Source organism: Oncorhynchus nerka, linkage group LG7 (assembly GCF_034236695.1).
Source record: "Oncorhynchus nerka isolate Pitt River linkage group LG7, Oner_Uvic_2.0, whole genome shotgun sequence".
In the NCBI taxonomy this organism is placed as follows: domain Eukaryota; kingdom Metazoa; phylum Chordata; class Actinopteri; order Salmoniformes; family Salmonidae; genus Oncorhynchus; species Oncorhynchus nerka.
In genome coordinates, this window is record NC_088402.1 from 69,026,486 (window position 1) to 69,141,910 (window position 115,425).

Here is a 115,425-nt window from a genome sequence, read left to right on the forward strand (position 1 = left end):
TCTGTTATGCTCTGTTCTGTTCTGCTCTGTTCTGTTCTGCTCTGTTCTGCTCTGTTCTGTTCTGCTCTGTTCTGCTCTGTTCTGTTCTGTTCTGTTCTGTTCTGTTCTGTTCTGCTCTGTTCTGTTCTGTTCTGCTCTGTTCTGCTCTGTTCTGCTCTGTTCTGTTCTGTTCTGCTCTGTTCTGCTCTGTTCTGTTCTGCTCTGCTCTGTTCTGCTCTGTTCTGTTCTGCTCTGCTCTGTTCTGCTCTGTTCTGCTCTGTTCTGTTCTGTTCTGCTCTGTTCTGTTCTGCTCTGCGTACAGCCCCATCCTACCATAGCACAGCTGGGGAACCTGGGAGTATAGCTATGCTATCTCTAGCGCCAGCAGGCACAGCCAAGCCAGGAGAGACGGACAGGGACAGTGGAGCTGACTTCAGACCACCTGCAGGACCACAACACTCCCCTCCACCCCACCCCACCCGCCAGGGTGACATGATCGACAGGTGAAGCTTTTATAAATGTTCTCCATATAATGAAGCTCACCATTGTGTGAACAGTGCACCTGAGGTGATATAAATTCACTGTAATCTGGAATGCCAACGCGTTCTCTCAGAGTGACCAGCCCTCTATGTCACTGTCTGTGGAACAAACACAGGACCGAACAATGACACCATTTCCCACTTAGGAGTAGCAGGTCCACCTGAATTATGCAGGTGAGGACCAATTTGCTACAGTCTCTCCTCTTCTTCTCAGACTGTGTGTGTATTTTGCACTAGGGCTACACAACCTGAGAATATACAGTTACATTAGTATATGATGAGAATTTTGATGATCTGATTTGCTCATTTGTGTCTGTACCGTATGTGTGTGTATAAGAGTGCATCATACTGACAAATCTCCTGTGTGTCAGTGCATCAGGCCTATGATCTAATGGCTGGGCCAGCCCTGCATGGTGTGAGCACGGCTGGGGCGCATTGCCCCCTTCTGAGGCAGGACACCATGAATCATGTCACTGTGGATCTGTTGTAAAAAGAGGAGCCCTGTGCTGTACTCAAACAGACAGCCAGAACCTGCGCCAGCACCACTAAATCACAGTGGTCATCACTTCTGTTTCATATGCGGAGCATGACAGACACACATTTATGGAGGCTGCGCTGGCTGGTGTACTAAAGAGAGTAACAGGTGGGAGGGGCCAGGCAAGGCAGTCAACATGGCACACATGGTTGCACAACTAGAGAGTTTCTATGCCAGGGGTACCCACTGGGTAGGGGTTGAATTGCTACAATCCAGAGGGGTTATTGGTATGTACTAAGCTTGTATTGATGTGTAGTGGCATTTTTCCTGACTGTGCACCCTGTCAAGTCTTTTTTTCCCGATTGTGCTTTTTCTAACAGCTAGTTCTAATACTAGACCGTAATTGGCAGAGGATGCATCACTGTGAACATCAGTATCGTCAGCAAATATTGAGAATGCGGAGGTGTATGGATGTTTCTGTGTACATACACACCTCACAGCGCGTAATAATTCATAGCATCCCTTGATACATCCCACAGTACTTAAAAGTATTGTGTTGTGCATTTTTGATCTGAGGCAAGACCGTGGCCTTCCTGAAAAAAACCTAAAAATATAAAGTCAAAGAGTGGCTTGGCTCCATTGGTATTATCAGCACACTCCGAGTACAAGACTGCCATCTATCGTTGTCAGAGGGTACCTCAAAGCCCTTCACGGCAAAAACACAGGTACTTGTACAAGATAAATCAATACAGGTTTTACTGTACAAGTGTAGTAAATGTGTTACTGAGGAACAGATACAGCATATTCTATTCCGTGAATGTTAGTAAGAGTGTGTGGGTCCTATACTTAAGGTTCTGCAGTAATGAGCAGTTCAACCTGCTGTATACATGTTGAGAAATAACTTACTGTTAGCTTAGAACGTTTTCTTCTCTCCAATTGTTTTCTTACCACCCACTGAGGAGAATACTGTGTTAAACATGGTACCATAGCAACCACCTGTTAGCAGTATGGGAAAAGTGTGTCCAGCACCACCAAACCATCAACAGCTACCTACATGTATATGTACAGTATAATAAGCTGTCAGGATGATAAACCACTGAAGGAAGCAGATAACAGGGCTTACTAAAGAGTATACATAGACCAGGGGCACATAACGAGCAGTTGGATTTATAGAATACAGTGGGTTTCACAGTATGCTTGGTCACTAGGAGAGCTGAACAAGGTGGTGGGCTACCAATCAAGACATCATCAATGCCGTTTCTTGGCAGAACTCCATGTCATTATCTAGTTTGATTTGACAGGATGTCGACACACATTCCTCTCCAACACTGATGATTTCGAACAACCACATGTTTTCAAGGTAAATATGCAGCAGAATGAACGTTGATGGACAACTGGATTATCCTGGAATAATACATGGTCTATTGTGTCAGATGCTTGTTACTAAAGAGCATCACAAGTCCATGATGAATAATGAACAACAACAAATATGACTTCTATCGACAGTGATCATTTTCATCTTAGCCACATGCCCAGACGAGCAGGAAGGAAGTGCTGTCTGCCAGAGCGAGACTCTTTGGTAGAAAACTGAATATGGGCTCCCGCTGCTGGAACAGGAACTCTCACCATAGAGGAAGAAATCCACAATAATGAAGCACTAAGCCACTTCGCAGGGACCATTATGGGGAAAAGAAAGCGAGGAAAAAGGAAATGCGCCGGAGTAAAAAGATGAGCGATAAAAGGAAGAAGGTGGTGTAATCCTAATTCCTAAAGGAGGATTCAATTGTGTGCTCGCTCTTCAATTGATGTAGTCCTCAAACGATAGGGTTAAGCAGGCCAACCTCTCCCCTCCTCTCCTCTCCGGTCTAATGGCATTACAGAGATGTGGAACTCCTTTATGCGGAGGTGTAATGTCATAAGGGAGAAGTCTTTAGCTGTATATAGGCTTGTCAGGGACCAGGCCATTCTTCTGTCTAATCAGATGGAGGAGGTGATAAAAACGCTCTATGCTCTGAGCTGATTTCCCCTGGGGACGACTGGACTCGCAGGCGTATGCAGACACAGACCATCAGACCAGGCACACAGGCAGTCAATATGATACAGCGGAGGTGGATATTAATAACCACGACAAAAGTGGGTTGATAATCACAATAATGGCAATACTATAAGGGCAACAGCTTATGTGGGTCTGATTAGTCATCACATACTATACACTTTCCAGATGTAAATGGTTCCACAAGGAAACCCCCTGAAAATGGTATTCCAGCAACCCCTGTCTGAAGGTTCAAACCGGAAACTTTTCGTGAGGGAAAGGGTTCAATTTTGAACCTTTTTAATAATAATATTGTAGAGGTGGCAGCATATCAGATTGGTGGCGTTGCTTTCAGAGAGTTGTTTTTGGCCTTCCATTAGCATGCAGTCCTGTTCATCATGTTAAGTTCGTACACTGCAAATGTAATTTACCTTGAATATTTATGCATATTGTATATTCTAATATAACATTAACATTGCTAATTACATATAGTAATAAAGTGGTAACTCTTCCAACACCTCTGTTAGCCTCAGTGAAGCTTTTTCTTGCACTGTACCCAATGATCTATGAAAACTTGCTCGGTAGGTCGATGTCCTCATTGTGGTTTTACAGACTTGTTTAATTCATACGTTTTATAAACACTTCATTTGAATATTTATGAAATGCACATTGTTATATTTGGTAGCACTTATTTGTTTTCTCTCGACTCCAACCCCATTCAATCCGTGGAACGGATGTGGGTGGGGCTTAATCTACATAAGGGTGCTAATGAAAAAAACTCAGAAAAGCTCTGACGAAGGCCTTGCGTCTGATACATAAAGCTTATTAAAGAGCAGTGATACTATCAAGAGCAGTATGCAGGTACCTTATTTTTTCTCAGCCTCAGTGAAGCTACAAATCTGTCACTGTTCAACCTTAACATGTAACGACAATACAACAGAACAGATGAACAGAAATGACAATTACTGGCCCCAAAAAATATATATCTTAAAGCTACTAAAGAAATGCCTCCACTCAAGGGTTCTTCAAGGAACCTGTTGCTACATTGAACCATTAAAGGTTTCTCCAAGAACCCCTCATACTAACCGAAGGTGCAAATATGAACTATTGACTAGCAACGGTTCTTTGAAGATCTCCAGGGTTCCTCGAGTCACCACTAATTCAAAACGTGTACACTAAAAGTTGTTGAGTGCCCAGGTTAATATGGGGAGATGAGTTTACAGCTAAACTAAGGTTTCAGAGAGAGGTGCCTCCTGTTGTCCTCCCAAAGAAGTGCTGGGTGTGTATGAGAGAGCTGGTGTGTGTGAGAGAGAAGCAGAGCCACTGAGTGTGATTTTAATGAGTGTGTGCTGTGCCACAGTGCCAAGGCCTGCTGTGTGTGCTGTAATGCCAAAGGGCAGTCAGGGGAGGCAAGGCAACCACCCACCACGAGGAGAGATAGAGGGGAGGGTGTGTTGGAGTGGGAAGAACTGAAAGTAAAGTAAAAAATAATAAGGAAAGTTCACTGCGTAGCATAGTGACAAATCAATGATGAGTTTTTATTGTCACACTCCTCTACAGCAGTGGTAACCAAACTGTAGCGAGGTGTCTGCAGGAGGTGGTGCAGGGGTCTATGGGCTACAGAAAAAAACATTAGCTGACATGGGCTAGTTGATCTGGACATTTATAACAAGTTATAACTATCTCTCTAAGGTATGTAATGACTAACATGACTAGAGGAACTGAAGATGCATGACCCAATTTAGAAATAGCAACTTGTGATTCTACTATTACAACTTTCAAGAGTACGTTTAAAGCCGGACTTGTCACAACACAACTGATTGGCTCAAATGCATTAAGAAGGAAAGAAATACCACATTCCAGGTGACTACCTCATGAAGCTGGTTGAGAGAATGCCAAGAGTGTGCAAAGCTGTCATCAAGGCAAAGGATGACTACTTTGAAGAATCACAAATATAAAATATATTTTGATTTGTTTAACACTTTTTTGGTTACTACGATTCCATGTGTGTTATTTCATAATTTTGATATCTTCACTATTATTCTACAGTGTAGAAAATAGTAAAATAAAGAAAAACCCTTGAATGAGTAGGTGATTTAAAGGAACTCAGTCCGGCTTTAAACGTACTCTTGAAAGTTGTAATAGTAGGATGCACAAGGTGCCACTTTGAAGTTGGGTAGTGCATCATCAGTTCCTCTTATCATGTCGGTCATTACATACCTTAGAGAGATATTTATAACAGATCAGCCAGCCCATGTCAGCTAACGTTTCTTTATGTAGCCCATTGATATTGTTGTAATTTTTGTGTCACTCAAATAGTTTTGTGTCACTCTAGCCTTGGTGATGAGAAACGGCCAATTCCAACCAGTGTATCAGCATTCTCCCCAAACACTGAATTTCTTCCTTAGCAATCCCTGATCCAGGCTGGGCGAGAAGAGGCGGACTAACCAGGTCTTATTCAATTAGAAAAGGACTGGTTCCGCTCTGCATTAACCACTGGGGCTAAGATGGGAGTGGATGGAATTAGACGTGAAGCGGCTGTGAAGCTGGTAGCAGGGATTGTGTGGAGCTGTTATGTAGAGCAGGACATGCTGGAGCAGAATAGAGGCTGTCAGACAGAGGCACGCTCTAATTAAGAACCATTGTCAGAGTACTGCTCTCTTCGTGAGCTGGCTTATGTAGGAGCCTGGGAGGAGGGAGAACCACTGTTTGGAGACTACTGAGAGAGATGTTAGTCTACACTGCAGCATGGGAGGGGAGAGTGGTTTGGTGGTAGAAACAGTTGGTGGTCCATGTTCAGTCCATAACATTTACCAGGCATGTGTAAAGTAATTGTCCTGTACTTTGAGCCTTACATACCATATCTTCATGTGCCATTATTTCCCCCTCTTCTCTTCAGGTGCGAGGACCTCTGCTGCAGATGCTAAATGGGTTTTAAATGTAGGTAGAGAGGAGGTCAAGCCAGCGGCGTATGAAGAATAATACATTGTACAGTAGACCTGTGAAGACAAGCAGAGACTGCAGGAAATCCCATCCCCAGCTAACACCATTCCCTCACACTGACACGTTGGCATGCAAGGGAATTCAATGAAATGCTTTCAGGACAATTTCCATATCACTATAATGTGTTTATCCCTGGAATAATGTTTATACACTGTGTATAAAACATTAGGAACACCTTCCTAATATTGAGTTGCCACCCCTTGTTGGAAGCATGGACTCTAGAAGGTGTCGGAGGCATTCTAGAAGGTGTCGGAGGCATTCTAGAAGGTGTCGGAGGCATTCCACAGTGATGCTGGCATATTTTGACCTCCGATGCTTCCCACAGTTATATCAAGTTGGGTGGATGTCCTTTGGGTGGTGGACCATTCTTGATACAAACGGGAAACTATTGAGCGTGAAAAACCCAGCAGTGTTGCAATCCTTGACACACTCAAATCGGTGCACCTGGCACCTACTGCCATACCCCGTTCAAAGGCACTTAAATCTTTAAATCTTCGCACAATTCACACAATCCATGTTTCAATTGTCTCAAGGCTAAAAAGTCATTCTTTAACCTATCTCCTCCCCTTTGTCTACACAGATTCAAGTGAATTTAACAAGTGACATCATTAAGGGATCAGCAGGTATTCCTAATGTTTTGTACACTCAGTATATAATAAGGATCCGCCCCCTTTTTTCAATTTTCGGCTAATATGACATACCCAAATCTAACTGCCTGTAGCTCAGGCCCTGAAGCAAGGATATGCATATTCTTGGTACCATTTGAAATAAAACACTTTGATGTTTGTGGAAATGTGAAACGAATGTAGGAGAATATAACACAATAGATCTGGTAAAAGATCATACAAAGAAAAAAACAACCGTTCTTTCGTATTTTTTTTGTACCATTATCTTTCAAATGCAAGAGAAAGGCCATTAATGTATTATTCCAGCCCAGCTGCAATTTTGGCCGCTAGATGGCAGCAGTGTACGTGCAAAGGTTTAGACTGATCCAATGAACCATAGGATTTCTGTTCAAAATGTGGTATCAGGACTGCTCAAATGTGCCTAATTTGTTTATTAATAACTTATCATGTTCAAAATTGTGCACTCTCCTCAAACAATAGCATGGTATTATTTCACTGTAATAGCTACTGTAAATTGGACATTGCAGTTAGATTGACAATAATTTAAGCTTTCTTCCCATATCAGATATGTCTATGTCCTGGGAAATGTTCTTGTTACTTACAACCTCAGGCTAATTGCATTAGCCTACGTTAGCTCAACCATCCCGTGGACGGGACACTGATCCCGAAGAAGTTCTTAGTTATGAACAAGCCTGTTTACAAAAGTCACACTCTGTTAGTCCCAAGTGCAACAGCAAGAGACTATTCACGGACATTAAATGGAATGGATATGAAATGAATATGAATGGAAATGAAAATAACGTGCTTCACAGTGTCGTACTGTGCTTCCTGAGATGCATCCGTGGGTGTTAAGCGTACGTGTTCACATTTAAAAGGAGGCTTTCAGCAGGCTGAATGGAACACATCTGCAGCGATAGCTCCTGTGGTAATTGGTTGAGACATGGGATCAACAGAAGACGCATTTGAATGCAGAGGATGTCATTTTCTAACCTGGTGCCTTAAAACTCATCTCTCAAGGCATTCAGGCAGCGGTTACCGTGGCAACTTCTACGTGACCGCATCACGTCATCTTTTATTTAGATTGCCCGCCAGCAGCTTCCTATAATGCTACATTTCTATGTGTTGAGACCAATTAGGTGGTCTCTCAGTACTGTAAAGCTGCTTTTTTGGCATTACTCTCTAGCTAAAAAACACTACTCTTAGAATTCCTTCAAGTTTTTTTCAGGAAAATAGTTCCAAAGCAGCGTTCAAAGTCAGAATGTGTCACCTGAACATTCTTTGCATGATCAGCTGAGATTGAACAGTAGAGGGAGTTCAAATGATACAACATCATATAGTATGCAGCAGCTGTCCTTCCTGTCTTTGTTGATTGAGAGGGTGTGTGCGCTTGTGTGAGCTGTGTTTCCATGCTCATGGGGGGTCATGAAATTGTTGCAACCCCTATGACTAGCTTGTTCAACCTCTCTTTCCTATCGTCTGAGATCCCCAAAGATTGGAAAGCTGCCGCGGTCATCCCCCTCTTCAAAGGGGTAGACACTCTAGACCCAAACTGCTACAGACCAATATCTATCCTACCCTGCCTTTCTAAGGTCTTCGAAATCCAAGTTAACGAACAGATCACCGACCATTTCGAATCCCACCATACCTTCTCCGCGAAGCAATCTGGTTTCCGAGCTGGTCATGGGTGCACCTCAGCCACGCTCAAGGTCCTAAACGACATCATAACTGCCATCAATAAGAGACAATACTGTGCAGCTGTATTCATCGACCTGTCCAAGGCTTTCGACTCTGTCATTCACCACATTCTTTTCGGCAGACTCAACAGCCTTGGTTTCTCAAATGACTGCCTCGCCTGGTTCACCAACTACTTCTCTGACAGTGTGTCAAATCGGGAGGGCCTGTTTGGACCTCTGGCAGTCTCTATGGGGGTGCCACAGGGTTCAATCCTCGGATCGACTCTTTTCTTTGTATACATCAATGATGTCGCTCTTGCTGCTGGTGATTCTCTGATCCACCTCTACGCATACGACACCATTCTGTAGCCCTTCTTTGGACACTGTGTTCACTAACCTCCAGATGAGCTTCAATGCCATACAACTCTCCTTCCATGGCCTCCAACTGCTCTTAAATACAAGCAAAACGAAATGCATGCTCTTCAACCGATTGCTGCCCACACCTACCCACCCGTCCAGCATCACTACTCTGGACGGTTCTGACTTAGAATATGTGGACAACTACAAATAACTAGGTGTCTGGTTAGACTGTAAACTCTCCTTCCAGACTCACATTAAGCATCTCCAATCCAGAATTAAATTTCATCAAAGCATCATTCACTCATGCTGCTAAACATACCCTTGTAAAACTGACTATCCTACCGATCCTTGACTTCGGCGATGTCATTTACAAAATAGCCTCCAACACTCTACTCAGCAAATTGGATGCAGTCTATCACAGTGCCATCCGTTTTGTCACCAAAGCCCCACAAACTACCCACCACTGCGACTTGTATGCTCTTGTTGGCTGGCCCTCGTGTAACAGTATAGACTTTACGTCCGTCCCCTCGCCCTGACCTGGGCGCGAACCAGGGACGCTCTGCACGCATCAACAGTCACCCTCGAAGCATCATTACCCATCGCTCCACAAAAGCCGCGGCCCTTGCAGAGCAAGGGGAACCACTACTTCAAGGTCTCAGAGCAAGTGACGTCACCGATTGAAATGCCACTAGCGCGCACCACCGCTAACTAGCTAGCAATTTCACATCGGCTACACTCGCTTCATATCGTTGCTAGGTAATGCCCCCCCTTATCTCAGCTCAGTGGTCACCATAGCAGCACCCACCCCAGCATGCGCTCCAGCAGGTATATTTCACTGGTCACCCCCAAAATCAATTCCTCCTTCAGCCGCCTTTCCTTCCAGTTCTCTGCTGCCAATGACAGGAACAAACTGCAAAAATCACTGAAGCTGGAGACTCATATCTCCACCAGCTGTCAGAGCAGCTCACAGATCACTGTACCTGTACATAGCCAATCTGTAAATAGCCCATCCAACTACCTCATCACCATATTTATTTTTCTCCTTTGCACCCCAGTACCGCTACTTGCACACTCATCTTCTGCACATCTATCACCCCAGTGTTTCATTTGCCAGACTGTAATCATTTCGCCACTTTGGCCAATTTAATGCCCCCCCCTTATCCTACCTCATTTGCACATGCTGTATATAGATTTTCTCTGTTGTATTATTGACGGTATGTTTGTTTACTCCATGTGTAACTCTGTGTTGTTTGTGTCGCACTGCTTTGCTTTATCTTGGCCAGGTCGCAGTTGTATATGAGAACTTGTTCTCAACAAGCCTACCTGGTTAAATAAAGGTGTTCTCAACTAGCCTACCTGGTTAAATAAAGGTGTTCTCAACTAGCCTACCTGGTTAAATAAAGGTGTTCTCAACTAGCCTACCTGGTTAAATAAAGGTGTTCTCAACTAGCCTACCTGGTTAAATAAAGGTGTTCTCAACTAGCCTACCTGGTTAAATAAAGGTGTTCTCAACTAGCCTATCTGGTTAAATAAAGGTGGAATAAATACATTTTAAAAAATGAAGGATGGTGTTCCTTACTTACACCACTTGCCATGCGATGACTCCTGCAGATTGAAAAAAGCAATAAAGCAGATATCTGACCGTCCGAACCTACACACTGCTGTAATTATTCTCCTCTTTACACACAGAGCAGGCAGAAGAGCTAATAAGTGAACTGGGGGGGGCTGGTATTTGAGGATAAATGTCAGCTGGGTGTGCCTTTGTGGACTCCTCCTCCCGGCAGCCCCAGTGATATGACTGGGTAAGGCAGTGCTCCTCTAATAACACAGCCCGGAGCAGCCCACCACCTCCCACATTGTTTGCCCAAAGGGTTATCATCCTCAAAATGTCAGGCACATGTGGGGGTGTCCAAGACAATAGTACTACTGTTGTCACAAGGTTATTATGGTGGCCTGTGAGTCTGCTTTACCCTGTCCCTCCTCACAGCACTCTGATTGAGAACCTTATGAAAGGCAGCGCTCCTCATAAGAGACGCATGGCAGAAAGATTGAGGCTCCGTCGTCCTGTTCTGCGTCTGTTATACACCCATCCACCCCTTCATGTCAGGCTACAAATTCTGTCACCACGGCTTGACGTGAAAACCCCCCTGCTTGGAGATCAATCACAGCCTCCTCTCCTAGGAGTACAGACAGTATTCCCCTCAGAAGTAGGACTTTTAGCAGTGCTTTAATGAATTGGACCAATAGGAAACACCACTTGATCTTTGTGATGACAGCCAAATGGGGATGGGTGCTTCTGTGGTTGAGGCACTTCCCAGTTGTTTAAACCACTGGTGAGGTGTAACACCGCTTCTTCTTGACCACGTCTCATCTCTGTCATACCAAAATTAAACTGCCTTGATGTTTTTCCCTTTGAATAGAGAGGAGAGAGTCTCTGGTGGGCTGGATAACATGCTCTCAGGCAGCTCAAACACCTGTATGAGCTGGTCTTTCCAACAGACACCAGGGTTATCATCTACTACCCACCCTCACTCTCCTGTTGCCATGGCAACCCCAGAAACACATCTATCACAGGATGACATATTTTCTCTATGAATAAAACGTCAAGAAACGGAATAAGAATAAATGTCAAGAAACAGAACAAGAATAAATATTAAGAAACAGAACAAGAATAAATATTAAGAAAGAGAACAAGAATAAATGCCAAGAGAACGAGAATAAACGTCAAGAAACAGAACGAGAATAAATGTCAAGAGAAAAGAGAATGAGTGACCAAGAAGAAATGTGTTGCTTTCTACGTGCGTTCTGAGTTTTACAAAGAAACAGAAGAAAGTGGTTCAATATAGCCACTTACAAGTACTATACAGGCACAGCTATAGCCAAACCAAGAACCAGACAGACATCAGCATAGGGATATGCTTTAATTGATGAAATAATGGAATGGATATGATAGAAACCTGATAAATGGTCAGGAAGTCCTGAGTATACTGTTAAAAAATACAAAACAAAATACAACTTAAAACCAGTCAGTCCTCTTTCAAATATCTATTTTACCCTGTAAAATGTACAGTAGCATCTATGTAGTGCAACTTAAAAATTAAGATAAAATGATTAAAACAATGTATAAAAGGCATTATGCTAACACCAAAGCAGCTCTTTGCCCATAAATATGAATCAGCGAGACATTTGGAAATGCCAGTCTTGTGCTGCAGTAAAACTGTTCATGGACATGAGTTTCATTCAGCCTTTCCACTGCTCTTCATCCATGGTTTACCAGCAGGTTCTGAAAACAAGGAGAGGACAATGTCAAATCACCAATACTTCAGATCAATACACAGCCTAACACACACGTTTTCAAACTCACTTCAGCTCAATTGTTAACAAAATGTCTACCCAGCCCCTGACCTCCTTCTGTCTTGTAAGGCGAGCACCATGATTTCCGCTCCTCTGTCAAACCTGTCCATTAGATAATAACGTCTGCCCCGCCCCCTGACCTTAGTGCTGTGACGCTAAGGTCAGGGGTGTGAATAGTATGTGTGACTAGGGGGAGGAGTCTCTCTTCTAAATCAGCACCCACCAAAAGTCAGCCCGAATGATGTCTATGGTCAGGTCAGGTAATTGTAGTGATTCTCTCGGTGGGGCGGAACCACTGGCACTTTCATAGAGAGTACTCATAAATTACTGTTGGAGAAGACCTCTCCATCTCTGACAACAACAAAGAAGCATACTGTACAGCCACAGTTTGTCCATTCATTCAGAGAAAGAAGCAAAGATGGAAAGAAATTGGAAAAAAATCATTAGCATGCCAGTGATGGCCTTAGTCTTTAAAAACGTTTCTAGAATGTACCCACTGGGCAAAAACGGGTTAAATGAAATCAATGTTGTTTCAAAACCATTTAAAATATAAATCTATGTGAATCCAATGACATGTTGACATTTTGGTTGATTTCACATTGAATTCACATTAGTTGACACCTCAACCAAATGTAAATCAAAACTAAACGCTGAACAGAAGTCTGTGCCCAGTGGTTACTGTAGACTCTGACAGCATCATAACTAGATTTGGTGCAGAAATTGGTTCCAGGTGATTCATAGAGCACTTCCTGCGTCCTCATGTATTCATTTGGCCAGAGCTCTGAAAGTATCCAGACACTCAACAGACCGACAGGGCCAAGCATGAAGAGCAAAGTGCTGCTGCAGAGGGGGCAGGAATAACGGCATGTTACAGAGGTTCATCTGGAACAACGCTCGGAACCTTGGCAGGCCAGGCAGGAACCAGGCAGGAACTAGGCAGGAGGCAGAATGGGATATTGACCTGCAGCGTGAGGTTAGGACACACTGAGAAGCCTGCCGAGACCCACAGCCAATCAGAGAGCAGCAGAATCAATACGCCTTACGTCATGACCAAGACCACAACACATCCCATCAGAGCACAGTGTGAGGGACGTGGCTGCTCGCCACAAACCAACGCCTCCACCTGCAGGGAAAGTATGTGTGTGTGTGTGTGTGTCAGGGAGAGACTTGCAGAGCTTGCTAATTTAGTTCCCACAGTGTGAATACATGCTCTGCAAGTGCGCACTTGTTTCACTTTATCTGGGGGGGATATCTATTGACTAACTCAAACCCCAGTCAGAGTCAACACAATACCGTTAAACACACTTACAGACAAACAGACACACACCTTTAAAAATGTAATAGGTTCCCCTATAGCCCTCGTGGGGGCTATAGTAGTGTTTGAGCTGTTGTAGGGTCAGTCTTGATTAGCTAAGAGGTTTTCCTCAGCAGGAAGCTCTGACCACTGGGGTCAGACAGCAGCATGTTGACCGCTGACCTCTAAATAATCACCACAGTGATGAGAGGTCAGCCCAGAAGAGAACACACAGTGGCAAGAAAAAGTATGTGAACCCTTTGGAGATTCCTGGATTTCTGCATAAATTGGTCATAAAATGTTATCTGATCTTCATCTAGGTCACAACAAGAGACAAACAGTCTGCTTAAACTAATAACACAAACAATTATACGTTTTCATGTCTTTATTGAACACACCGTGTAAACATTCACAGTGTAGGGTGGAAAAAGTATGTGAACCCTTGGATTTAATAACTGGTTGACCCTCCTTTTGCAGCAATAAACTCAACCAAACGTTTTCTGTAGTTGCGGATCAGACCTGCACAACGGTCAGAACTAATTTTGGACCATTCCTCTTCACAAAACTGTTTCAGTTCAGCAATATTCTTGGGATGTCTGGTGTGAATGGCTCTCTTGTGGTCATGCTACAGCATCTCAATCGGGTTGAGGTCAGGACTCTGACTGGACCACTCCAGAAGGCATATTTTCTTCTGTTGAGGCCTTTGTGTTGTTGAGCTTCAATTGGCGGACAGATAGCCTAACATTCTCCTGCAAAATGTCCTGATAAACTTGGGAATTCATTTTTCTCTCGATGATAGCAAACTGTCCAGGCCTTGAGGCAGCAAAGCAGCCCAAAACCATGATGCTCCCTCCACCATAATTTACAGTTAGGATGATGTTTTTATGTTGGTGTGCTGTGCCTTCTTTTCCTCCACACATAGTGTTGTGTTCCTTCAAAACAACTCTACTGTAGTTTCATCTGTTCACATAATATTTTGCCAGTAGCGCTGTGGAACATCCAGGTGCACTTTTGCAAACTTCAGACGTGCAGCAATGTTTTTTTTGGGGACTGCAGTGGCTTCTTCCATGGTGTCCTATGAACACCATTCTCGTTTAGTGTTTTATGTATCGTAGACTCATCAACAGAGATGTTAGCATGTTCCAGAGATTTCTGTAAGTCTTTAGTTGTCACTCTAGGATTCGTCTTAACCTCATTGAGCATACTGCGCTGTGCTCTTGCAGTCATCTTCGCAGGACGGCCACTCCTAGGGAGAGTAGCAACAGCGCTGAACTTTCTTAAGCACACTATGTTTGTCTATTGTTGTGACTTGGATCAAATTTGATTACCAATTTATGCAGGAATCCAGGTCATTCCAAAGGGTTCACATACTTTTTCTTGCCACTGTACATGCAAACTATGACCTCTGTGACTGTGTCTGGGACTGATGTTAAATCGGTGTGATGCTGTTCTGTGTCTGAGTCAGAACCGAGCGATTTCCCCTTGGATAGGCCAGCTGCAAAGTCTAAATTGTCTATATTGCGAAAGTTTATGAAAACAAACTTAATTTATGGTTAGGGTTAGGCATTAAGGTTAGCAGTGTGGTTAAGGTTAGGGTTAAAGTTAGGTTTAAAATCAGATTGTATGACTTTGTGGCTGTGCCAACAAGTGACCACTCCAGAACACGATTCATGCCAAAAGGCTAACCTGCGTGTCCAGACAGAGACATCTAACCAGCTGAAGGTAGAGAGTGAAAAGGAGTGTCTGTACATTATTGATGATTAGACTCTTCTTTTCTTTCATCTTTATCAATTAAAAATAAATAATTATTTTGTAACTTCCAGAATTGATGGAAAGTGAATTTATGCTGTATGTCACCGATCCACAGTCAGTTTAGAAAGTAGTCCATTTTTACAGCCAGGAATATATCTCAACCATCTGGTGACAACATTCCATCTGAGAGGAAAGTTATACTAGCCTGATTCCTCCATGGCAGGGGCAATGGCATTTATTTTCTGCTCAGATAGTTTTGGGGCATAAAGGAAAGGAACCGAGCACTCGTCCTTTCTCCATGGCAAAGGCTTAGCTCAATTGGAAATTCATCTTATCTGATGACTGGCAGGCAATTGGAATTCCTGAGCGATAACCTCCACTCCGCCACAGAGACAGGCAGGCAAGGAATTTTTTTCCCAGAGATGTGATGCAAGTGCCTGTTTTTCCACTAAGAGCTTTCCTGTGTGGAGAGATAGCTGCTCATAGCCCCTGATGTATTATTGACTATTTTATGTATTATTACTGATGTATTATTACTGATGATTGTATTGACGAGGAGAGGGATCAATTGCTTTGAAGTTGCACATGAAAGTGAGCACATCAACACAGCCTTGGGTGGGGAAGTCAGGATGCCACAAAAAACAACCAACACGTTTATTTTACTAAAACATTTTAGTGGCCCCAGACGGCCAGGCAGGCTGGACATTTATCTCAGCTGGGGGCCTTACACAGCCTTTCACCCACGGGGATAAAGCAGGGTCCAACCCCAGGCACAGGCATTCTGTGAAATGCGCTACAGAAAAGCCAAAGTGTGCCGATTGTTCAGCGTTTGAGGTGGCTTTCAACTCCACAATACGTGGCCCCTGGACCTGTGTTATGATCTGATCTATCACACAGAGAGACAGAGAGAGAGAGAAACAGAGAAAGAGAGAGGCTGGTGCCACAAGAGGAGAGGCTCTGTGGAAAGGTCAGCCAGCAACCCCTGGAGCCCATTGTGTCCATCCCTTCACTGATGGACGTTTGAAAGCTTTGTGTTGACGGTGCCGCCTGGGCCACAGCGCTAATGAAAGCCCAAAATGGTAGCTTTGGATTCATCTTGATGTGCTGTTCGATAGCACTCAGTGAAACAACAAAAGAGATGTAGGAGAGAAAAGGGAAAGGGAGAGAGAGAGGGAAAGGGGTAGAGAGAGGGGAAAGAGAGAGAGAGAGGGGAAGGGGTAGAGAGAGGGGAAGGGGTAGAGAGAGGGAAAGGGAGAGAGAGAGGGGAAGGGGTAGAGAGAGGGGAAGGGGCAGAGAGAGGGGAAGGGGTAGAGAGAGGGGAAGGGGTAGAGAGAGAGGGGAAGGGGTAGAGAGAGAGGGGAAGGGGTAGAGAGAGAGGGGAAGGGGTAGAGAGAGAGGGGAAGGGGTAGAGAGAGGGGAAGGGGTAGAGAGAGGGGAAGGGGTAGAGAGAGAGGGGAAGGGGTAGAGAGAGGGGAAGGGGTAGAGAGAGAGGGGAAGGGGTAGAGAGAGAGGGGAAGGGGTAGAGAGAGAGGGGAAGGGGTAGAGAAATACTATGTTTAACGCATCACTGTTAATGCTAGACCACTTTGCCGTGGTAGAAACTACTCCAGAGGTGAGATATAGCTTTATCAATCGTCAATGTATCCTGGAAGGCATTCGGAAAGTATTCAGAACCTTGACATTTTACATATTTTGTTACGTTACAGCCTTATTCAAAAATGGATTAAATTGTTTTTGTTCCACATTAATCTACACACAATAACAAAGCAAAACATTTTTTGTACTGCCCCTGAACAAGGCAGTTAACCCACTGTTCCCCGGAAGGCTGTCATTGTAAATACGAATTTGTTCTTAACTGACTTGCCTAGTTAAATAAAGGTTAAAAATAAATAAAGTCAAAATAGTTTGTTGAAGCACCTTTGGCAGCGATTACAGCCTTGAGTCTTCTTGGGTATGACGCTACAAGCTTGGCACACCTGTTTTGGGGGAATTTCTCCCATTCTTCTCTGCAGAACCTCTTAGGCGCTGTCAGGTTGGATGGGGATTGTCGCGGCACAACTATTTTCAGGTCTCTCCAGAGATGTTCGATCCGGTTTAAATCTGGGCTCTGGCTGGGCCACTCAAGGACATTCAGAGACTTGTCCCGAAGCCACCTGCGTCGTCTTGGCTGTGTGTTTAGGGTCGTTGTCCTGTTGGAAGGTGAAGCTTCACCCCAGTCTGAGGTTCTGAGCACTCTGGAGCAGAATTTCATCAAAGATCTCGCTATACTTTGCTCTGTTAATCTTTCCCTTGATCCTGACTAGTCTCCCAGTCCGTGCCGCTGAAAAACATCCCCATAGCATGATGCTGCCACAACAATGCTTCACCGTAGCGATGGTGCCAGGTTTCCTCCAGACGTGACACTTGGCATTCAGGCCAAAGATTTCAATCTTGGTTTCATCAGACCAGAGAATCTTGTTTCTCATGGTCTGACAGTCCTTTAGGTGCCTTTTGGCAAATGCTGCAGAGATGGTTGTCCTTCTGTCAGAGTGACCATAAGGTTCTTGTCACCTCCATGACCAAGGACCTTCTCCCCTGATTGCTTAGTTTGGCCGGGCGGCCAGCTTCAGGAAGAGTCTTGGTGGTTCCAAACTTCTTCCATTTAAGAATGATGGAGGCTGTGTTCCTGGGGACCTTCAATGCTGCAGACATTTTAGGTACCCCTCCCCAGATCTGTGTTTTGACACAATCCTGTCTTGGAGCTCAACGGATAATTCCTTCAACGTCATGGCTTGGTTTTTGCTCTGACATGCATTGTTAACTGTGGGACCTTATATAGACAGGTGTTTGCCTTGCCAAATCATGTCCAATCAATTGAATTTACCACAGGTGGACTCCAATCAAGTTGTAGAAACATCTCAAAGATGATCAATGCAAACAGGATGCACCTGCGCTCAATTTCGAATCTCATAGCAAAGGGTCTGAATACTTATGTAAATAAGGTATTTCCATCTTTTATTTTTAATACATTTGCAAATATTCATAAAAACTTGTTTTCACTTTGCCATTATGGGGTAGTGGTTAGAGCGTTGGGCCAGTAACCGAAAAGTTGCTGGATCGAATCTCCGAGCTGACAAGGTAAAAATCTGTCGTTCTAACCCCTGAACAAGGCTTTAACCCACTGTTCCCCGATAGGCCGTCATTGTAAATAAGAATTTGTTCTTAACTGACTTGCCTAGTTAAATAAAGGTTAAATAAAATAAAGATTGAAGAGGAAAAAAATGTATTTAATCCATTTTAGAACAAGTCTGTAAAGTAACAAAATATGGAAAAAGGGAAGGGGTCTGAATACTTTCCAAATGCACTGTGTGTGCCAGCTTGACAGTACTAGAGGTTGGGAAGACCATACAGTATGTGAGATGGGGGGCTTTCTCTGGTCCTAACAAGGGGCAGGTGAGGTGAAGCTGAATAAATTAATGTGGGCTGAGAAAGCGAAAGAAACAAGAGTGAGAAATGAGAAAGACAAAGACTGAAAGAAGAGAGGGAGATAAAGAAACAGAGTGAGAAATGAGAAAGACAGAGACTGAAAGAAGAGAGGGAGATAAAGAAACAGAGTGAGAAATGAGAAAGACAGAGACTGAAAGAAGAGAGATAAAGAAACAGAGTGAGATAAAGAAACAGAGTGAGAAATGAGAAAGACAGAGACTGAAAGAAGAGAGGGAGATAAAGAAACAGAGACTGAGAAATGAGAAAGACAGAGACTGAAAGAAGAGAGGGAGATAAAGAAACAGAGTGAGAAATGAGAAAGACAGAGACTGAAAGATAAAGAAACAGAGTGAGAAATGAGAAAGACAGAGGAAAGAGATAAAGAAACAGAGTGAGAAATGAGAAGAGAAAGAAGAGAGATAAAGAGAGAAATGAAAGAAGAGAGAAGGAGATAAAGAAACAGAGTGAGAAATGAGAAAGACAGAGACTGAAAGAAGAGAGGGAGATAAAGAAACAGAGTGAGAAATGAGAAAGACAGAGACTGAAAGAAGAGAGGGAGATAAAGAAACAGAGTGAGAAATGAGAAAGACAGAGACTGAAAGAAGAGAGGGAGATAAAGAAACAGAGTGAGAAATGAGAAAGACAGACTGAAAGAAGAGAGGGAGATAAAGAAACAGAGTGAGAAATGAGAAAGACAGACTGAAAGAAGAGAGGGAGATAAAGAAACAGAGTGAGAAATGAGAAAGACAGAGACTGAAAGAAGAGAGGGAGATAAAGAAACAGAGTGAGAAATGAGAAAGACAGAGACTGAAAGAAGAGAGGGAGATAAAGAAACAGAGTGAGAAATGAGAAAGACAGAGACTGAAAGAAGAGAGGGAGTTAAAGAAACAGAGAACCAACACAAAAAAACAGAGTGCAAAAATGAGTGCTTATAATTCCCATTATAGCAGTGATACTGTAGTGCACAGCACAGCAAATTACAGTACAGAAAAACAAAAGCCAGACTCTTTCATGAACGGCAGGGGAGACACTTTACATCAGTGGCTGGGTGAAGAGGTTAACATTGTGATTGTGATGAGGCAGGTGTCATGATGCTAGCCCTTTCAGTGAGTTGGCTAGCAGAGATGTGAACAACCCCCCTCTCCTGTTAGGGGGGAGGGGGGGGGGCAGTTTTATAACTTAACCCCCAAATCATAAATTCCGTAAAGAGACTCTCCCTGGCCATGCAGTATGGAGAGAGAGTGTTTCACAGTAGAACAAAGGAACTCCTGCCAAATTCTACTACATTCCAGAATTTGAGAATTGAACAATATCCATATTTTGGAGAATCTGTAAACGGTTCGGTGGAGAAGCCAGCTACGACCCGGTCCATTTTGTTTCATGTTTGTAACCTCATGAAAGACAATACAGCCACACTACCCTAACTCTGTTTATACAGGTTCCTCATTTAGGAGGCTTGCATCTAATTATTGTATAATATGAATGAGTAAAGATGAAACTACTTGTGAAATGATGTAATGTGATGTTAACCTTTTAAAATGAGAGAATTTGCCTTCATTGTTAAGTTTAACTGTCAGGAGCCAAGCCCCAAGTGAATAGGCATTGGTTGTAAATTATGAACCAACCCCTTTTCTAAATTTCTATAAAAGCCCCCATGACCCAATGTCACCTAAATTCCAAATATGGGAGGACTTGTCCTCACATTTAAAAAGGGCTAATTCTAATTTCAACCATACAGGCCAGGAAACATGACAGCTTGCACTACACGTGAAATAGTATGACCTCTGAACTATTGATCACCCAAGAAGAAGTGAGTCCTAGATTACAGCCTAACAGACTGAAGCTGGAAAGGTAGCAAATCTAGTATGAGAACACTGACCGACGTGGACGAATCTCCAGAGTGAGATGAACCTCTCAGACCACCCATACCTCAGTGTAAGCTGAGGTGGTACAGGTTTGAGTACCAAAACTAGAAAACTATACTACGTGGAGCATTGGCTACATGGCTGGAAACGGTTAAATGCTGAGACTATCGATCCCTACAGAATAAGAGCAAAACTTAGATACTAATTACTAGTCTGCAGCTAGAAACTATGTAAACCTGGGATGTGAATACCGACGACCGCCGAAACATCTACTCTAAGAACCATGGACGCCTGACTTATCCATACAACAGACAGTATCAGGAGCCGCCACCATGAGTAGCCAGAGACTCTCTGATGAACTGACTGACGATTCCAACAGAGAAGACAACTACATAATGGCGTAAATATATTGATTGCAATTATTCCCGAATGAGCGAGCCTTCATGTGCAAAGGATTAGCATTTCAATTAATATAATTATCCAGTGTGTAGTGATCCATTTTGTCTTTCCCGCTCTCTCAGTTCACACCCCATTCCCTTTGTCCACCAAGCCGTCATATCGGTTTAGCCCACAAGGGGATATTCCCTATCATTGTTAGTAACCAATATCTACTGTTTGCTTGTTCATGCATTTCTGTGATTATTTAGTTAGTTAGTAAATACATGATTAAGCCAATTGGTGTATGGATGATTCATAGTTTAGGCTGGGTTCGTGCAGATAACCAACCATTTACGATGTTTGGAATGAGACTAACGTGAGGTAAAGAATAATTCATTCATTAGATGACTAATTGATCAGATATTAAAATATCTGAAGAGTTATATTCGGAAAATTATAACTTTGTAATCTGAAGATTTTCCGTGGTGCCCCGACTTCCTAGTTAATTACATTTACATGATTAGTTTAATCACGTAATAATAATTACAGAGAATTGATTTGATAAAATAACAGTCTTCACTTTTAATGATGCCAAAGACACAGGTTATGAACCAAATGAAGAGGCCGGGTTTTACGTTGGAAGACCTTAGTGACTTTTTTACTCCAAACAGGCAGAGATGCGCACAACGTCTTGTATTGTGATGGAGAAAACAAATCGATCCACTTGTACATTTACCTCTCTGTTTTCGTCTGTGGAAGAAAAACATGATTGTGACTTGCTCTAGAATACCATTATAACAGAAATGTTCCAGTATACCCTTTCCTTGAACAATACTTAGGCCCTGAAACCAAACTACCATTAAAAAACACACATTACATAAACCTTTGCAATTGTTGGACTAAATTGGAAACAAATTTCCCCCGATGCGCTGTGCTATTCACTAGTCAAGTGTGCCGTTATTGCATGTTGTGTTGTCTGAAAACAATGTGCAGAATAGCAAGGTGACGCCAGAGAGATAATGGTCTTGGATCTGATTGGCTGCTTCTCCGAGACTGGATCAATTCATGTCTGAAAGGAGGGAAAGGCTTTTTATGACGACGCCTCAGACAATAAGAACATTAAACCAGTGAATCCACTGTGAAAGAAAGAACGAGGAAGAAACATAAAAGAGAGATATACCGGGAGGTCAAACACAAACAGAAAAACACAATTACAGCTCCTGCCCCTTATACTACTACTACTACTACAACATCTCTCTCTCTCTGTCTGTCTCTCTGTCTCTCTCAGATTCTGATGACTCTAGAGAGAGAGAGAGAGAGAGAGAGAGAGAGAGAGAGAGACAGACAGAGAGAGAGAGAGACAGAGACAGAGAGACAGAGAGACAGAGAGAGAGAGAGAGAGAGAGAGAGAGAGACAGAGAGAGAGAGACAGAGGCCAAAGTTTCCAACCTCCGACTGCCGTGTTTGACTTCACACACCAGTGTGCTCGCCGCGCTGGGGTTTCACATTGAAATAATTGGAATGATTCTCCACTGCAGGCCTGGTTGACTATGCCTCTACTGTGTGTGTTGCTGTGTGTTCTGGGCTGCAGTCAGATAGATAACTAGTGATTAGGGCCAGTCCCTCCACAGCCTGGCTCCTGCCGCTTTAATGAGGCTCTGCTGAGGGCCACAGAGAGCAGAGAGGGGGCTCTTCAGTCTAACACACTGGACTGGCTCTCTCTCACAGGACGATGGTCTGGCTGTCACCACTGTCACCCTCTTCACTGGACACTGACTGAATCACAAGAGGTCATAGAGCTGTGACAGCCTCTTCACCCTACACATGGATGGTACACTAACCTATGTAATTGCCAAAGAAGACTGAAATAAAACTAAGTGAAGAAAGTAAAGTGCCACTAGACAGGGAAACTTTGTTGTACAACTTGTCTTACTGTTGTCCTACTTATGCTCTTGAAGTTTTGCATCTGGCAAAAAGTTTAACTGGTGTGAATTTAGACATACAGTATGTTATAAGTTGCAGATGTATGTGAAGAGTATGGAAGGCTTTGGCTGTAGAATTGTAGTTACTTATCTGGAATCAGCTATAGAAGTGTAGCTACTGGTCTGGTCCATATTCAGCTGTGTGTGGAGCAGTGATTACTGCAGTGTGACAGTCTGGTTGGACAGAAGCCTGCGGTCTGTATAGGCCCTGTGCAGCCAGGAACACATTGCTCTTCATTAAGACTGAGTGATGAGGGACCTGGACTGGCATCCCTCTCCGTGTCCCTCTGCTGTCCATCTCTCTTCACCTCCTTAAATAGCACCCCTCTCTCTCTCTCTCACTCCCATCTCCTGCTTTAAGAGACCTAGTCCATGTACTTATTCTCTTTCCCGCTCTGTTTCTTACCGCTCACCTTTATTTCTTATCTGTTGTTTTTGTTCCTATATTTCTTCTCATCTCTCGGTTGACAGGGTGTTAACAGTGTAATATCTGCCCTGCAGCATAAGTTCAATCTAAAACACAGATCAATAGGTTTTTCTCACTTGAACTTAAAAACATCAGCTCCCTCAGATCTACTGTAGAACCATACTTACGTCATCCTGAGGAAATACGGAGTTCATTTGCCTTGATTTGATCTGTTCACACATCATTAAAGCCTCAGACACAGCATACACTCCCATTAATCATGTTAATAACAGCCCTCGATCACTGGGGCCCGCCCAAGGCTACAAAGCAGATAGGTTGACCTGCCGGCCTGCTGTTGTGGTTGACCTGCCGGCCTGCTGTTGTGGTTGACCTGCCGGCCTGCTGTTGTGGTTGACCTGCCGGCCTGCTGTTGTGGCCTCTCAACTTTCATAGACCAGGAAGGGTCCAACAGCTTGGCTAGTTAACCAAGCTGCTGGGGATATTCTGCCCTTGCTAACGGATCGAACATAACGCACTCAGTAAATCTACAAAGTGTGTCCTGATGGACAGTGGAGCTGACGGCTGATGGCGAGGAGCAGGTTTGGATGCGTGCGTGTGCGCACTGGAGAGAGAGAAAGTGTGTTTGTGAGGCTGACAGGATTAGAGTAGGTCTGGCAGAGGAGCTTGTGTGTCTCAGAGACCTATGACAGGCAGGGGCGAAGACGGTGACCCCAGGGTCTGAAATGAAAATAAACTTGCCGCATCGACAACAGCGCAGGGCAGCCAATCAGAGAGCTGAGGCTGCATAATTGTCAACATCAGGAGCTCAGGTAGGTTAAGACATGAGGTGGCAGCTTCCGTACAGCACAGGGACAGGTCAGAACTGAGCAGCACACCGTTAGAAAAAGGCAGACAGAATCTCAGCAACAAATACAGACTGTCCTATAGGCCAGGGGTTCCCAAACATTTTACTTCGTGAACCACCAATGAAAACATACCCAAACCAAAATAATAAATAAAGAATTGATTTATAAAAACTTCTGATTGAAAACATTTAACTGATAGATTTTCCTGTGACCGATTTTAAGAAATGTAATGTATAATAATGAAATTACTAAATTACATCCAGCGACCCAGTTTGAGACACACTGTAAACAAAATAACTGCAGTTGTATAAAACATAAAAGGTGGTGAATATCACTCCATGTGGGTACATTAGCTTCTGGAAAAAGACAAATATACAGCTGAAGTCAGAAGTTTACATACACTTAGGTTGGAGTCATTAAAACTCGTTTTTCAACCACTCCACAAATTTCTTGTTAACAAACTATAGTTTTGGTAAGTCGATTAGAACATCTACTTTGTGCATGACAAGTCATTTTTCCAACAATTGTTTACAGACAAATTATTTTACTTATAATTCACTGTCTCACAATTCCAGTGGGTCAAAAGTTTACATATACTAAGTTGACTATGCCTTTAAACAGCTTGGAAAATTCCGGAAAATTGTCATGGCTTTAGAAGCTTCTGATTGGCTAATTGACATCATTTGAGTCAATTGGAGGTGTACCCGTGGATGTATTTCAAGGCCTACCTTCAAAATCAGTGCCTCTTTGCTTGACATCATGGGAAAATCAAAAGAAATCAGCCAAGACCTCAGAAAAATAATTGTAGACCTCCACAAGTCTGGTTCATCCTTGGGAGCAATTTCCAAATGCCTGAAGGTACCACGTTCATCTGTACAAACAATAGCATGCAAGTATAAACACCATGGGACCACGCAGGAGTCATACCGCTCAGGAAGTGCAAATCGATCCCAGAACAACAGCAGAGGACCTTTTTTGTGTTGTTGAATTTTACCCCTTTTTCTCCCCAATTTTCGTGATATCCAATTGTTGTAGTAGCTACTATCTTGTCTCATCGCTACAACTCCCGTACGGGCTCGGGAGAGACGAAGGTTGAAAGTCATGCGTCCTCCGATACACAACCCAACCAGCCGTACTGCGTCTTAACACAGCGCGCATCCAACCCGGACCAATGTGTCGGAGGGTACACCGTGCACCTGGCAACCTTGGTTAGCGCTCACTGCGCCCGGCCCGCCACAGGAGTCGCTGGTGCGCGATGAGACAAGGACATCCCTACCGACCAAGCCATCCCTAACCCGGACGACGCTAGGCCAATTGTGCGTCGCCCCACGGACCTCCCGGTCGCGGCCGGTTACGACAGAGCCTGGGCGCGAACCCAGGGACTCTGATGGCACAGCTGGCGCTGCAGTACAGCGCCCTTAACCACTGCGCCACCCGGGAGGCCCCAGCAGAGGACCTTGTGAAGATGCTGGAGGAAACAGGTACAAAAGTATCTATATCCACAGTAAAACGAGTCCTATATCGACATAACCTGAAAGGCCGCTCAGCAAGGAAGAAGCCACTGCTCCAAAACCACCATAAAAAAGCCAGACTACGGTTTGCAGCTGCACATGGGGACAAAGATTGTACTTGAACTGTTTGGCCATAATGACCATCGTTATGTTTGGAGGAAAAAGGGGGAGGCTTGCAAGCGAAGAACACCACCTGCTTTGCTGCAGGAGGGCATGGTGCACTTCACAAATAGATGGAATCATGAGGATGGACAATTATATGGATATATTGAAGCAACATCTCAGGACATCAGTCAGGAAGTTAAAGCTTGGTCACAAATGGGTCTTCCAAATGGACAATGAGCCCAAGCATACTTCCAAAGTTGTGGCAAAATGGCTTAAGGACAACAAAGTCAAGGTATTGGAGTGGCCATCGCAAAGCCCTGACCTCAATCCCATAGAACATTTGTGGGCAGAAGTGAAAAAGCGTGTGCAAGCAAGGAGGCCTACAGACCTGACTCAGTTACACCAGCTCTGTCAGGAGGAATGGGCCAACATTCACCCAACTTATTGTGGAAGCTTGCAGAAGGCTACCCGAAACATTTGACCCAAGTTAAATAATTCAAAAGGCAATGCTACCAAATACTAATTGAGTGTATGTAAACTTCTGACCCACTGGGAATGTGATGAAAGAAATAAACACTGAAATAAATCACTCTACTTATTCTGACATGTCACATTCTTAAAATAAAGTGGTGATCCTAACTGACCTAAGACAGTGAATTTTTACTAGGATTAAATGTTGGGAATTGTGAAAAACAGAGTTTAAATGTATTTGGCTAAGGTGTATGTAAACTTCCGACTTCAGCTGTACCTAATACATTTGGGGTGGGCAATAGACACTGGAGCATTTACTCTAAAGGGAAAGTCTGCATAAAGCAGTCCAACACATTCAACACAGGCTGGAGGTGTAAACTGCTGCAGGACAGGTGGAGGCCAGAGGGAGGGTTGAAGGTTCACTCCTTCCTTCCCAAGGCTGTCAGTGGGGCTTTGGGAATAATGCCCAGACTTTAACACAAAAGCCTCCATTGGAGGTCTATGCCAAGTCTGGGCTACAGAGAAGGGAGCGCACAGCGAGAAAACAGCATTAAAAGTTTCTGAGGTCTAAAACCGACCCTGGTCGTACTGCAACATCAATCCGGCATCAGACACGCTACCCTAACCAGCGCATTCTCATCGCTCCCTGTCTCTTTCTCTCTCTCTTTCTCCCTCCAACCTTTTTCTTTTGTGCTAAATGCAGGAAAGCTCAAAACATCTATCACCATCAAAGTCAGGGCCTCTCTCTCTCTCTCTCTCTCTAAATTACTTGAGAATCCAGCGGAGCGTGGAGACGGATCAGGCAATCTCAACTCATTATCCGAGACAGGGACAATGGTGGGCACCTCCTAGCCTCACGCGCTCCCCTCCCCAGACGCCTCCGCTCTGGCCTCAGACATCCCCTCTCGAATAAGGCCTGCCTCTGTTCCTCCCCTCTAACCATCACCTTAACCCAAGCCCATCTTCACCAAACAGAGGGGGAGATACACAACAGACACACACACCTGAAGATGCCTTTTCTTGCTGAGCATTAATACGGCAGTGTGTGAGGTCTGCAGTGGGTCTGGACGGTCAGCCTCCTCCTACACTAACTTCAATGAAATCATACAGTAACTAGACTACACCCATTTCAGACCTGCAAACAATATGTTTACATGACCCCCTTTCAAACAAACCCTTATTGACCACTTATTTGCAGGTATACCCAGTTTATACAGATCAGTGGGTAACTGGCAAATTGGGAGGGGGGGGGGGGGGGGTGTTGTTAAACCATGGGGGCTGTTTGTATTTCTATTTCGGGAAGTGTTTATTAATTTACTTGCAAAAAAATCAGAGAACCAGTCCCACAGAAACGATAGCTATATTTTGGTTACAGGCTCTGTAAAAATTCAGGAATCATGACTAGATCTTCAGGTGGGTTTTATATTCCCCCTACACCTTTCAGACGGACAGAGAAGCTGGTATAAAAATGCAGGCATGGTAAATTAGACGGATTTTGGTGTGTGTATGAAAGGGATACCAGCATTTCATAGGAAAGTCTTCTGGTTCCACACCATGTTTACATCAAACTGGCCTCAGACATGGATAGAAAACACTCCAAGATGATGATGTTCACTGCTCTGCAAATTCAATATACTTTAAAATGACTAAAACCAAATCTTTTAGATAAAAGAGGCTGAATCCCAAATCACCCCTTCCCCTCGCCCCTCCATTTGCGAGCGCCTCCGCCATATGCACAAGTGCCCCAAAGCTGAGGGAGTGAAAATGATGGAAGGTTTAGGGGCTTATTAGACCCTCCGATTGCCACTTGGACCGAGCCAGCTACTCCGCCGGCTTCACAGTGGTATCCCATAACCACCTTATTTTTTTAGATGCGGAATTTCACACAAAATAATGGAGAGGCATGCCTAATTATAAGCCACCTGTATTTGCTTGTGTCTGATTTCAAGGCTTGGCATATATGAAATACCTCCCAAAATAAATGTTAAACTGTTACTGGTTCTTCTCTAGGTTCCTGTCTTTCTAGGGAGTTTTTCCTAGCCATCGTGCTAAGTCACATCTACATTGCTTGCTGGTTGGGGTTTTAGGCTGGTTTTCTGTATAAGCACTTTGTGACATCTGCTGATGTAAAAAGGGCTTCATAAATACATTTGATTGATTGATTGATGATAGAGGTTTATATATCTTGTAAAACGATAGGGGATATTTTTCCATTAGAATTTCATGCTTGTTTTATTACTTAAATGCGGAATATGAACTGAATTCAATAAAGTCACGCGTGTGTCCCGAAGTTGAAAGGTTAATTTGATCTCCTCGTCGCTCTTGAATTCCCCCTCTGAGTTTTGTCAGCAACACGTGACAACGGAGGGCCCTCCAAGCGAGTTGGTAAGGACGAGGGGCTGGTTTGGGATTCACACAGTCTCTTCAAAAGGTATCCCCGACTTCAAACCTCTATCTAGTTGGGCTAATGTAGAGAGAAAGTTCCTTGTTGGCTCAGATTGGTGCGATGGAATGGCACGCACATGCACAGGGCTGGAGGAGAGGAGGTTCACAGAGCTGATTAGCACATGCTTTATGAGTACTTGCAATGCAAGGAGCTGGAACGCCCTGGAGCTTTCCTCGGTGTAGAGCCAGAGCAGACCAGAACAGTGCAGTACGTGGCATGTATATATTATCAAGTGCACTTTCAACTCTTACAGTAGAATATCATGCTGCTAGTACACAAACTTCAAGGAACTATCTCTATATCTAGGGGTAGCACTCTTGTGAAGAGGAGGCTATAAAACTGTAAGGGAGCCAGATTTGACTTGGGGGCTAGAAACCTCTTTACTTTGACTACTGCATACACTCCTGTAGACAAGTTCCAGCATCCCCATAGCGATGGAACTTAAGCTTACGGGTGTTTTAATGATGCATCGTTCCTACAACGACCGAAGATGTAACATGCGGTTCCCAAAACACCACATAGAGAGAACGCTGAAATTCATTTCAATATGATAGAAATATGTAGCCTATACTGTATTGATCTTTGCAGTCATCTCGGTTTTCATTTGAAGCCTCTTTTTATCCTAGGATTGTAAAAATTGCAATTGGTAACTTTGTATTTGTAGTCGATTTCGCTCTGACGATATCGTCAGTCACAGCGAGACCGATAAACTTGATTCTGTGATTAGCAGATATCTTCTGTGAACAGTATAAAGTGATGCAGATAAGCATCTAACAACGCACTTAGCTGTTCTACGAGTGGTCTGAGGTAGTCGGTGAATAACAAGCGCTTTCAAGTGCGACTTTAGTAATGATGGCTTTTGGGAAACAGCTCTGAGATTTACCGATGCTCAGACGAAGGTTCTAATGATGAACTTTGCCTTAAGTTGCTTTTGGGAAACAGCTCTGAGATTTAACGATGCTCAGACAAAGGTTATAATGATGAACTTTGCCTTAAGTTGCTTTTGGGAAACAGCTCTGAGATTTAACGATGCTCAGACGAAGGTTCTAATGATGAAATTAGCCTTAAGATGCTTTTGGGAAACAGCTCTGAGATTTAACGATGCTCAGACGAAGGTTCTAATGATGAACTTTGCCTTAAGATGCTTTTGGGAAACAGCTCTGAGATTTAACGATGCTCAGGCGAAGGTTCTAATGATGAAATTAGCCTTAAGATGCTTTTGGGAAACAGCTCTGAGATTTAACGATGCTCAGACGAAGGTTCTAATGATGAAATTAGCCTTAAGATGCATTTGGGAAACAGCTCTGGTTATTTGAAGCAGGGACAAAAATACAGTTTTATATATACTGGATGTGGTTGGGTAAAAAAGATGAACCGGTGAATTGACTATAAAATATATTTAGCTATTTGTGTAGAAAGAGGTCATGAAAACCTCCAGGCATCTACTGAATGAAAGCCTATAGTGAACACTGACCTTCTTGGCTGCGTCAATGCACTGCATGTACGTTTTGGCCAGGTCTGAGCATTGCAATGTCTGCTCCCGGTTCTCCTTGTAGCAGTTGAGGATCTGGGACTGCAGGTTGATGCACACAGGCTCTGTGTTCCTTGCTCTGTGGACACACACAGGTCAGGGGTCAGCCCAAAGGTCATCAAAGAGAAACAGCTTAATGATTTGTATTAGAACACAGCAAGCAACATGTCCAACATTACTACAGTGTATGATCAGTGACATTGTATTTTTGTGAAAATCATTTCATGTGATTGATGCAGTGACGAGCCGTCATTCAGGTTTTGAGCCCCACATGCTTTGAGCCTCACCTGTTTAAAACAAATTATACAATAATAATAATACATTTTTTAAAAAGCCTGTTTTGCAAGTCATTCTGGCATTAATTCGTGTCACATATCAGTTTAGCAAACAATGTAAAAAAAATGGTCAAATGTCAAAATGTCCTTGAGTTATTAATAAAGAAGCATACAAGCCTAGCTCAGTGCTTTCTGTGGTAGAGGGGCAGCCAGGGAAAACACAGCGTGTAGGCACGGTTCACCTTCTCTGGTTGTGCGGGGATTGGCACAGTTTGCGAGCAAACTGATGCACTGTCCACAGGACATGTTGATGCCACTGAACCAAGGCAGAAAAACCTTAACACTGCACACGTGATGGAGGCATGCGACATAAACCGCTGCTCATGTGCAAGAAAGGTTTCGGAAAGAGACCACTTAATTGCGTCAAAGTTGGTAGACAGCAATTTTCCCCCCAGTATGTACATTCCTTTCCGACTGCAGAACACGTGTGCTACCTCAATTTACACACAATACCCCATAATGACAAAGCAAAAAAAGTTATACATTTTAGCAAATTTATACAAAAAAAAAAAAACTGAAATATTACATTTACATAAGTATTCAGACCCTTTACTCAGTACTTTGTTGAAGCACCTTTTGCAGCGATTACTGCATCGAGTCTTCTTGGGTATGATGCTACAAGCTTGGCACACCTGTATTTGGGGAGTTTCTCCCATTCTTCTCTGCAGATCCTCTCAAGCTCTGTCAGGTTGGATGGGAAGCATTGCTGCACAGCTTTTCAGGTCTCTCCAGAGATGTTAGATCGGGTTTAAATCCGAGCTCTAGCTGGGTTGTCTTGGCTGTGTGTTTAGGGTCGTTGTCCTGTTGGAAGGTGAACCTTTGCTCCAGTTTGAGGTCCTGAACGCTCTGGAGCAGGTTTTCATCAAGGATGTCTCTGTACTATGCTCTGTTTATCTTTGCCTCGATCCTGACTAGTCTCCTACTGTAGTCCCTCCCGCTGAAAAACATCCCCACAGGATTTACCACCAGACTTCACCATAGGGATGGTGCCAGGTTTCCTCCAGACGTGACACTTGGCATTCAGGCCAAAGAGTTCAATCTTGGTTTCATCAGACCAGAGAATCTTGTTTCTCATGGTCTGAGAGTCTTTAGGTGCCTTTTGGCAAACTGCAAACGGGCTGTCATGTGCCTTTTACTGAGGGGTGGCTTCCGTCTGGCCACTCTACCATAAAGGCATGATTGGTGGTGAGCTGCAGAGGGGGTTGTCCTCCCATCTCCATAGAGGAACTCTGGAGCTCTGTCAAGTTCTTGGCCACCTCCCTGACTAAGACCCTTCTCCCCAGTTTGCTCAGTTTGGCCAGCTCTAGGAAGAGTCTTGGTGGTTCCAAAACTTCTTCCATTTAAGAATGATATAACTGTTTCTTGGGTCTGAACCATCAATGGGATACTATATAATTTTTGGGTCACTTAACCCAGGTCGGGATACTATATAATGTTGTTGGGTCTGTAACCATGAGGAGGGGATACTATATAATGTTGTTGGGTCTGTAACCATCAACTGGAGGGCCTATATAATGTTGTTGGGTCTGTAACCAGAGGAAGGGATACAATAATTGAATTTTGGGTCTGTAACCATGAGGAAGATGATACTATATAATGTTGTTGGGTCTGTAACCATGAGGAGGGGATAATGTATAATGTTGTTGGGTCTGTAACCATGAGGAGGGGATACTATATAATGTTGTTGGGTCTGTAACCATGAGGAAGGGATACTATAAATGTTGTTGGGTCTGTAACCATGAGGAGGGGATAATGTATAATGTTGTTGGGTCTGTAACCATCAGGAGGGGATACTATATATATGTTGTTGGGTCTGTAACCATGAGGAGGGGATACTATATAATGTTGTTGGGTCTGTAACCATGAGGAGGGGATACTATATAATGTTGTTGGGTCTGTAACCATGAGGTGGGATACTATATAATGTTTTTGGGTCTGTAACCATGATATTGGGATAATGTATAATGTTGTTGGGTCTGTAACCATGAGGAGGGGATACTATATAATGTTGTTGGCACTGTAACCATGAGGGGATAATGTATAATGTTGTCAGGTCTGGAACCATGAGGGGATACTATATAATGTTGTTGGGTCTGTAACCATGAGGAGGGGATAATGTATAATGTTGTTGGGTCTGTAACCATGAGGAGGGGATACTATATAATGTTGTTGGGTCTGTAACCATGAGGAGGGGATACTATATAATGTTGTTGGGTCTGTAACCATGAGGAGGATACTATATAATGTTGTTGGGTCTGTAACCATGAGGAAGGGATACTATATAATGTTGTTGGGTCTGTAACCATGAGGAGGGGATAATGTATAATGTTGTTGGATCTGTAACCATGAGGAGGGGATACTATATAAATGTTGTTGGGTCTGTAACCATGAGGGGATAATGTATAATGTTGTCAGGTCTGGAACCATGAGGGGATACTATATAATGTTGTTGGGTCTGTAACCATGAGGAGGGGATAATGTATAATGTTGTTGGGTCTGTAACCATGAGGAGGGGATACTATATAATGTTGTTGGGTCTGTAACCATGAGGAGGGGATACTATATAATGTTGTTGGGTCTGTAAACATGAGGAAGGGATACTATATAATGTTGTTGGGTCTGTAACCATGAGGGGATAATGTATAATGTTGTTGGGTCTGTAACCATGAGGAGGGGATACTATATAATGTTGTTGGGTCTGTAACCATGAGGAGGGGATACTATATAATGTTGTTGGGTCTGTAACCATGAGGAGGGGATACTATATAATGTTGTTGGGTCTGTAACCATGAGGAGGGGATACTATATAATGTTGTTGGGTCTGTAACCATGAGGAGGGGATACTATATAATGTTGTTGGGTCTGTAACCATGAGGAAGGGATACTATATAATAATGTTGGGTCTGTAACCATGAGGAGGGGATAATGTATAATGTTGTTGGGTCTGTAACCATGAGGAGGGGATACTATATAATGTTGTTGGGTCTGTAACCATGAGGAAGGGATACTATATAATGTTGTTGGGTCTGTAACCATGAGGAGGGGATAATGTATAATGTTGTTGGGTCTGTAACCATCAGGAGGGGATACTATATAATGTTGTTGGGTCTGTAACCATCAGGAGGGGATACTATATAATGTTGTTGGGTCTGTAACCATGAGGAGGGGATACTATATAATGTTGTTGGGTCTGTAACCATGAGGAGGGGATAATGTATAATGTTGTTGGGTCTGTAACCATGAGGAGGGGATACTATATAATGTTGTTGGCACTGTAACCATGAGGGGATAATGTATAATGTTGTTGGGTCTGGAACCATGAGGAAGGGGATACTATATAATGTTGTTGGGTCTGTAACCATGAGGAGGGGATACTATATAATGTTGTTGGGTCTGTAACCATGAGGAGGGGATACTATATAATGTTGTTGGGTCTGTAAACATCAGGAGGGGATACTATATAATGTTGTTGGGTCTGTAACCATGAGGAGGGGATACTATATAATGTTGTTGGGTCTGTAACCATGAGGAAGGGATACTATATAATGTTGTTGGGTCTGTAACCATGAGGAGGGGATAATGTATAATGTTGTTGGGTCTGTAACCATGAGGAGGGGATACTATATAATGTTGTTGGCACTGTAACCATGAGGGGGGATAATGTATAATGTTGTTGGGTCTGGAACCATGAGGGGGGATACTATATAATGTTGTTGGGTCTGTAACCATGAGGAGGGGATACTATATAATGTTGTTGGGTCTGTAACCATGAGGAGGGGATACTATATAATGTTGTTGGGTCTGTAAACATCAGGAGGGGATACTATATAATGTTGTTGGGTCTGTAACCATGAGGAGGGGATACTATATAATGTTGTTGGGTCTGTAACCATGAGGAAGGGATACTATATAATGTTGTTGGGTCTGTAACCATGAGGAGGGGATAATGTATAATGTTGTTGGGTCTGTAACCATGAGGAGGGGATACTATATAATGTTGTTGGGTCTGTAACCATGAGGAAGGGATACTATATAATGTTGTTGGGTCTGTAACCATGAGGGGATAATGTATAATGTTGTTGGGTCTGTAACCATGAGGAGGGGATACTATATAATGTTGTTGGGTCTGTAACCATCAGGAGGGGATACTATATAATGTTGTTGGGTCTGTAACCATGAGGAGGGGATACTATATAATGTTGTTGGGTCTGTAACCATCAGGAGGGGATACTATATAATGTTGTTGGGTCTGTAACCATGAGGAGGGGATACTATATAATGTTGTTGGGTCTGTAACCATGAGGAAGGGATACTATATAATGTTGTTGGGTCTGTAACCATGAGGAGGGGATAATGTATAATGTTGTTGGGTCTGTAACCATGAGGAGGGGATACTATATAATGTTGTTGGCACTGTAACCATGAGGGGATAATGTATAATGTTGTCAGGTCTGGAACCATGAGGGGATACTATATAATGTTGTTGGGTCTGTAACCATGAGGAGGGGATAATGTATAATGTTGTTGGGTCTGTAACCATGAGGAGGGGATACTATATAATGTTGTTGGGTCTGTAACCATCAGGAGGGGATACTATATAATGTTGTTGGGTCTGTAACCATGAGGAGGGGATACTATATAATGTTGTTGGGTCTGTAACCATGAGGAAGGGATACTATATAATGTTGTTGGGTCTGTAACCATGAGGAGGGGATAATGTATAATGTTGTTGGGTCTGTAACCATGAGGAGGGGATAATGTATAATGTTGTTGGGTCTGTAACCATGAGGAGGGGATACTATATAATGTTGTTGGGTCTGTAACCATGAGGGGATAATGTATAATGTTGTTGGGTCTGGAACCATGAGGAGGATACTATATAATGTTGTTGGGTCTGTAACCATGATGAGGGGATACTATATAATGTTGTTGGGTCTGTAACCATGAGGAGGGGATACTATATAATGTTGTTGGGTCTGTAAACATGAGGAAGGGATACTATATAATGTTGTTGGGTCTGTAACCATGAGGGGATAATGTATAATGTTGTTGGGTCTGTAACCATGAGGAGGGGATACTATATAATGTTGTTGGGTCTGTAACCATCAGGAGGGGATACTATATAATGTTGTTGGGTCTGTAACCATCAGGAGGGGATACTATATAATGTTGTTGGGTCTGTAACCATCAGGAGGGGATACTATATAATGTTGTTGGGTCTGTAACCATGAGGAGGGGATACTATATAATGTTGTTGGGTCTGTAACCATCAGGAGGGGATACTATATAATGTTGTTGGGTCTGTAACCATGAGGAGGGGATACTATATAATGTTGTTGGGTCTGTAACCATGAGGAAGGGATACTATATAATGTTGTTGGGTCTGTAACCATGAGGAGGGGATAATGTATAATGTTGTTGGGTCTGTAACCATGAGGAGGGGATACTATATAATGTTGTTGGCACTGTAACCATGAGGGGATAATGTATAATGTTGTCAGGTCTGGAACCATGAGGGGATACTATATAATGTTGTTGGGTCTGTAACCATGAGGAGGGGATACTATATAATGTTGTTGGGTCTGTAACCATGAGGAGGGGATACTATATAATGTTGTTGGGTCTGTAACCATGAGGAGGGGATACTATATAATGTTGTTGGGTCTGTAACCATGAGGAAGGGATACTATATAATGTTGTTGGGTCTGTAACCATGAGGAGGGGATAATGTATAATGTTGTTGGGTCTGTAACCATGAGGAGGGGATACTATATAATGTTGTTGGGTCTGTAACCATGAGGAAGGGATACTATATAATGTTGTTGGGTCTGTAACCATGAGGAGGGGATAATGTATAATGTTGTTGGGTCTGTAACCATCAGGAGGGGATACTATATAATGTTGTTGGGTCTGTAACCATCAGGAGGGGATACTATATAATGTTGTTGGGTCTGTAACCATGAGGAGGATACTATATAATGTTGTTGGGTCTGTAACCATGAGGAGGGGATACTATATAATGTTGTTGGGTCTGTAACCATGAGGAGGGGATACTATATAATGTTGTTGGGTCTGTAACCATCAGGAGGGGATACTATATAATGTTGTTGGGTCTGTAACCATGAGGAGGGGATACTATATAATGTTGTTGGGTCTGTAACCATGAGGAGGGGATACTATATAATGTTGTTGGGTCTGTAACCATGAGGAGGGGATAATGTATAATGTTGGGTCTGGAACCATGAGGGGATACTATATAATGTTGTTGGGTCTGTAACCATGAGGGGGATAATGTATAATGTTGTTGGGTCTGTAACCATCAGGAGGGGATACTATATAATGTTGTTGGGTCTGTAACCATGAGGAGGGGATACTATATAATGTTGTTGGGTCTGTAACCATCAGGAGGGGATACTATATAATGTTGTTGGGTCTGTAACCATCAGGAGGGGATACTATATAATGTTGTTGGGTCTGTAACCATCAGGAGGGATACTATATAATGTTGTTGGGTCTGTAACCATGAGGAGGGGATACTATATAATGTTGTTGGGTCTGTAACCATCAGGAGGGGATACTATATAATGTTGTTGGGTCTGTAACCATGAGGAGGGGATACTATATAATGTTGTTGGGTCTGTAACCATGAGGAGGGGATACTGTATAATGTTGTTTGGTCTGTAACCATCAGGAGGGGATACTATATAATGTTGTTGGGTCTGTAACCATGAGGAAGGGATACTATATAATGTTGTTGGGTCTGTAACCATGAGGAGGGGATACTATATAATGTTGTTGGGTCTGTAACCATGAGGAGGGGATACTATATAATGTTGTTGGGTCTGTAACCATGAGGAAGGGATACTATATAATGTTGTTGGGTCTGTAACCCTGAGGAGGGGATACTGTATAATGTTGTTGGGTCTGTAACCATCAGGAGGGGATACTATATAATGTTGTTGGGTCTGTAACCATCAGGAGGGGATACTATATAATGTTGTTGGGTCTGTAACCATCAGGAGGGGATACTATATAATGTTGTTGGGTCTGTAACCATGAGGAGGGGATACTATATAATGTTGTTGGGTCTGTAACCATCAGGAGGGGATACTATATAATGTTGTTGGGTCTGTAACCATCAGGAGGGGATACTATATAATGTTGTTGGGTCTGTAACCATGAGGAGGGGATACTATATAATGTTGTTGGGTCTGTAACCATGAGGAGGGGATACTATATAATGTTGTTGGGTCTGTAACCATGAGGAGGGGATACTATATAATGTTGTTGGGTCTGTAACCATGAGGAGGGGATACTATATAATGTTGTTGGGTCTGTAACCATGAGGAGGGGATACTATATAATGTTGTTGGGTCTGTAACCATGAGGAGGGGATACTATATAATGTTGTTGGGTCTGTAACCATGAGGAGGGGATACTATATAATGTTGTTGGGTCTGTAACCATGAGGAGGGATACTATATAATGTTGTTGGGTCTGTAACCATGAGGAAGGGATACTATATAATGTTGTTGGGTCTGTAACCATGAGGAGGGGATAATGTATAATGTTGTTGGGTCTGTAACCATGAGGAGGGGATACTATATAATGTTGTTGGGTCTGTAACCATGAGGAAGGGATACTATATAATGTTGTTGGGTCTGTAACCATGAGGGGATAATGTATAATGTTGTTGGGTCTGTAACCATCAGGAGGGGATACTATATAATGTTGTTGGGTCTGTAACCATGAGGAGGGGATAATGTATAATGTTGTTGGGTCTGTAACCATGAGGAGGGGATACTATATAAAGTTGTTGGCACTGTAACCATGAGGGGATAATGTATAATGTTGTCAGGTCTGGAACCATGAGGGGATACTATATAATGTTGTTGGGTCTGTAACCATGAGGAGGGGATAATGTATAATGTTGTTGGGTCTGTAACCATGAGGAGGGGATACTATATAATGTTGTTGGGTCTGTAACCATGAGGAGGGGATACTATATAATGTTGTTGGGTCTGTAACCATGAGGAGGGGATACTATATAATGTTGTTGGGTCTGTAACCATGAGGAAGGGATACTATATAATGTTGTTGGGTCTGTAACCATGAGGAGGGGATAATGTATAATGTTGTTGGGTCTGTAACCATGAGGAGGGGATACTATATAATGTTGTTGGGTCTGTAACCATGAGGGGATAATGTATAATGTTGTCAGGTGTGGAACCATGAGGGGATACTATATAATGTTGTTGGGTCTGTAACCATGAGGAGGGGATAATGTATAATGTTGTTGGGTCTGTAACCATGAGGAGGGGATACTATATAATGTTGTTGGGTCTGTAACCATCAGGAGGGGATAATGTATAATGTTGTTGGGTCTGTAACCATGAGGAGGGGATACTATATAATGTTGTTGGGTCTGTAACCATGAGGAAGGGATACTATATAATGTTGTTGGGTCTGTAACCATCAGGAGGGGATAATGTATAATGTTGTTGGGTCTGTAACCATGAGGAGGGGATACTATATAATGTTGTTGGGTCTGTAACCATCAGGAGGGGATAATGTATAATGTTGTTGGGTCTGTAACCATGAGGAGGGGATACTATATAATGTTGTTGGGTCTGTAACCATGAGGAAGGGATACTATATAATGTTGTTGGGTCTGTAACCATGGGGAGGGGATACTATATAATGTTGTTGGGTCTGTAACCATGAGGGGATAATGTATAATGTTGTCAGGTCTGGAACCATGAGGGGATACTATATAATGTTGTTGGGTCTGTAACCATGAGGAGGGGATAATGTATAATGTTGTTGGGTCTGTAACCATCAGGAGGGGATACTATATAATGTTGTTGGGTCTGTAACCATGAGGAGGGGATACTATATAATGTTGTTGGGTCTGTAACCATCAGGAGGGGATACTATATAATGTTGTTGGGTCTGTAACCATCAGGAGGGGATACTATATAATGTTGTTGGGTCTGTAACCATGAGGAGGGGATACTATATAATGTTGTTGGGTCTGTAACCATGAGGAGGGGATACTATATAATGTTGTTGGGTCTGTAACCATCAGGAGGGGATACTATATAATGTTGTTGGGTCTGTAACCATGAGGAGGGGATACTATATAATGTTGTTGGGTCTGTAACCATGAGGAGGGGATACTGTATAATGTTGTTTGGTCTGTAACCATCAGGAGGGGATACTATATAATGTTGTTGGGTCTGTAACCATGAGGAAGGGATACTATATAATGTTGTTGGGTCTGTAACCATGAGGAGGGGATACTATATAATGTTGTTGGGTCTGTAACCATGAGGAGGGGATACTATATAATGTTGTTGGGTCTGTAACCATGAGGAAGGGATACTATATAATGTTGTTGGGTCTGTAACCCTGAGGAGGGGATACTGTATAATGTTGTTGGGTCTGTAACCATCAGGAGGGGATACTATATAATGTTGTTGGGTCTGTAACCATCAGGAGGGATACTATATAATGTTGTTGGGTCTGTAACCATCAGGAGGGGATACTATATAATGTTGTTGGGTCTGTAACCATGAGGAGGGGATACTATATAATGTTGTTGGGTCTGTAACCATCAGGAGGGGATACTATATAATGTTGTTGGGTCTGTAACCATCAGGAGGGGATACTATATAATGTTGTTGGGTCTGTAACCATGAGGAGGGGATACTATATAATGTTGTTGGGTCTGTAACCATCAGGAGGGGATACTATATAATGTTGTTGGGTCTGTAACCATGAGGAGGGGATACTATATAATGTTGTTGGGTCTGTAACCATCAGGAGGGGATACTATATAATGTTGTTGGGTCTGTAACCATGAGGAGGGGATACTATATAATGTTGTTGGGTCTGTAACCATGAGGAGGGGATACTATATAATGTTGTTGGGTCTGTAACCATGAGGAGGGGATACTATATAATGTTGTTGGGTCTGTAACCATGAGGAGGGGATACTATATAATGTTGTTGGGTCTGTAACCATGAGGAGGGGATACTATATAATGTTGTTGGGTCTGTAACCATGAGGAAGGGATACTATATAATGTTGTTGGGTCTGTAACCATGAGGAAGGGATACTATATAATGTTGTTGGGTCTGTAACCATGAGGAGGGATAATGTATAATGTTGTTGGGTCTGTAACCATGAGGAGGGGATACTATATAATGTTGTTGGGTCTGTAACCATGAGGAAGGGATACTATATAATGTTGTTGGGTCTGTAACCATGAGGAGGATAATGTATAATGTTGTTGGGTCTGTAACCATCAGGAGGGGATACTATATAATGTTGTTGGGTCTGTAACCATGAGGAGGGGATAATGTATAATGTTGTTGGGTCTGTAACCATGAGGAGGGGATACTATATAAAGTTGTTGGCACTGTAACCATGAGGGGATAATGTATAATGTTGTCAGGTCTGGAACCATGAGGGGATACTATATAATGTTGTTGGGTCTGTAACCATGAGGAGGGGATAATGTATAATGTTGTTGGGTCTGTAACCATCAGGAGGGGATACTATATAATGTTGTTGGGTCTGTAACCATGAGGAGGGGATACTATATAATGTTGTTGGGTCTGTAACCATGAGGAGGGGATACTATATAATGTTGTTGGGTCTGTAACCATGAGGAAGGGATACTATATAATGTTGTTGGGTCTGTAACCATGAGGAGGGGATAATGTATAATGTTGTTGGGTCTGTAACCATGAGGAGGGGATACTATATAATGTTGTTGGCACTGTAACCATGAGGGGATAATGTATAATGTTGTCAGGTGTGGAACCATGAGGGGATACTATATAATGTTGTTGGGTCTGTAACCATGAGGAGGGGATAATGTATAATGTTGTTGGGTCTGTAACCATGAGGAGGGGATACTATATAATGTTGTTGGGTCTGTAACCATCAGGAGGGGATAATGTATAATGTTGTTGGGTCTGTAACCATGAGGAGGGGATACTATATAATGTTGTTGGGTCTGTAACCATGAGGAAGGGATACTATATAATGTTGTTGGGTCTGTAACCATCAGGAGGGGATAATGTATAATGTTGTTGGGTCTGTAACCATGAGGAGGGGATACTATATAATGTTGTTGGGTCTGTAACCATCAGGAGGGGATAATGTATAATGTTGTTGGGTCTGTAACCATGAGGAGGGGATACTATATAATGTTGTTGGGTCTGTAACCATGAGGAGGGGATACTATATAATGTTGTTGGGTCTGTAACCATGAGGAGGGGATACTATATAATGTTGTTGGGTCTGTAACCATGAGGGGATAATGTATAATGTTGTCAGGTCTGGAACCATGAGGGGATACTATATAATGTTGTTGGGTCTGTAACCATGAGGAGGGGATAATGTATAATGTTGTTGGGTCTGTAACCATCAGGAGGGGATACTATATAATGTTGTTGGGTCTGTAACCATGAGGAGGGGATACTATATAATGTTGTTGGGTCTGTAACCATCAGGAGGGGATACTATATAATGTTGTTGGGTCTGTAACCATCAGGAGGGGATACTATATAATGTTGTTGGGTCTGTAACCATCAGGAGGGGATACTATATAATGTTGTTGGGTCTGTAACCATGAGGAGGGGATACTATATAATGTTGTTGGGTCTGTAACCATCAGGAGGGGATACTATATAATGTTGTTGGGTCTGTAACCATGAGGAGGGGATACTATATAATGTTGTTGGGTCTGTAACCATGAGGAGGGGATACTGTATATGTTGTTTGGTCTGTAACCATCAGGAGGGGATACTATATAATGTTGTTGGGTCTGTAACCATGAGGAAGGGATACTATATAATGTTGTTGGGTCTGTAACCATGAGGAGGGGATACTATATAATGTTGTTGGGTCTGTAACCATGAGGAGGGGATACTATATAATGTTGTTGGGTCTGTAACCATGAGGAGGGATACTATATAATGTTGTTGGGTCTGTAACCCTGAGGAGGGGATACTGTATAATGTTGTTGGGTCTGTAACCATCAGGAGGGGATACTATATAATGTTGTTGGGTCTGTAACCATCAGGAGGGGATACTATATAATGTTGTTGGGTCTGTAACCATCAGGAGGGGATACTATATAATGTTGTTGGGTCTGTAACCATGAGGAGGGGATACTATATAATGTTGTTGGGTCTGTAACCATCAGGAGGGGATACTATATAATGTTGTTGGGTCTGTAACCATCAGGAGGGGATACTATATAATGTTGTTGGGTCTGTAACCATGAGGAGGGGATACTATATAATGTTGTTGGGTCTGTAACCATCAGGAGGGGATACTATATAATGTTGTTGGGTCTGTAACCATGAGGAGGGGATACTATATAATGTTGTTGGGTCTGTAACCATGAGGAGGGGATACTATATAATGTTGTTGGGTCTGTAACCATGAGGAGGGGATACTATATAATGTTGTTGGGTCTGTAACCATGAGGAGGGGATACTATATAATGTTGTTGGGTCTGTAACCATGAGGAGGGGATACTATATAATGTTGTTGGGTCTGTAACCATGAGGAAGGGATACTATATAATGTTGTTGGGTCTGTAACCATGAGGAAGGGATACTATATAATGTTGTTGGGTCTGTAACCATGAGGAGGGGATAATGTATAATGTTGTTGGGTCTGTAACCATGAGGAGGGGATACTATATAATGTTGTTGGGTCTGTAACCATGAGGAAGGGATACTATATAATGTTGTTGGGTCTGTAACCATGAGGGGATAATGTATAATGTTGTTGGGTCTGTAACCATCAGGAGGGGATACTATATAATGTTGTTGGGTCTGTAACCATGAGGAGGGGATAATGTATAATGTTGTTGGGTCTGTAACCATGAGGAGGGGATACTATATAAAGTTGTTGGGTCACTGTAACCATGAGGGGATAATGTATAATGTTGTCAGGTCTGGAACCATGAGGGGATACTATATAATGTTGTTGGGTCTGTAACCATGAGGAGGGGATAATGTATAATGTTGTTGGGTCTGTAACCATCAGGAGGGATACTATATAATGTTGTTGGGTCTGTAACCATGAGGAGGGGATACTATATAATGTTGTTGGGTCTGTAACCATGAGGAGGGGATACTATATAATGTTGTTGGGTCTGTAACCATGAGGAAGGGATACTATATAATGTTGTTGGGTCTGTAACCATGAGGAGGGGATAATGTATAATGTTGTTGGGTCTGTAACCATGAGGAGGGATACTATATAATGTTGTTGGCACTGTAACCATGAGGGGATAATGTATAATGTTGTCAGGTCTGGAACCATGAGGGGATACTATATAATGTTGTTGGGTCTGTAACCATGAGGAGGGGATAATGTATAATGTTGTTGGGTCTGTAACCATGAGGAGGGGATACTATATAATGTTGTTGGGTCTGTAACCATCAGGAGGGGATAATGTATAATGTTGTTGGGTCTGTAACCATGAGGAGGGGATACTATATAATGTTGTTGGGTCTGTAACCATGAGGAAGGGATACTATATAATGTTGTTGGGTCTGTAACCATCAGGAGGGGATAATGTATAATGTTGTTGGGTCTGTAACCATGAGGAGGATACTATATAATGTTGTTGGGTCTGTAACCATCAGGAGGGGATAATGTATAATGTTGTTGGGTCTGTAACCATGAGGAGGGGATACTATATAATGTTGTTGGGTCTGTAACCATGAGGAAGGGATACTATATAATGTTGTTGGGTCTGTAACCATGAGGAGGGGATAATGTATAATGTTGTTGGGTCTGTAACCATGAGGAGGGGATATTATATAATGTTGTTGGGTCTGTAACCATGAGGAAGGGATACTATATAATGTTGTTGGGTCTGTAACCATGAGGAGGGGATAATGTATAATGTTGTTGGGTCTGTAACCATCAGGAGGGGATACTATATAATGTTGTTGGGTCTGTAACCATCAGGAGGGGATACTATATAATGTTGTTGGGTCTGTAACCATGAGGAGGGGATACTATATAATGTTGTTGGGTCTGTAACCATGAGGAGGGGATACTATATAATGTTGTTGGGTCTGTAACCATGAGGAGGGGATACTATATAATGTTGTTGGGTCTGTAACCATGAGGAAGGGATACTATATAATGTTGTTGGGTCTGTAACCATGAGGAAGGGATACTATATAATGTTGTTGGGTCTGTAACCATGAGGAGGGGATAATGTATAATGTTGTTGGGTCTGTAACCATGAGGAGGGGATACTATATAATGTTGTTGGGTCTGTAACCATGAGGGGATAATGTATAATGTTGTCAGGTCTGGAACCATGAGGGGATACTATATAATGTTGTTGGGTCTGTAACCATGAGGAGGGGATAATGTATAATGTTGTTGGGTCTGTAACCATCAGGAGGGGATACTATATAATGTTGTTGGGTCTGTAACCATGAGGAGGGGATACTATATAATGTTGTTGGGTCTGTAACCATCAGGAGGGGATACTATATAATGTTGTTGGGTCTGTAACCATCAGGAGGGGATACTATATAATGTTGTTGGGTCTGTAACCATCAGGAGGGGATACTATATAATGTTGTTGGGTCTGTAACCATCATAATGGAGGGGATACTATATAATGTTGTTGGGTCTGTAACCATGAGGAGGGGATACTATATAATGTTGTTGGGTCTGTAACCATCAGGAGGATACTATATAATGTTGTTGGGTCTGTAACCATGAGGAGGGGATACTATATAATGTTGTTGGGTCTGTAACCATCAGGAGGGGATACTATATAATGTTGTTGGGTCTGTAACCATCAGGAGGGGATACTATATAATGTTGTTGGGTCTGTAACCATGAGGAGGGGATACTATATAATGTTGTTGGGTCTGTAACCATCAGGAGGGGATACTATATAATGTTGTTGGGTCTGTAACCATGAGGAGGGGATACTATATAATGTTGTTGGGTCTGTAACCCTGAGGAGAGGATACTGTATAATGTTGTTTGGTCTGTAACCATCAGGAGGGGATACTATATAATGTTGTTGGGTCTGTAACCATGAGGAAGGGATACTATATAATGTTGTTGGGTCTGTAACCATGAGGAGGGGGATACTGTATAATGTTGTTGGGTCTGTAACCATGAGGAGGGGATACTATATAATGTTGTTGGGTCTGTAACCATGAGGAAGGGATACTATATAATGTTGTTGGGTCTGTAACCCTGAGGAGGGGATACTGTATAATGTTGTTTGGTCTGTAACCATCAGGAGGGGATACTATATAATGTTGTTGGGTCTGTAACCATGAGGAAGGGATACTATATAATGTTGTTGGGTCTGTAACCATGAGGAGGGGATACTGTATAATGTTGTTGGGTCTATAATCATGAGGAGGGGATACTATATAATGTTGTTGGGTCTGTAACCATGAGGAAGGGATACTATATAATGTTGTTGGGTCTGTAACCCTGAGGAGGGGATACTGTATAATGTTGTTGGGTCTGTAACCATGAGGAGAGGATATTATATAATGTTGTTGGGTCTGTAACCATGAGGAGGGGATACTATATAATGTTGTTGGGTCTGTAACCATGAGGAGGGGATACTATATAATGTTGTTGGGTCTGTAACCATGAGGAGGGGATACTATATAATGTTGTTGGGTCTGTAACCATGAGGAGGGGATACTATATAATGTTGTTGGGTCTGTAACCATGTTTGCCAGTGACAGTCTCTTCCCATTCAAATATTTCTGTTCCACAAAAGGTTCACTAATAGACCCATGTAATTCCAGTTGATATTGCAAGGGTTGTTTTGTTTGTGCAATCTGTGTGTTGGTATATTGGCTATAAAAGTGGATTATTTTCCTTCCTTTTTAGACTACATAATAAAAATGGTTGGCTAACCGCTGCGTCCGCGTCTCTCTCTCTTCCATTATGTGTGGTGGCTTAAAGAAGAGTAAAGTTACATTTACTGAACATAAATATAAGAATGTTGATGTATGGTTCAAAAGTCAAAAAGTAATGTCGACATTTGTTATTATTGAAGGAGAATGGGTTCTTATCGAGTTACACAAATCCACTAGGAGTCAGTAGAAACCATATTTATTTAAAGCTGCAATATGTACATAGAAATGGGAGTTATAGATCTGTCATTCTCATTGAAACCAAGTCTAAGAAGCGGTCTTTCTATTCTTCAGTTTTCATTTTTGTATTTTCTACTTTCGGTTTAGTACATCATCTTCAAACCGCTGAAAATATAATATTCTGGATTATGGAAAAGATATTGCACAGCAGTTTATATGGTACAACGATTCTCTAAACTATACTTGCTAAAATTCAAATAGATCACCTAATTTTAGTTTATTTGACAAAACAAGTAACCAGGAAATGGCAGAGAGATTTCTGCATAGTGCATCTTTCAGCAAATCAGCCATATCAGTAGCTCAATGAAGTGTTTTCGCTGCCAGACAAGGCTCCGCTGATAGCCAGGTGTAGCGGTGGTAAGGATTCACTCCGTCGTGGTGTAAAGAAATCTCTGCTGTTGGGACAGCTTTATGTGGCCCTAACAGTTTGTGGGCACCATTTGTCAACGTTATAGTGCATTTCATCTATTGTTTACTGTTGTGTAGTAGCGTCGCTGGCATGCACCTAAAAAAAATATGTTGGTTGAATTTGCCCCACCAAGATTTACATGCTAAAACCTCCACTGGATTGATGTGAAGGACACTTTAAGACAATAAAATGTTCTAAGTTAATAAGAAAGCTAAATGGCAACCACTATTCTTGATTCATCTACATTATAACTGTTTCCACATTGTACATGAAAAGAAACCTCCCGTCTCACACAAACACACTCAAAACATTTTTCTTTTCTTTTGTTCTGCTGTATTATTGACTATGTTTTGTTTATTCCATGTGTAACTCTGTGTTGTTGTATGTGTCGAACTGCTTTGCTTTATCTTGACCAGGTCGCAGTTGTAAATGAGAACTTGTTCTCAACTAGCCTACCTGGTTAAATAAAGGTGAAATAAATAATACAAATATTTCACATTACATACCAATACACAAACATATTTCACATTACATACCAATACACACAAACATACACTCATATTTCACATTACATACCAATACACACAAACATACACTCATATTTCACATTACATACCAATACACACAAACATACACTCATATTTCACATTACATACCAATACACACAAACATACACTCATTTTATTTACCAATACATTACACTCATATTTCACATTACATACCAATACACACAAACATACACTCATATTTCACATTACATACCAATACACACAAACATACACTCATATTTCACATTACATACCAATACACACAAACATATTTCACATTACATACCAATACACACAAACATACACTCATATTTCACATTACATACAATTATTTCATTACATAAATACACACAAACATATTTCACATTACATACCAATACACACAAACATATTTCACTTACATATTTTTCACATTACATACCAATACACACAAACATACACTCATATTTCACATTACATACCAATACACACAAACATATTTCAATACATTTTCACATACCAATACACACAAACATACACTCATATTTCACATTACATACCAATACACAATTTCACATTACATACCAATACACAAAACATATTTCACATTACATACAATATTTTCACATTACATACCAATACACACAAACATATTTCACATTACATACCAATACACACAAACATATTTCACATTACATACCAATACACACAAACATATTTCACATTACATACCAATACACACAAACATACACTCATATTTCACATTACATACCAATACACACAAACATATTTCACATTACATACCAATACACAAACATATTTCACATTACATACCAATACACACAAACATACACTCATATTTCACATTACATACCAATACACACAAACATATTTCACATTACATACCAATACACACAAACATATTTCACATTACATACCAATACACACAAACATATTTCACATTACATACCAATACACAACCACATATTTCACATTACATACCAATACACACAAACATATTTCACATTACATACCAATACACACAAACACACACATTCATATTTCACATTACATACCTATACACACAAACACACACTCATATTTCACATTACATACCAATACACACACCAACATCCCCCAGTGTGTACAAATGTCTCCCTCTCCATCCTGCGGACACTTTAGTGGAATGAATAGGTGGGGAGAGACAGGTTCAACTGAATTACTGGCAGAGAGGATATTCACTAATAGAGCCGGTGACAAGCGCGGCATTGACTAATACAACGATGATAAATAACCTGATACTGTGGCTAGAGGAGGCAGGGACACACGGTCACCCTAGCAACCTTTCAGCAGTGATGTCATTGAGCCCCCAAGATTCCCATAGACACAGACAGAGTAAACGGTTTATGTTTGTGTCTTCCGAAAGATGTTGACTTTAATATGGAGGGCTGCTTAGTACAGTACAACCTCTTTCTATCAACCATAACCAGCGTACGGCTACAGATTACAAACGGTGCAGAAATGAATAAATCATTCCTAATTGAACGAATCAAAATGAGCTGATCAAATCAGGCTGAATTCAGAGATTGAATTAGCTTGTTGTAATATGATATGTGATATGTAACATAATTGGTCTCTGCATTCCGATTTCCCAGTGATGGAACTTTGTGGCAGATTCATTGCCAGGTTGCCATGCTTAATGAAATTTGATTGATTATGCAAAGTCATGTGCATTAAACCCTCCTATCCTCTCCCTCTCTCTCTGCAATGCACTCCAACAGCTACTCTCAGAGGACCGTTTGACACGGCGCTTAATTGAAACCCGAATTAAAACCTGGGCTCAGCTTTGATTCGGCGTGCAAGCCAACCCCGGCATTTCAATTAAAACACATCCAAGGCTCCCATCACATCACGCAGCATATTACCAAGCAGCAGAGCGATATGCTATCGCTAGCGTTTCCTTGTGAGTTGCTTGTCTTATCTGAACGGTTAAGAGGAGAGAAGAAAAATACGAAGGATGGGAAATAAATCTCCATCAACAGCCCATCAAGGCGTGTTTAAGGGAGGATGAGTCCGTGTATCTGATCCCCGTTTTACCCAACGCTGAAGCTCTTCCTTCCTCTGTTTAATAACGACAGCGGCAGAGAAAAAGACTAAAGCAACGCTCTTCTTTGCGCTGGTAAGATAAGGAACTCTCCTTTAATTTAAAATAAACTGCCTTCATCAGGGAAGGAAGCTCCAGATAGCGCAGCAGGTTTATTAAAGGGGCCTGAAGCAGAAAATTGGTTTGCCGCAGCCAAAGCTGAACCGAATTGAACCAAATTGAAGGCGAGGTCTTAAATAAAAATATTAACTGAGCCGCTTAGGCCGCTTTGAGTGAAGCAGGCTGTGCATATGAGCAGTAATTTCGGAATTCAAAATCTCTAAGTAAATATAACGGAACACAGAGATTAGGCCTTAATTACTGCAGATTTCAATTATTTTTAATCTCCTCCAGAGAACGCGCAGTGGAAAAACAAAGGCTGACTTCTGAAAGTCTGCCGAGCTTAGAGAGGCAAAGGGAGAAATGAAAGACTAGAAATCAAATGGAAAGAGGAAAAACAACCACAAAAGGTTCCATTAGCAAGCTTGCAATATGTATATTCAAATCAATAGAAATGCTAAGCAGCACAAACAAACTCCAAAACGAGTTGCTGTGTTGAATGTGATTGGCTGAGGGCAGAGGTTGTGTGTGTGCTAGTTCTGTAACTCATAGCTGATCAGGTGCTATCAGAAGGAGTCAGAGGAGAGGCACCCATATCTCTACGCTGCTGCTGCTGTTGTGGGCAACCAGCGCTCACTCAAATGTCAGAGAGAGTAGCTACTGCATCGCCTGGAGATAACTCTGATCTGCCATCCTCAGCCAAGCCACAGCAGATTACTGCAAGAGCCAGATAAATACATGAATCACACTGGCTATACACTGTAAAGTCCCCAAATTGTATCTGCAGGGGAATTCACTGACATGTTTTGGGGATGGAGGGGCTGAAATTAACTAGATTAGAGGTGCGTTTCTTTAACCCTGGCTGTTGCTCGGCAGACAGATGATGGTCCCGGCTCTGACAGCTTTTACATTTCCTGAGCTGGTGAGGAGCGCAGCACAGCGCATGCAACCTCCCCTCCACTCTCCTTTCCTCCCCCAGCCAATCTCACCTGCAGGGCTGCGGAGTGGCGGACTCTTCTCCCTGCTCTCCTCCACACGATGCTCCCTCACTTAAGCCTGTCAGCCCTGGAGTTGCCCGAGGCAGAGCACTGAGAGCTCAGCTCAAACACAGGCAGGGATCTGACACCGCTGACAATTACTACTGCAGAGCACAATCACCAGATGGTGCCTCAAAGTATTGGCAAAGTAGTATGGGTTGCATTTCGATCACTTGGTCGCGTCGCTACCATTGTTATCAGCGTTCCACAGACGCCGCAGCCACGTTGATGTCCAAAAGAAGAAGGGGGGCTAATGACTGACTGGGAGCTAATAACTGTTTTGCCCAGTGATGCAGTCTAGTCAGTAAACCTCGAGTCCGAATCGAGTCCAAAATCCCCTGTGCTGAAGTCCAAGTCCCAGTGCTCAAGTCTGAGTCACTGGGTCCATATTGACTCAACATAAAATGATTTAACCAGTCAGATATAGTGTAGCGGCAATCTCTTTTCATTTTCTTCTGTGCTACTAATGTAATGTTCTGTTATCAGGGCCACGTTCATTTGAAAAAGGTTCTCGAACCTCCATGAATAGAGCGAACTATTCATGTAACAGAGCCAACATTATTCTTTATTCAACATGTCAGAGAGGCATGATTGTTCTACATAGTATATTTCTATCTGAACATTCCAATAAGTTGTTAGCTCTCGCTAGCTAATAAGGTAACATGACTGGACAAGATGTAGCCTAAAGAAATGGTTAACGGTTCGGTCTGCCTAGTAGCCTTGTTTTAGAATGGCTCGCAATATTTTTTATGAATGTAAAATGCAGCCCGCTAATGCACGTTAGAAAGAAGAGAGAAAACGCAGCGCCGGTATTATGGCTCATTATGAACGGTAGCCCCATGGCTAGTCAAGCCGTTTTCTTTGAGGAAAAGAGGGAGACTTGGCTACAGAACCTGGATATGAAATGCAGTGGGAAAAGTGGGAGGGTTGAGCGAGACTAAACATTTCAAAGACAGCCTACTTCTCTATATCCTAATCAAGGGAGAGAAAAACTGTGACTGTTGTTTTACTATTAAACTCAATGCTGCTATTGGAAAGCAGCTTGTGTTTCTTAACCAGGCAAAGGGTAGTTAACTAGAAGGCTGGTGGTGATTGGTAGGCTAAGGTGAAGTAAGAGAGCCGCCTGCATGATGTGTATAATCGGAGGCGGAGCCTGTCTGCCCACACTCATCGCTTGCTCCCCCGCAGCTCACCAGCTGATGTAGGCTGTGTTTGCTGGGTGTGGCACGTCCTTCCCACTGCTGAACAGAACATCTGTGCTACTAATATTAATTGTGCTTATCACTGAAAAGCTCTCAATCTCTCCAAAAACACTTGTCCAGTTAATTTAGTCTCATTTTAGTCAACTGAAATGAAAAATTATTTTAGTTAAGTTGTCTGGGTGTATTTAATTAGTTATAGTCTTGTCAATTGCCACTGAAAAATAGTTATCACTATTTTGTTGATGAAACACACACGCACGCACAGAGGGAGTTGCTGTTAAGGAATGGTCAGACTGTCTTATTCAGGGCTGTCTCATGGATCACAAGGCAGACAGGATATTTCCTTACATTTCAGCCACAATTACAGTAGAGAGTAGTGCATGTCAAAATGGGGATCCTTATGACCTCTACAAAGTGGTCATCTTTTATGCATGACAATCTCAATTACAGCATAGTTGCTGTTAGCACCAGACAGCCGTATCATGACTGATCATGAACAAAAGCTGTGGTTCTGTATCATGGTAGAGATAGTAATACAGCAGCAAAGGGAAGGAGAACAGGCCCAGGGCTGGTCCAGTTCTGTGCTCAGCCACTGAGGAGTTCTAGCTTGAAACGCCCTGGACAGCCGGTGTCTTCTATAATGAGGGCTTTTTCTCTGCGAGGCCATAACACCAGGAGCAAGAACAACAAGAGCAATATCTGGCTGGAGCTAGCTAATTGGCCAGTTAGCTGTAGCTAGCACGCTGTGTCTGACAGTACAGCCCCCTGACCAGTCTGATATCCTCTCCCTCTTCCCCCTCTCTACTGGAGATAGGCTACGATAATGTCAATTTGTTACTACAGGGCATTCTACTAATATCAATAGCATAGAACAGCTCGTTTCTGCGTCGTCTTTTGTTTTCAATGAGGGGAGCTCCTCGGTAGCAATGTGTTCTGTTCACCTCAGACAGGTCTGCAGTGCCTTGGCATGTTGCCAAGATGATTAATGGTGCAGCCACCTCGACTGTTCCATCAAAGATACACTCCTTTGTCTGGGAGGCTCAAAAGGTGTGTGTTACAGACGATGAAGAAGAAGTGTCACAATACAGCATTAACAGCAATGCTTCAAGACCGCTACAAACTGCTGAGTGCCTGGACCACTACTTCACTTGTAAACCTTTGCCGGGGCCACAACACAGCACATTAGCTCTCTTCAATTGACGATATCTGATAGGCAGAGCATCGGTCAGAGAGGTAGAGTGTCTGATGTAAGAGAGAAAACAGCTAGAAGACTACGGACACTAGAGATTGACTTAAAGCAGTTGAATCCCATCTTTACTTGGCCCTGTGCTCTGCTCTGTGTGCTAGAACGGGAGTTAAGTCGGGGAGCAGCGAGGGACAGAGACAGAGAGGTTAGAAAGCAGCCTTGTCATGTTCCAGGAGAGTCAGGGGAGATGCAGCCCAGATGAGGCAGCAGCGTGCACACGGGGACGACAAGCAGGGACAGGACGCTCCTGGCAAACCCTCTCCAAGTCTAGGGATTAAAAACGGAATTAAAACATCACACAGTGAGTGCCATGCCGTGGAGGAGGCAGGCAGGTAGAAGCTAGGCAAACTGACACTGTCTGTTTAAACTCTGGTAGTAGAACTCAGGAAAAGTGTAACTTCTGCAAACCCAGCCCAGGCCTTGCAGCCCTATTTTAACACCCTAACCTTAGACCCAGTCTGGCTGTATAACCCCCTGACCACATCCTGGCTTCTATTCAACTGTAACCCTTCCCCCAGGCCAACCACAACCCACTGCCCTTGATCTTCTTACCCCAGTGTGCTCACTCAATCTTCTAACCTTCACCTGGTAGGCCAAAATGGAAACAGAAGGCACTGGAGGCAGAGAAGAAACATCCATCTCACATCACACACATCTCGCTCTGATCGTATGGCCATCTGATAGGAGCGCGTGTAGCCATTTCTCCTGCCTGGGAGGAAGTCTCTTCAGACGGCAACACGCTAACGTGAGCTTAGCAGCTCAAATCCCTGATTAGAGGCCTGCATTAGTTAGCTCCTTGTTGCTATGCTAGCACAGAACAGGCAGGGAGTACTGCAGTCCCTAACCAGCTGCCACCATCCTGACACTCACTGCTTCATTTACACATGATGCAGAAGAGAGAAGAGCTGCCTTTCCCCAAGACTATAGGGGATTTGAACACATTTATCTCAGATTGTACTACTACTCTGCTCTACTTCAAACTTTTGGTTATGGTAATTAACTGGATTACTGATTCTACAGTAGAACTACAGCATGACAATGAATTGACTGATGTGATACCCGTATAGGACCTTTGGTTATGGTAATTAACTGGACTACTGATTCTACAGTATAACTACAGCATGACAATGAATTGACTGATGTGATACCCGTATAGGACCTTTGGTTATGGTAATTAACTGGACTACTGATTCTACAGTATAACTACAGCATGACAATGAATTGACTGATGTGATACCCGTATAGGACTTTTGTCCCAAACTGCAGTTTGATTCATATCATAGTTCTGAATAAAAATGATGATTAGTTCTGTGCTCCCATATCTAGAGGGTCTCAACGCCAAAGCAGCACAGGATTCTGGTATTACTTGATCCTACTGGGTTCTATATGACCACGTCTGGAAGGATGGACCAAAATACAGTGTATTATAAAATAGGTTTAAGCTCGTTACAATGGGATTGAAACACCATGTTCAATACTCACCATAACAAACTAAATGGAGCTTAACACTTCTTTAACATCAGGCCCTTCCAATAAAGCACATGGATTTACTATGAACATCTATAGTGGGTATCAGGGTATCCCTGTACTGTGCAGAATTGAGGTCAGTCTTTGCATTAGTAAATGCATTAGCTAAGGAGGCAAGTCAACTGGTAGGCTAAATCAAATCAAATTTTATTTGTCACATACACATGGTTAGCAGATGTTAATGCGAGTAAAGCGAAATGCTTGTGCTTCTAGTTCCGACAATGCAGTGATAACCAACAAGTAATCTAACTAACAATTCTAAAACTACTGTCTTATACACAGTGTAAGGGGATAAAGAATATGTACATAAGGATATATGAATGAGTGATGGTACAGAGCAGCATACAGTAGATGGTATCGAGTACAGTATATACATATGAGATGAGAATGTAGACAAAGTAAACAAAGTGGCATAGTTAAAGTGGCTAGTGATACATGTATTACATAAGGATGCAGTCGATGATGTAGAGTACAGTATATACATATGCATATGAGATGAATAATGTAGGGTAAGTAACATTATATAAGGTAGCATTGTTTAAAGTGGCTAGTGATATATTTACAACATTTCCCATCAATTCCCATTATTAAAGTGGCTGGAGTTGGGTCAGTGTCAATGAGAGTGTGTTGGCAGCAGCCACTCAATGTTAGTGGTGGCTGTTTAACAGTCTGATGGCCTTGAGATAGAAGCTGTTTTTCAGTCTCTCGGTCCCAGCTTTGATGCACCTGTACTGACCTCGCCTTCTGGATGATAGCGGGGTGAACAGGCAGTGGTTCGGGTGGTTGATGTCCTTGATGATCTTTATGGCCTTCCTGTAACATCGGGTGGTGTAGGTGTCCTGGAGGGCAGGTAGTTTGCCCCCGGTGATGCGTTGTGCAGACCTCACTACCCTCTGGAGGGCCTTACGGTTGAGGGCGGAGCAGTTGCCGTACCAGGTGGTGATACAGCCCGCCAGGATGCTCTCGATTGTGCATCTGTAGAAGTTTGTGAGTGCTTTTGGTGACAAGACGAATTTCTTCAGCCTCCTGAGGTTGAAGAGGCGCTGCTGCGCCTTCTTCACGACCCTGTCAGTGTGAGTGGACCAATTCAGTTTGTCTGTGATGTGTATGCCGAGGAACTTAAAACTTGCTACCCTCTCCACTACTGTTCCATCGATGTGGATAGGGGGGTGTTCCCTCTGCTGTTTCCTGAAGTCCACAATCATCTCCTTAGTTTTGTTGACGTTGAGTGTGAGGTTATTTTCCTGACACCACACTCCGAGGGCCCTCACCTCCTCCCTGTAGGCCGTCTCGTCGTTGTTGGTAATCAAGCCTACCACTGTTGTGTCGTCCTCAAACTTGATGATTGAGTTGGAGGCGTGCGTGGCCACGCAGTCGTGGGTGAACAGGGAGTACAGGAGAGGGCTCAGAACGCACCCTTGTGGGGCCCCAGTGTTGAGGATCAGCGGGAGGAGATGTTGTTGCCTACCCTCACCACCTGGGGGCGGCCCGTCAGGAAGTCCAGTACCCAGTTGCACAGGGCGGGGTCGAGACCCAGGGTCTCGAGCTTGATGACGAGCTTGGAGGGTACTATGGTGTTGAATGCCGAGCTGTAGTCGATGAACAGCATTCTCACGTAGGTATTCCTCTTGTCCAGGTGGGTTAGGGCAGTGTGCAGTGTGGTTGAGATTGCATCGTCTGTGGACCTATTTGGGCGGTAAGCAAATTGGAGTGGGTCTAGGGTGTCAGGTAGGGTGGAGGTGATATGGTCCTTGACTAGTCTCTCAAAGCACTTCATGATGACGGAAGTGAGTGCTACGGGGGGCGGTAGTCGTTTAGCTCAGTTACCTTAGCTTTCTTGGGAACAGGAACAATGGTGGCCCTCTTGAAGCATGTGGGAACAGCAGACTGGTATAGGGATTGATTGAATATGTCCGTAAACACACCGGCCAGCTGGTCTGCGCATGCTCTGAGGGCGCGGCTGGGGATGCCGTCTGGGCCTGCAGCCTTGCGAGGGTTAACACGTTTAAATGTCTTACTCACCTCGGCTGCAGTGAAGGAGAGACCGCATGTTTCCGTTGCAGGCCGTGTCAGTGGCACTGTATTGTCCTCAAAGCGGGCAAAAAGTTATTTAGTCTGCCTGGGAGCAAGACATCCTGGTCCGTGACTGGGCTGGGTTTCTTCTTGTAGTCCGTGATTGACTGTAGACCCTGCCACATGCCTCTTGTGTCTGAGCCGTTGAATTGAGATTCTACTTTGTCTCTGTACTGACGCTTAGCTTGTTTAATAGCCTTGCGGAGGGAATAGCTGCACTGTTTGTTTTCGGTCATGTTGCCAGACACCTTGCCCTGATTAAAAGCAGTGGTTCGCGCTTTCAGTTTCACGCGAATGCTGCCATCAATCCACGGTTTCTGGTTAGGGAATGTTTTTATCGTTGCTATGGGAACGACATCTTCAACGCACGTTCTAATGAACTCGCACACCGAATCAGCGTATTAGTCAATATTTTTATCTGACGCAATAACGAAACATGTCCCAGTCCACGTGATGGAAGCAGTCTTGGAGTGTGGAGTCAGCTTGGTCTGACCAGCGTTGGACAGACCTCAGCGTGGGAGCCTCTTGTTTAAGTTTCTGCCTGTAGGCAGGGATCAACAAAATGGAGTCGTGGTCAGCTTTTCCGAAAGGGGGGCGGGGCAGGGCCTTATATGCGTCGCGGAAGTTAGAGTAACAATGATCCAAGGTTTTACCACCCCTGGTTGGGCAATCGATATGCTGATAAAATTTAGGGGAGTCTTGTTTTCAGATTAGCTTTGTTAAAATCCCCAGCTACAATGAATGCAGCCTCCGGATAAATGGTTTCCAGTTTGCAAAGAGTTAAATAAAGTTCGTTCAGAGCCATCGATGTGTCTGCTTGGGGGGGGATATATACGGCTGTGATTATAATCGAAGATAATTATCTTGGAAGATAATGCGGTCTACATTTGATTGTGAGGAATTCTAAATCAGGTGAACAGAAGGATTTGAGTTCCTGTATGTTTCCTTCATCACACCATGTCTCGTGAGTCATGAGGCATACGCCCCCGCCACTCTTCTTACCAGAAAGATGTTTGTTTCTGTCGGCGCGATGCGTGGAGAAACCCGTTGGCTGCACCGCCCCGGATAGCGTCTTTCCAGTGAGCCATGTTTCCGTGAAGCAGAGAACGTTGCAGTCACTGATGTCCCTCTGGAATGCTACCCTTGCTCGGATTTCATCAACCTTGTTGTCAAGAGACTGGACATTGGCTATGTGATAAGGCTAATATTGAAAGCTCACAATTTGACAGGAAATGGAAATAAATGCCTCCCTATTCTGAAATAAAGTTAGAACTGCAGTGTCATTTGCCAGCAGTTTCCCCATCTCTCATTATAATTATTTAGCTGAAAAACACAATTCTTAAATGCTGATTAATCAAACAGTTGCCAAATTAAGCTTATTCGATTTACAGGACTTTGCACAGGGGAGTGTTTGGGAAAGAAAAGATTGATTTGCTCCAACAGTTGTATGGCACTACAAACAATCTGCATTCATTTCACGAGCGTCAGATCTGCTCAGGGGGAATGTTAGTCTACAGCCCAGGCACAGGTGAATACATTCTGTCATAGATACTGTATCTGTCATTCTCCAGTTCTCCCAGCCATACCTACCTGTTACTGTTACCATGTCTTATCTATGATAATAAGGAGAAAACATTCACGGCACCTTGCTATCCCTGGGCTGTTTCCATCTGAGAAAGACATTTTATTTTCTTGTGAATTAGAGGGAAAAACACACCTCATCACGTGCATTGTTGGAGTCTAAGGGAGCCAACCCATCTCCATGGAAACCAAAAGCACAGCACTAGTTGGCTACGGAAAACGATTTTATACGAGCTCTTCTACCATTCTGACAACATCAATTACTGTGAATTGTAGTGGGAGACAAAACAGAGGAGCAACTACTATACAATCAGTGTATAATTTACAGCAAAGCAGAGATGAAAAAGCGCTCTACAGAGTACATGGATCATAGATCTTGTAGAATGCTTTCAAGTGTTATAGCTTGTGAATGACTGTCTGTAGTGTTGAATTGGGGCCCATCTACATAGGGACTGCAGTTCCACAGGTACTGTAGAGTCTGGAGGTCAACATTACTACAGATGAACAGGCGGTTTTACTTACTTTACAAGAGCTTCGGATTTTGTGGCTTGGTCGTGGAACTGTTTCTCGGTTTGCTTGTATCGATCTAAATTCTGAAATATAAAAATAAACATGATGAGGAAACGCAGAATGTTACAGTAAGTTAGTGTACAATTCTACACGATGAAAGAAAATAACATGATCCCCGGATAAAATGCACATTTCCCACCATCCCAAATCATTCCCTTCGGTAACAGCCAGTTGATCTAAGAACTGGATATTAAGCTGATGTAATTGCAGTTAAATGCCTTGCTAGAGTGTACAGAGGAACCTGTAAAGATGTTAAAACCTTAATGACCATCATGGTGTAGTTAGTGGGTGTTCTGATCCCAGGTCACTTCACCTCTGGCAGTCAGTCAGTCAGTCAGGGCAGACTGAGGAAGGAGCAGTTGGCCTGGTCACTGACACACAGTCTCTTCATTAAGGCTATAGAGACCATACAAGAGACCATCATCACCCACGCAGTCCTCAGTAACAGCTCTAACTACTGCTGAAGAGACTCCATGCCCATAGCATACAATCAAATCGGTCCAAAGCACAGTGCTGGTCTAATGCCTACATCCCTGTCATGAGAGACTCCATGTCTCTGTACCGTAGGTTTTCAGTTCCACAATCACTGATGTGGCTGCCCAGGAAAGAGACAGCCATGGTGGAATCCCATTTCCATGTGTACCTTGACAGGCAGCACCTCAGTTTAATGAGGTAACGGCCGTGCCTCAGAATACCATCCATAAACCCAGGCTAAATAGGCTTCCCTTAATTATTTCGGATATTTCTCCTCTGGCAGAGAGAGGGAGGGAAAGCTGGGGGTAATTGAAGTGAGTAGAGCAGGAATGTGATGGAATCATCGCTTAACCCCAACCCTGAATCCCCATCAATTCATCAAGTTCCAGTGGGGTCAGTCTCTGTCATATTTCACACCATCTAATCCCTACACAAGTCATCTGAAGGGGAGGGAGCCGACAGTGGAGACAGAGGAGCACCACTCGTATGCATTCACACCTAATCCGATAACTATCAAAGACGACAAATGATCATCTGTTTCCTTCCCCTCATCCTCTCCAGTCAGAGTGAAAGGAGGAGGGAGGAGGCGGGCCAGACGAGGCCCACTGCTGCTCAGCCTCATCTCCCTCTGGCTGAACTGAGCTCTCTCTGAAGCCCACATTAAGGGCTGCTGCTTCTTAAATGTTAATGGCTTTAATGAGGCTGTGAAGAGGTTCTCATAACTTGCTACAGTAGGAATTTCAGCGGGAACTGTTATTGTGTGAACACCGGTCCAGGAGATTATGATGCTTGCAATTACCAAAGAGCAGTGACCCACTGTGCTTCTCTGGAATAAGTATTCTGTAGCCACGTTGTGCATGCCTAAAATTATTAACCCATTTATGTGAGTGAAAATGTTGGAATATAGTCTTTGTGTGAATGAGTGAGTGAGTGAGTGTATGTGGCTCTATGTCTGCACTACAATGAGAGCTGGCAAGGTGAGACAGTGAAGTGAAATTGCAGACACACTGACCTAGATTCTACAACAGTACTCAATCTCCTTCTTATCCATTCAAAGAGCCTTGATTGGCTGATCTCCATTCAGGCCTGTTCATACCACCAGGGAGCACATAGAACAACCTAAAACAAAACACGAATCCTCAACAACTGGAGCTCTTCCTTCACATTTATCCAGGGGGGCTTAGAGGCATCTTTGGATGTCCCAAATATTTAACCAAAATAAACTGACAGCTGGGACTGGGTATATAAAATGAGGTGAATGTAAATACCTGGATTCATTGAAAACGTTGATTAAATGCCGTAAGATGGTTCGGGAGCCCTGTTGAGAGACTATTAGCATCTTGTGTCTGTTATTAAAACAGCAGAAAGTATAAGCTCTATCCTACTGTATGTGCAGTACGGGTATTATGGGTCCACAGGGAATGGCCCAGTGGCATTTAAACCCACCCCTTGTGAATACAACAAGGAGAAGATGACACTAAGGATGGGACTCCCTCTTGCATTCCTGAATACATTTGCGCTAAGGCACTCGTTGCTGTGTGCAATGCTACCCACATTAACCGGATTTGCCTGTGCAAATCCAGCAGCTGGTACCTGGGTCGAGACGCTGGCTGGCAACCCCAGTCAGCCACACTCATCTTCCACCCTCCTTCACTCCCTCCTTCTACCCTCAGTGCCATTCCCTGCTGCGCTAATCCAATCAATATCTTGATCTGTGCAGGGTGGCTCTGCCTTGGCGTCGATGTGGGCTAAGCGCTGTTTTACACACCTCCACCAGGAGCACTTATCCCCCAGGCAAACGATCCCACCGCTGACACCAACTGCCACGCTACTTTGACACGCTGTAAAAAGACCAGGTTTCCAGCCCACGCACGCTCCTGTTTTAGCGATCATTTTGAGAAAACCAAAGACAAAGTGAGGGCGAAGTGAATTCTGCAGTGAGATATGTAGACACTAGACGTATTAACCTCAACCTGCCTCTTGTGTTTGAGATGGATGCTCTCCTGCAGGCAATAAGGAGTCAAGGTATCTCGAGTAGAGGTCGACCGATTATGATTTTTCAACGCCAATACCGATTATTGGAGGACCAAAAAAGCCGATACCGATTAATCGGGCGATTTTTTTTTTTTTTGTAATAATGACAATTACAACAATACTGAATGAACACTTATTTTAACTTAATATAATACATCAATAAAATAAATTTAGCCTCAAGTAAATAATAAAAGTGCAATATGTGCCATGTAAGAAAGCTAACGTTTCAGTTCCTTGCTCAGAATATGAGAACATATGAAAGCTGGTGGTTCCTTTTAACATGAGTCTTCAATATTCCCAGGTAAGAAGTTTTAGGTTGAAGTTATTATAGGAATTATAGGACTATTTCCCTCGATAGCATTTGTATTTCATTAACCTTTGACTATTAGATGTTCTTATAGGCACTTTAGTATTGCCAGTGTAACAGTATAGCTTCCGTCCCTCTCCTCGCTCCTCCCTGGGCTCGAACCAGCAACACAACGACAACAGCCACCATCGAAGCAGCGTTACCCATGCAGAGCAAGGGGAACAACTACTAGAAGGCTCAGAGTGAGTGACGCTTGAAACGCTATTAGCACGCGCTAACTAGCCAGCCATTTCACTTCGGTTACACCAGCCTCATCTCGGGAGTTGATAAGCTTGAAGTCATAAACAGAGCAATGCTTGACGCACAACGAAGAGCTGCGGGCAAAACGCACGAAAGTGTTTACGCGCCTGCTGCTGCCTACCACCGCTCAGTCAGATACTTAGATACTTGTATGCTCAGTCAGATTATATGCAAAGCAGGACATGCTAGATAATATCTAGTAATATCATCAACCATGTGTAGTTAACTAGTGATTATGATTGATTGTTTTTTATAAGATAAGTTTAATGCTAGCTAGCAACTTACCTTGGCTTACTGCATTCGCGTAACAGGCAGTCTCCTTGTGGAGTGCAACGAGAGAGAGGCAGGTCGTTATTGCGTTGGACTAGTTAACTCTAAAGATGCAAGATTGGATCCCCCGAGCTGACAAGGTGAAAATCTGTCGTTCTGCCCCTGAACGAGGCAGTTAACCCACCGTTCCTAGGCCGTCATTGAAAATAAGAATGTGTTCTTAACGGACTTGCCTAGTTAAATAAAAGGTATAAAATATTTATTTATTAAAAAAATACCGATTTCCGATTGTTATGAAAACTTGAAATCGGCCCTAATTAATCGGCCATTCTGATTAATCGGTCGACCTCGAATCTCGAGGTGTCTGGAGGATGAGTCTGGAGGATGTGTTAGTCCTCCAGAATCTCTGGTTTAGACAACACCTTCCATTTGTCTCTTTTGTATGAGCTGTCTGTCTGAGCAAACTCAGATTTTGAATCAGGAGATGAGCTATAACTTTTGTGCCCAACATTACAGAGCTGAAAGAGCCAAAGAAAATCTAAATAAAAGCAAAACTACCAATGGGTCATTCTTACTCTAATGCTTTATAAAATGGAAAATGTTAGGTAATGTTCCCATCCCAATGTTTAGGCTATCAACATCTCCAGATGGAACATACTGTGCTTAAAATATTGATATGGCTAATTTAGAGCTCACTTAACACATAAGCAGATAACTTTGATGCTTTCATGTGAAAGTTTTCTTACATTTCCATAAGAAACCGGCAACACAGCAAAATATGGTTTTAATGCGGAGAAAAGGCACCCTGTACAGTATGCTGATTAGAATGCTTCTCCCGTCCTCTATCGTTCTAACCGCTGCCCCTGCAGTTTAAGAGGCGAAGAGGTATTATACCCCCTGGAGCCCCTGACATGTGCCTACATCTGTATGGCATGCTGGGAAAATAATCCTTGCTAAAAAAAATATTAAATTAAAATGCATTTGTCTCCCCTAAAGCTTTGAAGAAAATTAATTTGTGATTGGTTAGCTACTGCGGGCCTCGAGGCTAAAGGGGTCTAGCTGTCTGGCGGCCGGCTGCTCTGCTCTCTGTCCATTCAGGTAAATGCTGTTTCAGCTGGTCGGATGAGGGAGTCATGCAGATATTTCCAGAACGAGGCCCCTGCCGACAGCGTGTCAACACGGCTGTCAGGATTTCAGGAGGATTATTATCTCATACCCACGTTCAAGTGCGTCAAAGTGCTTTGCAACTAGTGACAAGGAGAGAGAGAAAGAGGGGGTACTGGGTGGGGGGCTGAGGAAGCCTTGAAACGCAGATATATGAAGTAAGGAGCGGTGCAGGAGAGGGATGTAGACAAGAGCAGCGGAGCCAGCAGAAGGCTTTAGCTGGATTAGTGAGAGCCTGTGCTAATTCAAACAGCAGCGGAACATTGCTGTTACAACCAGTAGTTTTCACAGCTCTCTGACTTCCAGCATTCAGGAGAATTCACAGACGTGAGGCGATTACGTGTGGCGTCTTCACAAACAGTCTCGCACTCATAGAAAGCCTTTCTCACGGTTTCAGACCGTCAGAGTTGTAGCCTACCTATACAATGTAGACAGACAGCTCCATCGAATGGCTTCCATTGGCTGTAAAGGGAACTCAGGGTATGAAGTCTAGAATCCCTCTTCTTCTCTGATTCCGTCTGTCAGGCGGGGACTCACCCACCTCCCCCAAACAGAGTGACAGCAGTTTGAACAGACACGCCAACTTCACAGCATTATCTGCCTCCCTGGTCCGGCTCCATCATAACACAACCAAAGCCCAACAGCAAATACTGCGCATAACATTTCACTGCCAGTCACTGATCCCTTTGGCAAACGCCACGTTGTTGTAATGAGGTAAATATAAATAGAGGCATCTGACACAGGGCCTAGACGACTCACTGCTATCATACACATGGTGGCTCAATGTGTTGCTCGGGTGAATAGAGGCTGGATATGAAATGTTTATTTATGATGATTGCATGGTAATTAATGATCAGTCTGTGCTAATCTACAACGCCTGCCTGCCTGTGGACGGAACCAACATTGGAGACTGTCACAAGACAGCTGCCCCCTGGTGCCCAAACAGGCACTTTGACAGTTTACAATGTGGTGGTCAAAGTCTGACTGCCAGGAATGAATGGTAGTGGGGAAAGTGCTTGCTACATGGCATGGAACTAAGTCTTTATAAAGAAGACAGTGGTGTGGTAAATTAGCGATACAACAAACCATGAACAGCCGTTCTACTGGTAATACTTCTCCCTCAAACCCTTCGTTTTCACAGGACCACGCATGAAGATTGGAACGTATGATTTGACATGCTTTCTAGTTCAAATAATGGATCCGAAGTGAACAAACACAAAACGGCTATGAATACATTTGACAATAATAATCTAGCAGGGTGTAAAACATTTCTGATACAAGCCCTTGTGTTCCTTGAGACTGCCACGCAGTAACAGCAGTCGGCATTTCTGATACAAGCCCTTGTGTTCCTTGAGACTGCCAAGCCCTTTCTGTGCCCTTCCTTGAGACTGCCACGCAGTAACAGCAGTCGGCCCTTGTGTTCCTTGATGCCACGCAGTTCTGATACAAGCCCTTGTGTTCCTTGAGACTGCCACGCAGTAACAGCAGTCGGCATTTCTGATACAAGCCCTTGTGTTCCTTGAGACTGCCACGCAGTAACAGCAGTCGGCATTTCTGATACAAGCCCTTGTGTTCCTTGAGACTGCCACGCAGTAACAGCAGTCGGCATTTCTGATACAAGCCCTTGTGTTCCTTGAGACTGCCACGCAGTAACAGCAGTCGGCATTTCTGATACAAGCCCTTGTGTTCCTTGAGACTGCCACGCAGTAACTGCAGTTTTCTGAAAAAGACTGCCAAGTAACAGCAGTCGGCATTTCTGATACAAGCCCTTGTGTTCCTTGAGAAAGCTTTGCCTTGCGACTGCCACGCAGTAACATTTCTGCTTTAAAATGCGGGCTAATCCACACAAGACAAACTATGATTGTCAGTGTGTGGCTGTGGACAACAAGGTGCTTCCATCAATGAAGCAATATAATAAGACACGCAGAGGAAATTACAGTGGTGCCAGAGTCTTCTATAAGGGTACGCACAGGTTGGTGAGGGCCATTTCCCACCCAATACCAACAGATCCCTCCCTTCATTTAAAAAAGGACCTTATTCTAAATCAACCAGTCCATTTGACAATGATAGCAGAACGCACAAGAGGAGAACATTCCTTTGTCCTGTGTGTAAATGATAAGAGGGAAAGACGAGACATAGGGAAGAAGAAAACGTCTGTTCTTTCTGAAAAATTCAATCGCAAATCTTGGAGAATGGCCCTGACTTCATTAGCCAATAGCTCAATGGGCTTTAAGGCAGCTTCACTCAGACGCTTTCTGCTCCATCGCGTCTCACACTGCAAGGAAAGCCCATTCCATTTAATGTCTCCTCCTCACTCGTCGAAACGAAGATGGGGCCAATCAAGGCGTAGTAGTGTAGGCCAGCTGAACAAAGACACCTCACTTTATGACCTCCAGTATGAAGCAGATGGACTTCATCTCACCAACTCAGGGAGAAAATATTCAGAATTATCTGTGTCGTTTGCGGCCATCTGAGCACTTCACTACCCTGTAATAGAACTCAGAGCCACTATTAAAAAGGCTATTTAAAATGTGTGAAAACAGTCAAGCCCAGACCAGTCCATCTGTGGCCAAGAGTAACAAAGCATTTGTCATAATAAATGTAGTATGAAAGCTGTCTCCACCATTACTACCACCATCATACAACATGTTTAAAATATCAACCCCTTGACTCCAACACTGCTTCCACTAACAGTAAATCACTGTTATGTTACGTTACCTTTCTCTAACTGTTGCTGTGGCTCTATGGGAGGCAATTGTTGCCCTATCAAATTCCTGACACAGTTCACAAGTTGCATCTTTCCCTGCCAGCAGCACAAGACAAACAGCATGCTAACTCCCCAGGAGTCTCCCTACTGGTCCTACCGGACTGCCTCTGCTCTGCCTGAGATATTAAAGGTCCTCTCTGCCAGCGCCTGTTAGGGCTGCTGCTTAGCGCCTCACATCACGACTTTTATGTCTCGGAAATGTCAGGGAAAATGATGGGAAAGGTCTTAAAAGCCAGAAAAAAACACTACTCCCCCCTCTAAGGGTAAATTGCTCTTGTTGACCATGTTAGTAAAGTGAAAGCATGGGACTACTGGGTGCATTTGTGATGAGGAGAAAGCTCATCACAACAGATGGGCTAAATTTCACCCAACACATTCAGTGAAGAGGCTCACAGAGAATGTTCACGCTTTAACGGCTGGCTTCATAATTAAGTCAAGAAACAATCCCCATTTATATCTATTTTCATAATTACATTGATTTATGCTCGGGCAGAAATGGGAGCTTTATACTGTATGTCTGGGTCAGTGGTGTGTAGCATAGTATTACTGTGTGTTTCTCTTTATAAAATGGTCTCATACCCTCTTCTCCAGTTGTGCCAACTGCTCCTTGAAAAAGGCATCCAGTGCTTTCAGCTCTGCCTCCTTCTTCTCCAACTGTTTAGCCTGAAAGAGAGAAAGCACACACACTGTGGTCAGGTTGGGCAGGGAGTCACTAGTCAGACTACTCTGTACATGGCTGGACAGTCAGTCACAATGCAAAGAGGACATTAAAACACTGAAAGGATCCCAAAACAAGCAGAGTGAAAGAAAGCAAAGCATTGAAAATGATGATGATGAGGAAGCACCATTCAGGAACACATCCAACCCCCATGACTACAAACATGCAACTGACACGCAGGCTGGAGTACTCCTCGTCCTCATCCATGACGCTGTGCTTCTCTCTCTGGCTGTGTGCTGTGTCCACTCGTGACTTTACTGTGTAGTAGCCTGTAATAACTGTAGCCAGTGTTGCAACAACAAAAAAACGCTCAATAAATTCCTTGATTTCCCCCAAATTCCGGTTAGAGGATTCCCGGAATCAGGAGGGAATAAGCAGGATATCCGAAATCCCCCAACTACGACTTCTGGAAAACCAGGGAATTTATTGAATTTCGCTGTAGCAAATACCAAAGAGACAGTAGTGTCTGTGGGAGAGGTAGAAGAGAGAGAGAGAGAGATCAGTAGAGTACAGCAGCCAGAGAAAGAGGAGGAAGTAAGTAGTGTATGGCTGTAGGACAGTTAGTTTAGTAGTATGTGAAGAGATTAAGAGCTGAGTGGAGGGACAGAGAGCAACAGACGTCACGGAGGACAGCTGCTTTCCTTAAACTGTCTGGAAACAACTGAGGAGATGACCATGGAGGACGGGTTCAGGTCAATGGGGCTCAGGCTGACGAGATACACATAGATGGACATAGCACAGCGGGGATGCACTTAAAGACACACACACACACACACACACACACACCCCCCACCCCCCGTTGGCTGTGCTCAGAGTGCATGGCAGACGCTAGTGGCAATGTGAGGGCTTCCTGCAGCGCTGAGCGAGAGAGCGTAGCATGTAACAGCCAGACAACAGAACGCAACAAAGCGCAACCTTAAATTACACCCAGGCGAAAATCACCCCCTTTTCCTCCCATCTCCCGTGTCTCTCGCACAGAAAACAACCTCCATCAGCACGCAGATCATATGCAATTTTCTAACTGGATAGCTCTGTAGCACGGCGGCAGAGTGGCCTGTCTGCATGCACACATTCAGCCTTAATGCAGGGAAACAACAACACGGTGGTTGGAGCAGGGAGGAAAAGAGAGGGATATTAACAGAACATCAGGCTGTGCTTACCCAGGCATCCACCTCTTCAGCAGGCTAGAAAGGTGAGCGATGGAGAACGTGAGGGACGGGAAGGAAGAGAGAGAGAGGAAAAGGAAGTTAAGAAAAGTAAGAGGGCCGCTGCAGTGAATATTGAGAGGCAGAGCGGGTAAAGGAGGGGGTCAAGAGAGAAGCAGAGGGATGATTCATCCTCATTATAATAGGCTGCTGAATGGTAAATCTACTAAACACAGAATGGGTGTGTTAAATAAATAGGCTGCTGAATGGTAAATCTACTAAACACAGAATGGGTGTGTTAAATAAATAGGCTGCTGAATGGTAAATCTACTAAACACAGAATGGGTGTGTTAAATAAATAGGCTGCTGAATGGTAAATCTACTAAACACAGAATGGGTGTGTTAAATAAATAGGCTGCTGAATGGTAAATCTACTAAACACAGAATGGGTGTGTTAAATAAATAGGCTGCTGAATGGTAAATCTACTAAACACAGAATGGGTGTGTTAAATAAATAGACTGCTGAATGGTAAATCTACTAAACACAGAATGGGTGTGTTAAATAAATAGGCTGCTGAATGGTAAATCTACTAAACACAGAATGGGTGTGTTAAATAAATAGGCTGCTGAATGGTAAATCTACTAAACACAGAATGGGTGTGTTAAATAAATAGACTGCTGAATGGTAAATCTACTAAACACAGAATGGGTGTGTTAAATAAATAGGCTGCTGAATGGTAAATCTACTAAACACAGAATGGGTGTGTTAAATAAATAGACTGCTGAATGGTAAATCTACTAAACACAGAATGGTGTGTTAAATAAATAGGCTGGATGGGAGGGGCGTTATTCATAGAGTTCTGCTCTTGTGAGAAAACTATAGCTTGGCTGAGAATGCCTCGGTGGGGTATAAAAACTAGACGGTACAAAGAGCCAAGTAGAGGATGGTTACTTCCCACTGTCTGAGATAGAGGCTGTTGGCTACAGCCATGGGGTTGGTAGAACTGTCCAACAGTGTTTTCTTTGAATTGAGAGTTCTGCCCAGTTGAGACAGTTCTCAAACCCCAAGGCCCTTTTCTGCAACTCAAAGTAAAGAACATTTCTGAGACGTTCACTTTCTCCACTCACAGAAATCAACCAGGGTCCAAAGTTTAGAGCGCTTTCAGTCACTGTACTGTTCTTCAAACAGGGTTCCTAATCAAGCCAGCACGTGCTTCGAAACACAATGCATGTAGCCTAGCGGATCACTCTAGCTGGTGTCACTGCTTATAGAGCTTCACCTGTCCTTTCCTGTGTGAAAGGGCCTTTGACACCATTTAAAGACCCTCAAGTCTCTAGTATGTGTCTGCTTCATTATAGCTTCTCCTCTCCCCTCTAGACTCAGCCAGCCAGCCAGCCAGCCAGCCAGCCAGCCAGCCAGCCAGCCAGCCAGCCCAGGAGTGAAGATGACAGCAGCTCCAGCGTAAATTACAGGCGTTACAATCACGGTAAAACGCCTAAGGAAAATCTCTATTAGTCCCTGGTGTTCAGGACTGGCTGAAAGTTGATCGAGGAGAGGGGAATTAGCTCTGAAAACACTTCTGCGGTGTTACGCTCTTACTGTCTGCATGTCAGTCTTATTCACACTTGCAGCTTGTGTGCCACATGTTTTTCAAGTAAGTGCTTGTTCTAGCCTACATATCTAGCCAAGCACACGTCACATTATACAGTATATGGTCAATTCGTGATGGGGATTCAGTGTACTTTCTCTATAGGTAGTTACAGCAAGCTGCTAAATTACAGCCTCATCTCTATACCTAACATACAATCTGAGAGCCTTACATTTGGCATCGACATGCACGCACCATCACTAATACTAATGAGTGACACCCTGAATTGAACCATTGGACCAGCAGCTCTATAGCACCAGGCCTAATCCCTTTCTCCCTGACCACACACACACCTCGTCATTTAAAAAAATGGATTTCATTTGCAGCAGAGACAAAAGGCAATCGGACGAGCTCTCTCCTTCTCCGGGAATCTGGAGCCAGCAGATAATACTCAGCCAAACATGAATTACACAGATAAGTTTTGAAATGAAGCTTGCTGGGTGCTGGTTACTCATAAATAAGGCCGTCCATACCTGGTTATCTGTTGGGCTGTAACTCGGTACATAGGCCGGATGGAGTGGATGCAGAGAAACAGGAAGGCCGAGAGAGCGAGAGAGAGAGAGAGAGAGAGAGAGAGAGAGAGAGAGAGAAGAGAGAGAGAGCACGGAGAGAGAAGAGAGAGAGAGCACGGAGAGAGGAGAGAGAAGGAGAGAGAGAGAGAGAGAGAGAGCACGGAGAGAGAAGAGAGAGAGAGCACGGAGAGAGGAGAGAGAAGGAGAGAGAGAGAGCGCGGAGAGAGGAGAGAGAAGGAGAGAGGAGAGAGAGAGAGAGAGCACGGAGAGAGGAGAGAGAAGGAGAGAGAGAGAGAGCGCGGAGAGAGGAGAGAGGAGAGAGAGAGCACGGAGAGAGGAGAGAGAAGGAGAGAGAGAGAGAGCACGGAGAGAGGAGAGAGAAGGAGAGAGAGAGAGAGCACGGAGAGAGGAGAGAGAAGGAGAGCGAGCACGGAGAGAGGAGAGAGAAGGAGAGAGAGAGAGAGAGAGAGAGAGAGAGAGAGAGCGGAGAGAAGAGAGAGAAGAGAGAGAGAGCACGGAGAGAGGAGAGAGAAGGAGAGAGAGAGAGAGCGCGGAGAGAGGAGAGAGAAGGAGAGAGGAGAGAGAAGGAGAGAGAGATAAAGAGGACTCTAATCTAGAACTGATTGTGAAATTGAAGACATGTCCCAGTGGAAACGGATCGGGAACACAAAGCACCAGAGACAATCTGGTGAGAGATATAGTCTAGCTTTACTCAAATAAGTTCTGCATAATGCAAACACCCCACTATGCATATGAATCATATGGGACGTTAAACACAGAACAAGCTAAAAGAGACACTTGTCATCGTAACAGACATTCCGGACAGTAGATGGTGAATCAGAGCTATTTGACGGCTACATTCCTCAGTGCCCTCATCTAGTCTACATGGTATCTCAGCATCACAGTACAGTTAGTCTCGAGCACATTAAAAGAGCCCCGCTCACTAACTTAAACCCATAGAGCCTGTACACCCCTCTTCTCCTCTGGGTTGTTTGTGCCGAGTAGCCATCTGATAGCAGCAGTCTCAGCTCCTCTCCTCTCCTGTTTATTTACTTTGATGCATGTATTTAACACATAGCTCCCAGCTATGCAATAAATGAGCAGTTAGTAATCAAAGTGATTACCCAGAGTGGAAGGTGTCTGGAGAGCAGGGCAATATGGGCCACCGGCTTTCCTCTCCCCCATCTCTTCTACCATTAATAACTCTACAGCACGGCTCCTTGGTGGAAAACAACTGCACTTCTTCTTATCCAAGAGGAACCGGCTGCCCTGACAGTAATGATGATAAATAAAAAGGAACAGGGAGAGGGGCACTCACACACATTCACCAAGAGGAAAAAGGCTTAAGCTAGTCTCACAATGTATGTAAACAGATCAAACACACACACACACACATCAGACGAAGTGCAAATACCCTTGATATTAGCCAATGAGATGTCTCATTAGGTATCTTTCAGACCTCAGTTATCAGTCAAACCAATGATTATTGAGTGAACAAAGCAGTAACAGTCTGGCCACACAGTCTGTTCACGTTGTAAACTAAACTAAATCAGACACAAATAATCCCACAGTGTTCTGTCTCTACTGTTTAAGATCTCCAGAAGCATCTTAAGCCAATTGACTTAATTCCCTCTCACTCCACACGTTCTGAAAGGAGAGTAGTGAGCAGCAGGTGTGTTGTGTGCCGTGGTGCGCCCGTTCAGAGTGTGAGGGATAAAATCTCTGTCCCCTCCACCTGCCGTCATCTCGTCTGCAATTACTGTCATTCTGGGCTGCTTGTGAGAGGCAGCTAGCGGATCATTAATAGCTTTACATGCAGAAAGATGTCAGCTCTGAGATTACAATTACCGATAGCTGGGTTATCTGTGCAAGCCCTGTTCACTCTCTGCACAGCCCCGATTACTGCTGCTACTACTAGCCCTCTGATAAACGAGAGAGAGAGAGAGAGAGAAAACAAGGGTATGAATTGAATCAACACAAGAGGTGTGAGCACCCTACAAGAAGTTACAGACCAAAAAGACTCACATTTACTAGCTAACTTTAAGCTTCTGCAGCATCCATACTGAGCAGTCCAGCAGAAAATCATTTGTGAGTGAAGAGAATTGTAATGATTGTGTTCTAGAGAACCAGGGATACACTACAGAGCATCTAAGGACAGATAACTAGTGTCTCTGTCTGCCATCTCAGAGAAGAACCCAGGGCTCTCCAATCTATCACACACGACAGGTCACGACAACGAGAGAACAGACAAAACCGTCAAATGGGACTCCCCTCAATCTGGTCTGATTGATTTCATACTAACCCTCAACTGGCACAGTTCTTGTCAGTTGTAAACTATTGCATCACAACAGAGCAGACAGCTCTTCACTGCTCTGCTCCTCTCAGCCGTTTGCTTCTACCTCTAACAAGGCTTCTGTATGAACGTGAGCCAAAAGCATAAATGCTAACAATATATAGCTGGATTTGTATTTTGTATGCATCTGAGCCACAGTAATGAAGCAGGCTGCTATATGTCTACAGTAAGTAGAGTGGATCTTTCTAGAAGCGCTGAGCACACAGCTGTTCCAATTTCGAGGAAAACCAATAAAAGGAATGTAGTCTGAGTATGTAAGACGCTAGTTTTAGAGACAATAGGCTCCACAGCTGAGGAAATGTGAATAATGTCAAACGGAAAGGTAAAGATTTCCAATCAAACTTAACATCTGTCGGCTCACACAGCAGCTTGCCACTTCAAATCCCCTATCCATCTTCACTAGAGAATAGTTTACTATGCTTATACTGTTGTACAGCACCACTCTACCATCCATATCATAATGGAGGTAAATGGCTTAGTCTGCTGGACGGATATCCTTGTGAAAATGAGAGCGATTAGGGCTCATTCGATTATCTGGGGGTGATATCATAACATTTGTCTCTAGCTTTCCTAGGAGAGGGAAATGACACACTTAGGTAGACGAGTGGCCTACTGTAGGCCTTCATGCAGCACATAGACCCAGACCTGGGATAAGGAATACTTGTACTGCCATCTGGTGTTGAGATGAGGAAGTGTCTAATGGAAATCTGGTTGGGATTGGGGGCACTGCATGCAGTTAACCTTGTCATACATTCACAAAAGCATCAGGTTAACTGCATGCTAATGTAGTGATAACAAAGTTTACAACCACTTAACTCTAAAAGGACATGTCGAAGACAAGGGAAGGAACCTGAGCCAAACACGACTTGCTGTGAGGGATAAGATACCGTACGGTCGAGCCATAACAAATACAGGATTCACTGTGATTCATGTAGTGAGTCGCAATGTGCAAACAGCCCTGAGAAACCATAGATGGCATTTGGTGTGAAACTGTATCAAAAGCAAAGCTGGGAGGCTGCTAATGAAATTAGCTTTTTAATTGTACAGATCTGAGAGGGGAAAGAATCCACAGTATGCTAATCTCTCTCTCTCTCTCTCTCTCTCTCTCTCTCTCTCTCTCTCTCTCTCTCTCTCTCTCTCTCTCTCTCTCTCTCTCTCTCTCTCTCTCTCTCTCTCTCTCTCTCTCTCTCTCTCTCTCTCTCTCTCTCTCTCTCTCTCTCTCTCTCTCTCTCTCTCTCTCTCTCTCTCTCTCTCTCTCTCTCTCTCTCTCTCTATATCTATCTATATATATATATTATAGGGGGCAGATAGCAAGGCCCTTGGCAGATAGATAGGAGAGTGAGAGGGAGGGAGGAGGTCCAGGCTGGAACAAGGGATAAAATAAAAGAGGGCCCTGACGCTCCACTTCACATCCTCCAGTGACTTGGCTTTCAGTGACCTTGGCTGATGCTCGGCGCCAACCCCGACAAAGACAAGAGAAACGCTTTTATCATCTTCCCTCTAATAATAACATTGCTATTCTCTTACACAGTCTGACAAAAGGCACTTGAGGGGCTGAACAATGAGTGTAATAGTGTGCTAATGAATTGAGTTGATGCAGAGACCTTTTGTTTGTTTGTCAGAGAATCACAGAGACACAGAAGGGGAGTCATTGATCAGACCAGCGGGTCTGAAGTCAAATGCTGCTTCTTTAACCAGTTACTTTCCTTGTACTAATCAGAGCTATGGACTCGAGTCAGATGACTTGGACACAACTTAATAGAAAAGAAAAGAACTGGAGACTTTACTTGGACTTGGAGCCTCAAGTTTGACTTGAGACTGATGACTAGAAATGATTTGGCTAGGTTTTGTAACTCATTGGAGTACTCTCCACTCAGCCAGAGACAATAGCCGTAGCATCGAACATGTAATATATATATATATTTTAAATTAAGCCACAGATTGGCTTGTGAAACACACACACAGCCCTCTGATTGGACCAACAAACTGTCAATCAACACAGGTCGGGTGAGATAGCGAACAGATTGATTTTCTGTACAGCTATAGGATCGGGAGCAGCGCAAACGTCAAATTGTAAGGTGAGATGATTTCCATAAATAAATAAATATGCAGCTCTAAAAATGAATGGAATTTGTTGATAAAAATGAGTTAGAATGAATGACTTGGACTTGATTCGAGACTCAACTCGTTCTACTTGGGAGTCGACTAGAGACTCAGACCTTGTGACTCGGATAACAGTAACTTGGTCCCACCTCTACCAATCATTGATTTTATGTGGACAGATCATAGACATTAAAACTAAGCAGATAGTTTCCTATGGAAAACTCCCAATGGGGGTGTAAGTGTTGGTAGCTAGCAAAGAATCATGGTCGATGTAGTCGTTTTCATCCTGACAGAGAGGCTCCTCGTAGCCTGCCGTCCAGCGATAGGTCTGTGTGGGCATGTATCCCTGTGTGACGACAAATGTAGTAGTCAGAATGGATCACTATTTACTCAAATATTTACTAAAATATCCATTTGTAGCGAACGTTAAAATAATTCACTGTGGAGATCTGATTTGATCATAATGAACCAATTTTAGAGCCCAAATGGCCATCAAGATGTTTTGGTTTTGCTGTTCTGGTGATCGTAATTAGGCTTTTACATAGCAGAGCTTGTGACTTCACACTCTGGGACAGACCCTGTCATCAGTAACTGATAGGATGCAGATAGCTGGTTAGGGTATGCCAGGGCTCCAGTTTATCCTGGATCTCTTGGAGTCGAGTCCATTCACAGAGCCATTGACGCCCAGGCCAGAGCCTAGGAGAGCATGTCGGGCAAGGCAGAACACAATGTAGGCTGGAGGACTCCCCTACAACCCCACATTCTCCTCACTAACATGGAGGGTCAGCCTGCATCATCTCCACTGTAAAGCATAAACAAGCCATCGGTACCGTATTCAGTTAGGATCTTGGAAATCATGGAAATGATGTCTCCTTCCACATCTGAGGAGGATGGAGGATGGTATACTACCACAGCTGCAGATCCACCAAGGTTAAGGGTTGCCACGGTTACAATCACTGTCATTAATGTCCTGACTAATCAGGAGGCAGGGAGGGGATGTATTGGGGAGATGGAAAGGGGGGAGAGGAAGGGTGTGATGGGGGGGAGGAACTGCAATTATCAGTTACCCCTCCTTTCACATCAGAGGCCTGGGCTCCCGTGGCTCATTGAGCATTCCCCACACGCTCCCTCTCCAACGAATTTCTATTAGTGTCCGACGTGTGTCTGAGAGAAGATAAGAGCCTCCAAAACACATCTCTGTGCAGGCTTCCTGAAAGGGGCTGCGTGTAAAACACGTGTCCCCTCCTATCTAGAGCCCCAGGAAACTCTCTGGGTCCAATTTACCGCTCACACACCGTAAGATAGCACAACCTTGGGGGTGATGAGTGAGGGGGGGAGGGAGAGAAACAGGGTTAGGTGGAAATTGGTATAATCAAAAAGAAGCAATTTGAGCGCTGTCAAATGTTCTATTTGTGAAAGAAAAGTTAACCGGGCTCCTCAATAGCCCGAGGGGACTTGAGGAAGATAACAATGCAAAGATGTGACAGGAATATGTCATATGTAAATGCATGTCTGTGCAGTGTGCATCCCTTCATATCACTGCCTGTGGATGCACCACGTGTGTATGCATACGGCACCTGTTCACACACGTTTACCTGTGTGTATAATGCAGATTGCCAAGGTGAAGCTCGACTGCTGGCTTCAGACTGTTAGAGTGCACCATTTGTGGTTGTTCATTTGATTTATTTTTGGGGGGAGACATAAGACATGGACCAGCATCATCATTCCATCAGCAATCTAGTGTTTCAAGACTGTAATATGGCTCCACCTATGGTATGCTAGCGGACACTGCAATGATTGTGGTTTCAGAGAATGTCCCACACAGATACATGAAGCAACAGAGAAAGATCATGCAAAGTAGAGTGGAAAGAAAAAGTTACCAATGACAGATACCCAGAGGTGTGATTATACATTACTCCAAAAAGCCTGAACACACCGTGGCTCTCCAAGATGAGAGAGACGTTACAGAGGGGAATACAAGATAAAACAGAGGGACAAAATAAAACTGAGGAAGACAGAGAGAACTAAAGCTAGAGAGAGAGAGAGAAAGACACGGAGAGAACTAAAGCTAGAGAGAGAGAACTAAAGCTAGAGAGAGAGAGAGAGAGAAAGACAGAGAGAACTAAAGCTAGAGAGAGAGAGAGAGAGAGAGAGAGAGAGAGAGAGAGAGAGAAAGACACAGAGAGACCTAAAGCTAGAGAGAGAGAGAAAGACACAGAGAGACCTAAAGCTAGAGAGAGAGAGAGAGAGAGAGAGAGAGAGAGAAGAGACAGAGAAAGACAGAGAACTAAAGCTAGAGAGAGAGAGAGAGAGAGAGGGAGAGAGAGAGAAAGAGACAGAGACCTAAAGCTAGAGAGAGAGAGAGAGAGAGAGAGAGAGAGAGAGAGAGAGACAGTGAGAAAGAGAGAGACAGGGAGAGAGAGAGAGAGAGAACTAAAGCTAGAGAGAGAGAGAGAGAGAGAGACTAAAGCTAGAGAGAGAGAGAGAGAGAGAGAGAGAGAACTAAAGCTAGAGAGAGAGAGAGAGAGAGAGAGAGAGAGAACTAAAGCTAGAGAGAGAGAGAGATATTTACTTGTAGTTTGGTCTTTTCCCTCTCCTGGGATGATTGAAGCCTCTCTCTGTACAGTGCTTTGCTCATCTCTGTCCTGGCTGCCTCTCTCTCCCGCCGGGCCACCTTCGTTAACTCCTCCTGAACCACTGTTTGCTGCCGCTCATACCTGAGGAACACACACACACACACCAGCGCTTTTGTGATCTGACACGCTGCATGAAACACACAACTGTCCATCCTACAATGGTGCCATTCTGTTTAACTGTGCCATTTACAACATCCCACAAGGGGGCAGAAAATACCACATGTATGACCTGTGTAAAAAGTCTACAATAGAAGACAATTGTCAAAAATCATCTAATTTTATATTAACCTTCATAAGGGATTACTTTTCATATAACGTGTCTTTTAGTACAGGTGAAAGGAGAAAATAAATGTCCAAACACTAGTGTCCAAACACTAGTGTTATTGTTTGGTCTGCAATGTTTTTGTTTTGGAGCCGATTAAATTAACATTACAGTCATGAGACTTTTACCAGGCCTTTACAAGCCTGGTCAGAACCCCACCTCTTCTTGAGCTCCTCCTTGGTGTCAGAGTGGGCTGTCTGTGGACTGGGCTGAGGCCGGGGTTGGCGCTGCTGCTGGGTTGGCGATGGATGGGGAGAGGGAGGGGGACCTGCAAACAACAACATTCATCATAACCTTTTCTATGTACAGTGCCTTCGGAAAGTATTCAGACCCCTTGACATTTTTTCACGTTGTTACGCTACAGCCTTATTCTAAAATGGATTAACCCCCCCCCCCCCCCCCTCCTCAATCTACACACAATACTAGTGGTGTAAAGTACTTAACTTGTAGGCCCTTAATCACCACCCGGGTAACAACCCTCTATTTCCGGGGATGATTCCAGCAGGGGACCCCCCCCACCTCCACAACCTCGCACACCAGGTGAACCAGGGCACCCACACTTAAGTAGTACTTTCAAGTATTTTTACTTAAGTATTTTTGAGGAGTATCTGTATTTTACTTTACTATTTACACTACCGTTCAAAAGTTTGGGGTCACTTAGAAATGTCCTCGTTTTTTAAAGAAAAGTAAATTATGTCTATTAAAATAACATCAAATTGATCAGAAATACAGTGTAGACATTGTTAATGTTGTAAATGACTATTGTAGCTGGAAATGACTATTGTAGCAGATTTTTTATGGAATATCTACATAGGCGTACAGAGGCCCATTATCAGCAACCATCACTCCTGTGTTCCAATGGCACTTTGTGTTAGCTAATCCAAGTTTATCATTTCTTTTTCCCATCTTAATCTTTTATTTTTATTGGCCAGTCTGAGATATGGCTTTTTCTTCGCAACTCTGTCTAGAAGGCCAGCATCCCAGAGTCGCCTCTTCACTGTTGACGTTGAGACGGGTGTTTTGCGAGTACTATTTAATTAAGCTGCCAGTTGAGGACTTGTGAGGTGTCCGTTTCTCAAACTAGACACTCTAATGTACTTGTCTCTTGCTCAGTTGTGCACCGGGGCCTACACTAGCATGTCTGCACTAGCATACCATAGGTGGAGCCATATTACAGTCTTGAAACACTAGATTGCTGATGGAATGATGATGCTGGTCCACGTCTCACAAAGACAATGGTTGGAACCAAAAATCTCAAATTTGGAAAGACAGATTTCCACCGATCTAATGCCCATTGCTCGTGTTTTGCACTTGATGGTTCTTGCAACTGCACTTATACAAACTTTGAAAGTTCTTGAAAGTGTTCCAGATTGACTGACCTTCATGCCTTAAAGTAATGATGGACTGTCATTTCTCTTTGCTTATTTGACCTGTTCTTGCCATAATATGGACTTGGTATTTTACCAAACAGGGCTGTCTTCTGTATACCCCCCTACCGTGTTACATCACAACTGATTGGCTCAAACGCATTAGGAAGGAAATACATTCCACGAATCAACTTTTAACATGGCACATTTCCTGCAATGTAGAAAACAGTCAAAATAAAGAAAAGTCCTGGAATAAGTAGGTGTGTCCAAACTTTTGACTGGTACTGTACATATACACAGTCTATATATATTTATATTCCGGACTCTGACATTGCTCGCTCTGGTATTTCTTCATTTCTAGTCATTTTACATGTCAAACCAAATTTGATTTGTCGATTGCTTTGTAAACAACAGGTGTATAATAACTGTGAAATGCTTACTTACTAACAATGCAGAGACACAAATAGAAAGATAATAACAAGAGGAATAAATATACAATGAGTAATGATAACTTGGCTATACACACACACCAGTACCGAGTCGATGTGCAGGGATACGAGGTAACTGAGGTAGACATGTACATATAGGGAGGGTAAAGTGACTAAGCAACAAGATAGATAATATGCAATAGCAGCAGCGTATGTTAGGAGTCAAAAGAGTTAGTGCAAAGGGAGTTCAATGCAGATAGTCTAGGTAGCTATGTGTATTGTTATAGTTAGATATTACCACACCACTGAAGCTAGGAACATAAGCATTTCGCTGCACCCTTCATAGCATCTGCAAATCTATGTACGAGGGCAAAAAATTATTTGCATATATAGTGCCTTTGGAAAGTATTCAGACCTCTGACTTTTTCCACATTTTGTTAGTTACAGCTAGTAATGCACCGATATGACATTTGGCCGATACTGATATCTTCCTTGCCAAAGAAAAAAACGATACCGATATTTTTTTAAACTTTGAGGCCTTTTAAGCATTCTAGTACAGTTAAATAGTTAGCACCACACATGGACACAGTGCAGTCTAAGGCACTGCATCTCAGTGCAAGAGGTTCGAATCCAGCCTGTAGCTAGTTAAATAAAAGGTCACACACACACACACACACGCACGCACACCCCCCAACAAAAAAAGTTATTTTGTTGGCATTTACATATAATACACCAATACACTGTCCCCATTACCAGTAAAACAAAATCAAAACCTATTTCCTTCACTTACTTGCTGTGCTGTTTCGTTGTTCATTTGTTCAGTCGTTTCATTCTCAATCAGGACCTCTAAGGAACGCCGTTTGGGTATTTGTGTGTCAAAAAAGATACACGTCAAATAACACTATTTAAGTATCAAATAAGCTTGTTGACCAATCAGGACAAGTATATGACTGCACGTCACATCATTTTTAACGTAGTTATTACACAATCACTCATATTTCATATGTCATAACGATTCATCAATATGTTGCTATGATGCTGGTAAAGTTGTCTCGCGCACCTACAGTGCTGGTCATAAAAAAAAGCTAGCTAGCTCATGGATGCAAACAATGTTCTTCCCCAAAAACATAGCAACACGACACCTGTTTCAGTAGCTATAGTTAGCTAGCTAACTATACAGCTAGGTGTCATCTAAAAGAACCCTCATTTATAAAGACAATTCTTATTTGATTAATGGTGGTCGGACCCATCTATGTGAAGCTAGCCACAATAAGGATTAGCCACAATAGTGAACTTTGCGGTTAGCCTTCAAAATAAAAGTATGGCAAAATTCTACTATTTGTATTAATTTGCATCACTGTCAATGACATACATTTATTTTGAAACCGCAAATTCCACTACTGTGCATAATCCTTATTGTGGCTAGCTTCACAACACATATCCCGGTCCGGTCGAGCCTCACTAGCCAGATGAAGCTAGCTGGCTGCTTATAATGTTAGCTTTGGGCAACAGAGTTAAGTAGCTAGCTAGCTATTTATTTTCATGAACTGAAGTTCTATTTCAAAAGGCAAACAAATGGCAACCTAGCAAATACTTACTCACAAGGATTCCTAAATCATTGCTCAGAATAATGAAAATAACTGCAGTTTCTACTGGTCATTGTTTTCAGGCTGGTTGTATCGGTGCTAGCAAGGCCCAGAAGCTGCGGTCAAACAAATTATTCTTTATTGCCAACGCAATCATGTAAACACATCCTTCGTGGCCGATGTTTGCGTGTTTGCAGACTTTCTTGTACAGCTTTGACGGTGCTACTATATCTTTTTTGACACAAAGACCCAAACGGCATTCCATATAATGTATGACATTTGAAAAATAGCGCACTTGGTAGTGTGTATCAGTGCTCGACTAGTCGGCGAAAGCCAACATCACCCATGACACAGAACGGTTGATTGTCAAGGGCAATGAATTCCATGATCTTGGCTTTAATGGATTTCGCCTTTGAGTTGTCTCGCTGCAATTTTCTTACTCTTTCAAATGACTGCTCAATTTGTTGACTGCTCGATCCACACAGCTGACATTGTGGGCTAGGTTAGGAATGCTGTGTTGCACGTGTAGCGCAACATTTTACGTGGCATCATTACGTCATGTACATACGTTATATAGGTATGCACCGTAGCTTTGACATCGTTGTTAAACTAGACATTGGGCCGATACCGATGTTGGCATTTTTAGCTAATATCGGCTGATTCCGATATGTTCACCAATATTTTGTGCATCCCTAGTTCCAGCCTTATTCTAAAATAGATTTTAAAATATATATATATCCACAACATAACATACTGACAAAGTGAAAACAGATTTTTTGAAATGTTGCATAAGTATTCAGACCCTTTGCTATGAGACTCCAAATTGAGCTTCGGTGGATCCTGTTTCCATTGATCATCCTTGACATGTTTCTACAACTTGATTGGAGTCCACCTGTGGTAAATTCAATTGATTGGACATGATTTGGAAAGACACACATCCATCTATATAAGGTCCCACAGTTGAAAGTGCATGTCAGAGCAAAAACCAAGCCATGAGGTTGAAGGAATTGTCCGTAGAGCTCCTAGACAGGATTGTGTATCAGTACAGATCTGGGAAAGGGTTCCAAAATATGTCTGCAGCATTGAAGGTCCCCAAGAACACAATGGCCTCCATCATTATTAAATGGAAGAAGTTTGGAACCACCAAGACTCTTCCTAGAGCTGGCCGCCCAGCCAAACTGAGCAAATTGGGGCAGAAGGGCCTTAGTCAGGGAGGTGACCAAGAACCCGATGGTCACTCTGACAGAGCTCCAGAGTTCCTCTGTGGAGATGGGAGAACCATCCAGAAGGACAACCATCTCTGCAGCACTACACCAATCAGGCCTTTATGGTAGAGTGGCCAGACGGAAGTCACTCCTCCGTAAAAGGCACATGACAGCCTGCTTAGAGTTTGCCAAAAGGCACCTGAAGACTCTCAGGCCATGAGAAAGAAGATTCTCTGGTCTGATGAAACCAAGATTTAACTCTTTGGCCTGAAAGCATCATGTCTGGAGAAAACCTGGCACCATCCCTACGGTGAAGCATGGTGGTGGCAGTATCATGCTGTGGGGATGTTTTCAACAGCAGAGACTGGATGAACGGAGCAAAGTACAGAGAAATCCTTGATAAAAACCTGCTGTAGAGCTGGACAACAACCCTAAGCAAACAGCCAAGAAAATGCAGGAGTGGCTTCGGGGCAAGTCTGAATGTCCTTGAGTGGCCCAGCCACTTGAACTTGAACCTGATCAAACATCTCTGGAAAGACCTGAAAATAGCTGTGCAGCAACGCTCCCCATCCAACCTGACAGAGCTTGAGAGGATCTGCAAAGAACTACAGGTGTGCCAAGCTTGTGGCGTCCTACCCAAGAAGACTCAATTCTGTAAATCAATGCCAAAGGTGCCTCAACAAGGGACTGAGTAAAGGGTCAGAATACTTATGGAAATGTGATATTTATATTTTTTATTTTTAAGAAATTAGCAAACATTTCTCTAAACATGTTTTTGCTTTGCCATTATGGGGTATTGTGTGTAGATTGATGAGGTGGGAGGGGAAACAATTGAAATCAAGGTTAGAATAAGGCTGTAACGTAACAAAATGTGGAAAAAGTCAAGGGGTCTGAATACTTTCCAAAGGCACTGTATGTCCTTGGTGTATTATTGTGACCAGTCACCTACTCTGGTCGATGAGGCTGTACATTCAGGTCTCAAAACCCACTTACTTATGTGAAACAGATTTATCATCAGCTATTACATTTTTTCTGTTATGTTGGGTCATAAAGAGTTGAGCAGGACTGAAACGTGGAGGTGGTAAATTAGCTTACTTTCTTTCTTGGGGCTGGTGGGTGGAGGTGGTTTGAGGTCTGCTGTTTGGTTGGCAGGACCTGCTCCCCTCATCCTCTGGAGAACATCCTCTGACAGCTGAACACAACAGTGACGAGAGGGAAGATTAGCATTAAGGCTAACATATCCCCGAAAACCCTTGGGATTATTTTGTCATTTTTCAGTAACCTCTTTATTTACAATTTCAAAAAGGATTCGTTGAGGGTTTATCCGTAGTTGTACGTCACATAAGCCTATAAAGGTCACTGTTCATTACTGATTTATAAACACTCGACAAGCTACTCTTAAAACCTTTATATGCCATAATCAAACTCTATTCACTAGTTGACAATGATAGTGTTGATATAAGTTCAGAGAAACTGATCAATAGCAAGTAGATACTTTTACAAGGCAACGTCTATTCTAGACTAAACTCCCCGTAGGGCAGACAGCAGGTGCAAAGGTTCAACAGTCTGCAACGAGTGTGTGTTGAGTCATTCCATGTCATTTCAGCTAACTATGACACCCACCATCACAGATTGTTCTGAAATCGTTCCTGTAGTTAGAGAGGTAAAATTGGCATTCCTGAAACATTATTTTGTTGAACTTTTATTTGATCTCTGAGAAATTAAGATAATTGATTGCACCCAAATTGCCCATTTTAATTTATAGGATTCAGATGATACTAAATATAGTACCCAACATCTGATTTGGACGAAAAGTCTTCCTACCAAAAGGTAAGACATGAGGAATCACAAAAAAAATGTAGCGCCACCCACGGACCAATCGCACCCGAACAACCTGTATACAGTATCAGTTCTCTATGTCTGAAAAGTGTATGAAGCTGTGGCTTGGAGAATTCCTTCTTCATACCATCTAATGTACACTACCGTTCAAAGGTTTGGGATCACTTAGAAATGTCCTTGTTTTTAAAATAACATCAAATTGATCAGAAATACAGTGTAGACATTGTTAATGTTGTAAATGACTATTGTAGCTGGAAACGGCTGATTTTTTAATGGAATATCTACATAGGTGTACAGAGGTCCATTATCAGCAACCATCACTCCTGTGTTCCAATGGCACGTTGTGTTAGCTAATCCAGTTTATCATTTTAAAAGGCTAATTGATCATTAGAAAACCCTTTTGCAATTATGTTAGCACAGCTGAAAACTGTTGTCTGTCCTGATTAAAGAAGCAATAAAACTGGCCTTCTTTAGACTAGTTGAGTATCTGGAGCATCAGCATTTGTGGGTTTCAAGTACAGGCTCAAAATGGGCAGAAACAAAGAAATTCCTTCTGAAACTCATCAGTCTATTCTTGTTCTGAGAAAAGAAGGCTATTCCATACGAGAAATTGCCAAGAAACTGAAGATCTCATACAACGCTGTGTACTACTCCCTTCACAGAACAGCACAAACTGGTTCTAACCAGAATAGAAAGAGGAGTGGGAGGCCCTGGTGCACAACTGAGCAAGAGGAAAAGTACATTAGAGTATCTAGTCTGAGAAACAGACGCCTCACATGTCCTCAACTGGCGGCTTTATTCAATAATACCCGCAAAACACCAGTCTCAACGTCAACAGTGAAGAGGCGACTCCGGGATGCTGGCCTTCTAGGCAGAGTTCCTCTGTCCAGTGTCTGTGTTCTTTAGCCCATCTTAATCTTTTATTTTTTATTGGCCAGTCTGAGATATGGCTTTTTCTTTGCAACTCTGCCTAGAAGGCCAGCATCTTGGAGTCGCCTCTTCACTGTTGACGTTGAGACTGGTGTTTTTCGGATCAGGACATGCAGGTTGAAATATCAAAATGAACTCTGAACCAACTACATTAATTTGGGGACAGGTTGAAAAGCATTTCAATATTTATGGAAATTTAGCTAGCTAATTTGTCCTGGGATATAAACATTGGGTTCTTATTTTACCAGAAATACACAAGGTCCTCTACTCAAGCTAGATAGCTAGCTTGAGCTTGCTAGCTAATTTGTCCTTGGATATAAACATCGGTTGTTATTTTACCTGAAATGCCTGAGATGTCCTTTTTTCTTGGAATTTTGACCCATTTTGAGTCACACAAAAGTGTGTGTCCTCTACTCCGAGAATAAATACACAGATAAAAGGGGACGTTTACAGTTAGTTTGTTTCTAGAAATCTCTCCTCTGTCAGTTTTCTTCTTCTTCTGTGGACTTTATATGGCGGTTGGCAACCAACTTTTAAGGTGCATTATCACCACCAACTGGACTGGAGCGTGGACCTCAGTTCATCTTTCAATCACCCATGTGGGTATATGCTCCTTAAAACCAATGGGATGGGAGAAGCAGGACTTTCAGCGTGTCAAGCATTAAAAAAATGTAACTAAAAAACTATTTTAGCGCCTGACTACGCAGCCGCTCGTTGATGCGCGCGAGCAGTCTGGATGTAATTATTAAATAACATGCATGTCTAAATGTATTTTGCCACGATCGCGTTACATTGTGACCAGACCGCACCCACGCGGGCGTCATCGCACACATGTTGATTTTGTCCACCCACACCAGACGCGATCAGGACATGCAGGTTGAAAAATCTAAATGAACTCTGAACCAACTATATTAATTTGGGGATAGGTTAAAAAGCATAGTAGTGCGTACGGCCCAGTACATCACTGGGGCTAAGCTGCCTGCCATCCAGGACCTCTATACCAGGCGGTGTCAGAGGAAGGCCCTAAAAATTGTCAAAGACCCCAGCCACCTCAGTCAAATCAAATCCAATTTTATTTGTCACATACACATGGTTAGCAGATGTTAATGCGAGTGTAGCGAAATGCTTGTGCTTCTAGTTCCGACAATGCAGTAATATCCAACGAGTAATCAAACCTAACAATTTCACAACAACTACCTTATACACACAAGTGTAAAGGGATGAAGAATATGTACATGAAAATATATGAATGAGTGATGGTACAGAACAGCATAGGCAAGATGCAGTAGATGGTATCGAGTACAGTATAGACATATGAAATGAGTACATTTACATTTACATTTAAGTCATTTAGCAGACGCTCTTATCCAGAGCGACTTACAAATTGGTGCGTTCACCTTAAGACATCCAGTGGAACAGCCACTTTACAATAGTGCATCTAAATCTTTTAAGGGGGGGGATTACTTTATCCTATCCTAGGTATTCCTGAAAGAGGTGGGGTGAGAAGGATTACTTTATCCTATCCTAGGTATTCCTGAAAGAGGTGGGGTTTCAGGTGTCTCCGGAAGGTGGTGATTGACTCCGCTGTCCTGGCGTCGTGAGGGAGTTTGTTCCACCATTGGGGGGCCAGAGCAGCGAACAGTTTTGACTGGGCTGCGCGGGAACTGTACTTCCTCAGTGGTAGGGAGGCGAGCAGGCCAGAGGTGGATGAACGCAGTGCCCTTGTTTGGGTGTAGGGCCTGATCAGAGCCTGGAGGTACTGAAGTGCCGTTCCCCTCACAGCTCCGTAGGCAAGCACCATGGTCTTGTAGCGGATGCGAGCTTCAACTGGAAGCCAGTGGAGAGAGCGGAGGAGCGGGGTGACGTGAGAGAACTTGGGAAGGTTGAACACCAGACGGGCTGCGGCGTTCTGGATGAGTTGTAGGGGTTTAATGGCACAGGCAGGGAGCCCAGCCAACAGCGAGTTGCAGTAATCCAGACGGGAATAATGTAGTAAGTAGGAGTAATGTAGGATATGTAAACATATAAAAGTGGCATTGTTTAAAGTGGCTAGTGATACATGTATTACATAAAGATGGCAAGATGCAGTAGATGGTATAGAGTACAGTATATACATATGGGATGAGTAATGTAGGGTATGTAAACATAATATTAAGTGGCATTGTTTAAAAAGTGGCTAGTGATACATTTTTTACATCAATTTTTCCATTATTAAAGTGGCTGGAGTTGAGTCAGTATGTTGGCAGCAGCCACTCAATGTTAGTGGTGGCTGTTTAACAGTCTGATGGCCTTGAGATAGAAGCTGTTTTTCAGTCTCTCGGTCCCATTACCACTACCAGTCCAGTGGTAATGCACCTTAAAGTTGGTTGCCAACTGCCATATAAATTCTAAAGAAGCCTGAAGGGGGAGAGATTATTAGAAACAAACTTGGTTTACTATTTTATCTGTGGATTAACTGTCGGAGTAGAGGACCTTGTGCATTTCCGGTAGAATAACAACCCAATGTTTATATCCCAGGACAAATTAGCTAGCGAAATTGGCATACATGTTTAAATGATTTATAACCTGTCCCCAAATTAATATAGTTGGTTCAGAGTTCGTTTTGATATTTCAACCTGCGTGTCCTGATCGCGTCTGGACAAGAGCAACATTCGCGCGAGTGGTCTGGTCAGCATGATCCTGCCTGCCTAGTCACTAGCTGGCTACCATACCCAATCGGCTTATAGTGTAAACCACTAGAACAGTAGGCCTCGAGATTATGTCTAGTTAGCTAACATGCATTGCTGTGATGACAGGTTTCTTATCCTGCATACACCCGCCTAAATGGCTCATTTTATATGACCACGTATGTCCTAGCTAGCTAACGTTATTAACCTCGCCCAGTTCATACGAGGTGACAGAAATAGGGGTGGCATCGCTGCGCTAGTTTGGCAGCATCACTCACCTCATGTAGCTAGCATCCTTTCACATCCAGTGGACCAAATACTATTGTACCAGTTAGACAAAAAGCTATTGAATTGAAACATTCGTCTCACGCTGGTGACACATTTGAACGCCACCTTGCTAACGTTGGTGTAACTAGCTAGCTAGCTAGATATAATTATGACAGCAGCCAAGAATGTTACCTTTACTCCACGAAGAACCCGTACTCTGTCCTCATCATCCACTCCAAAAGACACTTTCCTGGTCGCACTTTGACCAGATCCCATCTCTATCATCCAAATATTCTTCCAAATGGTAGAAAAGGGTGTTCACTTCCCCACTGTGTTGACAGCTATTATGACAGATTGAATCTCTATACGAGAACGAATCATACAAATTTGAATATAAATGGATGGGTTTGTATTCTCGTACGCCATAGGACGATAATGTGATGTGATCCAATGGAATTTGTGGACCTTCGAGGTGCTACCGAAATTGTTAATACCTTTTGGTTTGCTAGACATGTTTGATGCATTGTTAATACCTGGTTTGGTTTGCTAGACATGGTTAAGGGGAAATGTAGTTTAATTTGTTTTAATGCGATTTTCGACGTCATGTGTCAGTAGAGGGCACTGTGCACAAAGTTTTGCAAAATGAATGTAAACTTGTGTCCGAATTTTGGGAAAACCTTGCAAAGTACTTTACTTACCATTATGAACACTGCCTATCATTTTAACATAAAATATATAATATGTTAATATTGCAATGATAACAAAACCACTGAAATGAATGTATTTTTTTATATTCTTGTTGCCAAATACTTTATACACAAACAAAAATGTCAAAATTCTATACCAAAATTACCAATTTGTCTGATTGAATTTAATTATCTTATTAAAACACTTACCCTAGTGAATAACAAAAAGAATAACATCTTCATGAATCATTATAATAAGATATTTTCAGAGTGAATATAATTGTTTCTTTTTTGTATTTTATTTGTATTTGTATTTTTTTGTATGTTTGATGCATTGTTAATACCTGGTTTGGTTTGCTAGACATGTTTGATGCATTGTTAATACCTGGTTTGGTTTGCTAGACATGTTTGATGCATTGTTAATACCTGGTTTGGTTTGCTAGACATGTTTGATGCATTGTTAATACCTGGTTTGGTTTGCTAGACATGTTTGATGCATTGTTAATACCTGGTTTGGTTTGCTAGACATGTTTGATGCATTGTTAATACCTGGTTTGGTTTGCTAGACATGTTTGATGCATTGTTAATACCTGGTTTGGTTTGCTAGACATGTTTGATGCATTGTTAATACCTGGTTTGGTTTGATGCTAGACATGTTTGATGCATTGTTAATACCTGGTTTGGTTTGCTAGACATGTTTGATGCATTGTTAATACCTGGTTTGGTTTGCTAGACATGTTTGATGCATTGTTAATACCTGGTTTGGTTTGCTAGACATGTTTGATGCATTGTTAATACCTGGTTTGGTTTGCTAGACATGTTTGATGCATTGTTAATACCTGGTTTGGTTTGCTAGACATGTTTGATGCATTGTTAATACCTGGTTTGGTTTGCTAGACATGTTTGATGCATTGTTAATACCTGGTTTGGTTTGCTAGACATGTTTGATGCATTGTTAATACCTGGTTTGGTTTGCTAGACATGTTTGATGCATTGTTAATACCTGGTTTGGTTTGCTAGACATGTTTGATGCATTGTTAATACCTGGTTTGGTTTGCTAGACATGTTTGATGCATTGTTAATACCTGGTTTGGTTTGCTAGACATGTTTGAGCATTGTTAATACCTGGTTTGGTTTGCTAGACATGTTTGATGTAGCAATGTAAGTTGATTTTTGTATTATGAATAAAATACATTTATTTAAAAAAAAATACATATATATATATATTTGTTTGCAAAATACGCAGGCCATGAGCTATCAGAACCAATATGTGTATTGTTGGGCAAGATAGATTGGAAGACAGAAACCAGTGTGTGTACCTACTTAATCATTTTCTATTTATTTAACCTTCATTTCATCAGGGAGTCATTCTGAGACCAAGGTATTTTTTATAGATGAGCCCTAAGTTACATAAATGACAGAAAATACACATGAAAATATAAATACAAAATGCAAGCAGAAAGAAAAATATGGTCATAAAAAACAAACACATTAATCAGCATTAAGGTCCTCAGTCAGCTTTCTGAATTGGCCCAGACAAACAAACAAAAACAGAACAAAAAATGTAAGAACATTTTGAAGATTGTTCCACAAATAAGGTGCGAGATAACTAAAAGCTGATTTCCTAACTCAGTAGAGACAAAAAATAATTTCCAGGATACAATCCTCACTAACAGGGATGTAGACAGCCATGTGTGGGCCCGGGAGGACATAGGCCAGCCCACTTGGGAGCCAAGAAGACCCCACTGGGGAGCCAGGCCCAACTAATCAGAATGAGATTTTCTCCACAAAAGGGCTTTATTATAGACAGAAATACTCCTCCGTAGATTCTTCATATTCCACACTTGTCAGATGGATGGATTATCTTGACAAAGGATACAATGCTCACTAACAGGGATGTTTAATACATTTGCGCACAACATTTTAGAGAAGTAAGGTTTTTGTGCATATGGAACTATTTCATTTCAGGTCATGAAACATGGGACCAACACTTTACATGTTGTGTTTATATTTGTGTTCGAATCAAATCTTGTTTGTCACATGCGCGGAATACAACAGGTGTAGACCTTACCGTGAAATGCTTATAAATCCGTAACCAACAATAAAGTTCAAGAAATAGAGTTGAGAAAATATTTACGAAATAAAATAAAATAAAAGCTAACACAATAAAATAACAATAATGAGGCTATATACAGGGGCTACCGGTACCGAATCAATATGCGGGGGTACAGGTTAGTCGAGGTCATTTGTACATGTGGGTAGGGGTAAAGGGACTATGCATAGATAATAAACAGCAGTGTAAAAACAAAGAGGGGGGTCAATGTAAATAGTCCGGGTGGCCATTTGATTAATTGTTCAGCAGTCTTATGACTTGAGGGTAGAAGCTGTTAAGGAACCTTTTGGTCCTAGACTTGGCGGTCCGGTACTGCTTGCTGTGCATTAGCAGAGAGAATAGTCTATGACTTTAGTGACTGGAGTCTTTGACAATGTCCAATGTATTTATGTTGGTTTGTCAAGGTCAATTGGTTGTTCTAATTGAAGATGGGTACAGCATGTGAAAGTGACAACTGTTAAACTGTTTTCACCTTTCAGAGTGGGGCCTCATGGGATGTTATTCCTGGAAAGCTTTGCTAGAGTCATCTCTTTCACACCCTCTGTCCTACTAAGTTACTGACTTCAACATTTGAACTGTGGACATACATCATTTTGCTCATTTAATTTATACAGGTTAAATCTTCTGAAGCCTTGGAAATCTCTTCATAAAAGTTCTACTTAAGTTGTTTTTTGGGGTATCTGTACTTTTTACTTTTACTCCACTAGATTCTTAAGGAAAATATGTACATTTTACTGCCATACATTTTCCCTCACATCCAAAACTACTCATTACATTTCAAATGCTGAGGCAGAACAGCAATATGGTCCAATTCACGCACCTATCAATATAACGCATTGTCATTCCTACTGCCTCTGATCTGGCGAACTCACTAAACACAAATACTGAGTTTGTAAATGATGTCTGAATGTGCCCCTGTGCCGTCTGGTTTGCTTAATATAAGACATTTGATGTATAGCATTTACTTTTACTCAAGTATGACAACTGAAGACTTTTCCCACCACTGTACATGAGTACATTTAAAAACAGATACATTTAGACTTAATCAAGTAGTATTTTACTGTGTGACTTTCCCTTTGACTTAAGACATTTTCAATTGATGTACTTTATCTTCACTTTTACTCAAGTATGACATCTGTTTTCCACCACTGTTTATTTGTCAGATAAACATTGAGCATTGTGTCTCCCCTGAAGATCAAGTCTTTCCTCAACAACCACTTTGAATCCATTCACAAAGTACAGTATCATTGCCTTATAGCTGTTTATTGTGTATGAATCCAAAGTGAACTGATTTTCAAATACAATTACAAATCACACATGTTCGTTTCATCTTGTCCCTGAAACAAATACAAATATAAAGTATCCAATATTCACATGTGCTGTAGGCCTGGCCTACTATAGTACATTGATGAATAAGTATCAACGCTAAAACAACTCAATGTAAAACCACCAAGACTTATGGTCTGAATGAAACAATGCAACACTCATCAAATACAGTCACGTCTCTTTACAAAATAATTAAATTACATTCCTTTAGTTACGAATAGCAATACATATCTGTACTTACTACGTCTAATTATGTATGTATGTATGAAACAGCAATATAAGGACCTGCCTGAACTACATTTTAATTCAGATTCTACTGTATATTTTAAGAGGCAATTACATTCTGTTTCATTATAATTGACTCACGTTTGGTGATAAGATCCATTACTAGAATCATTTACAGATATTGATTGGGTTAGTTAGTAACAAAGGCACTTGAAGGTTAATAGATGGACTTACAGGGAAGCTCAGGTGTCACACTCCACTCTGGAGGGTGATCCAGGACTGTGCTGTGGTGGTGGAGTGGATGCTGAACGCAGGGTACACAGGTTCTCTGAACACAGCCCTAAACGTGTGCAGGTGCTCCCGACAGCCCTTGGTGCTGTGAAAGATCAGTGTGCCCCCCTCATAGTCCAGTGCCACCTCCACCCTCAGCGGTTGATTGGTCTTTTCAACCAGCGCCATGTTTGAGGAGGCATGGCACGCCGTCAGCTTCTTGTTCTTCCACTGCAGACGCCAGGAGACTGGGTTGTGGCCCAGCCGGCTGTGGTCACCCCTTCTGGGCACACTCTTGTAGCACAAGCCCACTGACCACATGCTCTGGTCGCCCACCTCCACCACCCAGATGTGCTCCCCACTTGTGAAGCTCTGGGAGCAGAGGACCTGGGGCGCAGTACTGAACCTCTCTGGGTTATCAGTGGAGGCCTGCTTGATGCCAATGTACTTGACTGTCCGCAGGTCGTTGGAGAGCAGCAGGCTGGGGTGCGCTGTGGTGATGTTGAAGGTCAACTCCAGAGGGTTGAGCTGGACATTGAGGGCCTGGAGGAGCTGCCCCATCTCTGCCCTGAAGTCATTCATCCTCAGGCTGGCTTGAAGCCGCTTGGTGTTGAGAGGCTCTTTGGAGAGCACTCTGGCCACAGTGCTTGTCACCACTTCCGTGAGCTGGGATTCGATCAGCAGGAACCTGTGGATGAACAGATGCTTATCAGTCACTGAGAGGACCTCGGCAGAGCTCTGGTTGGCCTCCATCAGCTCCTTCTGCTGTTCCTCTAGGAGCCCCAGGCCACTCTGCCAGATCTTCCTTTGATGGCCTCTCTCCTCCTCCAGCAGCAGGCTCATCCTGTCTCTGTACCTGCTCACCAGACCAGCCATGCTGTCCATCAGGGCCACAGCCGTAGACATCAGCTTGTCCACCACAGCATCAGAGGTGCCCTGGTCCTCAGCAGCCCTCTGCAGCAGGGTCTTGGTCAGCTGCAGCCTGTTGGCCACCTCCTTGCTCCGGCTCTCTAGGACCCGCCTCATCTCCTCCTCAGCCACCTCGATAGTCAGGACATCGTGATTCTGGTGGGTGCCCTTGATGAAGCAGGAGGCGCAGAGGAAGGTCATGTCGCTGACACAGTAGTACTCCAGCAGGTGTCCATGGATAGCACAGCTCCTCAGGCCCAGCTTAGTCTGGGGCTCCACCAGGTCATGGCTCCTGAAGGATTCCCTCTCAGTGTGGCGCTGCAGGTGCCTGGCACACAGGGACATCTCACACTTTAGACAGGTCTTGATGGCCAACGTCTCTGTGTCCAGACAGGGGTCACAGCGTACCTCCAGCGGCTCTCTCCCAAGGTTCTCCACTAGCGCAATGGCCCTGTAGCCTTCTATGATGCCGCAGAGCTTGAAGTTCTTGTGCAGTGTCTCTGTACCACTGTACTCTTCTCTGCACTCAGGGCAGCGAGACAGGCTCTTCTCTCCACTGCTGGCGTCTGTAGCGTTAATGCAGGCAAGGCAGTAGTTATGGCCACAGGGCAGATAGACTGGATTTGTGTAGAGCTCTAGGCAGATAGGGCAGCTGAGCTCATGTTCTAACAGCTTCTCTGGTTTAGACAGAGGCATGGTCCTTCCTTGTTCACTCTGATTCTCCACACTGGCCTCAGAGCATACTGAAGAGACAAAGGGAACGAGAGCAAGACAAGGAAGTGAGCAATGATATTTACTGGCAACCAAAGTCGTAACGTGTGCTGAATAGCATTCCTAGAAGTGATACTGCCAAGACTCCTGCCATCATTGACAGTAAGTTGACAGAACAAATAATAACGTCATTCTTAAAATATGTTCTGAATCCACTAATCAAAAGTATTTAAACGAACAAAAAGAATCTCTTACCTGAGGAAAGAAATGAGGATCTGGTGAAAGAGTTGTACACTAATGTTTGCTTGGGTTATAGGAAACTGCCATGTAAGATGGGTGAACTCAGTATTGTACATACAAACATGTCCCCCCCCATCTTACCGTGTTTACTGTAAACACTTCACTTTAAATTACAATTCCAGTGTCTCCCAATTTGTGTTTTGTTTTGTGTTTTTACCGAAGTGGTGGAAAATGACAAGTTTTAAGCCAGGTCAACAGCGGATAAGAAGAGGTCTCTATTTTTTTGGTTTAGTTTATTTAGGACAGCTAAAAACAAGCAAACACTGAATTCAGTGCAGGCTTAAAGTCCTACCTCAGTCTCCTTTTCAGCTCATTTATCATGTGATTTACTTAACAAAAGGCACATCAGTATCGCTCCTTTATTGTTCCTCAAGCAAGGGGGGGTGACATCAGAAGGCACCATCAGACCAACTCCTTGAATGGCCTACTCAGACCAACTCCGTGAAAAACACTATTTTGCTCAAAACACATATTTTTACCCTTAAGTGTTTGTACATGTTTGTATTTATACGTGGGGTATTGTTTTTCAATAGGATTTTTTTTTTTAAATGCTGGAGTGTGTCTTTCAGGACAAAACAGGGGAAGTCAAAAAAGCTCCAAAAAGTCCAGCAGGGGCTTGCCAGGTGGCCCTCCTGTGATCATATAGTATGACTAAAACATATGGCCTAGATAACAAACAACAGACAGAGCAGAGTTGGGACATTGTCTTACATCAGATCGTGCGACGATTCCGCCTGCACTGATTGAGAGACGAGCGTTGCGTAGGAGTGACGCCACCAGTCGGAAGACAACGGGGTTGGGGTCAATTCTATTTAAATTATAGTCAATTCAGAAAGTTATCCAAATTCCAAGAATTTGAAGAATTTCAGTGTACTTCCTGAATTGACAGGAATGTAAATGGAATTAAACCCAACCATATATCATGGAATATTGCAGATTAAAATCTAAATTCAACCTTTAAAGTGTTATGTAACACTAAATAATAAACATACTGTAGTTTTCATGCAATTAATTGTATCTTGGATGTTGACATTTAACTTTTATTTATTCAGGAGAACCCATTGAGACCAGGGTCTCATTTACAATGGTGACCCGAGGACAACAATACAACACATTAAAAATAAAAGTAAACTACAAATTACAGAATCAACACTTACAACTTCAAACACCACAAGTACAATTATTTACATTCAATCCAAACAGTTGTGATTCACATTAAATTCATTCAACATTAAAGTATTAAACTGGCCAAGAGGCACCAGAGTGTCAAGATATAGGGAGTTTGGTAGGCTGTTCAAAAAATACGTACTAGTGGAACCCCGAAAGTTGTGAACCTTGAGACCTGTGAAGGGTTTGGTATCTCATATTTTAAAATGCTAACAGTGATGTGAGGTAGGTTGAAATCTTGTGTAGTAGAGATTTGTAAACAGCAAGGGGGTAATGAAGTGATCTACGGGACTTCAATAAGGACCAGACATCCTTTTTGATACAGGATGCAGTGATGCATATTAAACCTGTCGCCTGTGATAAAGCAAAGGGCGCTGTGGTAGACGGCATCCGAATGTTTATTAGTAGTGACTGCTGCATTCCGATACATGGTGTCACCATAGTCAAGATCTGCCAGGAAATCTGACTGTACAATCTGCTTCCTGCTGTTTAGGGAGATGCATGATCTATTTCTATAAAAGAAGCCTACTTTAAATCTCAGCTTCTTAACTAGCTCATCCGTATGCTTTTTAAACTCCACATTATTGTCAATCCAAAAGGCCAGATATTTATAGGTGGGAACCTGCTCAATGAAAGAACCATCCAATGCATAAATGTGAAAGCCATCTAAAATATTTCTATGAGAATTAGAAAACAGCATACATGTAGTTTTTCCTGCATTAAGTACCAATTTAAATCAACAAGGACTTTCTGCAAGGCGACAAAATCAGATTACAGCTCCAACATAGCCTGGTCAGACGTTGGGAAATTCCATACATAACAGAGTCATCTGCATACAGATTAATGTTACAGGTTTTTGCAGATAAACAAATATTATTTACATAAATAGTAAAGAGGACAGGTCCCAAAATCGACCCCTGAGGGACACCTTTAGTAATATCGAGGTAACTTGACACCATCAGAGAGCACACAGGTGGCCAATGTCAGGGAGAGTACCCCAAAAACATTCCAGCCCACTAGGCATCCATTACTAATTCACTATTATAGTGCCTTTGGCATCCTCTGCTGGAGAGTTGGACTGGGACTTGACTTTGCTGTGCTACAGTGCATTTGGAGAGAATAATTTGGTGCTATTATGGCAGAGATTTGAGTTGTAATTCATAAATTGCCATTTAGTTATTAAGAGGCAGATTGGTTACTGTTAGAGGCAGAGCCTGACTTGCGAGGGCGTGTGCCATTTCCCAGGGAATATTAAAACTACTCTGGCACCACAGGTAACTTTAAACTCCTGGTAATATGCAGGGCTTTGAAGTGGCACCACTTTTTTATTCATTTCATTGCACCCTTTTCTCCAAAATACTGTAGCAATTTTCAATCAGACAACGAGGGAGAGACAGACAGACAAGGCCAGAAGGGTCTTCTATGCCATCAAAAGGACATAAAAAACATAAAAACATAAAATTCGACATACCAATTAGGATCTGGCTAAAAATACTTTAATCAGTTATAGAACCCATAGCCCTTCATGGTTGTGAGGTCTGGGGTCCGCTCACCAACCAAGAATTCACAAAATGGGACAAACACCAAATTGAGACTGCATGCAGAATTCTGCAAGAATATCCCCCGTTTACAACGTAAACACCAAATAATGCAGAGCAGAATTAGGCAGATACCCGCTAATGATCAAAATACAGAAAAGAGACGTTCAATTCTACAACTACCTAAAATGAAGTGATTCCCAAACCTTCCATAACAAAGCCGTCACCTACAGAGAGATTATCATGGAGAAGAGTCCCCTAAGCAAGCTGATCCTGGTGCTCTGTTCAAAAACACAAACAGACCCCACAGAGCCCCAGGACAGCAACACAATTACAGTAAACCCAACCAAATTATGAGAAAACAGAAAGATAATTACTTGACACAATGGAAAGAATTAACAAAAAAACATATAAAACTAGAATGCTATTTGGCCCTAAACAGAGAGTATACAGTGGCAGAATACCTGACCACTGTGACTGACCCAAACTTAAGGAAAGCTTTGACTATGTACAGACTCAGTGAGCATAGCCTTGCTATTGAGAAAGGCCGCCGTGGGCAGACCTGGCTCTCAAGAGAAGACAGGCTATGTGCTCACTGCCCACAAAATGAGATGGAATTTGAGCTGCACTTCCTAACATCCTGCCAAATGTATGACCATATTAAAGACACATATTTCCCTCAGATTACACAGATCCACAAAGAATTTGAAAACAAACCCAATTTTGATAAATTCCCATATCTATTGGGTGAAATACCACAGTGTGCCATCACAGTAGCAGAGAGAGAGGGGGGTAGAGAGCGAGAGATAATTATCATTTGTCAATCCTTAGAAAGAATCAGTAGGCCAGCATATGTTTGGGGATTATAAACTTCATCCATAAAAAAGCATTCTAAGCCCCCATCTTGGAACAGTAATGAGTCTTTTTCGAACATAAGGTGAGGGGGGGTTTACAAGAGCCAACTTCAAAACAAATATCCCACCGCTTTTCAAGCAATGTCAGATATAAAGGACACTTTTTATGGATTTACTCTAAAACAGGTCTCTGGAACGGCCCTAAAATGTCTGAGATGCCTGAATATTCCTACTACCTGTATATATTGTTTACTATACAGCCGTTTATTTTACACAGTATTACATTTGATGGCTTACTGTATTTCTATCAAACAACACTGCTCTATGTTTACTAAGGTATTAGGAGAAAGTTGCAACCAATAACTGACTGACATTTTGAAACTTTTAAATATGTTAAGGAGACAGTAATACTCTTTACTGCAACTGTCTCTTATCCAGGCCAAGCACATCCTGCTCTAACCATAACATTAGTTGATACCCCTCTGACCCTGAACTGTGTCCAAATCTATATCACCCCTGCCCCTGCTGCACCCTCAGCATATCCAAACATTAGACATGCAGTCCCTTTCTCCCTCAAACCCTGCCCACAGGAAGTGTCTCTTCGCTGGAGGAAATGGAGGCCAGATGTGGGGGTGTCCCACAGCTTTGGGCAGTGGGGTGAAGGGTGGCTGTGTGACAGGAGGGAGGGGAAAGTATCCCTGTTGGAATTTGTGCAATTCATCACTATGTTAGCTTCCATTCTTTGGGATTGGTTTGAGTGTTATTTCAAAGTATCTGGCATGTGGGAAAATAATACGAATTTAACATGCAATGGAACTCTTCTTCAAGGCTGCCAATGTTTCACACACAAAATATTGTAAGAATAATTGAAAAACCCCTGTGTAGAGTCATAACTCACTCACCACCGTATAATAGATCTATTAAATAGCAATTCTGAGTCCAAAATAACCTGTCGGGAAATTAGATATTAAAGCAGTGTGTTTGCAGTCATCATTAAAGCTTTGGGTTACACCATTGGAGATCTCTGCTTTACTACTGCTCATTTCTCTTGTTGAATTAGAATAGATGTGGACTGAGGTCATAGCTAAAGTATAGAACATTCCGGTGGATGTCAGCCATGCTATAACAGACATGATCCCTCACACACAGCAGTTTCACTGTGTCTTATTATGACACTTTAGCTGTGAACTGCTTCATTACACAAGTAGATTCACCAGAACTGGAGGGTTCAGAAATATTTCCAGTCAAGTTGTCTTTTTCCAGCATTTTTTATTTCGATGGTCAGTCTTTTCATTGTTTGGTGTGTTACCACTGCAGAAAACTTAGTAAAAAAAGAGAAAATAGTGGCCGAAACATTATGTCACATCCCTGACGAGGAAATGAAATGTGCAACATCAATCAGGCAGAGTAGAGGAGATCAAAGAGCGCCCCACACCCTCCATCTGGTTCTGTTTGGGGAGACTTTTTTTCCCCTGCCTCTCTCCTTCGTTCATTCCCTTTTTCTACTCTGAGACTGAGTTCTTCTTGTTTTTTCTGTCAGGCATTCCTCCATGTTACAGAGACAATGACATAGTGGCACGCAAGGTAGAACCAGTCAGAAGACGGTACCTGTCTCAGTTCTTATACACCCCTCTGTTTTATATCTGAACTGGATATGATTTACTGTTTCTCTGACTGAGTGAAGGTCTCAGGTATACCCATATGCTGTCATCACATCTCTATATCCGAATGTGGAGTCATGTTTGTGTTACAGGGATGTTTGTGTGTATATGCGTGTGTGTCTATTCATGTGGTGCATGTGTGTGTCTGTGTGTATAAGGGCAGGTAGGTGTGTATGTCTGTGTGTATAAGGGCATGTAGGTGTGTGTGTCTGTGTGTATAAGGGCATGTAGGTGTGTATGTCTGTGCATATGCGTGAGGGTGTGTATATAACCTCCACATGTGATAACATTCTGCCGTCTCTCTCAGTGGAAATATTTAGGCTAAGTCCTCGTTTGAGCGTGCAGTTCAAACAGGAGAAGGCAGAGATTTCTTACCTTTTCCAGACGTTGGCTATCTCCAGGGGGCTTTCCATACAACACAGGGTATTGTGAGTACGCTTGGCCCCTCTTTGGAAATGTGCTGTGTATATGTGTGTTTATATCAACCCTGATATCCATTTTCCATTATTCCGTTAGCTCTGAGATATTTATTTTTACGGTGAGGGTGTTCAATGGAATTGTAATGTATAAATAGTTTGATCAGTCACAGGATTCTCGATGACTCTGAGGAGGACACACTAACAATGCACCCCATTGTACCAATTAAAGCTAGAGTCTTTCATTGAAACAATAAGAAAGCGGTCACCCCACCTCTGTTTTGGTAAAAAGCTAAGGGATGGGCCTGGAGAAATGTATCCACTCTCAAATTCATAGATGAGGTCAGCACAGGTGCATCAAAGATGGGACAGGGAGACTGAAAAACAGCTTCTTTCTCAAGGCCATCAGACTGTTAAATAGCAATCTCTGACCGGCCTACACCCAGTACCCTGGCCTGAACTTAGTCACTAGCCGGCAACCACATGGTTACTCATCTCTGCACCTTGTCGGCTGCTGCCATACTGTATGTACATAGACATGGAACACTGGTCACTTTAATAATGGAACACTGGTCACTTCAATAATGGAACACTGGTCACTTTAATAATGGAACACTGGTCCCTTTAATAATGGAACACTGGTCACTTCAATAATGGAACACTGGTCACTTTAATAATGGAACACTGGTCACTTCAATAATGTTTACATACTGTTCTACCCATTTCATACGTATATACTGTGTTCTACTCAAGTCTATCCTATTTAACTATTGCTTTACATATACTATTCTATCCACGTATTCTTTAAATATACTATATATTCTATTCACATACTGTCCATAATGTCCACACATTCCATCACATATACACTACCGTTCAAAAAATGTTGGGGTCACTTATGGGGTCACTTAGAAATGTCCTTGTTTTTGAAAGAAAAGCACATTTTTTGTCCTTTAAAATAACATCAAATTGATCAAAAATATAGTGTAGACATTGTTAATGTTGTAAATGACTATTAAATGTTGTAAATGACTACTAAATGACTACTAAAAAACTGCAGATTTTTGGGGGAATATCTACATAGGCGTACAGAGGCCCATTGTCAGCAACCATCACTCCTGTATTCCAATGGCACGCTGTGCTAGCTAATCCAAGTTTATCATTTTCGCTGTTGGTCGCAGTTGTAAATGAGAACTTGTTCTCAACTGGCCTACCTGGTTAAATAAAGTTTAAATTCAAAATTTAAAAAATTAAAAAGGCTAATTGATCATTAGAAACCCTTTTGCAATTATGTTAGCACAGCTGAAAACTGTTGTTATGATTAAAGAAGCAATACAACTGGCCTTCTTTAGGCTAGTTGAGTAACTGGAGCATAAGCATTTGTGGGTTCGATTACAGTCTCAAAATGGCCAGAAACAAAGAAAATCCTTCTGAAACTCATCAGTCTATTCTTGTTTTGAGAAATGAAGGCTACTCCATACGAGAAATTGCCAAGAAACTGAAGATCTCGTACACGCTGTGTACTATTCCCTTCACAGAACAGCACAAACTGGTTCTAACCAGAATAGAAAGAGTAGTGTGAGGCCCCGGTGCACAACTGAGCAAAAGGACAAGTACATTAGAGTGTCTAGCCTGAGAAACAGACACCTCACAAGTCCTCAACTGGCAGCTTCATTAAATAATACCCGTCAACAGTGAAGAGGCAACTCTGGGATGCTGGCCTTCTTGGCAGAGTTCCTCTGTCCAGTGTCTTGTGTTCTTTTGCCCATCTTAATCTTTTCTTTTTATTGGCCAGTCTGAGATATGGCCTTTTCTTTGCAACTCTGCCTAGACCCTAACATATTTGCAAAAGGGTTTTCTAATGATCAATTAGCCTTTTAAATGATAAACTTGGATTCGTTTTTTAACACAACGTGCCATTGGAACACAGGAGTGATGGTTGCTGATAATGGGCCTCTTTACGCCTATGTAGATATTCCATAAGAAAATCAGCCGTTTCCAGCTACAATAGTCATTTACAACATTAAAAATGTCTACACTATATTTCTGATCAATTTGATGTTATTTTAAAGGACCAAAAATGAGCTTTTCTTTTAAAAACAAGAACCCAAACGTTTGAACGGTAGTGTATATATACCGTATATATAGGATTGACCATCCAGGATATCAAAATGAAAACCATGTTTTGAGGCTATACAGTGTTTGTTTACATTTTCATTGTTTTACCCCAATGTTTGTAAACAATCTTATATTTGGTGTACTGGTGGGGTACGACAGTTGACGTTTATAAGTTCTATTTTTCAAGAATCAATGGGTATATATCATTATTGATGTCCAAAGATAAAGGATTCTAGCTTTAAAGGGAATGTTGCTTGTATTACTAGGCCTATACGCTGACCAGTGTTGGGTATTCATTCAGGTCAGTTTCCTGATTATACCAAGATAATTATTTTAAATCAACAGATCACCGATTCCCCCGACTTTACTGCCCATCTGGACCGGACAGTGGAAGTCTGGCATGTGTTTTATCTAGAAAGTTTGGCACGTACTTAATCTTGGTAGGTAAAACAGATGTAGGTGAATTTTGTTTGTGTACTGTAAGTATGTTGACATGAAGTCTCTTTCCGCAGGTCCACATTTCTTCAGAGAATAACCCACACCACATACTAAATGCACTCAAGTGATTCCACATATAAACATTGTACCCTAGTGCAACACAACCCAATGTCCCTGATGGATTCAGTGCACTTTTACATTGGAGGGCATTCATGGAACTGTTTTGGACTGAGGCCTATTCGAATCGAATCTCAAAAGTCAAGCAATAGATTTTGTTCCTGTGTTGTGGATGTCTGCAATGTTTGAGAACTGAGTGATGGTGGTGGAACTGAAGGGTATGTTCATGTTCTGGCACAGAGGATGAAACAAATGTTTCCAGAGGCACCCCTTAGATTCAGAACCTCTCATTCTTTCCTTTACTTGAGCTAATTTTGCTATTAGACTTCACTGCTACTCTGGTATGCCAGTTTCCCCTTTAGCCTACCGCTCAGAAGACTGTGCCAGGTCTCCAGTAAAACAAAGTGAATCTGAACACACTGTCTCTGAGGCTTTTTCTGACTTACAAAACAATGGAACTGTGAAATTGAATGCAATGAAACTGTACAAAACGATTCAGTTCGATGAAAGGTTAAGATAATGACAGCCTAGTTCTATAGTATCTATCTCTCTAGAACTACTAAAGAGTGTTTTTTTCTCTTCCTCATGCAAAGCCTCTAATTATTCTAAGAAACCTGGGCACACTAACAAGGTCTGTCCTGAGGAGTTATAGTACATCATGTGAGGAGAATATTGTCTAGGTCCTACTTTCAAAATCCAAAGGAATTGATGATGGTGTTGAGTTGTGGAGACTTTCAGAAGGGAAAAGGAGGTATGGGGGAGGGGAGCTACTTGTTTTGGAAGAAATCTGGAACCTATAAACTTGGACAACTTATACGAAAAAGAACGGCAGAATATCCCCATCTGATTGGTCAACCCACGTGCCTTTGTCTCCGCCTCATCCCTTTACCCTTACCAATCACAAAACGCATTCTCTTCCTGTTATGCTTGGCCTGGCTGTGCCTTAGAACCCATCTGGACCAATCTGTGGAACAGATGGGTGGGAACTTACAAGTTCCATCCTCTTTCTTCTTTAAAAAGCCAGATGCAGGTTGGCTGCTGTCTTACATTGAGCTAGGATACTGGACGCAACTGCCGTTCTGAATGTAGCGAGCAGATTGTATTGTTAAATTGTTGTCATGTCTAGATGTAGGCAACATATGGATTTCCAATACTGAGAATTGATTATTTTTCCATTTGCTTTCTATTGCTAGCAGACCTGGCAGATCACTTCTGGTATTTCTATATACAGGCTTGCCATAGAACAGAGAAACTAAAGGAGGCATAGCCCATTAGAGGCCCTGAATGAGAGAACAGAGGAGTGGGATAGAACAGTGTAGGTGTAGAAACAGGGTTAGGTAGATAGACTGCCATGAGAGAGGATCCGTCAAGCTGTGGTGAATACCCTGAGGGAGGGGTGGTGTCCAGCGAGGAGGAGCCAGACTGTGCTCCAAACAAATGCCCTGTGGTGGTGGTAACACCAGGGGCTGGCGGGCGCAAAAGGGTCACCAGGAAAGACAACATTTCATCGCCAACAGAGGACAACAAGTCAACGACAGGAGGGCCGCCCAGTCTGATCCCATCAGGACCCAAGAGGCCTAAGAAGAGTCCCCAGCCCTCCCTGTCTCCTCTCCCCATCCCAGGCCAGCCCCTGGAGGACCCTCAGCACCAGCGGGTGGTCGCCAATGTACGGGAGCGCCAACGGACGCAGTCCCTGAATGATGCCTTTGCCTCGCTTCGTAAGATCATCCCCACGCTGCCGTCAGACAAGCTGAGCAAGATTCAGATCCTGAAGCTGGCCTCACGCTACATTGACTTCCTCTACCAAGTCCTACAGAGTGATGAGATGGACGCCAAGCTGGCCAGCTGTAACTACCTAGCCCACGAGAGACTCAGCTATGCATTCTCAGTGTGGAGGATGGAGGGGGCCTGGTCCATGTCCGCTACCCACTAGCCCTCCCACTTACCTCTCTAACACCCTCTCGCCCTCCCCTCCTGCCCCCTCGCCCTCCCACAGCTGCGCCCTCCGGACCAAATCTCCCATGACCTCTGACCCCTGCTCTCTGACCCTCATCCTCACACCATCTAACTCCTCCACCACTCTACACCAGGTATGCACGATACATACCATTCATACTCAATAGTATCTTTCCAAAAAAAAATGACACTGTTTTATATTGCATGCAAAGAAGTAGTAATTCAACAGATCTGCTGAAGGTGATCAGAGATGAACCTGGTGTTTTAATATCGTATCAAATGCAATGCTGGACATTTGCCAGAATGAAACCTAATAACTAAGCCAAGTAAGTAAATCACAAGGGAGGATCATAGAACAGCACATCTTAGGTCCCCACAAATCTGTTTTTACATACAAGGTATACTGTAACTATTCTACAAGATCAGTTTGTCCTGAAAATCGATATATGATGGTAGCTAAATGTAGCCCATGATTATCATCATGTTTATGGACCTAATAGGTCCAAGAACAAGAAATGGACAAGAAATCATAAAAATAATCATATACAACTTCTTAATAGACTTGATGTTTTTTTTAAATATATATATTTGTATATTTATGTGAAAGGCATATAAGAATGAATTCCTCCAGAGAGAGAGAGAAAGAAAGAGTTTTACCCAGCCAGCCATAACTCATTGTACCTCCTAGTCTCATCATTTTAGATAATAATAATAATATTAATCGGCCTTTGAAGCCAAATGATTGTGAAAAAAGTGACATTACAAGTTTCACTTTCCTACACCCAAACCAAGTCCCTTTTTTATTATTTTGGTAGTAAAACCTTCCTTTGAAATTCTTTCCTTTTGGACGAAAATGAGATAGATCTTGACGAGGCTGAAAAAAATAACCTGGTTTTGAGAAACCATGCAGCAGTTAGCCATCAAAGGAGAAGTGAGGGCTGTCTACTGCACTCCCACAAAGCACTAAGTTAAATGAAAGAGGTGCCATTGATTCTTCCAGCTCCACATCTCCATGGTAAAGATGGCTATCAGACACCTCATCAGTGGCTGTGCCTCCCTTCACCAGTGGCCACACATTTGCCATTTGAAACCACTGCTTTACCCACTTCACAAGAGGTACCGTTACCACGCTTCTAAGGGATGTCTTTTTCATACTACAGTCAGCACAGTGTGTTCATACAACCTAGCACACATTGACATGTTATTCGCTGTGACATTCTCAAACACTGTCCTCTAGAAATTGTGTTTGAGGCGAATGAAAGTGAAATGTCCTTTGACCCTTTCTTAAATACCAGGTGAAATGAATATAGGAGGAACAGGCGGTTAGATATGAGTGAAGCATTCTCAGTGTTTGTGTTTGTTGGGATGGCCGTTGTGTCTGCAAGCTGATTCTGAAGGAAGACATGATTTGCTCCTTTGTCATTAGTGTCCTGTAGTATTCTCCAGCTAATGTCTTCTTAACCTTTCTCATGTTCTCCCTGCTATTCTATGGGGTTGCTTTGGAATATATGTGTGTGTGTGTGTGTGCCACATGAATACAGATTTGTATTCTGTCAGGGAGGCGTCAATGTTTATCCCTGTCTTTCATGGAGATCAAATATACATTGGTGTTTTAGCCTGCTTTGTTCTTGTTGTTGAACTTATTGCCACACTTTCGATTGGACGTTTATACTTATATTTATTGCGTTTACTTTTGCCTTTATATGCATGTTTATTGATATTATCCAGTTGCATTTAATCAAAATACCACATTTTACAAGGACATGGTCAACAAAACACACAGCCCTGACCTCCAGGGAAAATGGACGTAAACATTTTAATACTGAAGGGAGTTATGCCCATTACCAGTTTAACTGTTAAAGTGCAGAGATTTTATTAGGCATCATGAAATAAGAATGTGTTTTCTTTAAAGCAAAAGGAAATAGCATATTTAGCATTATGTTTGAGCACTTACAGAATGTTTCTATCTTGTGTCTCCCCAGCATAGGACCAAGGCGATTGAGAAGCCTTCACGTTGGTCTGCAATCCCTTTGATTACTGGTTTGTACTTACACCTCTGGACCAACTAAATCACAGATCTCAGCCCTGCCCTCACTCTGGAGAGGTACTGTAGAGACTCGGCTTCCTCGAGCGCACACCGAATCGTCAGGGCAACAATTTTGAGCTACTAGCAGGCCTGGAAGACAGACAACTAAAGCATTTTATGACCTGGAAATTGCAACTTTGACTTAGAAACAGTTTTGTACACAAATGTAAGTCATGTGAATGTTCCTTTTCTAGTGTAAATGCATGTCGTCACAAACAATAGAACATTCTTGATTAAAAGGGAATCAGTTGCTGTAAAGAATGTATTTGTATTACAATTGTAGATATGTGGATAAAACATGCCTTGTGATTTTCTTGTCCATATAATAAAATGTGTGTCTCATCTTATAACCGGTCTCACCTTTAACCCTGTACTGCGACGACACCAGCATGGTCCACCATCAGCCTTCAATATTTGGAGATGGACGATGACACAATGGCATTTCTAAACACCAAATACATATGAAATACTTGGACTTATTATCCTTCTTTGTGTTTGTGTGTGAAATAACCTGGGATCTATCTACGAGTTACCCTGTCAGCCTTAATTAGTGCTCTAGAACATACGCCTCGTTAAGAAGTCTGCTCTGGCAGACTAAGGTATAATTGCACATAAAGCTGTTGTTCTTTTGGGGGAAAATAAGGCCTCTAAAATATTTATTGGTTGGAAAGAAATCTTGTGATATACCCAACCACAGAAGCACATGTGGATACATGCATTAATGGACCATGAGAGTGTACACTGTATATCAAACATGTCACACCTACACATGTGCACACACAACATTTTCCATTTTAATTAAGAGAAAATCAGTACAAAATAGACATTCTTTCTATACACACATAGGAAATATGGAGGAAACAATCAAGGTCAAATAAAAGTATGAACGTATGAAAAAAGATTCAATGTCATTTTTTGTTATTCTAAACTTGTTAGTGAAGGCTACCAATACATGATTCAAGGCACATGTGTGATGCATTTTGGTCTTGAGTATCTATTTACAGTGACTTTAGCAAGTAGATCATAAAAAGGACAAAAAGTCGATCATAAAAAGGACAAGATAAAAAGAAATGGTGAGGAGTGGCCCACTGGCAACTAAGACTAAATGAGTGTGGCCCATAGACCCCTGGAAAACTTTACAGGAGAGCTAATGTACAGTATTCAACACACTTTAACTCTAACAGAGTTAAACCCTTCATAGACAACAGATACCCACTGGTGCACTACGAGACAGTCACAACACAGTCACTGTCAGTTCTACGAGACAGTCACAACACAGTCACTGTCAGTTCTACGAGACAGACACAACACAGTCACTGTCAGTTCTACGAGACAGTCACAACACAGTCACTGTCAGTTCTAAGAGACAGTCACAACACAGTCACTGTCAGTTCTAAGAGACAGACACAACACAGTCACTGTCAGTCACTGTCAGTTCTAAGAGACAGACACAAGTCACAGTTCACTGTCAGTTCTAAGAGACAGACAACACAGTCACTGTCAGTTCTAAGTTCTAAGAGACAGACAAACACAGTCACTGTCAGTTCTAAGAGACAGACAACACAGTCACTGTCAGTTCAAGAGACAGACACAACACAGTCACTGTCAGTTCTAAGAGACAGACAGACAGACAACACAGTCACTGTCAGTTCTAAGAGACAGACAGTTCTACACAGTCACTGTCAGTTCTAAGAGACAGACACAACACAGTCACTGTCAGTTCTAAGAGACAGACAACACAGTCACTGTCAGTTCTAAGAGACTGACAACACAGTCACTGTCAGTTCTAAGAGACAGACACAACACAGTCACTGTCAGTTCTAAGAGACAGACAACACAGTCACTGTCAGTTCTAAGAGACTGACAACACAGTCACTGTCAGTTCTAAGAGACAGACACAACACAGTCACTGTCAGTTCTCACTGTCAGTTCTAGAGACAGACACACACAGTCAGTCACTGTCTGTCAGTTCTAAGAGACAGACACAACAGTCACTGTCAGTTCTAAGAGACAGACACAACAGTCACTGTCAGTTCTAAGAGACAGACACAACACAGTCACTGTCAGTTCTAAGAGACAGACAACACAGTCACTGTCAGTTCTAAGAGACAGACACAACACAGTCACTGTCAGTTCTAAGAGACTCACTGTCAGTTCTAAGAGACAGACAACACAGTCACTGTCAGTTCTAAGAGACAGACAACACAGTCACTGTCAGTTCTAAGAGACAGACACAACACAGTCACTGTCAGTTCTAAGAGACTGACAACACAGTCACTGTCAGTTCTAAGAGACTGACAACACAGTCACTGTCAGTTCTAAGAGACTGACAACACAGTCACTGTCAGTTCTAAGAGACAGACACAACACAGTCACTGTCAGTTCTAAGAGACAGACAACACTGTCAGTTCTAAGAGACAGACAACACAGTCACTGTCAGTTCTAAGAGACAGACAAACACAGTCACTGTCAGTTCTAAGAGACAGACACAACACAGTCACTGTCAGTTCTAAGAGACAGACAACACAGTCACTTCAGTTCTAAGAGACAGACAACAGTCAGTCACTGAGTTCAAGAGACACAGTCACTGTCAGTTCTAAGAGACAGACACAACACAGTTCACTCACTGTCAGTTCTAAGAGACAGACAACACAGTCACTGTCAGTTCTAAGAGACAGACAACACAGTCACTGTCAGTTCTAAGAGACAGACACAGTCACTGTCAGTTCTAAGTCACTGTCAGTTCTAAGAGACAGACAACACAGTCACTGTCAGTTCTAAGAGACAGACAACACAGTCACACTGTCAGTTCTAAGAGACAGACACAACACAGTCACTGTCAGTTCTAAGAGACAGACAACACAGTCACTGTCAGTTCTAAGAGACAGACAACACAGTCACTGTCAGTTCTAAGAGACAGACACAACACAGTCACTGTCAGTTCTAAGAGACAGACAACACAGTCACTGTCAGTTCACTGTCAGTTCTAAGAGACAGACAGACAACACAGTCACTGTCAGTTCTAAGAGACAGACAACACAGTCACTGTCAGTTCTAAGAGACAGACAACACAGTCACTGTCAGTTCTAAGAGACAGACACAACACAGTCACTGTCAGTTCTAAGAGACACAGTTCTAAGAGACAGACACAACACAGTCACTGTCAGTTCTAAGAGACAGACAACACAGTCACTGTCAGTTCTAAGAGACAGACAACACAGTCACTGTCAGTTCTAAGAGACAGACAACACAGTCACTGTCAGTTCTGTCAGTTCTAAGAGACAGACAACACAGTCACTGTCAGTTCTAAGAGACAGACAACACAGTCACTGTCAGTTCTAAGAGACAGACAACACAGTCACTGTCAGTTCTAAGAGACAGACAACACAGTCACTGTCAGTTCTAAGAGACAGACAACACAGTCACTGTCAGTTCTAAGAGACAGACACAACACAGTCACTGTCAGTTCTAAGAGACAGACAACACAGTCACTGTCAGTTCTAAGAGACAGACACAACACAGTCACTGTCAGTTCTAAGAGACAGACAACACAGTCACTGTCAGTTCTAAGACAGACACAACACAGTCACTGTCAGACAACACAGTCACTCTTCTAAGAGACAGACAGTCACTGTCAGTTCTAAGACAGACAACACAGTCACTGTCAGTTCTAAGAGACAGACAACACAGTCACTGTCAGTTCTAAGAAGACTGTCAGTTCTAACACAGTCACTGTCAGTTCTAAGAGACTGACAACACAGTCACTGTCAGTTCTAAGAGACTGACAACACAGTCACTGTCAGTTCTAAGAGACAGACACAACACAGTCACTGTCAGTTCTAAGAGACAGACAACACAGTCACTGTCAGTTCTAAGAGACAGACAACACAGTCACTGTCAGTTCTAAGAGACAGACAACACAGTCACTGTCAGTTCTAAGAGACAGACACAACAGTCACTGTCAGTTCTAAGAGACAGACACAGTCACAGTCACTGTCAGTTCTACAGACACAGTCACTGTCAGTTCTAAGAGACAGACAACACAGTCACTGTCAGTTCTAAGAGACAGACAAACACAGTCACTGTCAGTTCTAAGAGACAGACAACACAGTCACTGTCAGTTCTAAGAGACAGACAACACAGTCACTGTCAGTTCTAAGAGACAGACAACACAGTCACTGTCAGTTCTAAGAGACAGACAACACAGTCACTGTCAGTTCTAAGAGACTGACAACACAGTCACTGTCAGTTCTAAGAGACACAACACAGTCACTGTCAGTTCTAAGACAGACAACACAGTCACTGTCAGTTCTAAGAGACAGACAACACAGTCACTGTCAGTTCTAAGAGACAGACACACAGTCACTGTCAGTTCTAAGAGACAGACACACACAGTCACTGTCAGTTCTAAGAAGTCAGTTCTACAGACACACACAGTCACTGTCAGTCAGTCACTCAGTTCTAAGAGACAGACACAACACAGTCACTGTCAGTTCTAAGAGACAGACAACACAGTCACTGTCAGTTCTAAGAGACAGACAACACAGTCACTGTCAGTTCTAAGAGACAGTCAGTTCAAGAGACAGACACACACAGTCACTGTCAGTTCTAAGAGACAGACACAACAGTCACTGTCAGTTCTAAGAGACAGACAACACAGTCACTGTCAGTTCTAAGAGACAGACACAACACAGTCACTGTCAGTTCTAAGAGACAGACACACAGACACTAAGACACAGTCAGTTCTAAGAGACAGACAACACAGTCACTGTTTCTAAGAGACAGACAGTTCTAAGAGACAGACAATACAGTCACAGTCACTGTCAGTTCTAAGAGACAGACAACACACACTGTCAGTCACTGTCAGTTCTAAGAGACAGACAACACAGTCACTGTCAGTTCTAAGAGACAGACAACACAGTCACTGTCAGTTCTAAGAGACAGACAACACAGTCACTGTCAGTTCTAAGAGACAGACACAACACAGTCACTGTCAGTTCTAAGAGACAGACACAACACAGTCACTGTCAGTTCTAAGAGACAGACACAACACAGTCACTGTCAGTTCTAAGAGACAGACACAACACAGTCACTGTCAGTTCTAAGAGACAGACAACACAGTCACTGTCAGTTCTAAGAGACAGACAACACAGTCACTGTCAGTTCTAAGAGACAGACAGACAGTCACTGTCAGTTCTACAGTCACTGTCAGTTCTAATAGACAGACACAACACAGTCACTGTCAGTTCTAAGAGACAGACAACACAGTCACTGTCAGTTCTAAGAGACAGACACACACAGTCACTGTCAGTTCTAAGAGACAGACAACACACACTGTCGGTTCTACTCACTGTCAGTTCTAAGAGACAGACAACACAGTCACTGTCAGTTCTAAGAGACTGACAACACAGTCACTGTCAGTTCTAAGAGACAGACACAACACAGTCACTGTCAGTTCTAAGAGACAGACAACACAGTCACTGTCAGTTCTAAGAGACAGACAACACAGTCACTGTCAGTTCTAAGAGACAGACACAACACAGTCACTGTCAGTTCTAAGAGACAGACAACACAGTCACTGTCAGTTCTAAGAGACAGACACAACACAGTCACTGTCAGTTCTAAGAGACAGACAACACAGTCACTGTCAGTTCTAAGAGACAGACACAACACAGTCACTGTCAGTTCTAAGAGACAGACAACACAGTCACTGTCAGTTCTAAGAGACAGACAACACAGTCACTGTCAGTTCTAAGAGACAGACACAACACAGTCACTGTCAGTTCTAAGAGACAGACAACACAGTCACTGTCAGTTCTAAGAGACAGACAACACAGTCACTGTCAGTTCTAAGAGACAGACAACACAGTCACTGTCAGTTCTAATAGACAGACAACACAGTCACTGTCAGTTCTAAGAGACAGACAACACAGTCACTGTCAGTTCTAAGAGACAGACAACACAGTCACTGTCAGTTCTAAGAGACAGACACAACACAGTCACTGTCAGTTCTAAGAGACAGACAACACAGTCACTGTCAGTTCTAAGAGCGTTTGAATGATGGTGGCTGATTCTATTTAATGTTATACAAGTCTTTGAGGCGACCTTATGGGCAAACATTGCCCAGAGTCTTGAAAACAAAACATATAGCTAATACAAAGAATAATGAACAATGAAAACTGGCAATAGTTATGACCTTCTTGCACATACATGGTCTCCTAGACACACATAGCTATCCACAGTGGTTGGTACAGAGTATAAGAGGAAAGGGCTAAAAGACTTGTTAGCATGGTTACCATTCTCTCTCTCTCAATGCCAACTAGGGGTGAGGATGCAGCTGAGGTTAGAGAAGAATGTCTAGTTAAGACAACATTGATGTGTATCACCAGTCGGAGCACCAGCACAGAGAGCATGTCCCTTTCAAAAGGTGCCTTGTAAATATTGTTTTAGACAGAAGTGGATGCTCTCTCTCTCTGTCACTCTCTTCAATTTTGTATAAAAAAAGAACATGACTTCTTCAATATGGAACACACAATAATACGCAGTAATAGAGAGCGTATGATACAGTTAAACATTCAGCCACACTCCAGAGGTATGGGGTCATATACAAAATAATAATGTGAATCTTGTGAAAACACATTTCATAAATATGTCTTCTGAATTTGATGGTGGACAGTTTCTTTTCATTCACCGAATAGCTTCCAACAATGAGCGCAATCTAGATGAAATGCCCATTAAGACAAACTACATAACATCTAGAATGAATGTAGAAAATGGAACTGTGGAAAGTGGAATGTGGTAAACATTTAAACTCACAACAAAAACTATCTACATTGGATGTCATTTCATGAACACACAAAATAGACTTGAGGAATTCTCACAAACTAGTTTCAGTTTGGAGCAGGCTTAGCGTGGATGTGTATAGGTACAGTACATCTGAAAATGAATAATCAGCATGATGTCAAGTACTGTATCATACATTCGAGTGGAGATGGACTCTCTCCACAAGGTCTATAGGAGAAGTATACACCATCATAAAGATACATCTCCATAGTGCTAACAGTAATAGTCTGTTGGATGGTCCATAAAGAAGGTTTTCACATAGAATAACACACCAAACCAACCGTATTGAGCTCTACTTGATATAACCAACCGCATTGAGCTCTACTTGATATAACCAGCCGTATTGAGCTCTACTTGATATAACCAACCGTATTGAGCTCTACTTGATATAACCAACCGTATTGAGCTCTACTTGATATAACCAACCGTATTGAGCTCTACTTGATATAACCAACCGTATTGAGCTCTACTTGACATAACCAACCGTATTGAGCTCTACTTGATATAACCAACCGTATTGAGCTCTACTTGATATAACCAACCGTATTGAGCTCTACTTGATATAACCAACCGTATTGAGCTCTACTTGATATAACCAACCGTATTGAGCTCTACTTGATATAACCAACCGTATTGAGCTCTACTTGATATAACCAACCGTATTGAGCTCTACTTGATATAACCAACCGTATTGAGCTCTACTTGATATAACCAACCGCATTGAGCTCTACTTGATATAACCAACCGTATTGAGCTCTACTTGATATAACCAACCGTATTGAGCTCTACTTGATGTAACCAACCGTATTGAACTCTACTTGATATAACCAACCGTATTGAGCTCTACGTGATATAACCAACCGTATTGAGCTCTACTTGATATAACCAACCGTATTGAGCTCTACTTGATATAACCAACCATATTGAGCTCTACTTGATATAACCAACCGTATTGAGCTCTACTTGATATAACCAGCCGTATTGAGCTCTACTTGATATAACTGCTTGTGGATAATAACAAGGCAACTGAACTGTGAAATTAAAGTACACAATAAAATAGGCATGTCTACAGGTCAAAATGGTGGTCCTGAAAAAACAAACATCAACTTAACACAGTAACCTCACTGGTCCAACTGCAGTAATACGGTCACACTGCAGACATATTTAAGACACATTTCTTTGGGAGATGTCCATTAAGTGCATTAGAGCATTTGACTAGCATAATAAAACTACTAATAGCCCTCAATGGTAACTACCGTAGGAATGAACATACATGTTGTATTTCCTCCCAAACAGTGGTAGGTCTTCAGCTCTTCATAAGATAAATTGGTTTATTTATTTCAGTTTGGTCCTCATCATGTCAGTAAGACATAAAGGGAAATCGTGTGCGAATGAAATGCATTTCTGACTGTGTGTGTGTGTCTATGCAAACAATGTATAAAGACATGTGTCCATGTGAACAATGTATAAAGACATGTGTCCATGTGAACAATGTATAAAGACATGTGTCCATGTGAACAATGTATAAAGACATGTGTCCATGTGAACAATGTATAAAGACATGTGTCCATGTGAACAATGTATAAAGACATGTGTCCATGTGAACAATGTATAAAGACATGTGTCCATGTG

General features: G+C 42.7%; 3 protein-coding genes across 5 annotated transcripts; 1 reads left to right on the forward strand and 2 right to left on the reverse strand.

Moving 5' to 3' along the window:
* Positions 1-11,589: 11,589 nt before the first annotated feature.
* chchd6a (coiled-coil-helix-coiled-coil-helix domain containing 6a) lies at positions 11,590-88,471 on the reverse strand. Of its 2 annotated transcripts, XM_029664720.2 has the most exons (9): positions 88,252-88,471; positions 83,453-83,549; positions 77,931-78,039; positions 77,386-77,530; positions 68,212-68,235; positions 66,913-66,996; positions 58,970-59,040; positions 30,057-30,192; positions 11,590-11,970 (listed from the first exon to the last, which is right to left on the reverse strand). In XM_029664720.2, exons 1-9 carry the CDS (start codon positions 88,342-88,344, stop codon positions 11,947-11,949), a joined length of 783 nt encoding a protein of 260 aa, XP_029520580.1. In that variant the 5' UTR covers positions 88,345-88,471; the 3' UTR covers positions 11,590-11,946. The 2 variants fall into 2 exon arrangements, with proteins under 2 accessions (XP_029520580.1, XP_029520581.1); XM_029664721.2 differs by lacking the exon at positions 68,212-68,235 and having other exon boundaries at positions 88,252-88,468.
* A 1,584-nt stretch (positions 88,472-90,055) lies between these two features.
* On the reverse strand, positions 90,056-94,320 carry LOC115132824 (E3 ubiquitin/ISG15 ligase TRIM25-like). Its single transcript, XM_029665564.2, has one exon. The coding sequence runs from the start codon at positions 94,282-94,284 to the stop codon at positions 92,659-92,661; it is 1,626 nt and encodes a 541-aa protein (XP_029521424.1). The 5' UTR covers positions 94,285-94,320; the 3' UTR covers positions 90,056-92,658.
* A 7,999-nt stretch (positions 94,321-102,319) lies between these two features.
* On the forward strand, positions 102,320-107,989 carry twist3. 2 transcript variants are annotated; one of them, XM_029664723.2, is made up of 3 exons: positions 102,320-104,998; positions 105,865-105,980; positions 106,847-107,989. In XM_029664723.2, exon 1 carries the CDS (start codon positions 104,260-104,262, stop codon positions 104,839-104,841), a length of 582 nt encoding a protein of 193 aa, XP_029520583.1. In that variant the 5' UTR covers positions 102,320-104,259; the 3' UTR covers positions 104,842-104,998; positions 105,865-105,980; positions 106,847-107,989. The 2 variants fall into 2 exon arrangements, with proteins under 2 accessions (XP_029520583.1, XP_029520582.1); XM_029664722.2 differs by lacking the exon at positions 105,865-105,980.
* The last annotated feature ends 7,436 nt before the right edge of the window (positions 107,990-115,425 follow it).

Bases quoted from the DNA above. Each gene is read 5' to 3' on its own strand.
- chchd6a (XM_029664720.2), bottom strand. From the start codon at position 88,344: ATGATAGAGATGGGATCTGGTCAAAGTGCGACCAGGAAAGTGTCTTTT. The intron at 83,550-88,251 runs GTAACATTCTTG...TGTTGTGTTCAG, and splicing joins GGGTTCTTCGTGGAGTAAAG to CTGTCAGAGGATGTTCTCCA. The intron at 78,040-83,452 runs GTAAGCTAATTT...TGTTGTTTGCAG, and splicing joins CACCAGCCCCAAGAAAGAAA to GTCCCCCTCCCTCTCCCCAT.
- LOC115132824 (XM_029665564.2), bottom strand. From the start codon at position 94,284: ATGCCTCTGTCTAAACCAGAGAAGCTGTTAGAACATGAGCTCAGCTGC.
- twist3 (XM_029664723.2), top strand. From the start codon at position 104,260: ATGAGAGAGGATCCGTCAAGCTGTGGTGAATACCCTGAGGGAGGGGTG.